This window comes from Equus quagga, chromosome 4, assembly GCF_021613505.1.
Source record: "Equus quagga isolate Etosha38 chromosome 4, UCLA_HA_Equagga_1.0, whole genome shotgun sequence".
Taxonomy (NCBI): Eukaryota; Metazoa; Chordata; class Mammalia; order Perissodactyla; family Equidae; genus Equus; species Equus quagga.
The window spans coordinates 103,879,920-104,024,098 of record NC_060270.1 but is presented as its reverse complement, the minus strand read 5'-3'; positions in this window follow the sequence as shown (position 1 = coordinate 104,024,098).

The window sequence follows — 144,179 nt, the reverse complement described above, 5'->3', positions numbered from 1 at the left end:
AGTTCTCAGGATGATGTCAAACGCAAATTGGTTCTAAATGACATTCTCTTTCTTGGCAACCTCTTTCCACACTGCTAGAGAACTTTTGTAGATTGAAATTATTGAGATTATTTTAACTCTCTTTTATTCTAAGTAAATTAAATTCTCTGTCTTGTACTCTCTTGCTCATTTTATTTCATCAGTGTCTATAATTTGAAAATAGCAAGGAAATTAGATTTTGGCCAGCAACGAGATGATATTTCAGGGATTACAGCATCCCTTGTGATATTAAAGACCTACTGTATTGAAGAAGAAATGACAATCCATTTTTCATCAGTCTTATTCCATATTATTGCCTGTTGTATGTGTTCCAAATCTATGCTACTTTTACACAATCCCTAGGAAAGACCTCAATGAATCAGCATGTGCAAACGCTTGAATCTTGAGATTGAGACAGCATAAGATATGCAGCCCTGAAACTATTTTGCCATTCAGAGCGCATCATTTCTTCACCACAGGGGGAAACTACAGAAAATATTGCATTCAACACTCTCATAGCAGTACTTGTTTGTGCTCTTGCTTAGGAAAAATGTTACAGTTATTCTCACACTCCTACCATTTCTGAGAATTGAAGAACCATAGCGTTAGAACTGAAGTGCATCTTAGATATGATTTAGTTATTCAGAGGGACTAAAGTGTGCCTCCAGTGTTTGTCCACATGAAAACCCAGGAGGTCAATAAATTAGGGAGACCCAAATTGAGTCTCTTGTTCGTTTTGCTCTGATCTCACATATGAGACATCAAACATGGTCATTTGTATCCCTGGACTCTAGATGCAATTGGAACAAAAGCAAAAGTTACCCTCCTTCTCCTTCCTCCACCCCAGTCACTCTTTTCAGGACCTGAGACTCTTCTCTCTCAGTGTTTCCCTCAGGTCAGGTGCTTTCATTGTGAACAAATCTATGAGGACCACGAGACGAGCATTAAGCAAGGATGGTAGCAATGTGTTACTGTACCTTGGGCTTTATAACTTGGAGCAAATTATATAGTTGCTTTAAACCTCACTTTGACCATCTGTAAAATCCAGGTAATAATGATACTTATTGATAGTAAAGTTTGAGGAATTTAGCGTGCTAATTCACGGAATGCATTTGTCCCAAACGTAGAAATCCTCAACAGATATTAAACGCTTCTGTTAGATTTACTACAATGTGTCTGGAGAATGCGTATGGCTGGAAGTGAAGATGTATGGTTTCTTGATATACCGTTTAGCGTTTCTCAAAAATCGGTAACGTATAAGTTTCTATTTTAAATTTTAGTTTTCAAGTAAATATTTTATTGAATTATAACATCTGCAGAAAAGTGAATCATGTGTGCTAATTAAAATTTTCATAAAATAAATATATCTTTGAATTCATCACCTAAATCAAGACATAGGACATAAATTGGTTCCCTCCTGTGTCCTCAGTCACTGCTCTCCTAATTACCATCTATTGGTTTGCCTGTTTTGGACCATTCTCTGAATGGAATTTCTGTGGATGGAATTTGGGTCCGGCTTGTGTTTATAGGATTGATTCATATTGTTAGGTGTATCAGTATATGTCCATTCTCATCACATGAAAGTATCACAAATTATTTATCCATTCTAAAGGTGCTAGTCCTTTGGATTGTTTTCAGTTTTGGGTTATTATGAATGCTGTGAACATTCTTTGATGTGTCTCTTGGTGCACATAGATATGCCGTTCTCTTGGATAGAAACCCGAGTGGAATTGCTGGGTTGCAGGTTATGTGTATTCTCAGCATGAGTAGACGCTGCTAAAGAGTCTTCTGAAATTTACACTCCCACTGGTAGAATATGGGTGTTACATTTGCTCTACATATTGCAAACATATACTATTATTTTCAAATTGTTAACTTTCAAATGTGAATCTTTTTGTTCAGCGTGTGCTAGTAGGATCTCATGGTTCATTTCTCTGAAAAAGTCTAGTTCTTTTTTTTCATGTTTCATTGGCCAAAGGTTTCTTGTTTTGGAAAATGCCTGTTGAATTTTTGTCCATATTTCTTCTATTGGGTTACTATTTTTCTCATTGAATTTTAGGAGTTCTTTATACATTTGCATACAAATTTTTTATATATATATTTATTATATATATATACATATCTATGTATAGCGAATCTATTTTCCCCCTGAGTAGCCTGCCTTTCACTTTCTTAATGATATCTTTCGATAAATAGAAGTCCTTAATTTTAAAGAAGTCAAATTTATCTGTCTTTTCCCTCATAGTTAGTACACTTTGCTGTTCTGATTTAGATGTATTTGACTTCCTCAAGGGTATGAAGATATTCTCCTATGTCACCTTCTAGGTGGCTATATTGTTTTTCCCTCCAATTTTAGGTCTACAATTTAGGCAGAAATAATTTTTGGATATGATATAAAGCAGAGCTCAAGATTTCTTTTTCCCCATGGATATACAGTTGACCAAGGATCTTTTGTTAAGATGACACCCTTTCCTCACTGCACTGCACTGTCATATTTGTCACAAATTAGGTGACCATGTATGTGTGGCACTATATCTAAACTCTATTCTAATCCATTTCTCTGTATGTCTAACCTTGCACATACTGTAGTATATCGTTACACAGCATCTTAATTTCTGTACTTTATAATTAATCTCAGTAGCTGAAAGTGTGAGTTTCCAACTTTGTTCTTGGTAGGGTTGCCTTGGCGATTACTGACCCTTTGTTTTCCATAAAATATTTTAGAATCAGCCTGTCAATGTCCAGAAACTAAACTTGTTGGGGTTTTGATTGGGATCACATTAAAACTTTGCAGAAAGAAGTTAAAGGAGATCTAAATTAAATGGAAAACTATAACATGCTGATGAATTGGAAGACTCAATTCTGCCCTAGATTGCTCTGTATATTTTGAGTTTTTAATGTAGAGAACTGGTATATCTTTTTTTTGGATTTTTTCCTATATATTTTATGCATTAAGCTAATAAATTTAACATTCAAATTTTCATTTTATAATGTTTTTGGTGGCGTATATAAATACAGTTGATTTTTGTACTGAATTTGTATCCAGGGAGAGAACAAAATTTACTTCTTACTTTATTAGTATTCTAATACTATATCTGTAGATTCTTTTGGATTTTCTATATGCATAGTAATGTCAACTTCAAATAACGGTTTTAAGTATTCCATTCCAATGCTCCTGCCATTCATTTATTTGTTTATGCATCTGTTCATTCATTCACCTATTTTGTATTATTGCATAGGCTAGAAACTCCAGTGCAATATTGACCAGAAGTGGTAATTAAAGATATGTTTGTCTTTTTCCTTAGTCCAAGAAGTAAAATCTTGCTGTAGTTTCTTGTACTTTAAAAAACCAGTTTATTGATGTTCCCCTCTCTTTCTAATTTCCTAACAGTTTTTATGATGAATGTGTATAGAGATAACCATATAATTCTTCTTTGTTATTGTGTGTACTGAAATAGTCATATGATTTTCTCTTATTTATTCTCTTAATATGGGGTAGTAAATTAAATTATTTTTGCATCCCTGGAATAAATCTAATTGGTTGTAATATACTATGTTCTTATGTGTCACTGGATCTGATCGGCTAATATGTTCTTTAGAATTTTTGAACTATGTTTTGAGAAAGATTGGCCTATAATTTTCATTTCTTGTCATATGTATTTGTTTCTTTTCTTGCTGTTGGAACAAACTTACCACAATGCAGTGGCTTAAAACTACACAAACTTTATTCTTCAGTTTTGTAGGTCAGAAGTTGAGCACAGTCTCACCAAGCTCAAGTCCAGATGTGGTCAGTCTGTATTCTTTCCAGAAGGCTCTAGGAGAGAAACTGCCCCTTGCTCATTTAGATTGTTAGCAGAGCTCAGTTCCTTGCAGCTGTAGGACTGAGGTCCCCATTTTCTTGTTGGCTGTAAAGTAAGGGTTGATTTCCACTTCTAGAGGCCACCACGTTCCTTGGAGCATGGCCCCCTTCCTTGATCTTCAAACCAATAATGGCAGGTCAAGCCCTTGTTGCGTCTCATCTCTCTGACCCGCTCTTCTCCCTTCCTCTCCCACTTTAAAGGACTCATGTGATTAGGTTGTGCCCACCCAGATAATTCAGGATAATCTTTTTGTCTCAAAGTCCTTAACCTTAACCACATTTGCAAAGACTCTTTCGCCATATAAAACAACATATTTACAGGTTCCAGGGGTTAGGGCACTGGCAGTCTTTAGGACGTCATTATTCTGCCTACTCCATTCTGCCTTTCTCAGGTTTTAGTTTTAAGATTTTGCAGGCCATAAAACAACTTGGGAAGTGTTCTTTCTTTCGCTGTTCTCTAGAAGTGTTTCTGGAAGATATAGAACAATTCAATTTTTCATTTTTCTTGTTGTATCAGTTTTGGTAAATTGCAGTTTTCAAGGAGTTTGCTATTTCATTGACTTTTAAAATTTATTGGGATAAAGTTGTTTATGCTATCTTTTTATCTTTTTAATATTTGTAGGATCTATAATGATGTCTCTTTTTTCATTCCTGACATTAGTATTTTGTGCCTTCTCTCTTTTCTTAGCCAGTCTTGCTAGGACTTTATGAATCTTATTTATCTTTTTGGAGAATCAACTTTTGGCTTTGTTGATTTTTGTTGTATGTTTTTTCTTTTAGCAATCTTATTAGTTTATTAATTTCTTTTTCTACTTTATTGGTCTTTTTGTAACTTCTTGAGATGAATACTTAAGTCATTATTTTCTAGCCTTAATTCTTTTCTCATGTCTGTATTCAAGGCTATACATTTCCTTTTAAGGTAAGCTTTAGTTATATTTCACATGTTTGTTGTGTCATATTTTCATATGTTTTATTTCAAAATATTTTTAATTTTCATTGTTTCTTTTTTGGCACACAAGTGATTTACAATTATTTTGTTCAAATTTTAGCCAGTTGAAGACTTTTTATTTATGTTTTTAACTAATGATTTCCAGCTTAAAATTACTGTGGTCAGAGTATATATGCTAATTATTTAGTTCCTTGACATTTGTTGAGCTTTAATGGCCCCACAGAGAACAATTGTTTTTAAATGTTCACTTGAAAAGAATGCATATTCTATCTTCATTGGGTTCAGTGGTCTATATATGTCAATTAGGTCAAAGTTGTTAATCATGCCGTTCAGATCTGCTATATTCTTACTGAATTTTTGAGTGCTTATTTTGCAGATGGAAGTATGTTTATCATTCACTCTGAATGTGGACTTTTCTGTTTCCTCTTTTAGTTCTGTCAATTTTTGTCTTACAAATTGTAAAAGGATTGTATTGGATGCATACAAACTTAGAATAGTTCAATCTTCCCTGTGGATTAGCTCCTTTACCTTGATTACATATTTCTCTTTATTCCTAATAATACTTCTTTTCTTAAAATTTATTCTATCTGATGTTAGTGTATCATCATTAGCTTACTTTCAGTTGGTATGAACATGATAATTCTTTCTTCCATCCTTTCACATTTAACCATTTGATGTCCTTATCAAAGTTCCCTTCTTTCTACATCATTATAAAGTTGAGTCTGCAGTAAGCACTCCAAGTTTGAGTTTTACTTTTCCTCCAGACAATGTTAGCCTTTAATTGGAATATTTAGTTTGTCTACATTTAAGTTAATTACTGTTACATTTGAGTTTAAACCTACAATCTTTAATTTGTTCAACCTCTTCTTTATTCTTTTTTTCTCACTTTTATTTTTTTTGATTAATCATATATTGCTATTACATCCTCAGCTCATTAACTTGTTATTTATTCTTTTACTAATAGTTGAATAATTAAAACACATATATTTGACTTTTTAGCATCTTACATACATTAGTGCCTTTACACTTCCTAGGTATTGCCAGCTCCTTAATACACTTACACTCTTTTTACTTTTATAGCTATAGCTACATAATAGTAATAAAAAAAAAAAACACGGAATCTCAGTGGTATAGAGTAATAAGAAGCATTTATTTCTCCTACGCCTTCAGGTTGGTTGGGGTGGCTCTGCTGATCTCAGCTGGGCTTGCTCACATGTCTGCAAGTTGACCAAGGGTCTGCCAAAGTAGGCCAGGCTAGGCTGAAAGGCTTCAAGTTGTCGGTCTACCTGGCTCGGATCTGCTACATGTGTGTTCCTTCTGAGGCTACCCAGGGGAAGCCCTTCTCCTCATGATGGCAGAAGCACAAATGTGCAAGCACATTTTACATTTTATCTTGCATTGCTTCTGCTAGCATTCCACAGCTAAGGAAAATCATATAGCTGAGTCAAAAGTCAAGAGTTCAGACAGTGTACTTGGTCTTTTGTGACAGAAACTGCAAAGTTACATGGTTAAAAATGTGAAAACTGTGAATGGTAAAGAAGTGGGAAAACTATTCAACCTACCACAAACTCTCTCCCTACAGACTCCTTTAAAAAATATTAATTTTTTCTGGACTCCTAAGAATATAAGTATATGTACGGATTTCAGTGTAAGAAACAATGACACAACTGACTCTCTATTTTTCCCACTGTTGAATCATCATGGCACATAGAGGATTTGTGTTAACAAGAATTTTAAAATTTAGGTCAAGAGTATTTTTAACTAAATGTCTTTTGTTTGAGATTCCTTTGGAGGGTGAGTTACTGTGTTGCACATGTCCCACATTTATACATAAGTGGAAAATTCCTTAAATTTGAGTAATGTTCCAAACTCCTTTTAATGGATTGCTTTTTGAGTCTTCAGAGAAAGATTATTTCAATTGGATTTTAGAAGAGAGGGGAATTTAGAAGTAGTAGCATAGGGCTTGGTAAATTTGGGGGATTAGGGGCTTGGAGAAGGCAATATGAGAGTACCAGGTTTAAGGAAACCTAAGTGTGAAGGATAGAGGTGGATGAATTGTTCTCAGAGATACAAAAGAAAGATGGTGAGAAATTTTGCCTGATAAAAACTTAGTTTCTTTAACTATCATGACCATGTTTTTAAGAGATATTAAAGTGCTCTCTGTTAGCAAACACTTATTCTCAAAATATTGCAAGATTTTTTATGTATGTCTTTTAAAAATGTGTGGGAAATCAAATTTTGGAAATCAAATTAAATTTTCCATTGACTTCAATTAAAATATTAAGGATGATCATCTTCTATTTCTGATTGATCTTTAATTGTTATCAATTCACATGACTTTGTTTTAAAGTTTCTCTGAAACTTCTCTTTACTGCTGAATAAGTTAATAATGTACAAACGAACATTTCAAACCACTGAAGGGTGGGGTTGGTATTTAAGGAGGGGTGAGAACCTTTTTTTTTTTTCTCTTAGCAAGAGCTAATGAGTTTTGGGGAGATCAATTAAAGACTACATTATAAAAAGCAACAATTTACCTTTTAAAAGTGCAGTAGAAAAAAATTAAATTCAATGTATCTGCTTCTTATAACTAAAATGCAGTTATTGCTTTTTGTTCATCATATACAACTGTAAAAAACTCAATTCTATATATCAATGTGAGTTAAAGGAGAGAAGGATAAAGCAACAAAAAACACAGAGACAGATGAGGAAGGAAAGACAAAAAACCTAGTCAAAAAACAGACAAGGAAGCAGATACAGAAGAGATGAGAGTGGGGTACACGAAGCATGAGGGAGGAATCAAAAACTTGGCCAAAGTGGGAGAGAAGAGAACTTATAAAGAATTGAGAAAACAGAAAAAGATTGAGTGAGGAAATACATGGATATAACGACACAGAGGGTTGGAAATTCAGAATAGAGGCTCTGATGAGACCACACCTCTTCAGTTGTGAGCTAAAGAGTAAGATCATTTCTGGTCTAGAGATTACTACAATTTGATTAGTGGTTTAACCACCGTTCACAGATCTTCACGTACTTAAACCTGCTCAACATTGTTCGAGATAAACTGCAGCCAAAATGGGATTTGAGGTAGGAATTATTCTTCGGACAGCAGCAGCTGAGATCAGAACAATACTTGAGGAGTACCTAGAAGTTTACTCATCAATCTTGGGCAGAGAGTTTTTGGTGCTGATTTTAAAGAACTCCTGTAAACAATTTTTGTCACGTGAATGTTTTATAGATCCGTTGTTGCTTTTTATTAGGGGTATATATCATGTCTTTTTAAAACTTCATCTCGTTTCAGATCTGTTTCAGTCACAACAAATAAAAGGGACCCAGTGTGTAGGAACTAAATATTGCTCTTCCTTTTAAGCTAATATTTTCTAAACTGTGGGTCTTGTTTCCTTAAAAATCGATTTTATGAGTTGTGACCAGCAAAAATTTAAAAATGTGTAGATTAGAAAATGTCAGAGTGCATCACATGGAGTAATGGCAAATATTGTTTTGTGAAAACTTTGCTTTTTATATGTGTGGCTGTTGTGGATTTCAATGCATTTCTGATTGTGGATTGTATTGGTTTGCTAGGGCTGCTATAACAAAGCACCATAAACTGGGTGGCTTAAGCAACAGAAATTTATTGTCTCACAGTTCTGGAGGCTATAAGTCTGTGATCAAGGTACTGGTAGGATTGGTTTCTTCTGAGGGCTGTGAGGGAGAATATGCCATGCCACTCTCCTACCTTCTGGTGGTTTGCTGGCAATCTTTGGCATTCCTTGACTTGTAGACATAACACCCCAATCTCTGCCTTCATATTCACATGGCATTCTTTCTATGTGTATGTCTCTCTCTGTGTCCAAATTTCTCCCTTTTATAAGGACACAGTCATGTTGGGTTCAGGTCCACCCTAATGACCTTATCTTAACTGATCTGCAAAGACCCTATTTCCAAATAATGCCACATTCATAGACACTGGGAGATAGCGGGGACCCAATTCAACACATAAGATGGGTCATGGTCAAAACAGTTTGAAAGTTTCTGCATAGGCATTCCATGTCCGCATTAGCTTTAACTCCTAAAACCAAGCTCTTCAAAAAAGGCAAAATTGTATATCGATTTGAAGATGCAATATGGTATAAAGTATACTGATTTAGGGTGGTCCTTTCTGACCCTAATAACCACAGGCAAATAATTTGATTCTAATTACACTTCTTTCTATTTAAGCAGCTGACACACATCTTTCAAGGTGTTTAGAAAGTTAATAAGGAAGCTGAACAATGATTTTTAAGGTCGTATTTATGTCTTCCTAATCTTACTTTCTTATGGGTTCTTAAAGGTATAGCCAATACTCATGTAATACTTTAGTCATTTATTAAAACATATTATCAAAATATGTTTTTTCTTAATCAAATATAATCTGTAAGATTGAGTTCTTTCTGGGGATATATGTAGAAGCCAGGTATATACAACTAGCTGCATGTGTGTTTCTTAATTCTTAATCACATCTCTGTATTTAGTCATCAGTTTTCTGACAACCATCTGCTTAGACGTCACTCAAACCTTCTACCCCGTCTTGTTGAAATTAAAATATTGACAGAAATAATTTTTGCATGGAAAGTGGAAAAGCTAATAGGGGTGGTGAAACTATATTAGATTTTGCATGCATTGCCCCTGACAATTCTGACAATTTTTAGCTTGCATCTTCAAGGCATGCAGTACTGCAAGAGAATAAAATATAAAGCAAAGATTTGAGCAAAGTATAGGCTTGGTTTCTTCTGATGGTCTTAAAATATTCCTGAAAAGTAAAAAAATAAAAAAATTAAAAAGTCTACTACGCTGTAACTGTCATATCTTCTGGTGGCTATATGTAGTTAGAAGAGTGGCACTAGTAGAGATAGAATGTTATTCTGCCCTTTTACAAATACATAATGACAATCAAGCAACAAAACATAAGAAATGAAATAATCTTTAACAGAATGGAGAAAAATTTCAAAGAGCTTTAAAATATGCCAATTACAAATTCACTTTGAAATTCTTAATTAACCCAGTATATTCTTTATTGAAAATATTGAATATTTTAACAATCCAACTCTGAAATTCTTTTTTGACCTTAGGAAAGACTATTCAGCCACATGAAACATTCTAAGCTTAAGTTTTAGAATTTCCCCAGTACCTTATCACACTAAACTCTTGATTTCCTAACCTCGAAGAACTCACAAGCTGATAACTAAGTGTGTCACCAAGTGATTTGGGTTTATTCACCCAAAACATGAAGTAGTGTCCCCAGGGGAATAGAAGATTCATATTTACTTAAAATTTATTTCATTTAAAAATTCACATACATGTAGTCCACAGATAAAGTGTTAAGTCAATGAATTGGATTACGGTAAAATGATCTATTGACAAGAAGATGAACAGGGATTGAGACTAAAGAGTGAGCAGTTGGTTGAAGGAATCAGGTTTAGTCAGAGGAGCCACAAGAAAAAGATAAACAAGAAAAATGATGAAATTATTTCCTCTGTGCTCTTTCCTAAGGCCTGAGAGAGTGCTGTTGGTTCTCGAATCACAGGTACCTAGCATAGAGAAAACCTTTTGTCAATGATTCCTGGATGTCTCAAAGATTTTACCAACTTCATTCCAACCTCCCTTTTGTAAAACTCATCTCTGGCTACATCTCTTCCTACACCTTCCGATGTGCGCTTTTATGCCTCCTTACATTGGTTGTGTTCTCTCCCTGACAAAGCTTGCTCTTCTTTCCTTCTCTTCCTGCAAATGTGCTTGCAGTTGCTTATGGGTGTGGGTAATTTGTTTCCAGGTAAGTTGTTTATGGGTACATTTCCCAAGCCAGCCCATGCAGTCCTCAGAGACAAGGACAGTGTCTGTGTCTTAATATTCCTATAGCTAAGAACATATAAGTCCACAATAAAATTTACTGACTTCATGAGTATTTTGCCCCAGAGTAGTTGCAACAACATACCCTAGTAAAACATTTGCAGAGGTCATGACGGCTATCTGCAGACTTATTTTTCACTCCATCTCAGTCCATCCCGTTTAACTTGAGAGAGGCTTTGGGAAAACAGTAACAACAGAAACCACCACCACTACCATCACCAGAACCAAATAGGATTTTCCTTAACACATTTCTTCCCTTTGTCCTTATTCTATTGTTCTTAGCTCCATGTCTACTGACAAGACAGCTTTCTTTCAAAGCTATTACTGCTCTCTCCTGCTGCTAAGCATTTTAGGTCATCTTACCATTTGTAGTTTCTTATTTTATTGCTGTTGTTGCTCCTGGCCAGGCTAGCTGTGTCTCTGCTTTTAGGGTGGATCTATACAAAGGAAGAGTCATTGGTTTTATTTTTAAATTTTTTTATTCTTTTATTTTTATTTATTTTTTTTAAAGATTGGCACCTGAGCTAATTGAGTGTGAATCTATCAGATACAAAGGCTGTTCATCCAGAGAACAGGCATCAGATGTTGCTACCTCAGTGTTGGTCCACCCTTCCCAGGCCAGGAAAGAGTCCTGAGTCACACACGAATCTCAATTCACAAACACCACTCCATCAGCCATGGAGTTTTGAGAGGTCAGAGGTAAAACATGGTCACTACCTGTATAAGCTGAGTAGTCAACAAGGCACATTTTGCAAGGTGTGCCCCTCCTCTAGTGTTGACTATAACTTAAAACAATGTAGAATGGTTTATGGGCTACATGAAAATATGGACTTCAGAATTTGGCACGGATGATCAGTCCAGTACTTTGCCGGTGGATTTTAGTGTTGAGAAGGACTGTGCCTATATTGAAAATGTAGCAGGAAATAGAAGGCCATGAATTACAGCTTTGTCCTAGGGAAGACTGAAAAAAGTTGAAGTTAGGGAAGTTGAGTGATTTGTCCAAGGTCATACAACTTATCAGTGAAAGAGCTAGTGTTGGAATGAGGGTTTCTGGCTCCCAGGCCAGTATCATCTCTAGTGTGCCATGTGCTGGTCCTGTCAAATAGAAGTGTTTGCTGATGTTTGAGAGAAATGCCTAAGAAGTTCAACACATGAAAGAAATGGTAAGTTCCCTTCAGAGCTTTGAAGTTAATAGACTTCTAATCACTCTTTTCTGAGCAATCTTGCCTTAAATTTGTACTTACTCCTGGATTCCCAGTAATACAAAATTTACTGACCTTTCAGAAGGAAAAACTCCATTCTTTTTTGGATATTTAGATACCATGTTGAGTGCCCACCAATTTTGACTTGCACTGATATTATCTTTGCAATCCAGCTTTAGGGCAATATCAGCCGGGGTCCCAGGGAGAAAAGGAGAATACACTTATGAGAGGCAATAGAAGAGACTTCAGCGAAGGGACTATTTACAAAGGAGTGGGTAGGTTTAGGGGAAACTAACATGGGATGGTGAATCGTCCTGCGACTAGCAACAGTAGGAGAGATGTTAACAACCTAAGGCTTAAAGAGGAAAGGAGAAAAAACAGATACTAGAATCTAGAGGGAATATTTGTGGATGTAGGAGATTGCCCTCAGACATGCACTGTGGTTGTACATATAGAAATACAGTCATTGCCAATCTGAGGCACAGCAGGGAGGGAACCAGTAACTATAAACACTCCAACACCAATTTCTTCCTGTCCTCTGATCTCCTCAGTGCCTCAGTTTGATCAAACCCAACAGAAAGTCAGAGAAGAAGGCCACACAAGTCAGCCTCAAAAGCACAGCAGAATGGATAAAGATGGAGAGTGAATCTAGGGGAGCAAGTAGAGAATATTCCAGGATAGGGCAAATACAAATTCATCCACACCCTGGCCCAAGATCTCTTCAATCCTCCCATTTCACAACCATTTCTGGATGTGCAACTTTACAAACTGCTCTGATTTCAAAAAGTTTACCAAACAGTACTGGGAGAATTATGTAAATATGAATAGTTTGGCTGAGCAGTGACTAAGGAGAGAGGGAACATGACCTCCATCTGCAAGCGGTGGTGGGAATGGAAATGATTTCCTGTGGGAACTCGGCGGGTATTACTGTTAAATCATTTGTATACTGTTAAATGAGTTGTGTGCTGGTGGGGCAAAGAGGTCTTGGAACTGTGTTTGCTGGCCTTCTCCCTACCTCCATCATTCTCTACAAGCCTTTGAAATGTTGAAAAAACAGCAAAAGAAGGCTCTGATTCAAGGTGATAGAACCAGAAATAGTAAGGTAAAATCAGGAGAAAGATATTGTAACTTCTAAAAAATAAAAGTGTTCATAGCAGAAGAAGTTAATCTTTTATTAAAATATTCTAAGGGAATAAAATATGGAAAAGCTCTTCTTTTGCATATTTAATCTCAGAGCGAACAGAGCCCTAAAAACTCACTATTGAAGATCCTCTTTGTGGAGGAAAAAACTATACAGGTTATTTTTTGTTTGGTTATCTAAGAAGTACACTTAGCAACATAAACGAGCCTTAGCAAGCCTCACATGCAGGAGATGGCTAATTGATGTTTACTTTTATTACCTGAAATATGATTTCTGATACTAAACATTTTTAAATCTTTGAAGATAAAAATTCTCTTTTCCCTTCTGGTAAAATGCTGAATACGTAGTTTAAAAAAAACTTAATAAAAATTTTATGAAAAGGGGTTTTGGTATGAGGCTTGCTTTCAAAGAATATATTTAAAACACAGTATAAGCCTTCCTTTTAAAATTTCAATTAAATTAAGCATATATCGTGCACCTACTAAAACTAATATTTTTCCAGTTTAAGACTTTTCTACCTGACCTGATGAATTCTAGTGGACAAAAACTATGTCTTGTATTTTATTGCTTCTCCTACATAGCCAGCATAGCCCTTGAGCATAAATTATAGTATAAAATTTGATTAGACAGTGTTGTATAATCACAACAATTATTAACATTGCTGATCATACTGTGTCAGAGGCTGTTCTAAGAACATGAGGTGTATTAATCCGTTTAAACTTCTTCAAAACTTTATGAGACATTTCTGTTTTCAAATGAGAAAACTGAGGCTTGAGAGGCTATATAACTTGCTCAAGATCATGCAAAGAGTTAGCGGCAGAACCAGTATTCAAACCTGAGAAATCTATCCCAGACTCTGAGCTTTTCTTTTTTTCTTTCTTCTTCTTCTTCTTTTTTGCTGAGGAAGATTAGCCCTGAGCTAACATCCATTGCCAATCTTCTCTTTTTTTGCTTGAGGAAGATTAGCTCTAAGCTGACAGCTGTGTGAATCTTCCTCCACTTTATATGTGGGTCACTGCCACAGCATGGCTGATGAGTGGTTTAGGTCCACGCCTGTGATCTGAAACCCCAAACCTGGGCTGCTGAAATGGAGCATGCTGAACTTAACCACTACACCATGGGGACCGCCTCAACTCCCCCCTCCTTTTTTTTTTTTTTGGTGAGGAAGATTCACCCTGATCTAACATCCATTGCTAATCTTCCTCTTTTTGCCTGAGGAAGATTGTCACTGAGCTAACATCTGTGCCAATCTCCCTCAATTTTGTATATGTGACACCACCATAGCATGGCTTGATAAGCGCTGTGTAGTTCCACGCCTGGGATCCGAGCCTACGAACCCTCGGCTACCAAAGCAGAGCAAGCGAACGTAACCACTACGCCACTGGGCTGGCCCCAAGACTTTGAGTTTTTAACTACAATGGCATATTATCTTAAAAGTTGAGATAAGGTGGGGCCAGAATATAAAGAGCCTTGAATGCTAGAACAGAAGGTTGTCAACTGAGAATGCTTGTAGGGTTTTATGTAAGAAAGTATCATGATCAAATTTGCCTTGTAAGAAGATGAGTATGATGTCTTTTCTAGGGCTCAATTAAGGCAGGCTGAAAAACTGTGTCTTAACTTTCTAGCCTGATGCACTGTTTACTTAACATTTATCCAGTGACTAAAATAGGCTACGATAATTTAAAAAAAATAGTTTATTCTATAGTTCAATGGCTTTTTAAGCCAATTTTAAAAACTTTTGCTCAAATAGTATTTTCTGTGGACACAATATGAAAAACATATCCAGGGGTTTAAAATATCTTATTCCCGTGATTCTGGGACAAAAAATTTCTGAGAGAAGTGCCGCCAGGAAAAGTGAAAACAACAAACCCTTTTCTCAGTGGCGGTTTCCTGTTTTCTTCTTTTACGTGTCACGTCTGGCTAACAGGGACTTTACTAACCAGGGCAGGCTAATTGCTGTAACCAACAACTGCAAAATTTAAGTGGTTTAACATGTCAAAGGCTTTTTTCCCCTTTCTTATCTTATAGTTCAATGCAGGTTGGAGAGCGTAGGAGAGACCTCCATTCCCCACAGTTATTTATAGAGCCAGGTGGATGGAGGGCCCACTGTCTTCAATGCATAGAATTCAACATCCAACCAGCAAATCAGGAAGAGAGAAAGCATGGAAGAATCAACCCACTCTTAACTGCATCAGCCCAGAAGTGATAAGTCACTTCAGCCCCCATTTCACGGGTAGGACCTAGTCACTGATGCCAAGGGCTGGGAACATTGAGCTGTGTGCCTGGAAGAAGAAATATGTTGGGTGCCTCTCTTTGCCACAGGGACCGCATTACATGTTGAAGTCTCTTTTGAGTACAGCACCATGCGAGGCACTAAACATACAAAGATGAGTCAAACGTGGTTCCCGCTTTCAGTGAGCTTTCTGTCTAGAAGTGGAATTTAGTGAAATACCTAAAGGTGAACTAATAATAATAGCTAAACTTACCAGTGGCTTACAGTGTACAAGGCAGGGTTCTAAATGCTTTATAAGAATTAATTCCGTTAATCAATGAGATCGCATTACTAACCCCATTTCATAAATGAGGAAATTAAAACAAAGAGTAAGTTGCCTGATGAGGCATAGCTATTAAGATGTGGATCCAGGACTTGAACTCAGACTGTCTCACTTCAAACTCCACACTCCTTAGAACAGCACGTGCCACAAGAGGAATGCAGTCACAGCGCGTATGTGGACTTGGGAGGGAGGGGTAGTTGTGACAGCGATAGGCGGCCATCAATCTCTGGTCTTCACTTGGGAGCACAGGTCGACTGTTCAATAAATGTCAGTTATTTTTACTATTGTAGTAGGTTTCCATTAAAAGATAACACTTTGGAAACGATGTTAAAGGAGATGGGCCATTTGACAAATGGGAAATTAATGTGAATGGGACTTGTTCCAAAGTCATGAGAAGGCTTTAAAACTGGTACCACCACTCAGACCAGAAAAACGAATGAAAGGAATCTGAGCAAGGTTCACGTGACCAGAGTCGGGAGGAAGGACTCTTGTGCTAGCCTGTTTGCTTCTTGTCGCCTTGTGATGGGCTTCTGCCCATCATCCTTAAATTCAACTTTCCTCCAACATGTCTTTCATTTGGTTTCCTCCAGCAGAATCCAGATGTAAAGTAGCTTTACAATGTTCTGGGAAAGCTTCAAACAGGAACCAGAGAACCAAGGTTCTCCTGGCTTGGACAGTAACAGTTTCTTGATCTGTGGCAAAACAGACCCTCGGGCCTCAGATTCTTTATTTTTAAGAAGAAATAGTATGAATCCTATCATTTCCACAGCTCCTGCTAAGGTTATGATTCTTCAAAATGTCTGAAATTCTAGGATCTTTGTACCTAGTAATTTTTCTTAATGTTTTTTTTGCTATCTCATTTTTGGGCAACCTCATGCTGTGTGCTAGATTATTTTTAAGATATAAATGTTTATGTTTATATTCTGTGTATGTAGGTGTTAATTCCGAGGCTGAATTTAAATATTTTGGTATAAATCAATCTTGTTATACCATTAACCTTTCTCTTTACACATTTCGTTGACTTTTTGTTTTGTTTATAGGGCAAGATTTTCACAGTATAATTTGGCAATGGGATCCTGGAAAGTTTTAGGACATGAAGACATCCATAGGAAATATGAGTGGGAGTGTGTTTTCCTGAAGTTAATAGAAGCAATTTAAAAATCAGACTGACAATAATGTCAAGAAATGGCACATTTTATTGATGATAGGTTCTGTGAATATTTTTGTGGAAGATGAAAATTAGAAATACAATTATTTAGACCTTGGCTGTGAAAAGCAAACACAATTTCATCTATTTTCTGTATTTAAGAAACAGAGCTGTTTTATCTGTTAAATTAGGCTGGTGCATGCTATCATCAACCTACCACACACAAAAAGAAGTCTATGAAAACTTCAGTCATTTTCATCTCAGCATGGGGGTACCCCCCGTGTGGTTTTATAATTCTCAATTAAAATGAGTAATTCAATGAAAGAACAAGTCCCCTGAGGGAAGATGCCAAGAAGGAATCCTAATGTTAAAGAAATATTTCCCCACGGCAAGGCAGTTATTGTTGGTGATGCTTCAAACATACCTATGCCCATAGTTCTTGATTTTCATCTTAATGTAGTAGTACTATAAATAAATTCAGGAGAGGAAATTTAAAATGATTACTCTTATAGCACTAATTGTAATTTTTTCTCTTAAAATTATCCTATCTGATGAACACATCTTTTGGTTATTTGTGTTATTAGTAGAATAATACAAATAATGTGGAACCAGACCAAAAAGAGCTATCAATTTTTCAGCTTCAAATTCCATACATCCTATTTGTGGGCCTGCTATTTTTCTGCCATTTTGCTAGGATTTTCCATAAAGGTCCAATTTATTCCGCAGAATAATCCTATATTGTTTAAGTAAGAGAGGCGACTTGGCTAAAGTCACACAGGTTGTAAGTACTCAGGATTTCAACTGAAATCTTTTAAAAGTCTCTCTCCATAGAGTCAGCCGTTAACCTGTTCATTTTTCATATCTTCAACGTTTGGTTTTACAGAATCCAAACATTTTTGAGTGCATGGGCCCTGGATGGGCTTTACAGACGGGATCAAGTATATTGTTGGTTACAAAGAACGCTCGCAGGGACCAGCTCTGCATCGTTGTAGGTAGGACAGGGCTGCAAAGCTAAAGGGCGAAGCACCTTCCTCACCAGCCTTCCAGTAAGTAAATCTCTTGTGGCTCTAGGTGTTTGGGAGCAAGTGAAAGCCCTCAGTTAAAACGCAAAAATGCTTCCTTGAAGGACTAGTGCATACATTCTTAACTACTAACACCTTAGTCAGAATTATTTTTCAGACCTTATCTTCAAGTAGAGCTCCAAGACAGGGGAATTGGCTAGAGCGAATTGGAAGATTCACAGCCTTTGGGGATGCTTGAAGGCGAACTGCTAAGAGGGTGTCAAAGTGGGTCTCTGTCACGGTCACAGCTGGCACACACAGCACCTTTTGGTGAATTTATAAAAGTTTCCCTCTCAGGGGATGAATTATAAAAAGGCATTCATTCTGGGTGGTTGAATTACTGAAAGACACCTTTTCCCTCAAAATGAAGTAGCCTCAATCCAGGGCACAAATATTGGTCAGAGGAGTCTGAGCTGGCCTTCAGCTTCACGTATTTCCCCTTGGCTGAGTCCTTTTGTGCACAACTTGCACAACCTTACTTGGCAACCCTAGATTTTCCCAGTGGATTGCGTGAGGTCATAGGGCCCTAGGAAGGGGAAGAAAAGTATGCTTATTATAGAATCCAGGACCAACTTTATTTAAGACTGAACCTTACCCTTGTTTTGGGGGTAACCTGGCAGCAAGGAGCTCTAGCAGCTTTATTCTTCTGGTGGCTCACTGAGGCTTTACCTTATAGGCTAGGAGCTGAGACTAATGTGGAAAATATGAGATTTGGTCCAGGAAGAATCATGGTTATTTAAGGATGTTGTCAGGTGACCTCCCTCTAATATTAAGCCTAGAAAAATATCTACATGTTTTTAGCAATTCGCTGAAAGGGTATTGATTATTGTGGAATTTTAGCCAATCTCTAGGGACTACTATAGCGGACTACAAAGCACTCAAAACTCTTTTGGAAACAATGTAGTATTTTAATTTCCAAATAAGGGGCTTCAGATTTCTCTTTAGTCACCAGATTTGGGTATTTCTTGAACCTGCTATTTAGTTAACAATACCTTATATTGATATATTCTTTTACTATGTTTATATTGTTAGGAGCAGTTGTCACTACAAAAGTAATATACGTTGCTATATAACATCTTGAAAATATGAAAACACTGAGAATGAAGTAGAAATTAATTTGCAATCCCTGTAAGAGATGCAAGTCTCATCGCAGACTTGTACTGCCTTTGTTTGTGTCTGCCGTTTCCTTCGTCCCTATTTACTTAAAATCAAGAGGATGCTGTCTGCTTGTTTTCAAGACCAGGAAGTCTACTGCAGACCAAATAACAAGGCTGATCCAGTCTGTGAGAATTGACCTGTTTCCTGTTTCTTCTTTTATCTAGCCTCAGATTTCTTGGCCCCTGCCATCCATGCATCCTGTCCAATCTTCCTAACAGTCATTTAACCAGTTGGTTGACGACAACTAGATTTTTACTATGAGTTTTGGAGAAATAGCTAGGGCCAAACTTTAGGAATTGCTTTGATTCTTTCTATAAGAATTTTCAATGATATCGTCCCTCAAAGCTCGGGAGCAAAGCAATCAGGCTGTTAGGATGCACACAGCTTCATTTATTTCAAGTCATTCATTTGAATCTACAAATCAAACAAATATTGAGGGCCCCTGCCTGATGAGCCTTGTCATCATCATTTTGAACAAAGTCTGTAATTTTGTGAGAAGGCATTAGGACCAGGTCAGCGTGGTTATGCACAGAAATATGTGGGTGGGTGGTGGAGGGTAGAAGGAAGGAGGAATGGGGAAGGATGGGATATTTAGACTAAATAGGCTTGGAGGAAGAATGAGAACACTTTTAATGTTCTATTCATTGTTCTCTGGCATCAGTACTTTATGCAGATAAAAAGGCCAAAATAAGCATGAATTTTGTTTTAATTAACTCTCTAAGATTTGTCTACCATTTAGTTGCCCCCTCCCACCCTCATCTGTTATTTTGTTCATTTTAGGGCCATAAATATTATTAATCCACAGAGATTTCTCTCTGCTTCCTTTAGTTAATTAAAGATACTCTAGAATTTATCTTATGCTACCACCAGGAGGGCACAAAAAGTGAAATATTATATTGCTAGATAGTTAATTCATTAGCATAAAATAATCAGTTGGATTGTGTATTGGAGTTTCAAATACCTTTGCCAGATTTTCTTTTAAGGGACAAATGCAGTCAACAGAAGAAAATAGAGAAGGAAAGAGGAGAGAAAAGAAGGGTAAAAAATTAAGGAGATAGACAACAGTGAACATACAGATTAGCTTTTTTTTAGAGAGGTATTCTCACTAGACTCTAGCCTGGGAATAAACTGTAATAATTCTCTGCCCAGATATCATTAGTCACAGACACAATGGCCAAGTCTTCCTTCATCTGTTTCAAGCTGTGTTGCTCAGTTGGGGAAAAAAGGGTGGGGGGGAGGGGCATCAAGGCAGCTGTCAAAAAAAAACCAAACCTGACTAAAATGATATTCTTATATTTTACTTGCTTTATTTTACATTAATGGCTTTATTACAAAAAGAAACTATGATGTAAACTTCATGTATCATTCACTTACAGCATTTTAGACCAAACCAAGCAGAACCCAACACTAGACAGCTCCACTATTTATATTCCTCCAAGGGTAGCTCATCCTGCCCTCTTTTTCTACCCTCAGTGTTTTTCTTCCTTCAGGGAGAGATTCTATATCAGTGTTTCATTTCTCCTCTGGGTGGACTTAAAGGCCAGACACATTGATTATTAATCATGATATTGGGGTTTCTCTCCCTTCTTGACCAATGACACAATCTGCAGAGCATGATAGGTGTACTGTAACTGACATCCGTACTGAAAAAAAATCAGGTTATGGCATATATATCTGCACTAATAAAAAAAGCCATCTTTCAAATCCTCCTTTTGTAAGTCTTACTAAAAAGACCACTGTGTTACAAATGCATAGTCACTGAGCCATAAATCCAGTCACAGAGACATATCTAAAAGCCCGTTTTGGGACATTCTTTACTTGCACTCTTGGGACACTCCAGGCTTAACAAGAGTCACTTACTCTTTTTCTAGGTTGTACTGCTGATGAATACCAGGGAGAAAACTTGAAACATATGGGGTTTTCTGGCCCTATTCGCTGGCTGTGCTATTTCACTTCATTTTTTTTAGAGTATATTTTCATTTGTGTAAATTTCTCAACTTAAAATTATTTTGCCACTCATTCTGTATAACACTTGTTGGCTTTCTGATGTCAGGGTATATTTGAAGTCTATTCATGACTGTCAGTTTATGGTTTTCTATAATATGACATGAATTTTCACTTGTTGAAGAACGGTAGGAATCTAGTGTAATGGTGAAGAGCATGGGTTTTTATTCAGGCTGACCAAGGTCGGAATCACGGCACTTAGCAGAAATGTATGACTTTGGGCAAGTTTCTCGACCTCTCAGAAGTTCAGTTTTCCCAACTATGAAATGGAGATAATTATAGCACGAGTCTAAAACCTAGGGCCTCTGTCTGGCTCAGGGCCTGCCTCACAGCAAATCCTCAATAAGTGGGAGCCTTATTATTATTATTACTAGGATGGTCAAATCAGGATAATTTGGAGGGTAAACAGGATCATGGTATATTTTTTAATAATTACATTGAAACAACAGGCATAAATCAGTGCTATCCTGAGTCTAATGCAACATACAGTCAACTTGATTATTGTAAGCTGTAGATGATCTATGTATTAGCACGGAGAAATTAGATATTAAATTACTCATTTTGATCCAGTGTTGAGAGGTACGGACAGCAACCAGAGAAACAAACTGAGGGACAGGTTTTTTTGTTTTTGCTTGTTTTCCTTCACTTTTTTAAAACCTGTTTTCAGTGTAGAAAGGAACAATTTGCAGTCATGACTTTTAGTTTTGCCAAAGCATACGTACATACAAGGGTAGGCCCTCCTTTAGTTATCCCGTTTCTGACTGTAAAGGACACCACGGATTTATGCTTTGTGACCTCTTGCAAGTTTTCTTTCTTCGCTGCAAAATTATGGGGAGCAGCAACTTGATTTATTCCATTAGTTTTGAACTGAGCTGCCAATAAGTAAATTGGTTCATGGTAATCACAGTATTCACTTCAATTAAATGATCATCAATTGAGTTATTTGCCTTTTTGCATGTAATTTATTATGGTCCACTTTTCTCTTTCAATTAAAAAGTTGAAGTGTATAATTTACTTGATTCTAGGGATTGCAAGTAAAGGAACTAGAATTCTAAAATGATTATCTTAAAGATTTAACAATTAGAAATGTTTATGTTTCTTCATATTTTACTGACAATACATGAACAGAAAATTATTTTGTTGTATGCAATCAAAAACAATGATTTCCATATGCAAAATCTACCTCAGAAAAAGGGAAAGATGAAACATATGAGAAAACACATTTTGCCTAATGATTTTCTTTCAGGAAAAATATTGCTATCTTGATCCTTTTTAATTAAATAAGAGTTTAGCACTTTTGAGCGTGTGTTCTTAATGTCAGACTCTCTGGTTATCACACTTACACCTCTGTTATTAATGTTAGCCATGGTTTGCAGATGAGGAAAAGCTAGTTATCAATGAATAATTCAGATTCCATAACTGTCAGACCTCATTATTTTAAACAGGACCTGGTAGTTCCAGTTGTAACCAGCTAATTGCCTCGTTTAAACGTAAGCTGTTAGACTATTTCACATATTTCCAATTTTTAAAAAACTTTACATACACTTAAAATTGCTGTAGTACATACAGCAATTTGCTTTAAATCAATCTTAAAAAACAAAAGGCATTCTGCCTGTGATCTGTCTTCAAATAAGAGTTAAAATTTATTTTAATTTAATCCACTGGCTGTGACAAAATGCTTACTTTAACACGGAATGAACAAAATTATTTTAATTTACAAAAAATGAAATGAGAAGACTGAGACTGATTAATTCAGTTTAAAATTTGGTCTCTTTTGTTTAAACATATTGCCTGATAAAAGTTCAAAACCAAAATGAACATGATGGAAGAGATCATCAAAGGTTATTGCTTTCATGTCTTGAATCCCTGGCACGTTTCAAATTAAAACAACTATAACTTTCCCGGTGACTTAAAGAATCTGTAGGCAGTGTGATGGCTATGGATGTGAACTGCTCGTATCTTCTGTCAAGAGAAGCTGTCATAGTTGGTAGACATCCTCCAGGGGCCACACCTTCGGATCCGCCTCAATGTTCAAGCCAAGGTTACACCCTTCCCAGGCTGCTCCCAGCCAATGACTGAGCATGGTGGAGTACTGAGCATGGTGGAGCATTCCTGCAAGGTGGCACTCCTGTGACGGCAATCCTTTCTCTGGGACTCTTCCTGTCTGGCCGAAACTCTCTCAGAACTGTTCTTCTCTTGTCCAATCCACCTTCCTTCCCTCTGTCCTCCAGACGTTAGACCAGCACCAAACCCTGAAGGCTTTCCATGCCTACTCCTGCTTGGTCTTCGCTTCATCATTCATAAATGTTTTCACCAGTCACTCTCTTGAACATCTACTTCTGTCATATGGTTTGCTTCTTGGAGGAACTGGACTGCATCAGCAAGAATTCTACAATCTCTGCCTGTTTAACTAAACAACTCTATTCACAAATCTAATCCCTTTTATTTGGCTTTGATCGTCTTAGAGACAGTGAGCTTTGACAGAACGTGCCCTCTCGACAATGAAGATTTCCATGGAGTTCTTGAGGACCCCGTAGACTCATAGTTTATTCTTTTATTCAGGCCAAGTAGCCCTACCTCGTGATTCTCCTGTAACCTGAATATTTCCCGAGTCTTCTCTAGGTTCCCAGTTTGTCCCAACACAAACAAATAAGAATGAGCATGTATCTACCATTTTCACATACACACTTTATCTTAAAGTCTGGCTTAACCCTTCTTCCAATGAGGTCGCTGCTTTTTGGAAAAATAAATTGCTTATATCCCAGGTCTACAAAGCGTGTTACTTTGATATGAATTCTACCTTTATGTTGTAAATTTTGATTAGAAACAATGTGGTTTCTTAACATGAAAAAATGGTTCTGCTATAACTGGGGGCAAAATCGCACAACAATTAAAAAAAATTAGCAAAGCTTTATTGTGATTATTCCAGCTGTTCAGTAAGTACACTTTCAAATCTTTTTGAAAATACCTGTTAAAGCTTTATGCCTATGTTCATGGTTGTGTAGGTTTAGAAACAGCATAACTTTCATAACAAGGAAGAAGCACTTGTACAATGCTACCTTACTCTCTACTGATGTTGTCTGTTGTGTTGGGTGGTGCTTACATTCTCCAACATCTAGAGTTTCTTGTGCTGTTTGAAAGATGGGAAGAGGCAGCCATGGGAAATTATATGAGCATTTGAAAATAATGTACTGAATTTTAACCTAAGTTTAAAAGTTGCTTTCAAATTTTAATATCAAGGTGTCAGCAACAATTTGTGGTACTCGTTAAAAGAGTGAACTTCAGGGGCACACACGTTCACGTAGTTTGTTTTAATACTGCCTTTGTACTAGTTTTGAAAACTTGGGTTAGTCAGGGACGTTCTCTGGGTCTCACTTTCCTCGCCTATGAAACTGGCAGTGAAGTGGGGCTGAGGATGGGACTAGACAAATTCCAAGGCGGCTTCTAGCCCTTTGAGTCTGAGTTTAGTAAGTGCACTGTACCCACGCTTCCTTTAAAGGAAATGTTCTCTAGATATTTGAAGAGAGCAAGTCCTTGTTTACTTTTCTAATATAACTCCATATTGGCTGAAAGAGCACATAGAGTTGCCCAAATTTAATATTCTTTTCTGGGAAGAGGTGGAAAATGAACTTATTTTCCTCTGCTTCAGATGTACAGCATTTTTACTTAGCTGTTTTCTTCACAGACGAGTCTTGCACCCTAGACCACCTTATCGTAGATAACACTGCACTAAGATTTGAGAAAGTGAAACTTGGATTACTTTTCTTCTTGGATTTTTCTTCTTCTTACACGTAACAAACAACTTTCGAATTATTAACATTTTCTGGAAGCTTTGTTCCCCTCTTAACCATGCGATCTCTGAGCAACGAGTAGTTTTCGTCTGCTTTGTAACATTTTGAAAGTATAATAGGCCACTATGAAATAATACAGTAAATATTTCCCCGTCATGAATTCTTACATTCTGACAGGTTTTTCCTCCCAGAAAACCCAGTGAAGATGAAATACAGACTCATACAATTAATGTCAGTTACAGTTCATAGAAGCACACACTTTTCTTCCTTTGCAATAACTGAACATTTAGGAACTGAAGGGTTTACCAACTGTAAGCTATGTGTCAGCTGAGCTGTCTCAGATCAAGCTTCGTGTTTTAAGTATTGTGCTCTAAGAGAAGTCCACCTCAATCTCTGAATGTCATGCTTGTGACCACGCTCAGATACCACAGTACAATGGAGGCCTTACTTGTGTATCTTAAAACTCCGGCGTTGGCTTTACTCTTCTCTCATGACTTGTGTCTTTAATGAGCTAACGATTATGTTTAGTAACTTACTGAATTCTACCAAAAAAAATGTTGAGCTTTAATATACAACATTCAGCATTTTTAGAAAATTGCATGAATAGAACAATAAAAGTTGTAAATGTCATACTCAAAATTTATCCCCTCTACGTTGTGGTTTAGAATCCTATTGTATAGTAAAAACTTTCTTGTTATAAGTATTTAATCCTGCTAATTTTGTTGCAGAATAATGAGAATAGATACTTTTGGTTTTCCTTTGATTTATTTTTTAAAATTCCATTAAAATTTAGATTTTCAACCCATTTTTGTAGTGTAAAATTTGTTTTAGTAAAAATAGAAGACTTAGATTTGCCAGAAGTACAAGAAAGGAAGAAATGGGGTTATTACGTAACCATTCAAGTAGAGCAAGATTTTGGGTTATGTTACACATTTTGACCACTAATTAGTGTTGGGAAAAATTTGATAACTTAGGACAAGTTTCAGAGGATTAAATGGTCTCTGTACACATAGATCTCACTTACGTTACAAATTTCTTTGAAATCACTGGAGCCTGGTGGAGGTAAGAATCTGAAGGAATACTTTACTTTCTGCAGGTGAAAAAATGGAAATATTCTCAAAGGCAAAGATTGGAATTTTGTAGAATGACTTCTTATGGTCACTGTTAATACTTGTTCTGTAGAGGACAAATTCCTTTCTATGATTATGACATTGTGATGAATGGAAAGTTCCAGGAAGAAAGTAACTACAGTTTCCTGAGGATTGAGTTAGACTTTTAATGTATACTGAGTGCTTCTAACATATGGTGCAGATGGATTGCAAGCTACACTTGAGTAATTGACTAGTTCTAGCATTTGGTGTTTATGTTGTGATTTTAAAATAGCCATTCATTAGCCTGTGGAGTGTGTGTGTGTGTATGGGTGTGTGTGTATTTAAAGGTAGTTAAGAAAAACATTATTTTTACTATTTCACAGAATATGAAGGAGAGTACTTTATCACAGAAGATTTAAGAGCACCCCTGACTGCTAGTTGCTAGTCACTGACTAAATGCCTGCATAGTCAACATGAGGAACAGATGGCTTGCGGGATATCGTTTTTCCTCTACAATGTTCTAAAATGGAGAATTTATACTTTAACTTTTTAAAGAATAATTTTTTCTATCCCCAAAAACTTCTAGCAGCAGTAACAGTGGACTCAACGGTACAGGCTAGGGAGTGGTTAACTGCAGCAGAGAGGACGCGGTGACAGTCAGCCACACCTGGCATTTATGATCTTGATCACCTCGACATTATGAACCCTATATTTTCAGTTCTGAAATTTTTGTCCGTTAATACATATTAGTCACATTCAAATTAACATAATAAAATAATCAATAATCAACCCTGGGCTCATTCAGCATTTAAACCTGAGCTGTACCATTCAGGAGTGCTCACATTTAGCACTAGAAAAGATTCTCCGTCAGAAAAAGAAACAGTGCACCTGCCCACGTGAGTGACCCTTTTAGTCGTCTATCCCAATTTATTATCCTTTTGTTGCATCATCCAAAAACAGCATTATTTTGTTTCTTATTTTAATTTTTTCCAGTTTTATTAAAATATAATTGGCATATAGCATTGCATAAGTTTTAGGTGTACAATATACTGATTTGACATATGTATAGATTGTAAAATGATTACCACATCATTTTAACGTCCATCACCTCACATAGTTACAAATTTTTTTCCTTGTGGTGAGAACTTTTAAGATCTACTTTCTTAATATACAGTAAGTGTTGTTAACTGCCGTTGTCATATTGTACATTACCTCTCCAGAACTTAACTATTTTATTTATGGAAGTTTGTACCTTGTGACCACCTTCAACCAATCCCTCTCCTCCTCTTGCATTACCCACCCCCAGCTCCCCACGCCCCTCTGCAACCATAAATCTCTTCTGTTTCTGTGAGTCGGGTTTTTTTTTAGATTTCACGTATAAGTGAGATCACACAGATCATACAGTATTTATCTTTCTTTGTCTGACTTATTTCACTTAGCATACTGTTCTCAAATTTCATCCATGTTGCTGCTAATGGCAAGGGTTCCTTCTTTTTTATGCCCAAATAGTATTCCATTGCGTTGAATACTATATTCTTTATCCATTAATCTGTCGACGGACACTTAGGTTGTTTCCATGTCTTGGTTGTTGTAAGTAATGCTGCAATAGATATGGGGGTGCAGATATCTCTTTGGGATAGTGATTTTGTTTTCTTAATATACTCAGAAGTGGTATGGCTGGTAATTCTATTTTTAATTTTTTGAAGAAACTCCATATTGTTTTCCACAGTGGGTGCACCAATTTACATTCCCACCAGCAGTGCACAAGGGTCCTCTTTTCTCCACATTCTCACCAGCATGTTATCTCTTGTCTTTTTGATGGTCATCATTCTGACAGGTGTGAGGTTTTATTCAAAGAATATATGCTCTGTCTTTCAGTGGAAAATGAATTTATTGCTCACTGTCATTCTAACAGGTTCTTAGTGTCTGGAGTTCCACTATATCAGGCATTTTCCCTCATCCTGTAATTGAGAATTCAACCATACGTACAGCTCCATCTCATTATATGCCTGAGGGTATATAAAGTATGTATTTTTGCTTATGCACATCTTAACTGATTCTAGTTCTGTTGTTGCATAGGGTGAGGTTCTTCTTAAACTTGTATTAATTCTTTTTTTTATAAATTTTAATTGTGGAAATATTCAAGCATATATAAGTAGACAAGTAAAGAGAATCATATAATGAATCTCCATGTGTGAATCACCCAGATTTAACAATTATCAACACATGACCAATCATCTTTCAATGGTCCCACTCATTCTTTGGCCATTGCTATTGGATTATTTTGAAGTGAATCTCAAACATCACATTATTTCACCCACAAATTCTTCAGTCTGTATCCATACAACATAAGATAATAGCCTTATCACATTTAAAGAATTAAAATAAGTCTTACTATCACTAGATATCCAGTCAATGGGCAAATTCCCCTTATTGTCACATACATATCTTTTCAGTTGTTTGTTCAAATCAGAATCCAAACAAGTTCCAAACATTGCATTTGGTTCAAATGTTTCCTCTTGCTCTTTTTTACAAATTGCAACTTGTTTATGGAAGAAACTAGAATTTCCCACATACTTGATTTTGCTGATTGCCTCCCTGTAGTATTGTCTAACATGATCCTTTGTCCCAATTTGAGGAGATTCAGCTTTGAATTTTGCAAGGAAGCTATGAAAGTGTTGCAGTATATTTTCTATTGCAATACACCAGGAAGTAAATATTATCTGTTATCTCTCTTTTTGGGATATTTGGATTGGTCTTTGGATTTAGATATTGTCAGTCTAATCTGTTCATTGTAAAGTTCCTGATCAGCTTTTCAATCAACGGTTTCCATAGCCATTGTTGATCATTGTCTAGCTCCAATAGTTCATTAAGGAATTGTGTCTAATTTTGTTCTTTAAAAGCTGTACAAAAAGCACTGTTTCAGTTCATACCATATGTTCTTTGAGGAGACCAGGGTGTTGTAAGGAGGAAGACAATGACAATTTCTAACACTTTGCTTCTCTTGGGGGTAAGAGAAAATGGAAGTATTTCATTAACATGTTTTTTGTGTGTGATTTCAATTAGTCCATACTGTAAATGCAACCATTTTCCAATATAAGTCACAATGGGTTCAACATTCCTAAAAATACTATGACATGATTCTTGCCACTGTGAAGGAAATAGCTTAATTTAATTTCAAATCCTGATTCTTTCTCTAGGGTTAAATATATTCATTGTTTGTGTATTCAGTATGATTTCTCACCCATTCATTACATCATCCAATTGTCACAGCAGCTCTATGCCATAAACAAGGAGAGGATAATTTTCTCTATTTTACGGATGTGGAAACTGAGGTTGAGAGAGCTAAAATCACTTTGCATTGTCTTCCAATGAATTGGTGGCGAAACTGGGATCAGCTCTCAGCTTCCTGGTTCTAAATCCAGTGTTCTTTTTATTGTCCAATGCTCACCTCTAGATTCAGGCTTCCTGGGCATTTGTTAAGTTCAGTAATAGGTACTGATAGGTCAATAAATAGTTTAAAATTGGCAACATACTTTATATAAACAAATAAATAAAATTAAATAACATGCATGAAATTAAAAGTTGCTTATAATAATTTTCATGGAACCATTAAAGAGTACCAGCTATCTACCAATTTTCATTTTTTATTGCTATTTTTGTTGCATTAGCACATTCTCAAAACTTCTTTTGAATCTCTATTATGTAACAGATGAAGGGACTCCACTGGAGGACTTCATGACATGGTCCAAGAAAAGAAGATAAACCAGTAATTATAGCAGAGATTAGTAAGATGACGGGTTTTAGGCTTCAACAATTGTCAATTTTGACGTGACCCTAAATTCTGTTTCTCTTATCACTGTCAGTATATCAAGTGACCTGATGCAACTTGCTCAAAACACGTAAGATACATTTTACAAATATAGCTAGTGGCTTTCTGTATAAGTCATTCTACTGTTTTTAGGGGTAAGATATGGCTAATAACACGTCTGAAATTTTCTTCAGGTCTTTCCATATGAAGAAATGACCTTCTTTAGTTGGTTTCCAAAGGTCCGCTCCCAAGTAGCTGTTATGTCTAAGGATGGACTTAGCATTTGCCCTGTCACCAAAATGGGCAGGAAACACGTGTAGCCTAACTGCGGAGATCCACATGTCAGAGCTGAGTGCAAGGCTGGTTTTCCACAGGCCCAAGCTATCAGTTTATTCCTGGCCCTAAAAGAGTCTGGGACACATTTCAATCTCGTAGCTATGAATGTCTGTTTCTGGAGCACAGTCCCTATAGCATCTCTGATAATAGTTGATTCCCAAAGTAAAGAATAAAAACACAATTCTTGAGGGAGTCCTTTGATGCTGGAGATTTGTTTGAATGGCTTAGGTGACACATTTTTCTTTAAAAAAGCTAACTTCTCCTCCTGGAGGAAACCTGCATGTTTAGAGAAACCAGTAACAGACAACACTAAATGATACCATGAAACAAAAGTGAGAGAAACAAATAATATGGACATGCTGTGACTACTAACGTACTGAATTAGGTGAATTTTAATGTTGTGTGTGCCTGGCCTAATGCCTCCATTGAGAAGATGAAGATTTGGGTCTTGGAGATGCTCTTAAGCAAGTTGGAGGGGCATCTATAAGATATGTTATTTTTCTTGGTGCTTTTATCATCAACCCCTAACCTTTGTGTTGCATATGAGCAAAATTTTTAATCAGATGGAAAACTCAAGACTTTCTTAGTGTCTACATCATAGCAAATCTCAGAGAAGTGCCTTTGCATCTCCAAAGCATCTTATCTTTGCCTGTTCGCATGTATATATGTGTATACACACACACACACACATACCCTTCAGGGTATATTTATTAGACACTTGATTCCTGCTTCCTAGATGGCTAAGTACCTTAGATATCTATCGAATAGGGATTAGGAACTGGGTCTTCCTGACTCAAAAGCCAAAGGTTTTCGTTTGTTTCTTTATTTCAAGAGGCTAACGTTACACTTGTACAGCAGATACAGTAATTTTCCCTGAGAAAGCTTTAGTTCACCTGGAGCTGATATAAATGATAAATTTGCTGAATTGTATTGTCCTATATGTTTAATGTGGCTGTACCAGATGGAGGTACTAAAGGAGGATAAATGATGTGTAAATGCCATGAAAACAGTATCCGTGCCTGGCTGTGGGAAAGCATAGTGAGTCCATATTGTAAGGGGTCTCCACGGTCACCTTCCCGGTTGCTCCTTAGGGATATCCTGACACTGGAGTTTAATGATTTCCCTGGGAACAAAAAATTAAATCAAAATTTAATATGCATTGGTTCTGCCTTTCTTTTGAAAATTTTGAGAAGGAAAGAACATTTTGAGTATTGTTCCCTTTTTGGAAAGACTTTTTTGAGTATTACTCCCTTTTTGGAAAGATTGTGGCACCTTGGTACTACTTATTCTAATGTGGAAAATCATAGAAACGTAGATATATAATGTTGGAAGACTTTTACATATTAACTTTTCTATTGAGTAAGGCCATTACTAAGGCTATAAAACTTTTTAGTGTCCTGAGATTTTTATCTCCAGAAAGCATTTATTTGCACACTCACTGTGTTCAGCACTCTATACCAGGTGATGTGGCAAGAATGAAAGAAGGAAAAGGTTGAGCCCACAACTGGAGGAATTATAGAAAAACCGCCTAACATGTGCATACTTTATGACTATGTACAATAAACTTCTAAACATCTAGAGGGATCCAGGCTTCTCCACCCAGCTAAGCTACCCTGTGGAGAGCTCTGAGCAGGGAGTGGGTTTGCCTCTCTTCCTCAACCCAGCAGAATCAAAGACACAGCTCCTGGTACTGCAACAAGTTTCCCTCTAACTCAGCTGGTGGACTCTCTACAAAGGTTTATGGTTTGTCCTTATGATCCCATTCATTGTTATGGAAGTTGAAATTTTTGCCATATTGATGTATATATTCCTAAGTGGTAGGAATGTGAAAATATCAAAAGTCTTCAACAATCCACAAGAAGTGTATTTTCCACTGTGACTTTTTTGATACACAATATGAAGAATATCTTTTATTGTGATTTTTTTGTAACCCACATAAGTATATTTTGTATTGTGACCTATTACACACACACACCCCACTAACACAAAAGTTTCACAAAAATACTTACACTTACCGTGTACGGTGGACTCCATTTTTTTTACTTGTCTATTTTTTAATTTATATTTCTACCCTGTTGTAGATTATTTAAAAAATGCCAGTTGTACCTACTGAATTTAATTCATAGCCCTCTCACACATCTGGATTCATAGACTGAATAACTGTGCGAAAGAAGTTGCAGTTTGAAAGAAAGAAGCTATAGTAGAAATAATCTGCAAGGAGAATCTTATTGATGCTTGTAGGAAAACAAGACAAGAAAGGTGTTATGATGCTCAAGTAGACAGTCGCTGCTATAGAGATTGGTTAGGTGGGTGTGGTCACATCAAATCTGTAGCTTGAATCATGTTTTCCCTGCTCCACATCTTCAATGTCTAGCACAGAGTTTCCTCTAGGAGTTTATAAATAATGTGTTGGATATAATTAAAATGAACTCTGGTGTGGCTGCGGAAATGGATAAAAGTTGCAGATTGAAAACTATTATGGGGATAGGATCTACACAGGTTGGGCACGTTTTATGTTTGACTTTATAAAAGAAACAGAGGGCCAAGATTTTATGAACTCAGGTTGGAGATTAAAGGTAAGATTTGGAAAGAAATAGTATGTTTATCAAGTGATATTGTTAGGAATAAGTCCATCACTCTGCCTAGTGTTTCACAGAATTATATATTCTTCGATAGAATGGGCATTAGGGATCATCCAGTGGTCTGAACTCCTTCCCAACATAAGGCTTTTTTTCATAGCATCCTAGGGAGAAAGCTAGCCATCTTTTCATGAAACATTCTAGTGAAGGGAGAATGTGCTTGAAGAAGCAATCTGGTCTCTTGTTCATTATCTTGAATTATTTTAAGGTTCTTTTCTCTCTCTAACTGAAATCTGACTCCTTGTTACATCCAATTTTTTTTCTTAGTCTGCCTTCTACCATAACATACAAAAAAGTTCATTCCTTCGTTTACACAGAAGCCCTTCTCACCTCTTGGCTATATACTTTCAGCATTTTTCAATGTCCCTGAAATTCAAGATTAAAAATGTTATCAAGGCCAATAATGTTCAAAGGAAACTGAGGTCAAGAAGAGGAATGAAGCATTGAATAATCACAGGACTAATTCCCAGTTCTTCAAAACGCTGAGGCAGGGTTCCATGGCCATCACATAAGAATCTACAGTGTTTTTAAAACTATGCATATTGTTAACTTCATAAACAATTATCTACAAGTAATATTATTGAGAATGCTTTGGGAAAATGACAGTGTGTTAACTGAAGGCATAACATATTTCCAATGGCTTGTTTCCATGTGGGAACCTCTTCTTACCAAATGACTAGAGAGCTCTTAAATACATTTGTGTTAACATCATCATTATTTGTTTAAACATTTAAAAAGAAAGCTGAGCTCCTCTTGAAAAGAAATCGTCTCACGTTTGAAGAGAAATATTTTTTTCCACATCAGACTGATATAGTTTACTTACTGTAAGTTTTTCCTTAAGGACTAGTTGGCAAAATACAGTCTTTTGGGACACAAAATATTCACTCTCAAAATTTTTTATAAAATAATCTTTAGTCATAAAACGTTATGCATGAGTAGCTAAAATACAACTTTAGAAAATATTACTGGAAAATTCCAAATAATTTCCAGGTAAAATACTGCAAGTGTTCCCACTCTAATTTTCGGAGCTACACAATTCAACCATAGGCTGATTGTATTTTTAAGCTGTAAATAATTATTTATGTTTAGAAATCCAATATGATCTGAAACAGATGAAGTTTTGAAAGCTTCACAATCTACCAAATCTTAGTGATTTTCAAACAGTATTTGAAAGGCTAATCTTGAGTAACAAATCTACTGATATAGCTAATTCTCATGATAATGAACCACATTCATTATAATGTAATTATAAAAATATGTAAAATTACCAAAATACAATGAGAAAAACATCAGTGTGAGTTTTACAATCTCTGGTCTCTCTAAATCTCTTACAATAGTTTCTAATCAATAGTAAAGTGTATATAAATAAAGTGTTATAAATTTATAATTTATAAACATTGAACATACAATTCCCTTTTGGTTTTCCAACTCTTAGTCAACCCAATAATGGCATGTCCTGAACAGGCACACTGTTAAGAGCAAGGAGAAATGAGGAGCATTATATTGTGGCAAGGTGGTAGAAAATGAGTTCACGCCTTAACAAGATTTAAAGTATGATGAGGAACACAAACCACACGCACAAGAAAATGACTGAAGACTATGGAAGAGAGTGTAAACACAAATTTCTAACTTATTTAAGTGGCCAGAATGAGCTCTATTTGTTTCAACCATTAGAGTGATCAGACATCAACGTGAAGTCCAAACCTGGATTTTAAAGACCAGTGAAATTCTTTATTTTAGAATTTAGAAAGGAGAGAAGCCAAGACACTGGTTATTTGTATAATCAGCCCTGAGTAACTGAGTGATATACCTTATACTTGAAAAAAGTGCTAAATAATATTAACTTTCATCCTTTTCCACCCCATTGCCAATCTAAAGCCTCTAGAAAGATGTCCTGTTATCCTGCTTGTTAATTTAAAATTAGTCCACACAGACCCAACTTCCCTTGAACTTGGGAGCAAAATCTTGAGTAATGAGGTCACAATTTTGACTGACATTCTTAGCCCATTGCTTTAAATGGTCAGAATCATCCTGGTTAGGATTTCAGTTTTTCTTGGTAGCAAGTGCAAGTGTTTAAGCAATAAGTAATATGCACAGTAGTGACAGTGTCCTATTTTAGAGGACACATTGATACCATATTAATTGTTCTGGCTGAACAAAAGGTACTGAGGGAATACTGCAGTGGAATATCACAAACATGCATATGCAATATTTTTTAGGAGCTAAAATGTTTTACATATTTTATTTCATGGCCTTTAAAGGCCAAAATTCCCTTGCATTTTTCCCATATGTCACCTTCATTTAATTCTCCTAAGTTAACCAGAATCCTGCCATGTATAATAGTGTGTGGGCTTTCCTTGATGTCCTGTCTCTAATACCTTCTGTAAGAAACTTTAGGGGTCTGCCGGCTGGCATAGTAGTTAAGTTCCTGTGCTCCGCTTCGGGTGCCTGGGGTTCATAGGCCTAGATCCAAGGTGCAGACCCATGCACTGCTCATCGAGTCATGCCGATGAGGAAGATTGCCACAGATGCTAGCTCAGGGTCAATCTTCCTCACCAAAAAAGAAAGAAAGAGACTTTAGATCCTCAGCTTTTTAAATAGTACTATTCTGTTGTTTGTGAGTTTCCAAAGCTTCAGAGGGATAAAAATCTGTGATCACTTAGAAAATCTTGTAGGCTCTTCCCCACATCTCTTCTGTCACCGCTTAGTCTAGACCCCACATCTCTTGACAACTAGAACTTCCTAAATGGTCTCTCTGCTTCCCTTTTTGTCACCACAAAATTTTTTCCATCAAGCGGCCAGAGTGAGTTTGTAAAACTATAAATCTGACTTTGTCACACACATGCACACACAGATGCACACCCCTCACATGCTCTACTGAAATCCGTTCAGTGGCAATCCACAACTTTTAGAATAGAATCCAGATTTCTCTCTGTGACCCCATCTCTACCTTCATCTCATGCAACTCACCCCACACTCACTGAGCTTTTGCTTCTTCTCAGCCCCAGAACTTTGCACGGGTTTGCTTTGTACTTGTCCTGGAACAGACATAACTTGGCTTTCCCTGTGGCTGACTGCAGTCTGAGCCCAAGGTCACCTCCTGAGAGAGGCCTTCTCTGACCACCCCATATAAGGTGGCTTTCCTTATCTACTCTCTTTGTCATCAGATTGTTTTCTTTCTGAGGCTTAACAAATTTTGTTGTCCTTCCTCAGGCCCAGCTGCCAAATGCATTCTTTTGGTTTGTGCACTGATCTCTCTCCCAGTTTTGTGGTCCTGGGTAGAAAGTCTGCTTTTACGCAGTGTATGTGGTGAGAGTCACAGCAACTTTGTGCAGAAAACATTGCCTTCCTTGCTTTCTTCAGAGCAGTGGTGGGCCTGGTAAGGTCTCTGTACAAGTATGTACTACAGAAGGATTCTGAGGAAGAAGTTAAAAGTCCTTAAGGGCTAGATTTAAAAATATAAACTTACCTGAGAATGTCAGTGTCATACCTGGGTTCTAAAAGGCAATTGCATTTTTTAAATTGATATTCTCAAGTAGGAATTTATCTGGAGAAAATCCTCAGACAGATGTGTAAAGACAGATGAATATATGGTTCAGAGTAGGGGGAGTGCTTAAAGATTGATCCATAGTCATTGGTTAAGTAAATTATGGGACATCTATACAAAGAAATACAATGCAGTTCTCTAAATGGAGGGTGTATATGTATATGTATGTATGTATTCATTGACATGGAAAAAAATCTTTACAAAATGCTGTTGTGGGGAAAAGTGGGCCGCAAAGCAGCATGGCTAGAAGAAACCTATTTATTTAAATTATGTACTTGCTCTCTATTGATAAGGATATTTTTTTATTGAACCACAAACTGTTATAGATATTCAGCAAAATTCTGTCTGTAGTTGGTGCGTCCAGATTGTGGAAATTCAAGAGATTTTTACTTTCTTCTTTACACCTTTCTCTATTTATTTTAAAACTAGTGTGTACTTTTGAGGCAAACAGAAAAAGTGAAACAAAGAAGATTGTAGCAGAAAAAATACTGTCACAAACTGTACAGCAAGATGAGGAAATATTTAAGTGGGGGAAAATATTAAAGATTGCAGTCATACAATGATTATAACTATACCAACATACATTAGGAGACGTGACCTGAAGAATTGGCACAAAAACGATAAGTGTGTTGGAGTCAGTAGGACTAAGAGTAATTGTTCATATGCTGTTTTAAAACTTTCAGTAATGCTATATTATTTCTATAATTGAAAACATTGTGAAAGGCTAATGTGCACGTAGATATTGATCACTTGGCAAAGTTTGACCAATTTGTATAAGTGTTGTGGGGCTGATGATTTGGACAAAAAGATTGAAATCTTAAAATATGCTATTGTTTTGTACACATTGTATATTTATATATGCACATACACACACGTTGTGTGTGTGTATATATATATGTGTGTGTATATATATATATATGCATCATCATGAAATAAAGCACAGTAAAACTACAATATTTGAAGTCTGCAGAGAAGTAAAGTTAGTCTTGAATGCCACTCTAGTATGTCTACACATAGGTAGAGTCTTATCCTGAGAACCACTTTATAATCCCTAGACTGAAGAATTTCAGCATATAGACTTCAAAGCTTCGGTTCATGCTACATCGGCAGAAGCACTTCCTCTTCTATTCGGTTCACCACTTTGAACTGATGTTAGTAACTAATCCAGTCACCTTGAGGATCTAATGGGGGCATATATGCCACAGATAATTCTTGGTACTTTAGAAGGTCTTTGATCTTATACTGTCTTTTTCAGTGACTCAGAGAACATTTAGGAAAGAATTGAGTGGAAAAGTTTCTATAAAGAACAATTTTCACAAGAAATATTGTAGGTGGCTATCATGTGTGTCTTTCCCTCCGCCTTTAATATAACAGAAATTCCAATTTTGTCCTTTAGTATGTGTTCTATATCTGCTAGTTCATCAGTATCATTTATCTCTTCAAAGAGTATATGCACTTATTTGTAATCATGGCTGTATATCAATAATACTGAGGTTATCAATAATTAATATGATTTAAAAACAGAATGGAAGCATATAAACCAATGCAGATTAAATTTTTTTCTTTAGGAATTGAAACTCAGATCTCATTAAATTGCTTTATAAATTGGTGAGTATTTGTTTACATTGCTTATAAAGTGAACGAAGGAAACCTTAGAAAGCCTGGACAATACAAGACAAATAGCAAAGCACCCATATGGTTTTCATGGATCTTTTAAATAAGCCATTACATTTTGGACAATAATTAATTTTTCTTTCTCCATTATTCCTATATGTTGGGTCCTGTTCCTGCTTAGTTTATTTAGCGTCATAGTTTCAGATGATGCTGAAAATAATACAGTTCAGACAAGGCAGTTGTTTTTCTTGTAAGCAGAATGAGCAAGGGAGAAAGTTGAAGAAAACGTTTACTGAACTCTTACCCTATACTAAGGATGATGCTTGGCTATGAAGATTTCAAGATAACAAGACATAGTACTGTCCTCAAGACTACTAGGAAAAAACAATAGCTCTACCTATGTGCAGACACGCTGCAACAGTGGGAAGTTTCCCAAATGGGAAGCTATTGATATGCATGGGTAGCAGAATATAATATAATGTAAAAAGTGCCCAAATAGAGGTTTGTATAATGTATTGTCTAAATATAGAAGTGAAAGCAATTGATTTTTTCTGAGAGACTGGGAGAACTGGTCCTCAAAGAAAGCTGCAGAGAAGAGAAGCCATTTGAGCAAGACTTTGAACAATGGGTTAGATCATTCCTGGAAGATGCACAGAAAGGTGTGAAGAGGAGAATTGACTTTACCATGTGATGGAATATTCCATGTGGTGGAATAAAAAAGTCAACTATCTTACTAATTTTAATTCAGCACATTCTCAAATTATTGGATGGCTTTAATGGTTTTATTAGCATATCATTTGGCATTTCTGTTCTTTCTCTAAATTCTACACTAGCAGAATTTAGTGAGATTCTTTACTTTTCATGAATTTAGCACACTGATAGCAGAAGTGGTCAGCCATAGATGAAAATGCATTGAAAAGCCATATATATGGGTGATCCCTGCAGAGGCGAATTGACACCTTGCTCTACCTAATTGGTCTTTCCCTTTTCTCACTGGCACAGTCAAACGACTGGAGTCTGAAATGAAGAGAAAGGATTGTGATCAGTCAAAACAATTGATATAAAAAACTCTCTGAGAAAATTATTTTCTCAGTTGGTTCTACAGCCTGCCTCTGATCTCAGTGGCATCAAATCATGCTATAATATATCCTAATATGGTTTAGATTCTTCTCAAGTCTTGGAAGTGTGCAAGTGTTAATATATAATATATTTTTGAAGCATGGTTCCTATATCATAAAATAATACAAAATTTTAGATAGACCTTGAGAATACTGCATTAAGATAAAAATACAGGAAAACCACAATTTTTCATTGATGTTAGAATTAGCTTATGTTACAAACTCATGTAACACAAAACAGAGCAATTGAATTTAGCTAGGGGATTGTGTGTGCGTGTATGTGTGTATGTGAAGAGTAACTATAAATTTAGCTTTAATCTAGTTTGGTGAGCTATAATTGGCTCAGGGGTGTTTCACAGTCTTAATTTATAACTGGCAAGACAAAGAAAAAAGTCTGGTTAAGATACTTGTGTATGATCATTGCCAGAAGGATATATAGCAATGTCAGTCTAGTTTCCCTTAATCCACAACAACAAGGAGTCCAGGAGAATAGCTAGAAAGTGATACTGTGGTTGATAGAAACTTGGGTCCATTTTGCAAATCAAATGTACTATGACCTTATTTCTTCAAAAAACTATATGACATTGGCGTTGCCCCTGGAGTTCTTGGTAAAGCATAAAAGCTTATTAAACTTTGTTCATTAAACACAATTTGAGAACAATTTCTGAATTTTTAAGTATTGGGGAGGCTAGAGTTTATTTTACGTAGTGAAGGATTCCTGGAGTTATTCAGGATTCTGCCACGGCTTCCATCGTTTGGAGAAGCTGTGAACCCAAGGGAAGCTGTTAATATGTGTGGGTAGCAGGAGCAGCTGCTAATGGCTGAGGGAACAACTGAGAACATGTAGGATGCAGGAGACCTTGTCGTTCAGTGATACCTAACCATTCACCCTGGTGGTTTTCTTATATAATTTTCACTGAAGGAAGAAAAACAATAACGTCTCACCAGGAAACCAGATTGCGATTCAGCTTAGGAACCATGGGTGAAGACTGAACGCAGGAATGGAGCGTACAGAGAGAAAAGTGGCCTTCGGATTCTGAGCTGGAAATATAAGGCTTGTGAAAAGAGAGTTAGAGCTGAAATTGCTTAACTTTCTAAGCATCCTTTTGTTTGATTCTTTCCATGTATTTGTAGGTACACAGCAACTGCCTGTTTACCACTAACAGAACCAACAAACGGATCTCTTGGCTTAAATCTTAGCAGACTAGTCTAATGTTATTCTAACTGAGCTAATGTTTTTATTAAACTTTCTCTTTATTTTAAGTTGTCCATGTCTGTGACAAGACATAAAAATAATTTCTTCCAAATTATCATGTCTTCCTCAAGTTGGCCAGATTTCTTTCCATGTACTGTGCAGAATGGGAAACCACATTATTCGCAAAACAGTGAAGATTATAAGACTCAGAATAATTTCTGCTTGAGGAGGGGTTAGGGAAGAGCATATATTTCTAAGTGACCTTAGCTGCCTACGAAATTCTTACAAAATCTGAATATTTTTTAAAGAATCATGCTCCCAAATGATGATCAACAGAACTGTTCTCTAAACTAGACTGTTCTCCTCAGAATGGTAATCTTGTAGAAGGAGATACCCAAGAGTGCAAATGGTCACTTGTTTTTAGAGTGGATCCAGGACTGTTCACAAAATATAATGTTTTTGTTGTCCATAGGCTTTCCTGTGGCCCAATTCTATGGGGGTATGGGTGGCCATCTGTTAAGATTCAAGTCCTGCTTAGACTTGTTAACTGTCGTGAGAGGAGGAAACTTTATTTTCAGCTCATTTAATTATTAAAGCATATGTATCTGCCCTTAATCAGTAATACAAAATTTCAGGACTCTGACTTCTTGCCAGAATGTAGGCTCAAATTTGCTGCAATGACTACTGCACAAAGAGTATGTGGTTTGTCTATTCATCAAAACCAGTATTTTACCACATTTTTATAACTATGTACCCATTTAATAAATATAATAGTCTCATGCTTTCCTTGAGAATCTCAGAAGCTTGTCTATTGAGTATAACTATTTTCTGCATATTGCCACCAATCAAGAAGATGTGCTTTACTTTCTATACTATTCTATTATAACAATAGTAAGAATATTCTTTTAATTCTATGAATATTAAATAATATTTTAATTCCGAATGTGCTTCTTAATTCATGTTCCCCTCTTGAAATACTTCTACCTGGCTGGGAGGGCAAGTAGGTGATGAAGTATGTTACCAATTGAGAGCTATTCCTCTCCATATCCTAAATATTCTAAATGTTACCCTTAGATTCAGCCAGACCACCAGAGAGCTGTACAACTGGCTTGCATTCCCTCCCTGCTTCTCCCTTGACCTGAAATGATATTAAGGAATTCTATTTTGAATCTTTGCATTGGCTTCCATTGAGAGGCTTGATGAATAAAAGTTGTACAAAACTTGATATTGTATTTATTGTAGGATATGATTGAAGATAGAACCTACCCCATCTTAAATATCCTTTTCATGAATACATGAAAATGTATGTGTGGCAGTGGGAGAAGGAAGAGTGGAGATTTTGCTTTTCTGAAGTGAAACTTTTATTTTATCTGTACATGACCTTGTAACTGTTCTGTTTTCCTCTTTACTTTGGCCCCTGGGAATCCTAGTTCAAACATAAATGTACCCCTTTTAATTGTGCAAAACTTTGTGATGTATATTTTATGTCAGCTAACCTGTAGATAGTTGAGAACATAAACTTTGGAGTCAGCCAGCCAGGGACTGGAATTCTAGCTCTTGGTACTTACCAGGCAAGTAACTTAAATCTTCTAAGTCTTTATTTCTTCATCTGAAGATAAGAAACTAAAAATACCTTCCTTGTAGAGTAGCTGTGAAGATTAAATAGGATAATTTATAGCGTCTACCACAGTTCACAGAAAGTGAAGCCCTTGTTATTAGTATAATTATAATTTGAATGGTTTCTCTTTTGCTCTGATATCTTTATCTGTGTGTGTTTTGTTTTGTTGTCCATCTTGGTGTTGCAGTGTCTCTTTAGGGAACCTCAAATACTTTTTAGAATAAAGTCGAACATAGTAAATAAAGATCATATTATGCCTCTGGGATTCTTCAGAACAGCTTAGGGTGACTACAAGGGGAGTAGGAATTCCAATGGTGCCAGATAAGCTGGTTTTAAGGGGATTGATCACATGCAATTTTGCTAAGTAGGTGAATATTTTAAACATTTCTTTGTATCCTCAATTTGTTCTCTTTAATTTATCCTTTCATTTTTTTTTTTTGCTACTTTGCCCTGCCTATTCCCAATGACATGTCTCCTGCCTTTAAGAGTGGAATCTATGTCCTCCTTTTGATCTCTTTGCCAAAGTATTAGAAACTATTTAAAGTATTGGGTGGGATATTAGGTAGGATGAGTTTGAAGTGAGATGCCATCTCTAATGGAACCAACTTTTGAGAAATGGCAAAAAAATAACTGCCTCCTCCTCCCATTCAACACGCCCCCTGTGATGGCCTGATGATCCAATAGTGTCCAGGGAAGCCTCTGAAGAACAGGGTTTACCTTCTCCTGCTGCACCTCCTCCATGGGCATTAAACCTAAGAAGTGAGTCCTAATACCATTACAAAGTTAACGCCATAGGTGGGGCTCAAAGTTGAAACAGGATCTCAGCATATCTTAATTAAAATAGTTAAGTGTGTCAACCTTTATGCATGGGCAAGGCCAATGTGCATTTGTTTTTCTGATAATAATAATATGGATTAAGATGTTATGAGCAGCCTTGCAGTAAATCCAAATACTAACCATGAGGGGATGAAATTTAGACAGATTGTCTTATATACTTCTATACTGGGGGTAAATAAAGTTGTATTTAGAGCCATTATGCAATTTAGGCATATATTTTCTGAATATAGGTGAAGTAGGGCTAAATAAAATGGAAGTAAAAACTAGAGGTAGTCACAGACAATAGAAAAACATTTTTTTCTTATTCTTGAAGTGGTTGTCTTTCATAACTCCACTCGGTTCCTCTCACCATATTATCTTAAACCTAGTCCAGACAACATTTCATTCCTACCACTCCACAAAAACAGCTTTCATCTCAGTTATAAATGACACGTTACTAAAGGCCGTGATGAATTCTTAGTCTTCATCTTGATTTTCATCATAATGTAGTATAATTCAGCATCGTGTACTTTCCTCATTCAAACTTAAGAACACCATACACTTTTTCCCCCTATCTCATTGATTGCTCCTTTCCGATTCCTCCTTTCTGCTCAAACTCTTAACGTTGAAGAACACCAGAAGTCTGTCCTTGTATCTCTCTCCTCTCCAAGTACATTTACTTTCTTGGTGACCTCATCCAGAGTCATCACTTTATACACTAACTACATGCTGATGACTACCAAGTTTGTATCTCCAATCTAGACCTCTGCCCTGGACTCTAGACTCATATATCCAGCTACCTAACTCAATGTCTCTCTGTCCAAATCTAATAGACATTTCAAATCAACATGCCTAAGATGAAATTCCTGATCTCTCTCACCCTCCAACTTGTTTTTTCTGCCTTCTCAGGCTTCTCAGTTCTGCCTTTACAGTTGCTTAGACCAAAAACCTTAGAATCATCTATGACTCCTCTCTTTCCTTTACCTCCCACATCTAATTTGCTGGGAAATCCTGTTGACCCCTTATTCAAAATAGTCTCAGAATCTTATCACTTCTCATCACTTCCTCTGCTAATACCCTGGTCCAAACCACTATTATCTCATGTCTACACAATCGTAGTAGCTTCTTTCACAGGCCTCTTGCTTCTGTTCTTGCCCCCAATAGTTTATTCTCAATACACCAGCTAGGTTGATACTGTCAAAATGTGTCAGACCATGTTATTCTTCTGCTCAAAACCCGTGTTGTTGCAAGTAAAAGTATAAGTCATCAGAATGGATCTAAGGCCCCATGCTCTGGTAATCTTTTGCTTCTCTACCCTCACGTACTACTCCTCTCCCCTTTATGAATGAATGGATAAAGAAGATGTGGTATATATATATATACACAATGGAATACTGCTCAGCCATAAAAAATGATGAAATCATGCTATCATGCTATTTACTACAACATAGATGGATCCTCAAAGCATTAAGCTAAGGAAAGTAAGTCAAACGAAGAAAGACAAATACCATATGATTTCACGCATATGTGTCAGATAAACAAACAAGCACATAGATACAGAGGATATACTGGTGGTTACCAGAGGAGAAGGGCGATGGGGAGAGGGTGAAAGGGCTAAAGGAGCACTTGTGTATGGTGATGAATGGTAACTAGACTTTTGGTGGTGAACATGATGTAGTCTACACAGAAGTCAAAGTATAATGATATACACCTAAAATTTATATAATGTAATAAATCAATGTGACCTCAATTAAAAAAAAAATCTCCTTTTAAATGAGACCTACTCTGACTACGCTAGTTAATACCATAGACTGCCCCTCCATAGTAGCCCGTTCCCTCTTACCCTGCCCTACTTTTCCTTTTTTTATTCTTTAGCCCTTATCACCATTTAACATACTATATAAGTAACATATATCGTGTTTATTATTTATTGTTTATCTCACCCAAATAAATGTAAGCTGTCTAGGGGCTATAGTTGGGCATTTAGTGTCCCTTTTACTTATTGATTGAAATTTTACATTTTGCTAACATAACCATCTTTGTCCATAAAGCCATAAATTTCGGTGTGCTCTGTTTAAAGGATTATTCTCCTAAATAGATTTCCAGAGATGGGTTTACTGGGAATGGAACTTTTTTAAGGCTCTTGATAAACATTACCAAATTGCTTTCCAAGTGGATTGTATCAATTTACATTCTCACGAGCCATGTACTAGTGTTTACTTCACTGCATCCTCATCAATATTGATTGTTGCCATTTTTTGAAAATTTAGTTGCCAAAAACTGTTATAATGCTAGTCATTTAACAGCAATTATTGTGACATTGAAAACGTTTCATTTTTTACTTTTATAAATCCTCTACTTTTTTCACCTTTATAAATCACCTATACCTATCCTTTGTCCAATTATCCATTAGTGTTTTCTGAGGTTTTTTTGGTCAATTTGTCACTTCTTTGCTTAATATGTCTTAAAAGCGATATTCATTTTATATGGGTAATTGCATCATAGCTATAACACATAGGTATAATGTACACATATTGTCATAGGTATAATGTACATATATTGTCATTTAAAAAATTGAGTCTTTAAGGAATGTAAACCTTCCATGGCTTTATTCATAGGTGTTACAGAGAGAAGGAGATTTCCGTGGAAACTTAAATGTTTGTAAAAATTTTTGCCATCTCACCCTGCGTGGAGCTCAATGCATATCTCCAAATGAAATCTTGCAGAAAGAGTTTGCAATATTTGTAGTAAAGGTTACTCCTGAGCAATCTCTAATGTCCCTACAAAAATGTGGCGAAAGTGCCAAGCAGGTGGAGCAGAGACATGAACAGAGGTGGGGTGCATGGACGAGCGTGACTTAGAAAGGCACTGCCATTGATAAACTGTCAGCATCAATTGTACTTTAAAATTTTCCTCTTCTTAAAATTTATTCTCTGGTACCAATTTCTAGCCAAGGAGAATGACATTGATTGTAGATAATTGAGACTGAACTTTTGGGGTGATTTTAAAGGTGACTTTTAAAGCTCTTCATATTTTGCTTGTTGGTATTTTAAAGATCTGACGATAATGATCTTACATTTGCAGCCAGGGCAAGCTAAAAAAGTCTCCCATTCTTGCAGAGACCCTGTCAGAGACAATTCATTCTATTGAACTCTTTTCGCTTTTTTTTTTTTGGTGTCTTTAGTTAAGAATGTCATATGGCTTCTTTGCTTCACTATGTTACATGTTCTAAAACCTTTACCCTAAAAGTGAACTTATACAGATACTATGCAGAAGGATGAAGTTTTCACCACAGAGATGCTTCCACCCCAGGGTTAAATGTGGCCTCTATTTAGCTGTGAGCAGCAACATCATAAAACAGTGTGAGGTGAGGATGAAGGGTCTCTTTGGACCCAAAGAGAATTTAAGTAGGCAGAATGTAATTACCCAACTTGGACTTAAGCCAGAATGACAGGGTTAACATCCTTACTAACATCCATCCTAATTGAAGCAAATTGAAACTAACAACAGCTACTTCCCCAAAATGTGAGTCATACACCTTTTCCTAGTGTCTTTCATTTTCTGTTTATTGATGGAGTCTCCCAGGCAAGGACTGGATTTTATCGAAGTCAGCTGTCTATTACCAGCAAAACTGTTTTTGTTCTTTAAAGATATGAAAATACAAACTCAAAAGATTTATGAAATGTGAGGAGAAGTCTAATTTCTCTTTTGGTTTCTCAATTAAAAAAAACAAAACACTATACACATGGCGTGGAGCCCAGGTTTGTAGAGTTTGAGATTATTTTTTTACTCTGATGTTAAATCAAATGAAATGATACTCACTTGGCTAAATTTATGGAAAGATTAAAATATAAGATTCTGAATAATCTCAGCTTTAAAAAAATATTTCACACCTCCTATTAAAGATGGTAATAGTATGTTTGATTCATTTGTTTGCATTTCTGTCCTCCTACACTAAAATGTGAACTCTTGAGGATAGAGACTATGTTTTCTTTTCGTTAATGAATGCTTCTTATTTACTTCATTTATTTGATCACAACAACAACTAGTTTACATGACAGGAATAATGGACAATTTCTCTTCTTTTTGAAATGTAGCTTTTCTTAGATTCATTAATACCTACTTTCTCCTTTTGTTAGAATATTACCAACTCCTACTCCTGTGTACAAATATTCAAATATTTTCTTATTTTTCTTCTATCGGAAACAATCGTTATCCTGTAATTGAATGCATTTAGTTAACAATGTGAGTTTCTAATTTTTTTTTCCCCAAGGTATGCTTTTTGGTGAGGAAGATTGGCCCTGAGCTAACACCTGTTGTCAATCTTCCTCTCTTTTTTTCCTTCCCAAAGCCCTAGTACGTAGTTGTATATCCTAGTTATAAATTGTTCTAGTTCCTCTATGTGGGATGCTGCCATAGCATGACTTGATGAGTGGTGTGTAGATCCACACCCATGATCTCAACCAGTGAACCCCTGGCCACCAAAGCAGAGCATGCAAATTTAACCACTTGGCCATGGGCTGGCACTAGGAGTTTCTAATTTGTACTCTCTTGGAAATTGTTTTTAATTTTAATCCCAGTTAAAAATGCTGAATGTGGGCCTTGCCCCATGGCTTAGTGGTTAAATTTGGCACACCCTGCTTTGGCAGCCCGGGTTTGGTTCCTGGACCTACACCACTTGGTGACCATGCTGTGGCAGCAACCCACATACGAAATAGAGGAAGACTGGCACAGATGTTAGCTCAGGGCAAATCTTCCTCAGGAAAAAAACGCTGAATGTAAGAAAGACCTTGTTAATGCAGGGGCATATTAATTTACAGCCCAAACTTGCTTTTGGGTGCTTGTTATTCAAATGACACTTTAGCCAAGTATCAGGGAGCTGCCCTATGGTAGGGGCTGGGTGTACAAGCAGGACAGCCCAAACAACCTTTGAAGGTGAACATCAAGGGAACAGATATCAGTTCCTGTGCTTTTCCTTTATGTGAACATTTCCCATGATGCTTGATGGTTTTGAAACTCTGCTGTAATATCGTTTGTAGCCCATAAAGGAAGAGGCAGAGATGTAAGTGCAATGTGGTATACAGGCCCAGAGACAAAAAGAACGTGTGAAATTTGAAGTGACAAGGTTACATGGATAACTTATTTATTTGAGGTTTTTAAACTAGGTGGTTACACTGTGATAAGAGTTGAACAGTTTGGCTTGAATATAGGAATCTATAAACTTTTAACTCTCTGAAATCAAGTGTTCTTGTTTTTGTCTTTTTTGCAAAGTTCAGAAACTTTGGTAATTTATTTGACGCTGCCCGTTTCGTGAAGCTCTGCCTGCACGGCCTGGGATTAGGACAGGCATCCATCAGCAATACGGCGCTCCTGTGAAATGCTTTTCTTGCAGAATTTCCAACCCAATTTAAACCTATTCATTCTGGATATCTTATAGGAAATATTTAGTATCATGCGATTTACAGCCCAATTTTCTGACCGAACAGGTTCAGATAATTTCAAAAAAGCTTGTGATAAGCAACTTTCCAGTCGTGCCCAAATCTCTGACTATAGACGTCCTCACAAACCACAACAGACTACTCTAGTAAATACTCCTTAATCTTTGGTTAACCAGCATTTGATTAACTTTATGTAGATGCTTAATGACTCCCAGCAGGTTTCTGAGCTTCCTTCCTCAACCAGTAGGTGGTTTGGCCTCAAGGAATCACTGGTTTTATTTTTATTACTAGTTTTATTTTATGTTTATTACTAGTTTAAGCATAATCGGGGGTAAATTTGCTATAAAACGACACAGCGCCTTCCAATGACAAATGTAAATGACATTCACAGTATTGGTAAATAATTTACCTCTATGCACCCTTAGAGAGGAAGGCAAGTGACCTATGTATATCTAGTGAGGTGCTTCTATTCCAGAGTTTGAATCCTGGGGACATGAGACAAAGGTAAGAGGTTCTATCAAGGTTAATTTTATAGTAAAACTGGTGGAGCTGAGGATTTAGCAGTATGATCCTTGCAGAGTTCTTAGGTGTCCTTGGGTGACATCTTAGAAAGAGAAGAGTTTGGCTGTGTCTTTCCTCCCTTGGATCCTGGCCAAGCCTTGTCTTCCAGCCTTTCTGGTTATCATTTGTGCTAACTCATGCCCTTCCGATAAATTCCTATTCTGTTTATTTTACCCCAAGAAAGTTTCTGTTGTTTGCAACTAAGAGCCAAACCAATAGTGAAGAAATATAATGCCATAATGATATGACTTGCTTTACATCTGAGATAGGCATTATAAAACTGTAGATATCAATCTAATCATCTTCAATAATTGCCCAATAAATAAGACTGCAACTAGATGAAATTAAAATAAAAGAAAACTGAACAGCATGTATTTTTGTCTACATCCATCTTTTTAAAAAATAATTGAACAACAGATTCTAGAAATTTAATTAAAAAGCCACTTTTGACTTCTGTTTCTGCTTCCAGCAGGTAAGGAGTTTGGAAGCTGTCATTCTGTCCTAACAACAATGAAAAAGCTGAGCAAACTGAAAAATCAACAACTCTTTCTAGATCTGTCAGAAAAGTGAGGTCAGAGGGTAAACCATTGTCCCTAAAATTGGAGAAACAGACAAATGAATATAGAGACTCACAACCTACCCCTCAGCAGAAACCTCTATAAGAATCAGTGCCAGGGCCGGCCTGGTGATACAGCAGTTAAGTGCACATGTTCTGCTTCGGCAGCCCTGGGTTTGCTGGTTCAGATCCCGGGTGCGGACATGGCACTGCATGGCAAGCCATGCTGTGGTAGGCATCCCACATATAGGGTAGAGGAAGATGGGCATGGATGTTAGCTCAGGACCAGACTTCAGAAAAAAGAGGAGAATTGGTGGCAGATGTTAGCTCAGGGCTAATCTTCCTCGGAAAAAAAAAAAAAAAGAATTAGTGCCAGGATAGAAAAACCTCAACTTCCCCTGACAAATTGCCAGAAGCTTAGAGTGGATGAGTCTGAGAGTTAAAAATTATAGGGAGCCCAGTCCTAAGAGAGGTCTCAATACTTTGGCAAGTTTTACCTCCATAAGTTAGACTAGGTTCTCACAGTGAATATTCAAGAAAAATCTCCCCAGTGCTTTCAGCAGTGAGAAGAGAAAAGGAGCCATATTGAGATACACCAGATCATTCTGTTCTTCACAAGGCCTGCCCTAAAGAGAAACTATTTTGCCAGAGCCTGAATTATTGGGGCTTTATCAGAGCCTAACCAACTTAGGGGGAGAGAAATACCCAACCCCAGCTGGCTCTAGCCATCTACTTGGCAGAAGGAAATACTCAATGCCAACCCCCTCTCGCCTTCCACATGGGACAAGGGAAATACCCAACTCTAGCCCACTCTAGCCATCCTAAAGGGGGAAAAATTGAGAAGCACTTGTGAAGTTCACAGTCCAGAGGCACAGGATCACTAAAAGATGGAGACCTAATCATAAGATTACAGAATGCTTCTTCTGCCCCTTCTCCCTCACCACTGCATTATTAAAGGCCTGTTTACCTCAGCTCCTTTCACTCAGTAGATCACATCTAGCGATCAAGAAAAATCACAAGCATAATAAAAGGCCAAAAACACAGCTTAAAGAGACAAAGTAAGCACCAGAAACAGACTCAGATATAGCAGAGATGTTGGAATCATCAAACTGGGAATTAAAAACAACTATGATTAATATTAAAGGCTCTATTGGATAGAGTCAACACGTACATGCAAGAACAGCTGGGCAATGCAAGTAGAGAGATGGAAATTCTAAGAAAGAATAAAAAGGAAAAATTAGAGATCAAAAACAGAAATGTAGCAGAAATGAAGAATGCCTTTGATGGGCTTATTAGTAGACTGGACATGCGGGTGAAAGAATCTCTGAGCTTGAGGATATGTCAATAGAAACTTACAAAATGAAAAAGGAAGGAGAAAAAAGACTGGACAAAGAAAACAGAATATCCAAGAACTTTAGGACGATTACAAAAGATGAAACATACATGTAACAGGAATAACAGAAGGAGAAGAAAGAGAAAAAGGAACAGAAGCAATATATGAAGGAGTAATGACTGAGAATTTCTCAAAATTAATGTCAGACGTCAAACCAACACAGAACCAGGGAGCTCAGAGAATATCAGGCAGAATAAATGCCAAAAAATCCGACACATAGGCATATGATATTCAAACCTAAGAAAATGACAGGTAAAGAAAAAGTCTTGAAAGAAGCCAAAGGAAAATACACCTTACCTATAGAGGAGCAAAGATAAGAATTAGATCTGACTTCTCCTCAGAAACCACGCAAGCAAGAAGAAAATGAAGTGAAGTATTTAAGATGTTAAGAAGAAAAAACACCAACCTGGAATTCTATACCTCTGTGAAATTATCCTTAAAAAGTGAAGGAAAAATAAAGCTTTCCTCAGGCAAACAAAACTTGAGGGAATTTGTTGCTCATAGACCTGACTTGCAAGAAATATTAAAAGAAGGTCTTCAGAGAGAAGGAAAATGATATAGGTCAGAAACCTGGATCTACATAAATAAAGGAAGAGCACTGGAGAGGGAAAAACTGAAGGTAAAATAAATAATTATTTTTCTTATTCTTAATTGAGCTAACAGATAGTTTTTTTTCAAAATAATATCACCAATGTATTCAACTATGTATGCGTATATATACATTGACATATATATATATACACACCCATTTATGCTTATGTATAGGTGAAATGAATGACAATAATGATACAAGAGATGAAAGGAGTTAGATTATTTTGTTATTACAAGGTACTTGCACTCTGTGTGAAGTAGTATAGTGCTGTTTGAAAGTGGACTTGAATTGGTTGTAAAGGTATATTGCAAACTCTAGGGCAACCGCTAAAAAACGTTTTAAAAAAGTATAACCTGTGTGCTAAGAAAAGAGAGAAAATTTGTACATAAAATGTTCAATTAAAAACAAAAAAGGTAAAAAGAAATGAAGACAAAAAATAGGAACAAAGAAAAAGGGCAACGAATAGAAAACAGTAATAAATATTGTAGACATTAATTCAGTTATATCAATAATCACTTTAAATATCACTGGTCTAAATACACCAATTAAAAGCCAGAGATTGTCAGAGTAGATCCAAATACAAAACCCAACTATATGCTGTTTACAAGGAACCTGCTTTAAATATATAAAGACATGTAGGTTAAACGTAAAAGGATGGAGAAAGATATACCATGTGTCTTAGTCTGCTTCAGCTGCCATAACAAAATACCATAGACTGAGTGGCTTAAACAACAGAAACTTTTTTCTCATAGATTTTGAGGTGGGGAATCCCAAGATTAAGGTCCCAGCAAAGTAGGCTTCAATCTGAGGCCTCTTCTTTTGGTTTGTAGGTGGCTACCATCTAGCTGTGTGCTCACATGACCTCCTCTTTAGGCACTCAGGTGGGGAAGAGAGAGAGTGCAAAGTCTCTGGTGTCTCTTCTTATATGGGCGATAATTCCACTATAAGGGTCTCACCCTTATGACCCCATCGAACCCTGATTACCTCTCAAAGCCTTCACACTGGGAGTTAGGTAATAAGGGCACCACTCTCATGCTGGGATGCTGATAGTGGAGGAGGCTCTGTGTACGTGGGGAGAAAGGGCATATGGGGACAATGTAACTTCTGTTCAATTTTGCTATAAATCTAAACTTACTCTAAAAAGTAGAGTCTAATAAAAAAAAAAGCAGCTTTCAAGGTAGATCATGGAATCAATAGACATCTAACCCATGCACAACATCTGTAGCATCTTTTTGGTCATGCAATATTAAGCGACAGTAAAACTGATGATTATGGATCCTACAATATCCAACATTGCTTTCCCTGTAAGAAAAGAAAATGAGTTTATATTCATCATAGTTTGTGTTAAGTGTACAAGTTTATAGACAAATATTTTAAAATTACTATTTCCTATGTGATAAATTTGTACATGTGTATATTAGTCCTCAAACTATTAAAAAAACACAGAACCGATTTCTAATTGCTCAACCACTATAGCTAAATGACAATTTATAGTGCTTATAATGTGCATTTCCTAAGACCTAGTGTCCTCAGAGTTGAATATATCAGGTCTGTAGTTATTAAAGAACAAAGCAACACTTTCATTCAGCCGTCCACAGGGAAACGCTGTCTGGCATTGCCAACTTTCAGATGATTCACCACTTCTTACCTTTAAATTTCTCCAATAACGTGCGGGAAATCATTTAGGGGCTTTTAGTTTGGCAAAATGAAGTTAATCTGCCTACTCCCTCTTTGTGTGTGTGTGTGTGTATGTATACGTACGTGTGTATGTACAATGCACGCACACATTCATTTCTGCAGTATTTTATGAATTATTATGTACTTTAATTAAAAAGAATTCATGTTCCAGAGTCAGAATTCTGCTCCACTTCTTATGATCTATATGATTTTAGTCAAGTTATTTAACATCTCCAAGCCTCAGATTTCTTACCTATAATAATTCTTTTTGTATCTCATAGGACATTTTAGAATTTTAAATGAGATAATACACACAAAATGCTCAGTACCCTGAGTATTATTATTACTGCCCTGCTTATACTCAGTAAGTACATTATAGTCATTGTCATCATCATCATCATTCTTATTACTATTGTCTAATGTAGGTCTTACAGATTTTTGAAAAGCAAGTTTTTATCCTTAGATCATCCTTTCTTCTATCCTCTATTTCTCCAGCCTTATTAGCCTGCACCATGCTCCTTTTGGAGTTTTCATAGTGTCAAACCAACTCTCCCCTTCTGTTGTGACTGAACTTCATGAAAGTTTGCTGTTACCTGCCGTTTTTTCCCATTGACACTCAACTCATCCCCATCGGCTCCGGTTTCTCATCATATTAAAGTTAATCTCATTAGGGTGGCCAAATTATGTTTTGCAACCTTGTCTCAATCGCCAAACTATATTATTTTTTTTAATACTTATGTACCGAATGAATTTTCCTGTAGCAATTAATCATGGAAATCAAGCATTCCAATGCTCCTCCATTGGCTTCAGCAACACAACTCTTTGCTGTTCTCTTATCTTTATGGCACCTTATTATTGGCGCTCTCCATGATCTTGATTCTTTCACATTTTAGATATTCTTCCTACTGCTATTATCAACATGTTTAGCCTCATTTGCTTCCTGTCCTCTCACTTAAACTAAGTCCCTATTTCCACGGGCCAATTGAGTATTGCCACCACTAATTCTATATTTCCACAAACATTCTCCTTACTTCTATCCTCATACCAAATTGGAAATTTATTCATCTTCTTAAGGTACTTCCTAAGTATCTACAATGGCTTAGATGCCCCTCCCTAACTCCTCTGCAGAGTGTTGAATAGGCCCTTGCCATTTTTTGCTTTATTATTGTAATAGCCTCCAACATCAGAGCCCTGAAGGTATCCAGTTAATTATGGTCAAACTTACACTTTTGTTACACAAATTACTCAACACTCAGTTGCTTAAACAGCAATAATTTATTCGCAGTTATCAGTGGGTCATCTGTCTATGCTGGGCTCAGCTCAGGGGCTTTGCTGATCTGGGCTGGGCTTGCTTGTCCATCTGGTGGTTGTTGATCAAGTCTAGGATAAGCCGGGGCAGTTTGACTCTTCTCCACCTGTCTTTCTTTTTTCTCCTTCTGGAACAAGAATGTAGCACAGGCAAAACAACTGCAAGACCACATGACTGGAAAGAAGAACTCTAAAGGTGTCTTGAGTCATAGGCTGGAAACAGGCGCAACATCACTTATATCTTACTTTATTGCTAAAGCAAATCATGTTGACTTGTGCTTAAAGCCAGGGAGTGGAGAAATACACTCTGCTTCTTTTGTCCATGGCAAAGGGCATAGACACAGGGATGAATGAAGAATTGGAGCCAGTGATGCAAACTACCACACTGAGTGTAGTGTTTTCCCAACCCAATCTGTTCTCCTTATTGCCAATGATTCTTAAAACTATAAACTTGATCATGTTAATTTCTGGCCTAAAATCTGTTAGTTTCTTTTTGGATAAAATAAGGCTTCCCCACTTGGCTCATAAGATCCTTTATCTTACCAAACTTCCTCTGCCAACTGGAGCATTCATTTGTTGCTTTATCTGCCCATCACCTCCATTTTCCCTTAGGGAATCAATCACTTCTCCACCATTCCATAGCATCTGAGTTAGGCACAGAGATGGGCATGGGCTGAAGGGTAAACTAATCATATTACCCTTTTCCTTTACAACAGGAATTCTTCCATTGGTGTAAAATATTACAGTATGGGGGAAACAAATTCCTCTTTTTGCTGAAGTTATTGGCAATCATTTTACTGCCTCATGAAGGGAGACTATCAGCAGAATAAAGGCAACATACAAAGGAAAGCAGAGCTGAGAAATGAAGATTTAGAGGTGGTGAAGGGAAAGAAGAAAAGAGACCCAGACTCTTGTTGCGTTTCATAACAAGAAGACATGATATTAGAGTGATTCCTCCTATCCATCAGTAAATACAGTCATCTTTACCTTCAAAAGCTACCCAGAATCAGAGAACTTCTCAGAACTTCCATTGCTACAAGCCATTATCATCTGTCTTGTGGATTGTTGCAAGAGTGCCTTATGGGTCTCCTTGCTTCTGACCTTCTCTCCCTACTCTCTATGCTCAACACAGTGTGTCCCTGTAAGTACCAAGTGACATCTGTTCACAAACTTGTCTCCAGGGACAATCTGGCCATCTTCCATCTCTCTAGTCTCAGACCTTTGCTCACTCTGCCCTGGGCACAAGACTTTTCTGCTGCTTCCAACACACATCATACATGCTCCTGCCCCAGGGCCTTTGTAGTTGCTGTTCTTTCCTGGAGTTCTCTTCCTCCAAATATCTATTTGAGTTTTCTCTCATCTTCTTCAGGTGTTTGCTGCAGCATCATCTTCTCAGTCAGGTCTTATGAGATCAACATATTTAAAAGTTGAATCTCCATCCTTCTTCCCTGCGTTATATCCTCCATTAGAACTTCCAAATATATAACATACCATATAACACACTTACATGTTTTGGTTTTTCTCTGTTTCTGCTCAATGAGGTCAGGTTTTAATTTTATTTATTTATTTATTGGTCTATTTTATTAGTGTTCTCCCTCCATTGTCGGGGGTAGTGCCTGACCCTGACATGTAAGAGGCTCTTAATAAATTTGTGTAAAATAAATAAGTAAAGGGACACACTTACCTTTGTGTGTGTCTCCCCGCTGTGCTGTGGTGTGGAGGTCAGGGACCACATGAAACTTATCCTTTCCTCTGGCCTCTACCCCTACTAGACAGCAGAGCACAGAATATTCAATGAACGAGTTTTTGTTTGTTTTTCTGTGTATGTGTTTGTGTGTGTGTGTGTTTGTTTTTTGGGTTTTGGGGTTTTTTGGTGCATACAACTAGTAAGTGTTAGAGCTGATACTGAAACCTACGTCTTTTAACCCCAAGTCTCTCCATGGCGGTTTCCTTCAAAGACAATGAATGTCAGCCTCAGAGAAATCTGGCTGAAGAGGCCTGAGTGTTATTTTTTGACTTGTAACAAACACTATCTCATTCACACTGATTTCCTGATTCTATCAAATCTGCATTTAATGCTTGATTCACATGTGAGAACTGTGCGATCTGGTAGTAAAACACTGTAATACATTTGGCAAAATTCAAGCCAAGTACAGAGTATATTATTGAAATACAGCCCAGTTCTGTAGGCATTAATGATCATATATCCTCTTTAAGAGATGGAAAATGCGTTTTTGGCTGCCAGTGTCTCTAGCTCTAAAGATTGAATGGAAAAGGTGTGTCAACTCTTACTCTGTGTATTTTTCCTGACCCTTTTCCCAAGATTGTTTTAATTTTCTGATGGGCAGTTTTGCCAGGAAAATATTTTTCTACATTGCAATATCTTCATGAACTAAAAAAATAAGGTATGGAGAAGTGCATACCCAAAAAATTGAGCAGAGAAAGTATAACTCCTTTGATTAGACTTTTTCCATACTTATCTCAGCTGAGGCTTAATTTAATATTTATTTTCTCTGTTTTATACTCTTACTGTCTCCTGGGAGAAACTACTGCTGCTCACAGCACAGGTTTTTATAGTTTGATTTATCTATCATTTTTCTTCAGTATTTACCAAATAAACACAATGTTTCACGGCTTTAAACTGCATGGTAGAATGCTGTAAATCTTTCCCTCATTTTTGCAACATCTTTGGCAGCATATTCTTACCATTTTTTTTTCTGTTAAGAAAATTATAAAAATCAGAGGGTAAAGAAGTTGCTTTTTCCCTTAAGAGAATGGAAAGAGCAATCATAATGAAGAGTTTTCAACATTCTTTTCCAGAATCCTAGTCTTTTGGTAAGGGGACTAATATTACGACTACTAATATGATTATTACCCTCATCTCTGCTGCTGCTAGTACCATTATTGAGCTGTCTTACTTGCGTGTCTTCTCTCATCCTCAAAACTCTCTTATAAGGTGGGTACTATTTATTAACCCCATTTTATGGAAATTGAGACTCACAGTGGGTAAATAATGTTCTCAAGGTCACAAAGCTAGTAAAGGCTGGTGATTGGATCTGAACACGGATCTGCCTGCTTTCTCTTTAAATGTGTGGTATGAAACTCACAGCATTGCTACAAAGCCTAGAACCCAGGTAACTGAGTTCTTCAAGAGTATAGCACGTGGATTTTAGCAACCTATTAAAGAAATTCCAGTATACTTCAAACTGATTCAATGTGCCATGTCAGCATTTTGTTCTTATATTAAAATATTTTAGGAAATTAAAAAAAGGAGGAAACTATAACAAGGTTACAGGTGATAATAGGATTCTATGTTTTTTAAATTGTAATGATAAATGAGGACAATTCAGTGAATTTTCTGTGGATAAAATAACACATATCATCAAAATTCATTTTGAAACCCAGTCTTCACTATAGGACATTATATGAACTACTAGGTTTATAAATTAACAAATATGAATCTGTTTTCAGGAAAAATTAATTTTGTGTTAGTTCAGAGTAGGAGATCCTCCTTGAATTGGTTTTGAAGGTGGTTAAATGGGGAAAAAGAATAAAATTTTACAGTGCCTTTTACAAGGGAGGCACATATCTTATTATACAACTAATTTCCTCTTAAAAGCCCTTTGAGGTGGCCGTCTTATTCTAGCTTTAAAGATTAGGAAACTGATGCTCAATGAGATAAAATAACTTGCTTAAAGTCTCCAAGCCAGATAATTGCAGAGCCTGGATGTGGTCCCAAGATTACCTTGGCATTAACCCACTGGCTTCTCTTGGTCCATGTCTTTAAGTGTCAAGTCTATGGTGAACTAGAAGAAGAATGGTAGGGGATGTAATCAGATACGTCACCCTTGGGAGCTGGGTCAGGTAGGTCCTTGTAGACCATAAAGAGTTTGACTTTACTTTGAATGAAATGGGAAAGCACTAGAGGCCTTTGAGGAGAGACACAACACAATCTGACTTAGGCATTAAGAGTATTACTGGCTGTTCTAAAAATAGACTCTAGGATAATAAGGACTGAGATAGGGAGATCAGTTAGGGATTATTGCAGTAATTCATGCAGAGAATCTGATTTAAATCATATTTTGATGATAGAACCAACAGGATTTGTTAATGGATTGGATGAATATTCACAATATGGTGCTTGCAAAATGCTATCTATCTTCTCTGCCTTCTCCTTCACCCTACATAAACACATTATAGCTTTGTCATAGTCAGATTTATATTTTAGAAAGAACACTGGGGAGAAAGCAATAGAGGAGATTATGACTAGAGGCAAGAAGACCAGGTAGAAGTCTGTTGTAATAATCGTAATGCTGGATTATGGTGGCTTGTACCAAGAGAGTGATCATGGAGATGGAGATAGCTCTGTAGATTTAGGATAGGAATTAGTAACTGATAGATAGTGGAGCATGAAAGAGAAGAACGATTCCTAGCTTTCTGACTTAAGCAACAGTTTGGGTGATGAAGCCATTGTAAGATAAGGAAACATAGGAGACAGAGAATAGTTTGAAAGCAGGAGATAGTGGGAGAATACGAAATCACTTTTGGACACACTGAGTTTGGGCTTCTTGTGGTGGTTCCAGGTGGTTTTTAAGAGAGGGCGGGTTCCGTAAGTGTGTGCTTAGAGGAGACATCATGGCTGGGGACGGGGAGTGAGGCTCACCATTGCGTAAATAATTAAAGCCACGAGACTAGTTGAGATCATCCAAGCAGAAGGTTTAGAATGGAAAGAACAAAGGGTTGAAGACAGCTCTAAGAAGAATATCTTCATTTAAGGAGTGTGCTGAGGCAAAGGAGTCCAAGAAGTAGGGTGAAAAAGAGTGGCCAGAGGGACCTGTGTAAAATTATGAAGGTTGAGCGTAGGGAAGCCAAGGAAATGAGAGTGCGTGGTCAACAGTGTCAAATATTGGCAACAGTCACAGTGAATCAAGGATTGAAAGTAAATCCAGTGGATTTAGCAACATAGAACTAGCATTGACTTTGCTAATTTCAGTGTTGAGGACGGATCGCATTACTGTAGTTTACATGTTGGCGGGTCTGTTAGACAAGAAGCTCCCATAGCACAGTGCTGAGTTCTTGAATCTTTGTTCAATTCCATCCCCCTCCCCAACCTCATGGCATATCAAACAATAGAGATTTGAGATTTGACCGTCCGTCTGAAATGGTGACTTAAACGGCAACAATAAATCATGGGATCCATGCTGTATGTGCTGTGCCCCTTATGCCTCTTAAAAAACATTATCCCCAATTAATTTTCACTGAGACACTTAAGACTACTGGAATATATGGTACCTTGAATTGCATTTGTCATTTCCTGCTTAATCATAGATGTCTCATCTTATTTTTAGTGCCACTAAGAATTACTATCTTTGGGAGCTAATCACTATAGAGTCACACAGTGTCAGTTATTTGTGACTTGTACAATCTATTTTGATGACTGTACAACTTACATCCAAGGAATGTCACATTCCACAGTGTGCTGTGTTGGATGGCAAGATCATTTTACACTGAATTCCAAGTCTCTATACTGCACCACTAATATATCTGGATGTGAATACCCCAGTTTGTGAGCTATAGAACTCCTTTGTTCCCTTGCAATAGATGTTGTATTAAACTATCCTTCATACCCCAAAGACAGTGCTCCTTCCCTATAAAGCACCCCATTATACCCGAGTGCAGTGTAGGGCTTTTGTAGTCTCACTCAGAACTCCATTCATGTCCTCGCTAAGAAAGGCTTCTTTGTAGCATGAGCATTAGTAGAACTCCCTAAAATCTCAGGTTCTCTGGAAGGACTCTAAAGAGAAGAAAGGGGAAACGTTAGGCCATGCATTTGGTGCAAATATAAATAAAAGACTGATCAGTTCAAGATATTGCTCCCTTTGCAATAATGCCAGTGAGTGAGGAATTTGTGTGCCTGTTTTCATCACATTGTTCTGATGACAGTGCCGCTCTTCTTTGCCTGCTTTAATGGTGTTTACCTACTTATTTTTTATACCTTCCACCTTTGGCCTTGCTTTTTCAAGGCAAGAAACTTATGCACACCCAGGGACCAAAAATTTCCATAAGCTGCTTTTTATCAAATAAAACATTCGTACAAATATAAGGATTTTTGGATTTCGAAGTTAAGTTTCCTACCCCTACCTCTATAACATTTCAAGGAGATTCAGTTTGACTTTGAAAGCAAAAGCATTTTTCCCCAATTTTGTCAAATATCTAATTTGATTCTTTGTCATTTTTTTTCTATTTGTTACAACAAAGAAAGGAAGGACGGAAGGAAGGCAGAGAGAGAGAGAGAAAGAGAGAAAAAAACAGAAAGAAGGAAGGAAAGAAAAAAATGAAAGAAAGAAAGAAATCATCGTGGAGGAAAAGTCAGAGCAGAGAGTATATTAGGCTGAGGCAAATGGTATTCACCTTTTATAGTCCCTATGTTTTATAATGAAGATACTTCATTGAAACAATGATGCATACTTCAAGGGTTCCCTGGAGAGCCATGAATCCTGTTTGGAGAGATTCATGAATATGTGCATTAGCACAATCCAACTGGAACTTGCCCTTAAAACCGAACCACAAGAGAAGCTGATCAGTTTCCGCTTATGTATATAATCAGAAGGTTATCATATTATCTCTCTCTCCACGGGAAAAGCAGATGCGTATTTTTCTACCACCTTAAGACGAGAAATGCCGAAGGAAACAACAATCTTTTTCCCTTCTGTGATGTTCATTACATGAAACCCACACAGAGACCTTTTAAGACTGATCTCTAGTAAAAAGAGCAGAAAATGAATATAGGCTCAATTTTTCAAAATGAATTTTAGTTTTTGCATAAGGAGAATAATAGAACAAACCTTCAAAATATGCATTTCTGCCGTAATTTGCTGATGGTCATTAATAAAACCACATTGAGTTCAAAGATTGCTAGAGGTTGCATATATGGGACAAATATTTCACAGGCAAAGCTTACAAAAAGGTACATGAGACTCTGTGCCTTAGAGATGAATGAGGGACACATGGCAGATCTGGAAGTAGCAGTTTATTTAAAGTACAAAGAATTCCATGAAAAATATTTCTAACTAGCAGCTGGTGCCCAAGATTCAATAAAAATGGCCAGCCACCACTAAGCTAGTGATGGTGGTAAAGAGGAGCAGGTATATTCTTAGATTTATGTTTAGGTTCTTAGTTCCATGAACTCCAAACAAAATAGAGTATACAAAAGGGAAAAAAGGGGAAAAAGTGGGCTGGCTCCATGGTCTAGTGGTTAGGTTCAGTATGCTCTGCTTCAGTGGCCCAGATTTGGTTCCTAGGCATGGACCTACATTGCTTGTCAGTGGCCATGCTGTGGTGACGACCCACATACGAAAAAATAGAGGAAGATTGGCACAAATGTTAGCTTAGGGCAAATCTTCCCCAAGCAGAAGGAAAAAAGAGGAATATTGGTAACAGATGTTAACTCTGGGTGAATCTTTCTCAGCAAAAAAAGAAAGAAAATCTTCCCCAAACTTGATCATTATATACAAACAATAGAAAAAAATTGAATGTTATTAAATTATCATCTTCCATGTGCTGCCAAGCAGAGATAGCATTAGCACATGTGAATAATTGCTTCAGAAAATTTGAAGTTTGTCTCCAGAATTGGGAAAACGGTGCTCAGTTACTCAGAAAAGACCTTATGTAATTTTTTATGCATTGTTATTCTTATTACAAGTTCTGTGCTCTGAGTTTAACCATGTCAGTATTTGCAGCATGTTGTGCAAACACAGAGGAGTGAAATCATTGTCTCAAAAAGAAGAGCACAATTATATAAATGTTAAAAGCTACTTAACTCCTGTCTGGCAATTTCTTTTTTAACTTGTCAGTTAGTCATTACTTAGGCATCTGGTAATGAATTGCCAGAAACTGTTTCAATTCATCATTTCCAGTCCCCACATTCGTGGAGAAAGCAGCATTTAAACGTGTCCCTTCTGTTCTCAAACCTCTAGATCTGAAAGCTTCCTGGACATTTGAGTTCTCCAGACGTGATTTGAGTGTCTGCACCATTCTCAGTATGTGGGGTAGGCTAAGGGAACATTGCTAACTTGAGATGGTACAGTGGTGTAGTCATGCATTTAAATTATTTCTAACTTTTCACCAGAAGTCGTATTCATGTTTTGGAAAATTAGTCCTTAGCCAAGCTCTGAGGAAGAAAGCATTTTATTTAGTAATAGTTCCCATAATGCAGTAAAAATGTTTCTCTGTGCATTTGAACTGGCCCTGGTGGCCTGATTCAGTATTTTGCCCATTTTCTTGGCTTTTTGAGCTTCACACACAGAAAAAGAAATTGTACAGAACACTTAGCAGTATTTTTTCATAGTTGGTAATGGGGCTTTCACTGCACAAAGGCAAGGAAAAATTATTTGGAAAGGTGAACAGGTTTTTAGAAAAACTAGAAAACTCTCCTCAGACATTTTAGACTCAGCTTTTTGTCCATTTCCTGTGTGTTTTAAATCTAGTCACTAGAATCCCTGAAAGAATTGGGCTTCCTAATGTTGAATGCTGAATATGATCATCCGTAATTGATCCATGAAAACAAATTTCATAAAGAAAAATGATGTTAAAAGGAAGATTGCTATTTACTGACAATTTTCTTTTTTGTGCCAAAGCACATAAAATCTATTTTTTTTATCTGTCTACTTCTCTATTGCCCAAACTATCTCAGAATTCACATATGCAGCACAGAAAATGTGGTTTTGAGCTCTTTTTGCAAATAGGTCCTATCATAGGATTTTAGAAGTTTTATCTTGTGCAAAAAGGCAGTTTTCACCAGCAACACAGCCATCTGTTTAGTGAAAACAGAGCTAGCTAGTGAATTGCAGCTTCTGTGTGTGTGTGTGTGTGTGTGTGTGTGTAGGCGAGGTGGCGGTGAGGGAGTAGAAGGTCAAAGGGTAAATTCCAATTGCTGTGACATATTTTTATGAGCTGAATCATACCCGCTTTTAGCCTTGAAAGGGGAAGAGGATCTTAGAAAGGGAAGTGACATGAATGGGCAGGTCAGGAAAATCCTCAAGAAGTGCTCTTCCAAATTAGCAGTTAATTGCTCCCCAACCTGTCATATTCATTTATTTGAATGTTTATTTTATTGTCCCAGGACTTGAAAAGACCCCTTTTCTCTTACAAGAATCCCGGTAAAATTTGGATTGCAAAAGACGAAGTTATCTCGGAGAATTTACTTCCTTTTTACATTTTTGGTATTTTTCTCCTTGGTGGATGGGGTGAGGGGTGAAGAATCCTTGAAAGTCAGACAGGAGTCATCTATGAGGGGGTTAGTTCCCAGCCCAAGGCTGACAAAGCACTGCTGCAGCATGAAGGAAATGCTAACCAGAGCGGGGAGAAAAGACAGGAGGGGCCCCAGGAACCAAGCTTTGTTCGAAGCCTAACCACCCCACCCTACCCTCCTCTCCCTGCGCCCTCGCTCTCTGGCAAATGTGGAGGCTATTTTCTGCTTTTTATGAGAGGTACTGCCAGAAAAAAAAAAATGCTGATGCTAAAATCAAGGAAGAAACCGCAGAAGGGTCAGGGGCAGCAGTCAAGGCAGAAGCAGCTGCCGTGGCCGGCCCAGCACCGGCAATCACCGTGCCGGCGGCGCAGTGCGGGCAGCGGCCGCCGCGGTGACAGCCCGGGTGGCAACAGCTGTGGGGAGGCCCGGCTTCTCCCCTGGCCGCCCGCACGGGGGTCAGAGTGGGGAGTCCCTATCGCTCCCATCTTCTGAGCAAGCACATTCTTCTCATTCCTCCACTCTTGCCTTCTCAGCGTCAGCTGACCGCCTGCTCCCTCCCTGGCTTTGGGGATTGGCAAAGCTAGTTTTCTTTTTCCGCGATGCACACGAGTGACACCCGGATTTGTTCTAGTAGGCGTCCCTGCGGCTTCAGGAGCGAGATCCCTGAGCCAGGTGGACCTAGGCCTCTGCCGCATCGATCTCCCGGTTGGACTCACCAAACCCGAAGGCATTTATTTCCCTGGTTAGATTGCCAGTGACTAAACAGAACCTTCATTTTCAAAGTTGACGCGGACAAACCTAGGCATAACTTGAGAGGGTGACCAGCTCCAAGGCATTGAAAGAAGACGAACAAATTAGGCAATTTCAGTATTATCAGAGAAAACATTATGACCCTTTTTGTTGTAAGAGGAACATAAATGTAGCTACAGATTGAATGAAGTTATAGGCCATAAAAGGGCAAGAGAGAAAGGGAAGAGATAACAGGCACAGTCCATTTGAGCCCCTTACACTTACTGTTTCAAATCTATTCAGTGTTAGTGGCAAACACGGTTTACCGGCGATAATAAATGAGGGAAGGAGTAAAGATAAATATAACGGAGCGCGGCAGCGCATTTAAAGTAGTGACAATTACTGTTTATTTGCTTTTCATTTACGAAAATTACATAGGGCAAGGCTATATGTGAGACATCTTTATATTATTTTTTCTTATATTTTTGGAAGTCAGAGTGAGTGAAAGCATTCAACTTTATTTTCCTTATTTAGATAAAAAAATCAATAAATCTTTTGAAATATGAATTTCTCTCCTCTATTAAATACTCAAACAAAACTAATTGTACTTTTCTGGGCATTTATACCCATCCTGTATGCCTTCATTAAGCCTGTCCCATAAGAAGATTAAATTCTACCTAAAAGTTTACAATATTTCATGTATTTGAACTTTTAACTCTGCTATGCAATTATATATTTCTTTATATAATTGGGCATTTCACCATTGAAGATTTTAGGCACATTGTTCACCTGCTGGAGAATAACATAGATTTATTTTGTGTTTTTAAATATAAGTTTCTCAAGGACAAAACTGGGGATTTCTCCATAGTCTGGAAACTGCCAGACACACAACCTTAACTAGGTGCATTTTTGGTTGGAAAGAACAAATAAGTTAAACTTCAAAATTTAACTTCTATACATATGGTAATTGGTTTCAACTAAATGGGGAAGAGGATTTTCCTTTTAAGAGTGAAAGACCTCAGTGCCTTAAATTAGAAGGGGTAATTTTTTAATGTAGTGACAAAAGTATGTAGAAGAAGTAATTGTCTATTTTGAAAATTTAAAATGCACTACATTTTATTTTTTTGGTTATTTGAAATGGAGTGGAATAATTACAAGTAAGATTACATTTGTCACATAAATGAATATGATCAAGATAGTCATTTCTATTAGAAAAACAATTATCTACATTTAGATAAATAATTTTACATAAATTTCAACAACATGATGTAGCATTTTGCAAATCCTTGGAAACAACTTTTTTAAAGATAATTAAGAGAATTTACTATCAGATTATTTTAATACTATTTTCCAATGCCAAGTTAAAGGAATTTTTATAAAATATGTGAGGTTAAATGAAAACTTACATTCCATGAAGAATATTCTTCAAGTAGCTTTAAAAGAGAAAGAAGGATGAAGCATTTAGACTCTGTGGTGAGGTGAGTCCATAGAATTTTTATGTCTCTGATTTCATTTAGACATTTTATATTTTTATAGTGTGATTTTAGGATTTTGACGTATTTTTTGATGTGTCACTTAACATGTATGCGGGACTTTGTTCTTCACTGGTCCTTTTCACTAGACAAAAATCAAAGATTCATTCATTTGTGGATTGATCTTAATTTATTTGCTATATTATTGTATCACTGATCTTTTCTAGAACACAGTGATATTGCATGAGACTCATACTATGGTATTTTTATAAAATAATATAAAATGGGAAACTGATAATGGAAACAAATTTCTGCACGACATTGTTTAAAAATGCGTCATTTAAAATGTACACTAAAATTGCATTTTATTTCTTTATAGTCAAACAAAAGCTCTCTGAATGAAGATTCAGGGGTTTCTTGGGCTTTGTCTAAATTCAAAGTGCCCTCTACTGTCAAAAAAGTATACTGCTCAGAAGGAGAAAACTTGACAAGTCTGAAGTCAAAATCTAGACAGTGAGAGACAGATGGAAGAAAACCAGGATTGGTAATGGCACTGCCACTCAGCCCTGGGGCAATTCAGTTTGGAATGTTCCACGGTAAATAGCTACGCTCCTGTTCCAAGTTAAAAGTTATGTTAAAATTATTTGTAATTTTGCAACTGTTGCTTAACGCTTCTTTTCTCTTTTCTTAGCTTGTGTTTTAAAACTGAAATTTCACTTTGGTGCCACTCTGTGTTTTACTATAATGATCTGCACAATGCATGTTTTGACTGCCAGGCTACACTTTAAAACGACACACACCCTGATATCTTTATTCTACTGTTGAGGAATAGTATTTAGAGGTTCTTTTCATATGTTTCTATCTTAGAACATTTTCATTTTTACTATGCATTATATGTACTTAAATGCAAAATATTTCCCATTACTGTGACAAAATAAAGGTAAGTAATGAGTTGATTCAGTTTAGGGGAAAAAAGTCAACCAGATTTTTAACATCACGCAGACTAATAAGGGGTTGCCTATTTTGTTGACTCTTAAGAAGGTGTTTAAAAATTATGAAGACAGTTGTAAGCATGCTCTGTGTGTTTAAGTGTAAGCTTGCTACAACTTTCAATTAAATTCAGTGACCCAAAGAAAATTTTGCCATAAGAAATTCAAGTTATTCTATAATGTTAAGTTGTATTTTATAATGTACTGCAAAGCAGTGAAACTTGAGGTTTCTGATGAATATAGGTGAAAAATTTTAGAAATGGTTACTGACTATATTTTATTAAGGCAACGGAGGGTATTACAATGTATTAAAAAAGAGTACTCTGATCGAATTTATAACTTTTTTGACAAAATCGCTAATTTGAAGTGAAGTTAAAGAGGCACTGACATAACTGAAGGATGGGAAAACTCACAATTTGTTGTGTCCAACATGGGTAATAGGTCTTGGTTAATTAGCTCTATGAAATATTTGCTCTATATTTCAAGCAAAAGCAAAGAGTTTTATATAATTTGAGGGAAGATTTTATATAAAAATCAAGGGCTATAGCTTTTATGTCAAATAAATGTAGAAATAATTTTTCAGTTTAATCAACCACAGGAGATTTTAGGAGTGACTGTTGATTGGAGAAGACCAGAGAGCTAGTGTTTCTATGACAGTGGGCCTCAAGCAGTCGCCCTGTTCCAGTGCTTTCCTTCTCTGTGCCTCTTTAGCCCCTCTGGTTGGTTTCTAACTCTGCCACATCCCAGTTGTCCATCCTGTCTCCTGTGAGGAAGAAGGGGCATTCAAATCTCATTTAACATTAATGCTTTCCTGACATAAAGAGTTGTATCTATCAGGGGTATTTGTATGCTAACAAGCAAATGAATGAACAACTAAACAAAAAACACGTGAATGAAAGAGAGGGGCAAAATTTGTCCCAAAGAAGTGGGTCTCTGGTGGCAGAATTTAGAGGTGCTTTGGAGAAGGAGAAGCTTGTCAGGTAAAATAACATTCCATGCCGTCGGGGCTAAAGGATGGCTCTATCTGCGGGACACCAGTCTTCTCAACTGTTGGAAAAATCCAGAAAATCTAGGATATTGAAATATTTCCTCTGGCTATTTTCAATACTTGAGGGTAAATCTATTAATCCAAGTTGGTACTTGAATTTAATTTCTGTGGAATCACCATTTCTGTTGATCAGTGCTCACTTAAAATTTTGCACTTCTTGGAAAAGAATTAGATTTGTAATATTAATAGTAAATTCCATAAAAAATGTGTCCACGTTAAAAAAAGTCTAATGTTATGATCTACTAGATGACCAACTAAATGGTCTATGCTCATATTTCCTCTGCTTTTTATGTTTTATTTATTTACTTATTTTATTTTTTATTTTATCTTTTTTGAGGAAGTTTAGCCCTGAGCTAACTACTGCCAATCCTCCTCTTTTTGCTGAGGAAGACTGGCCCTGAGCTAACATCCATGCCCGTCTTCCTCTACTTTATACATGGGACTCCTACCACAGCATGGGTTTTGCCAAGCGGCGCCGTGTCCGCACCCAGGATCCGAACCAGCGAACCTGGGCAGCGGAGAAGTGGAACATGCGAACTTCACCACTGCGCCACTGGGCTGGCCTCTCCTATGCTTTTTAGAATTAACTGTCCTCTCTTGAAATCAACTTGAGAAAACCTAATTTCTAATTAAGCTAATCTAATTGAATTAATAATGGATCCGTGTTCTTTGGCATAATTACCATTGGTGATTATGAGTTGGTTTAGGAAAATTTTATATCAAGGAGCTTGACATCCTCTAGCCAATGGTGAGCTAAGGTAGACTCATGGAGCTCTTTCTTCTGGTAGTATGAATTTTCAGTTAAATGTTACAAAGAGAGAAAAAAACATTGGCTCCCTGTAAAGATTGCTCTTTATTTCCTATTACCTGGAACCTGAAAGCTGCTCCTGTTCTTGTCCTTTTTTTGAGCCTGGTCGTCCAAGTGTCTCATAGTTTCCATGGGCTGCACAATATTCTTCTGATAAATTCCATTTATCTGTGAGCTAGCCAGTCAGTCTCTTCTGTCTGCAACCAAATAACTCTAATTGACGTAATGCATGTCTTTCTCAGTGAGCGAGTCATAAATTCATAGGCGATATTTACAGAAGGCTCATAAACTTTCATTTCATAATCTAGAAGCTAGGTTGAGTAGAGGAGTTGGCCAAAGCCACATAGCACACTTGTGCAAGAGAATGGGACTCAGTCTCAAGCATCCAAACAGCCACAGCATTACACTGAAGCACTGATTAATCTCTCCCCTTCCTATGATCTGCTGGGTTTTATGGATAGCTTTGTTGACATAAATTGTTTGTTGTCTTTCTTATCCTTACAATTTAATATGGGGAGCACTGGTTTGGATACAAAAATAAAAATAATGTATGAAATGGAGATCAAACAATTTGAAGAAACAAAATATTATGACAAATTGAGATATTTATAGCATGTGTAAGACTCCGATGTTATACAGTTTAGTGTAAGAGATATCCTCCCTAGAGGAAGTGAAGTGTAGTGTGTTTAAATAGTGGAGGGAGCATGCTTGGATTCTACATGTTTATGTATCTGCACAAATAATAACTATCTATTTACAACTTGATAAGACGCACAATGAAACCCTTCTCTTTTTCTTATGAGAATTGCTGCAGATAGAAGAAAGTAGGAATTGTGGAAAATTGCCTTGCTTTAATCCATCAATAGTAACAAAGCATGTCACGAGCATTTAATAAAGGGATTATTGTAGACTTTCTTCATTCCTGGAAACCAACACAAAAGGCTCAAGGGACAGGTCATTAAATCTTCCTCGTCAGTGTTAACTTGGACTACAGCTCAGGAGACATCTCTGAGGGTGTGAGGCACTTACTAGAAGCATGTTTAAGAATCTCTGACCGTTTCTCAAAAAGCACTTCTGCAGAAAACAACATGATAGTTACCAAGCATTTCTGGAAACTATGTATAACTGAGGGGATTCAATTAATTAGAAATATGATGTCATAAATGGTAAAGACTGGAAAAGGGTAAGTTGTTGGGGAAATATAAATTAAATATGAGAAGTACAAAGTAACCATGAGAGATCAGTTGGTATATATTACTTTATTATGTTTTACATTATATTTTCTGAAATCAGGCAATTTACCACAGTATTGTTTTATGCCTGACTTACTTTACAAGGGAAAAGGCAAAGAAAAAATTTGGAAACAAAAATGTACAAGTGTGTGTTTTTCTTACAGCTATTTTCTCTTTTTGTACTATTGTTTAAATATTCTGATATTCATAATATAGAACATATGTCTGGATCTTTCATCAGCTATAATTAATTTTTATTACTTTTTCTTTCTGAAAGGGATTATTGCTAAAACCATGATTTTTCCCCAAAACCTTTATCTTTCCCTGACCCAGTACTTTACATTTTTTCAATGGACTCTAAATAATAAATACAACATCTTTCATTTGTATACTGAGTCAGACTTAGTAAGTATTTCCATAGTCAAAGTTTCATTTACTTCTCATAAGAGTTCTCTTCCATAGTTGGCAGGTACTTTCTTGATTGGTAATTTATTTTGGACTTTCTCAAAAATGAGGTCTAGTTATTAGCCCAAAATAACCAATATATTAGGAGATTAAATAGGTTTAAAGCTCAGATCTTGGGACTCAGACTCTGGCACTCATTTATTCACTGATTTATTAAATCAGTCATCCATGTGTTTATTTTTTAAACAGGTATTTGTTGAAAACGTGCTTATGTTAGATCCTCTTGCAAGCTCCAGTTTCTGCCTGGAACAGCGTTCCCTTGCCAAGTTTATCAGGGTGAATTGCTCCCCAGGCCTCAGGGGGTCAATTGAGGCTACACCTTCAGAAAACTATTTTATGTCTAATCACTTATAACTGATTTCCATGGAAGATCTTTTTTCTTTATTTCTTTTTGTTTTTGAACCGTACTATCTTGGACTTTCCACTTTGGAACTGATGCCCAATATTGTTTCATAACATCTAGGCCCAACTTTGCTCCAACAACTTTTAGACATCCACACCTGGCTCTCAGAAATCTGGAGGTGTGGACACTTCCACTTTCCTCCTTCTCCACTTCTGTTGGTGCCACCACCACACCAAGTGCATACACCTTGTCTGGGAGGGGAGTTCTCTGTCTAGAATGAGATCTCATGTAAATCTCTAATTCTGAACTCCAGCTTCATATTGATTCATTTTTTTGCCCCTTTTTACTTTCTTGTCTATGCTTTCCTGCTTCAATAAGCTCAACTTTCATTCAATTGTCCTTTCATTTCTTTTTTTATAATCCCTCATTCTACTCACCTCTGCCATTAATTACATCATTTATATGTGACATTGGACAAGTCACTTAACCTCAGTGAATCTGGTTTTGTTATCTGGATAAATAGAAATAAATTACAGAGCTGTGGTGATGAATAAATAATGCATTTAAAAGTGCTGAACTCAATTCGCTTTACAAAGTAATTGTGATTAGTGAGTGCCTTATGAACATTAGTCTGCCTGGGATTTGTGGATAAAACCTGTGGACAAATTTTAAGCTAACTTGTGAGTCATAACACGATCAGAGAGTTCACTCTATGAAGACAACTTACCCTATTCTGTTACATTATTATTTTATATCTCACTTCTTGGATATTCTTACGGTGTTTGGTACTATTATTGTTATGATTTTTAATTGACTACTATCTCACATCTTGAAAACATTCAGTAACCAAGTGGAAAGTTGGATGTTTTTTCCTCTAACTTAAACCTCTGAATTAGAGGCCTCAGTATTCTCTATTTGTAATCACTGGATAGGAGTACTTACCGTTTGCTCTAAATTCTTTTCGCAAGCTAACAGTTATCAAATTTATATTCCTGACCTGATCTATTCCTTAAACTCTGAACTCATATATCCAATTGCCTATGTGATATCACTGCTTGCATGTCTATTGGGCATCCCAACCTGTATGTCTAAATCTGAACTATTAGTACTGACCAGAAATCGTCTCCCTCTAATTGTTTTTGGCTTAATTATGCAGGTCAAACACATTATACTGGTTCTTAGATTTTTTTTTTTCTCATACCGCAATCTAATCTGTAAGTAAATCCTGTCAAGCGTAATCTTGAAATGTATCCCATACACCAATGCTACAAGCCTGATCCAATCCACCATTAACCTTATCTTAACCTCTGTAACATTCCTATCTGGTATCCCTGCTTTTACTCTTGCTCCTGTGCAGTCTATTCTTCATATAGCAGTAAAGAGTTATAGTTAAAACGCAAATTAAATCATGTCCTTCCTCTACATAAAACAAAACCTTCTTATATTTAAAATGAAATCCCAGGTTCTTATGATGGCTTAAAAGGTTCTAACCACTGAAGAGATAAGCTAAATTAATGAGAAAAGCTCCTTGATAGATCTAAATTATTTCTTACTACTGTTTCCACTGGCTCTGTTATAGTTCCTTAAAAACATTCCAACTAAGTCCACTGCTCTTATTATCCCCTCTGCCTGGAATGTGCTTTGCCAGATATTGACATGCTTCACACCTTTGCCTCATTAAAGTTTCTGCTCAAAGTTTCTGGCTTAAAGAAATATGCTTTGACAATACTATATATTTTATTGACCTAGCTGTTCATCCTTTCTGTCTCTCTTACTTCAATCTTGATGTTTCAGATTTCCCTTGTGTTATTATTTTTCTTTCCACTTGAAGAACTTCCTTTAGCATCCCTGCTTTAAGGTCTACTGATAATAAATTCTCTTAGTTTTCCTTCATCTGAAAATACTTTTATTTTGTTTTCATTTCTGAAGGATATTTTCATCGGATATGGAACTCTAGATTGACAATTTTTTCTTCTCATCACTTTCTACATGCTGTTCCATTGTCAAAGGCTTCCATAGTTTCTAATGAGAAATTCACAATCTTTCAAATTATAGTTCTCTTTTTTGGTAATGTGTTCTTTTTCTTTAGCTGCTTTTAAGTTTAGTTTTTTGTTTTGTTTTCTTTTTTTAAATGTATCCTCTTTGGGGTTTAGGGTTTGCTGAGCTTCTTGGATCTGTAAATTTATGTCTTTCACCAAATTTGGAAATTTTTCAGCCATTATTTCTTCAAATGTATTTTCTGTACCAATCTACTTCTCCTCTCCTTCTGGGACTCTTATGACATGAATGTTAGACTTTTTGATATTGTCTCACAGGTCTTTGAGTCTCTGTTCACGTTTTTAAAAAATTCTTCTTTTCTTTATGCATTTCAATATGGATAAATTTGGTGTTCTGTCTTCAAGTGTGCTAATTCTTTCAGTTCTGCTATTGAGCTCATCAGTGAAATTTTAATTTTCATTATTGTACTTTTCAGTTCTAAAATTTTCATTTGGTTCTTTTTACAGATTGTATTGCTTTGATAAGAACTTCTTTTCCCATTTGTTTCAAGAGTACTTCCCCTTAAATTTTGCATCATCGTTTTAAAGCCTGCTTTAAAGTCTACATCTGACAATTTCAATACATAAGTCATCCTGGGTTTGGTGTCTGTTGATTGCCTTTTCCCTTGAGAGTTGTTTAGGTTTTCCTGGTTTTTTGTTTGTTGAGTAATTTTGGATTGTGTCCTGTACTTTTGAATATTTCAAATACAGAATTTTATTATGTTATGAGACTCTGGATCCTGAAAGTTAATTATTATTTTTTTTTAAGCAGAGGTCAATCCAGTTAGATATAGAGTGCAACTCTTGACATTTCTTCTGTGGGCTGTGGTTCCAATGTCAGTTTAGTTTTCAGAACCTTTGCAGTGCTATTCTGGTCTTCCCTGATTATACTCCACCCAGGAAGTGGCCTAGAACCTGTGCAGTGATTTAGTCTGTAGTTTAGTTCTTAAGTCTTTCCTGCATTGATTCCCAATGATTTCATTCATGTATAGCTCAACTGGGGATAGTCTTAGAACTTAATACATAGATTCAAAGGGCCCCTTTCTCTATCTCTTTCTTGTTGGTGATGCTACCCCCACTCTGTTTTCTACAGTTTCCCTTTCGTGGTATTCTGACTAGAAAGCTATAGTTGGAGGTTCCCCATGCTGTTGTATACTTCCCACTACTAGGCCTGCTTTGTGGCCAAAAAACAGCAAGACAAAAGAGTTTCAGGAGCTCAAGTTTCCCCTGCAGCCACTGGTGCTGCTGAAGGAGTTTAGTTGTGTCATTGGCTTTTACCTAGAGGAGGGCTGAGAGAGTCAAGAGAAATTTACTCTTTGGGTGCTGCTGCCACAGAATGAGGGTGGGGTGTGTTGCCTCTTTTTTGCTGGAATTTACCTGGAGTAAGACAGATGCAGTTAAAAGTGCCCTCTGCTGGCTTGGTGGAAGAACAAGGGTGCTGCTTTGCTGTTGGCACCCACCTAATATAAGGCAGGGAATGTCAACGGGGATTGCCACTGCTGCTACGATGACCATATGCCAGTGAGAAGATGGAGGGACGCATGACTGTCGTTTCTAAAGTCTCTCTGCAGTTGTCCTCCATCTGCTTATTCTATGCATCACAACATTTGTTACAACCTGAAAAATATATATATATATTATATAGGAGCAACTGGATATGGGATGACAACAAGGATACGTGTGGCCTGCTTATTTGTCCTGACAGGAAGTTTAGAAAGATCAGCTTTCTCATTTTGTGTGTGTGTATTTGAGATTTTATTGAGGAGATACTCATTTTTTTTTCTTTATGAATGCTAGGTAACTCTCTTCCTCCCCACTGAAAATTTAGGGAAACTCTTGAGAGAGTGGATTATGGACTTGGAGTCAAGTAAGAGAATTAACATGGTTTTAGGGGCTGGCCTGGTAACACAGCAGTTAAGTCACACATTCCGCTTCAGCAGCCCCGGGTTTGCTGGTTCGGATCCTGGGTGCAGACATGGCACCGTTTGGCACGCCATGCTGTGGTAGACATCCCACATATAAAGTAGAGGAAGATGGGCACAGATGTTAGCTCAGGGCCAGTCTTCCTCAGCAAAAAGAGGAGGCTTGGCAGCAGATGTTAGCTCAGGGCTAATCTTCCTCAAAAAAAAAAAAAAACCAGAATTAATATGGTTTTAGATATATTAGTAGATCTTAACTGTCTGTTTGGAAGACACAATTCTAAGGGAATGGATTTTCTAAACAAAAAGGGTGCATATGTTACTGAATAGTGGCATTGGAAAAAGAATGTTGCTGAGAAGAGGTGAACATAAACCATACTGCTACAATATACTTGTGAAAAACTAAGGGCTACCATGTTCCATATCTGGGTAACCAGACTAAGATTGTTCTGCAAGTGGTTTTTTTCCCCCCAAGAAAACGCAAACATAAAGTTAAATAAGTGTTCTCTTCTACAAGAGAGTTTTGAGATGGTCTTCATATCATAAGAGTTCATTTAACTAGCTTTTCTGCCATTAAATAATGATAAAATTGCATTTTTTAACATTAAAATGGGGGATTGGTTATCATTTTGTTTTCCTTCCACTCTCTGCTGTCTATTTCTGAAGGTGTAGTGGTTTCCTAGGAGACTATTAAGGAATGAAACCTGATTGGCTATATTGGCCAATATATTGTATATTGTTGATGTACATTTGGAGAAATATTTACCTATCAGCTACACACAAAAGACGAATGTTTGACATATGAAAGATTTTTTAATTGCAGTATGAAAAACTTCCTTGGATAAACTAAAATTAGAGATGGAAATAATAACCTAGTTGGTCATCTTGTCAATCGCCCTGCCAATTATTCCTTTAAATATTCTCTTCCTTGTCCAGTGTGGTTCAGTTAATATCTTTACTCTTTTAGCATAATTTCCCAACTGGACTATTTCTTTTAACAATTTGTTACATGTTCTATATCTTCCCTTTTTCAACAATTACTTTGCAAGATTATCAGAGGGTGAAGAATATGAATAAAGAATGACTCTTTCAGTCTTTCTCTGAGCAAGAATACAAAAGAGTGAGTAAAAATAAACAAATGAACAAACGAAACTCTAATGTTCATGTTATACAATGTTCTGAAAAACCAGAAGCACTAGATTAAATTTATTTATGGGAAAGTGGAGTAAAGCAGAGGATAGCATTAAGAGGTTAGCACACAGGAACCATCTTTATTTAAATCTCACAGATGGGACCCAGAATTTCAGTACTAGCAGCCCCTTAATTAAAAAATATATATAGATAAGCAGGCTTGTTTTTATTATTTTATTTTAAGATTTTGATACAGTATGTTTTTACTACTATCTACATATCAACTTCATTCCAAAAAAATATTTTCAGTTAAGAAGAAAAGACCAGCATGTTTTTCTTGAATAAAGAACTGCACCATTTATTGATAGACATATATTTTCAAGAGAAAAAAGGCAAAAAAAGAACCACTTAAGGGGAGTTTTCTTTATGGCTTGATCTTGACATTGGATTCTAGAAAAGATTTTAGGACTATTTTCTGCTGTGTACATTTTGCTTGCTTAAATCAGTTTTCAAGTTTAATTCAGCAATTATTTGAGAGAAGTTGAAGTTCCTTGCACTAATCTAAGTGCAAAGAGAGAAAAAGGAGGGCTCTGAGATAGCAGCTGACCCGGACGAGACTATGATCTAGTTTGGTAGACAATGAAGACAAGGGGAGATAAGATATGTAGGTAATGTGAGCATTGGTAGATGACGACCTAGTCTTGGAGGGTGCCAGTAAGAACAGGCTCTTTGTACAAATAATTATTTTAAAACTAGTCCTTTTATATTTGCTGATCCAGAGCAGTGGACATAAACTATTATTTCTCTTCTAACATAGAACAAAATAATATAAGGTGAACATAAGTTGTATTTCTACAGCTAATGACATCGTTTTAGCATGTGTATTATTCTGAATTATCCAGAGGAACAAGGAGAGAGGGCAGAGGGAAAGGGAGAGAGAGATTTTAAGAAAATTGGTCCATGTGATTATGGCAGCTGACAAGTCCAAAATTAATAAGGCAGGCTAACGGGCTGGAGACAAGTAAAGCTGATGTTGCAGTTTTGAATCTGAATTCTGCTGGGCAGCAGGATGGAAACTCAAACAGAGTTTCCATATTGCATTCTTGAAGAGAATTCCTTCTCCCTCTGGAAATCTCAGTTTTTACTCTTAAGGCCTTCAACTTACTGGATGAGGCTCATCCACGTTATGAAGGGCAATCTACTTTACTAGGTCTACTGATTAAATGTTAATCACATCTAAAAAGTACCTTCATAGCAGTATCTAGACTGATATTTGACCAAACAACTTGGCACCATAGCCTAGCCAAGCTGACATATAAAATTAACCAAAACAGCATGTAATATCATATGCGAAAAACGAATTGCTGTTTTGGCATTGATGGACAACTGTATTTGTACAGATCCTCATCCAGATCAGTGTATAGTTGATTACTTATGAGAAAGAAACTATAGAGAAGACATGATTGGTGGGACAGTCTGGTTTCTCTAACCATTCACTACTCTAGTTCATCAAGAAGACAGAACTTCTGATAGCTTAAGTAGTTGTTACAAAATCAGATACAGCCCAATCTAACAGGAATATACCATGCATCCCCCTCACCCAAAAGGAAGCAACTGAGAATTTCCTCTCTACCCAGTGTCTTGGAGAAGTAGGGGGAAGAAGATCACATTGGTCTTTTTAGTATTCCACCCCATGGTAATTTGAAAAGCCACATTGGTATTGCTTTTTCCCATCATGCTGCTTGATCATTTCTCTTTTCTTTAATGAATTCCATCCCTATATATATATTCCATCCCTGTATATATACCTCCTCATGAAACTTCTCTTCTATATTTTTACTCCTTCCCAAGTTTCATTTACAATTAAATGATGAAGTGTAATTAGCAATATATTGATAGCTAAAGTTTTGGAATGGCTTGCCCTGACTATTCAACAGGGAAAAAAAATATAAAGGAAGACTTGTTTGGCTAAAAGTTAAATTCATTTGTTATTTTTCTCCAGGGACTGCATTATAGAAGAAATTGAGAAGAAAAATAGAGAATGAGTTTGCCATATGAAGAAATAATTAAAGTATTACAGCTTTAAAAAAATTAAGTTGTCCTTGCTAGTGGACTAGGGGGTTATGCTCTAGAGATATGTCTTAGCAAATGGTTTGGGGCAGGTGATTCCTCCTCAAATGTAACCTGAAAGATTTTTCACAAGAAAAAAGGCAGAAAAGGAACAGAAGTGGTAGTACTTAATTTAGTGACCTCTGGGCAAAATAATTTAATTTTAAAGTAAAATTAGCCAACATGGAATAAAATTTGATATTACATAATAAGATACACAGCCTTGAAGGAAGCATTCAATTTGTAATAATACTAAGAGAAAATGTTCAACCAAGAAGAATGTCCAAGGAGAAATTTTGGTAATGGGGTGACCTAGAAAGAAGGCCGATCAACAAGTTATGAAAGAAATCTTCTGACAGAGTGAAAAGGCAAGCAAGATGCGGTCTGTTAACAACAACAGCAAACAAAAGCATCGGTCAATCTCACTTTCTCAGAAAGTCATTCATGGAGTCTTGGTGGTAACATGATCTTGGTGAAGCCTAAAGAATCAAGGATTGCTACCTTTGTCCCTACAAACACTACAGTAATGCAACTCATTTCACAATTACCTTAAAAATAAAGAAAATCAGCAAAGCAAAGTTAATCTGATTATTTACCTGTACCACAGAGAGGGTATAAGGATTAATGAACTAATTATTGTGAAAGATTAAAAGACTTTGGGATATCTGAATGAAAAATGGAAATAATTATTTGTGGCTTTGCTAGAATGTCTCAGTAGTCATAATTACTTTTTTCTATAGACTCCTTCCTTTCTAGTTTAGTTACCTTATATATATTTTTTCCAGTAAAAAATTAAACTTGTGGCATAATTTGGCACCAGAATATTTGATAGAACAAAACTACCTAGGTAAAATAATGCTAAAAATAATATGCTATTGATTCTCTCCTGATAAATGATCATCTCTCTGCTATTAACCTAGTAATTTCCTTGTCTATGATTGTGTTTAGATGATTAGACAGGGGATATATAGACCAGTGCAGGCTTCTTTTAAAATGGGATACACTTGTGGGCGTTTGGTTATTTTCTCCTTTAGATACACTTGAAAACAGTTTGAAACAATTCGAGGAAAAAAATAATTGAATGGAAATGAGTAACATTTACTAAAGTTACAGAAATGCAGTATTCTGGTATTGGTTGAGTTGAGCGCAATAGGAAAAGACAAGTGAAGCCTTGACAGATAACAGGAGAAAGAGGAGTGCACGACCATAGAATCTGAGTTGGAAAGGACTTGGAGAGGTCATGGGGGTTACCACCTTTCTGGCAGGACAACATTAAAAACTACTAAGCCCGTGAGAATTCAGCCTAATGTTGAAAACAAAACAAAGTTAAAAACTAAAATCCTCTAGCATGGGAGATAGATATGGGTCTCTCGAATTTCCCTGTATTTTTTCCTGGCAATTTTTTTCATGCTATTCTGGGTTTTAATATCACTCTCTATGAGGTACTGACCACCTTGTTGCAAATGTACCAACTATATCCCTCTATCACATTCCTTTCATTGGTTAAATAAAATAAAATCTTTGAGTTCTGAAGAATAGCCTTTGTCTCTCTAGTTCACATTGGCTCTTTGATACCTATACTCTGGCAGGTTCTAACAAGGTTTTTTTTTTTATCATGAGATAATACTTTTTAGACAGCGGAGGGATAGGCATCCTTTGGCACAGGTGTTACTGAAATGTAGTAAAGGTAATTGTTGCTGACACACTGCCACTTGTCAACACCTTTTTCTCCTTAGCACATCTTTCTTATCTTTTTTTGCAGCACTTTTTTGAAGCACAAAATAAGCTTCGAGAACCAATGATGTTGACATCACCTGGGAGCTTGTTAGAAATGCAAAATCTTGGGCCCCACCACAGAGCTTCTAAATCAGGATCTGCCTTTTAACAAGATCCTCAGGTGATTCACATAAGCATGTTGAGGTTTAACAGGTGCTGGTCTAGAGTACGCAGATAGTCAAGAGATGCCTCAAACTTCACACTATCCCTCTCCTTAGGTGAGACAGTCCCTTTCTCTGCATTCTCTGTCTGAGAGACAAGACCGCATATTCACAGGGTAACTCAAGTTAGAAACCCAAGGAGTCTTTCTTGATCTCCTTCTCTTCTTCACCACCCATATCTGCCATATTACCAATCTTGTCATTTCTATTGTCTAAATATCTCTTGAATATTTTTCCTCAGCTTATCCCTCCAACTGTCATTTCTATAGATCTCACCTTTCTCACATGGACTTCAGCACCATGTTTTAACTAGTCTTGTTGTTTCTAACCTCACCTTTCTCTAATTCCATCTCCTTGATAATTCAAAGTACATTTAAAAAAATTTCAATCAGATCATAGCCTTGCCATACTCAAAAAATATTTTCATGATTTCTCTTTCACTATAGGAAAAATATGGTTCATGTTGAACCTTTTAACCAACTTCATCTTCCACAGCTCCCTAACTCATTCCATATGCCGCAGTCATACCCAATGACTTGCAGTTTCCTAAATGTGTCATATTATTTGGTGCCTCTATAATTTTATATATTTTTTCCTCAGACTGAAATGCTCTTCCCTTAACTTGTCCACCAGATGAACTGCTACACAATACCTCAAAACCAGATAGCGTGCTTTGTAATGCTTTCCCTATCACCTCTCTGTGCGCTGTTAATGTCTCCCTTCAACATCTCCTCCACAACACTTATCACACCATGTTGCAAGGATTTATTTACATCTCTACTCTGATATGGACCAAGCAGCTAGAAGAGATCATATAGTAAACTTTTTTGTATCCTTGGTATTGCACATAGTAGATGCTTAATAAATATTGTTGGATTGTTATCAAATATAATCGTTAATTGAAAGAAATGCTATTAAACAAAATAATTATCCATATGACCATAAGCCACACATTACTCAAATCAAATCTTCTGTGAAATGTATTTTGACTTTACTAAATTTCATGTGATAGATAACTGTTCTTTCCTTCTAGGAGGAGTTCAGATGGTCGATAGAAATGATGAAAAGCAATGCAAGAACTGGGGGAGATTGGTTTTGGACTTAGGTTCTACCAAAAAACCCATTAAATCTATTTTAATTTCTAATTTTCCTGAAGACTAGGTAAATTAGTACAAATGAATCTTCTACAAAAATTTGTATGCAGGTTTTTGTATAAACACATATTTTTATTTCTCTCAGATAAACGCTTAAGAGTGCAAAAAGGAAAAATTGATAAATTGCATCCCGTTACAATGAAAAACTTGCTTTGCAAAATCGCATGTGAAGAGGATGAAAAGACAAGCCACAGACTGGGAGAAAATATTTGTAACCACATACCAGATAAAAGACATATATAAAATACATGAGGACCTTTCAAAACTGAACATTAAAAATCAAACAATCCAATTAGAAGATGGGCAAAAGACATGAACAGACATTTCACCTAAGGGGATATACAGATGGGAAATAAGCACATGAAAAGACGCTAACATCGTTAAGCATTAGGCAAATGCCAATTAAAACCTCAGAGAGATATGACTACATACCTGTCAGAATGGCTAAAATAAAAAATAGTAACATCAAAAGCTAGCGAGGATGCAGAAAAGCTGGATCACTCATGCATTGCTGGTGGGAATGTAAAATTGTACAGCCACTCTGAAAACAGTTTGGCAGATTCTTATGAAGCTAAACATCCATATCAGTTTTTAGAAATAGACTATAAGCATCACATAGAACATTAGTGTCAGAAAAACTCCATAGATAAAAATAATCTAACTTAATGGATTGACATTTACTATCTGTGCATTGTAGATGATAGACCACATTCAGTAAAATAAATCTGATGTGCTGGTGCTGAAAATGTGTTTCCGTTAACGTAGAAATCCAAGAACTGAGCAATACCATGACTGATGGAAATATGAACGTCAATAATGTAAGTGATGGGGCTGTGCGATCTGTAAAGTGCTAGAAACATGCTGGATAGCACTACTATTATTTATCTCACAGAGTCATTGTGAGAATCAAGTAGATAATATACATAAAGTCACTTTGAAAACCAGGGAAGTATTGTAAACTTATTAAATACTAAGAATTATTTTGACACCGCTAAGTTAAATAGCAGTACATAGAGAGATAAAAGAACATTTAAATATCTTAATTTATCTTTAATCCTCTCATTAATATTTTGAAACATTTGAAAACTGATAACTTTAATCAGTTTCTTTTACCTTGACTAAATAAATATATTAGTATCTATTTTAAACATATGATCGATTTTATGATTATAGTAAATTAAACATAATGCAGACTTGAAGTTTTGGGACATTTTAGATTATTTTCCCACATCACTGAGGCCAGGCGATTCTTTAATTTCTGAGATATACTCCTTCATTTTGGTTGTTTTAACTGTTACTCTAGTCCTAGCCATTATTATATCACAGAATAGCATCTTAGCTGGTCACTTTCCTTCTAGCCTCTCTTTCTAGTCCATCCTTCCCAAAGCTGTTCAAAAATCCACTGTTTTAATGGCTGCATGAAATTTTTAAAGAATTGCCATTATAATAACTGTGATGATGCAATAAAAATATATAAATTCAGGGTAAGAAGAAAGCACATTCATCATCATTTGTGGATTATAGAATTTATACCAAGAAAACCTAAAATAAATAACCGAAAAAAAAAAGGAAAGAAAAATCTCCAATTCGTTACTTTTCTAGAGGACACGTATTGTGAAAAAAAAGATGCCATTCAAAATGTCTTATCAGCACCAAGATGCTGGAGCAGAGTAGAGAAGACCTAAATGTTTCATTCCTTAATTGTGTCTCCCTTCAGAGCCCGTACTTTGAAGTTTTACTTCTGCCTAAAGTCTCACAAAATCTATTATGATGACAGATTCATCAACTTCTGGCCCTTACTCTTAAATCCTGTTCAATAATGTCATGACATCTCAACACCTTCATGCCTCCTAGAAAACACATATTTCCTCTAAAGTTCCCTTGGTCTCAAACATAGACAATATTTATATTCTCGAACCTGAAAGAGTTCTAGCTTCCATTTCAGGAGGTCTTTGGTTTTTATCTGTATCTTTAAAAGGACCATCAGGGTGTTTTTCTTGTAACAAATATGCCCTGGAATCTTTATCTCTTGTCAGATGAGAACTTTTTTGTAACATTAAAGTGATCTTTTTCAATGTCTTTTTTTCAGTTTTTACCCACCCTGTTTCCCCAAATCACAGGCTCCTAGCTTCAGCCTGGGCATCCCAGATGTTCCTGTGGGATCCAGTGTGACTCATTAATTGAATGTTTTGTTTGCCTTCATGACAGAAAGTAGAGCTTGAGACAGGTGTGTGAGCTTCTCCTCATCAGTATTGCCTGTAAAATTGATTCTGAAGAATAGGAGCTGTTGCTGAGATGTCAGCCTAAGAGTACTAGAAAGGAGACTGTTTCTTTGTGGTCTAGTTGAGGCAGTAGGCCTACTGGAAAAGGGCAAGGGCTTAAAGTCTGAGAGACCTAGTTTTGCATCCCAGTTCTACTACTTGTGAGCTGTGTGGCCATAGGGATCTCTCTGAGCCTCAAGTTTTTTACTTGTAAAATAGGGATAATAGTCAGACCTACCTCTTAGTTTACTGTGAGGATTAAATGAGATATGTAAAGCACTTTGCATGTAGTGTCTGGCATGTAGTAAATTCTAGGTAACTTTGTTATTGTTTATGTTAAATCTGAGAATTAGAGCTGGTATGTCAAGAAAATATTTTTAGCAATTTAAAATGTGCAAGTCAAAAAGAAGAGTTGCAGACATTAAACAGAAGTCCTGAAGGGGTGATCAGAGATGAACCCTCCTTCCACAAATAAAGAAATGAATAAGACAATGTGTTAATGGCTGGTTTAGAACGAATTCCACTAATTTCAGTTTCTTTTATGCACAGTTTGGTGTACCGGGCTGGTCCTGGGGCTTGTTTATAAAACATTAGTATAAGACCAGACACATGATAGATGAGTGGAGTGGTAAATATTATAAACAAATCAACTTGACTTTTGCATATTTCAATTATGTTTAGTGCAAATTTTGGTGGAAATCCCCTGAGATCCAGCACCTGGGATTTAATAGTTGATTTTGAACTTGCTAAAGTGCTTAATGCCCTGGGTGCTTTATGTGAACATCTATGCAATCTGTGACTATCCGCAACAACGATCTTTTCTCCGGCTGGGTTAGAAGAGAGTAAAACAAGGCTGTAAAGAGTTTTGTAGAGAGCAATGTTGTCTAACCATTTAGACAATGCACCCACTCAATGATTATCCAGTTGCCTAATCTATTTACCTTAAGGGAAAACGCTCTTTAATTCTCTTTCAATATAATCTCACAATTTATTGCCATCTGCTTCAAAGATGTAACAATAGTATATTTATAGCTCATTTTATGCCAAGACATGGATATTAGTTTGAGATTTCCATGGAAAAACTTTAAAGAGGTCCTGCCTAGTGAATGGTAGTTTCATCTTTTGATTCAATTTCTGTATAGTGTTCTGACAATCAATATATGCAATTAGTTTTGTGAAGTTTAGAGCAGCTGCTATTATAAACAATAAATGTAGTATTAAAACATGAATACAATAAAAAACTAACATGCCTTTTAAATTAAGTACTCATAGTAAACTTTAAGTTTCCAATATGCCATATTTTAAAATGATAAATCAGTATCTTTCCATGTATTTAATACTGAGGACATGAGTATTGATCAATTGCTAAAGTAACAAGAGTTATGCATGTCACTCACGCATTTGGATTTCCAATTTTTAAATAAATATACTGTAAAGATAGATACTTAACAATAAATTCACAGTGATTCTAGTTCATTTATTTTTTTTCTCAGATCTTTAAAACCCTGTGATTGTTATAATTATTCTGATAAATCCCAATTCCGAATATACAGTACTGGGAACACCATTTTGGTTATTTTTAAGCTTTATGAATTTTGAATGAATTTGAAATTTGGATTAAGAAAGATTTACATGTGAAGAAGAAAAAAATCCAAAATCATGTTAATGTCTTTTATAGATTCTTTCACAATCAAATTGGAATAATGGCAAATGCTTGCAATTTGGAGTCAGATAGACTGGGGTTCAGATATGAACTCTTCAAGCTGTCAGCCACATGACCTTGGAAAAGTCACTTGACCTCCTGAACTGTAAGTTTCTCATCTCTCCAATGAGAATAATTTGATTCAGTAATATGTGGAAACTTAGAGAGAATGCATGTGAAGCCTCTGGCACGAGGCCTGGTTTACAGTAGGTATTCAAAATTGGGTGCTACTGATATTAAAAAATAATAACATTAATAAAGAATCTAATGCAATGTAACAATACTAAAAACTCTTAATTAAGCTAATCATAGTACATCGAGATGTAATTTAGAGTCAGTAGGTAACATTTAGCTCTAGACTAACACTCTATCTTAACATAGGAAATAAAAAGAACACTTTTTTTTCTGGCAACCATAAAAGAATTTTTCTTGAATCAAGAGTCCCATGTTTAGCAACAAAGTTCTGTCGTTTATCTATCGTTGGCTTCTCCACTCTGCCTTTACAGCCTTCCATAATTGATGTGCCTCTACCTCTCTGAATCTGATTTTCTTCTCCAAAGGGATGAAAAGGGGTGCATGTGAGATTCTTTGTTAGTAGATGCTTATCTATCTTTTTTTACATATTTGAAAAATACTAAGTAAAAATAAACAGGCTTAAAATATTGGAAGATTTCCAGTAGAATAGAGAAAAAATTTATTGCGATCTTCGGATAGTCTGTTGAAGAAGAGTTCATTGCTATAAATACATCCAGAGAGATTGATTAAATAACTGATTATCCTCATTTTAAAGTGGAGATAAAATGTCAATCTCCTAAGGTTATTTGGAGAATGAAATGTCTAAACAATAGACAATGTTTTGTTCCTAGCAAGCAGAAAACATTCATTAATTACTGGTGATTATGATAATTATAGTGGTGATGATGATGATGATGATAAAGAAGTACGAGGAGAGTTTTGAGATAAGAGAGGCATGATTTGATATGATATATTTAGGATTTTATAAAAATTTTCCTAAATAAATGGTGTCATGTTCTGGTATTCCTAACATAGCATGGATATCTAAGACAAACATTCTCACCCTGGAAGATACATATTTTAACATCTAATTATTTAGGTGTACCACATAATTAGAAAGCAGGAAGAACAGATCCATAAGCGTGTGAAAAACATAAGGGAAATTATCTATCTGAGATGCAGCACATATAAAACTCATACAATTGAAGCAGCACAAAGTATGATGTAAATCATTTTACTAAGTCAGATTAAAGGTGCTATTACTCATGGTTATGTAATACTATCTGTAATTTCTGTGTTAAGCTTGACATTATAAATCCTTTAATCTGCGTATTTAAAAGCCGTTCTATGGCTCATTTTTCAAACAGATTCCCGTTAACACATTTACTGCTAATGAACCACTAACGTGTTCTCTCTTTCTTAGATAAACGCTGTTGACCAACATTATTATTTGCTCCTCATATAATTATTTTTTTGGCTTTTTAATTTAATTGCTTCAATAAAAAATACACCAATAATGCATTTTTAATTACACTTCCCAGGTGACCTATGTAAAAAGAGGTTTTATAATGAAGCCACAATAATTAGCCTGTCACAGTCCAGTTTGGGGCTATTGTCTAGTTGTCCTTTCCATGGCTTGTTGTGGCATGACTAGAATTCTAAAGACCTTGTGTATTATCTCCCATAATACTTAGGAAGGTATTAAAAATGTGTGCAATACTGGCAGAAGCAGGCTTTCTAATTATTGTCAGCTATTTCTAGTGTGACGTGGTAAAGTCCCTTGAGAACAGAAACAGCGGCCCACTCCAGGGTCTGTAATAGGCCCTAGAGCCTAAGTAGTTGTAGACAGAGCTGTTTCCCTCCGGATGGATAATTGGTTTACATAGCAGCTCAACATCTGAACCAAATCCATTTCTTTCCTATTGTGATTTCACTGTTTACTCTAATATACATAAACTATTTTGTTATATTAAATAGCATATGACTCATTCTTTAATAGCTGAGTAAATTTGCATGTTCTGCCTCACCTGGAATACTAATGACTATTATGTCTGCCCATTTTTCATGCATGAAATATTAAATATTTGGTTTGTTAAGCACACGCTTACTGTAAATAATGCGTTCTGGCAACTTGCTAAGTATGATTATCCTTGGCTTTCACTTTTTCATGTATGAAATATGGCTTTAACTAAAAAAGGAATACAAAAGATTGCCAAGAAATTTAAGGAAGGTTGTCTGATCAGTTCTTGGGAAATGTTTGTTAATGTTTGCGTGCCACTATTAATGGTAATGTAGTGACACTTTATTGTGCAAATTAAGAAAGCATATCAGATTCAGCTGGGTATGCAGATACCTGTTCATAGCAATAGAAAAATACATTGTGGCATATTGAAGTTTCAGCTAGACTTGGTTTTCCTATCTCTGGTCTCCAACGAATAAACTGCTATTTCTCCATGTTATAAGCAAACCCTATTGTAAATGTTTTTGCTTTTAAATTGTACAGATCTTCAAGTCACCACTTTTCTCCTCACTTCCCAAATGAGTAAAGGTAAAAAGCATTCTCCCACATGGGAAGGCCAGTCCCCTTCAGCAGAATCTGGAAACTCCTACACTTATATACTCCTTTCCTCCAGTCCTCGTCCTTTTCCCTCCAATTGAACAGTATAATAATCAGCTGACACTTTCTGTTCTTGCCCTAAATCTAAGTCTTTTCTATGTGTACTTGGTGGAATTCTGTGAAAGGCATTTGTGACTACTTGGTAGAATAGTTCCACTAGCCGTTAGGATTTCCTTCTTTAATACTAAGGAGGTCCTATTGGATACTTTGGAGGACTCAGAATGAAAGGATTATTTGACCAACTTGTATTTAATGTCATGTGAATGAGCCCAGAGATTATATACTATCACATTCTCTTTTTTATTTTCACAGAAATAAATTATCTTCAACGAATAAGAATGTAAAGTGGGAACTAAAACACTATATTGTATCACAGCAAATTAATTGTTTCCCCTGTGTTTTTCCAGCACGTCTGATAAAAAGGGACCCCTTCCCCACCTCACAGTGAGTGGGACAAGTCGCTCCAAGACTTCAGGCAAGCTCTTTAATCTCTCTGAGCCTCAGTTCTCTCCTCTGTAAAAGGAGAGGAATAAATAACACCAACTTCATAATGAAATAAAGTAGGTTATTTAAAGTGCATAGGATAGTGCTCAAAATAGGATAAGCACTCAATAAACGTTAATTCCTTTTCTTTCAATTAATGCTTTTTTATATCCAATTTCTTTTTTAATGATGTTAAGACAAAGACATTATTATAAATAGACATGACTATAATTTTAATGAGGGATGCAGAATTTTCCCTTTGAAAAAAATCTTCCAAATACTTTGTTTATACATATGCATTTGACATCATATGAAATGTACATATCTGTATGCCATTTTGAAAATGGCAAAAACAGACTAAGATTAGAACGCTTCTTCATAAAAAAAATAATTTCTTAGAAGAGTAGAAAAATAGTAAAAATAATCAGTCATGTGAGTGGTCAAATATCACCTTTTGGCATACTAATAAACTGTTGCTTAGATAGAAATATCAAGCTATTACTAATGGCTATTAATGTGTACATGCTTCATGTAATTTTATAGTATCTTATTTTAATATCTGTAATTTTAATGAATTGCAATTTAGGAAAGAAACAATTTTCATTTACTTTATATAACATAATTATGGATCAAATTAACCCCACACTAGTCTTAATTACATTTAGTTTCATTTGGCTGATCAAGCAATTAACATGCCACTGTATTTTGGAAGGAGAAACCAAGTTGTTGTGGTCTTTCTTCCAAAAAACGTGTACTTGTTCATCTCAAGTGTAGCCACCGTGTAAAATTCTTTCTTGAAGTATTTTATTTTTCGGTTTCCTGTATACTCAATATGTTGTGCTCGAGAATAGGTGCAGTGAGGACGAGCTGTGCCTGGGGCCCTGTTATATGCTGCTGCTTAATGACATCTCCTTCATGCCACCCTTTATCTGCTACATTCAGATTGCTTTCCATGCATTTCTCTTTTAATTGGAACTAATTTTAGGTTTGCCATTACTTGTGATTAAACAGCCTCTTTACCACACATATATTTCTTTCCATTTATGTATTGTTACCTCCACAATTTTCTTTAGAAGAGAATGATTTGTCAGGAAGAGACCATCTTTTTACTCCATTAGCTAAGTTATATCTGTAAGGAGCATACTTTTAACAGCAATAAAAAATATTGGGTTTAATAATAATAGCATTCAGGACCATACGGGGATCACTGCAACTAATCCTTTTCAACTAATTGAAAATGAAAATGGCCCTTTGCAATATGTGTGTATTGTGAATAATCCTAATTAGGATAATGCAAGGTTATTTTAGCACAGTTCAGAGGCAGGGTGCAGTCTCAGAAAAACAGCGTAGCTGAAGTGTAGTCCATTTAGAATTACCTCAGAGCCTATGAGAAAGCACAAACTTTGAGTCGTGAAAAGAGGTCTCTTAGAAAGCACTGGTTCCCAGTTGCATTTCAACAGGCTTAAAAATGGAAAAAGGGCCTCATATTGTGATATTTCTAATACTTTCCAGTAGAAAAAAATAACCTCTAAAATCCGTGACACCTGCCTAATATGATAACATATATCTTGAAAGGGGTAAATATGATATTTGAACAAACTCCATGCTGGTGTATTTCCTCATATTCCAAAAGCTTTCTTTTTATATTTCATGATAAATGTTTTTGTTCTCTCCAATCTGGATAAAGATACTAGCTTTCCCGTGTTTTCCTGTGACATTTCATTTTTGCGACTGGATATGTCAGATGGCATCAGTCACATTTCATTACATTATGTCATGTGAAGAAACAATGAAAAATAAAGTATTTTTCTACTTTTTACTCAAAGAATCAGGATTAATGGTCTACCAGGTTTCTAATGTAAATATCCCCTTTCACATATAATAACAGAAATAAAATATATTAAAGTAGTAAAAAATGAAGGAAACCAACAATAGCTGATAATTTAAACAAGACATGCTCATTGTAACTGATTTCATTTCACGTGTATGACAGAAGCATTCTAGCTCTTTGTGTGTCTAAATCTTTTAGTGATTTATTGCTTTTTAAAAATTATGGTGAGAGTTTGAGCATTTGCAATTAGTAGTGACTAAAGATCAATGTTTTTATTGCTAATTTGAACAAAGATTTTTGAGAAGTTATGTCATACTTAGAATAAGATTTTCTACTGTTTCCACTATCTTTGCTTTGCTTTCACAGTGAAGGAATCATCCAAATAGGTTCTTTGTCAATAAATAGAGTGTTTGGCTAAGAAGTGCATATTGACTATTTTAAGTCAAGTCAAGAAAAGTAGCGATGCAAAGTGTTCATTAACTTTAATTTCTCACTCACAACAAAGCGAAATAGATAAAACAGGAAAAAAATCTGGGAATTCCCTCTTCTCTCAACACCTCCAGCCAAAGGCCACCAGGAACACACCTGTACTTTGAGTTGTGATTCTTACTTGTTGCAACAAGAGAGAATTTGGGGTGGGGTGGGGGGAGGGCAAGGGTGGTGATGGTAAGCCTGGTACACAGGCCGCCTTTGCTCAGCTCTTCCCTCAGGGCTGCGGTGGGGAGGGGTCAGCACCAGGGCCTGAGGGCTCCATCTCCTAGCTATTTCATCACCGTTTTCTGAGTGCTTACTTGTTCTGGGTCATATTTTAAACTCAAAACAACCCTCTGAAGTTGAAGCCAAGAGGTTAGGCCTGTGGCCCAGGGTCATACAGCCAGTAAGTGACTCAAAGGGTGCTCAGGTGATTAATCAGAAAACAGCATCTCATGGTGCCTTGGAAGGGGCTGAGAGCAAGTGGGGCATAGGGAACTCTGGGAAGGTTGAGGGTCCTGAAAGGGAGGTTGGCAGAAAGGTGCTGGAGGGGAGGAAGCTCCTTGGACATTTGCTCCAAGTACCACACACTGGCCCAAGGGGCCGCATCTGCTCTTAACTCATGTGAGGTTTCCAGAGCTCCGTCTTCCCACAGAGCCACCTGGTCCTGCCCTGCCTCCCTGATGTCCTGTCCTTCTAATCTGCCTCCCTGCACTCATGGGTGACTCTGGCTTTCCCTGCCTGAGCCTTTTGGGAGTGGGTTGTGACCTTTGTGTGCAGGATGGAGACAACCAGGTTGGGAAGCCCTGAGTTCCCAGTTATCCATGGAGAAACTCATAAGCCTGGGGAGAGTTCTAGCATCAGTCCTCTGCTCTCCTCCTCACATTTTCATTTTAATCCGAGCCCTCTACAGGGAACTGTGGGGTTTCTCAGTAAGATGTTGTTAGGAAAGACTTATTATAATGTTCAGGCTTTGGCTGTGTGATTTGAGGGCTGTTCCAAGTAAGTGGGGGTTTGCTCTGGATTGGGTACTGTCAGTATGCGGGGCCAATTACATGATTGGGTATTTTAAGTTCTTATTTATCAGAAGGACAGATTAGAGTGAGGCTAAAGCTGTAATAGGTAAAGAAACAGCAGTTACTCATATTAGCCAGGTTGGGGGATGTTTGATCATTTTTGTGTTTTGGAAAATGTCCGTGTTTTGTCTGTGTTCAGATGTGATTACAGAGTGATCTTGTTTTTGTCTTGTCCATCATAATAGATCACAGAGCGGCTTTGTCTCCTGTTGATGTTCTGTGAAATCCTTTATGTTCAGCAGGAGAAACCAAGGCATAGCTGATGATACAGGCCAGCTCCTACAATATCAAGGTCCAGCTGATAGTAGCCGGCTACCAGTTCCCCATGTCAAAGGGCTATTTTGTCCTTTCCCAGTTCTATGCCTTTTTATCTCATCTAGCCAGCTGATCAGTGTGGGGATCTCTCCAGAAGAAGAGTAAGAAGAATCCCATTTATTTGTTTCCACATATTATTTCTAGGGCAACTCCCCACTCCCATGAAATTTCTGTGTTGGAAATTTTCAACATCTGTAAAACAATTGTGACTCTTATCTTCAATCTAGGACTTTTTTTTGTTTGTTTTTTGGTTCTTTTTGGCTGCCTTCTTCTTATCACCTACTCAAAGTTAAGTTGTCTAAAGTGAATCTTTGAATCTCCCTGCTTAGTTCTGCTCCTCCACAGAGCCGTCTTGGACTCCCACTTCTCTTTTATGTGTCACATCACCAGGACGTGTTGATTCTACTTCTAACACTCTGAAATCCATACTTTCATCTCCTTAGAAATCAGCTCAAAAGTCATCTTCTCTAATTTCAACTGGGAAAACTAATTGATACTTTCTTTACAGGGTATATTTCTTTACAAGTGTGTTTATCACATCTGTTATGTTTCTTGATGTGTTTCACCATCTAGTCTCTGATCTCCTTGTCTATATATTACTCATTCTTGTCTCCTCAGCCTCTTACACGTGAGGAAATACAGCATAATGGTTAAGACCATGGGCTTCACCCTGCCGAGCTTCTCTTCTTGGCTCTGCCAGTTCCTACCTGTGAGATCTTGGCCACGTCACATAGCCTCTCTGGGCCTCAGTTATATCATCTGTAAGATGAGCTTATCAATAATGGCACCTATCTTATAGAGTTTTTCTGAGAATTAATGAGGCATAAGGCATGGTCTTGAAACAACACCCTATACACAGTAAGCCCTTTATAAATGTGTTAGCTATCATCATAACATACCTGTTACACACATGAGGCTGAATAAATCTTTGTTGGATTAGATTACTATTGGATTCCAAATCATTATATATAGAAAGTGCAGTCAGTTTAGGATGTGGGGACAATATTCCATCTTTACCTAAACTGAGTTAGGCTAGGAAGTTTCCAGGCAGACTGGAGTCTGTGACCTTGAGACTCTACTGACAAGTATCAGATCAATAGGTATAGAGATTTTGAAATCAAGTAGAACTGGGCTTGAATCTGGGCTCAGCTTTGAGTAAAGTTCTTTAGTTTGATGAACTTTCTCTATTAAGTGGGAATACTATCCAATCCACAGGGTTATTTGGTAAATTAAATGAGTTAATGTATGTAAACTAATGAGTAAGTTACCAACCAGGTGATATATATATTCATTAATCTTTTTCCCTTGATTTCTCCTCTCACCATTCAAGGACAGACTTTCCCACATACAACCTTCCAAAAAGCATAGTAGGAGAGGGGCTAGAAAGAGCTACAAAGTGATTCTCTGACGAATGTCTTTGAAAGTCTCCCTGAGACATTTCTATATGTTGACATGACCCCCGAATCAGATATGAGATCGATCAAGCTAGAAATGATATGGCTTTTGATGGAAACACAGGGTGAAAAGTGGGATTGGATTAACCAGTAATAGTTAGATACAAGCAAGTAAACATCAGACATTAATTAGGAGGACTGGGCAGGATCCAGGCCGAGGCAGAGAGAACTTTTTCAAGGCAGGAGGGACAGCTTAAGTCACAGGGACCAAGCGGGGCTGGCACCACCCAATATTAGACTCTTTGGGATTTACATAGACAGAGGAGGTCAAGCAAGGGCTGTCCCTGCTGGGAAAACAGAAACAATAAAAATTTTAAATAGAGAATTGGTTGAACTGGCATTGGAGGATGTAGAAGAAACACAGAGAGTTACCGCAGGGAGCAACTACTTTTCTGCAGATAGGGGGGCCAGAAAGAAGAAGTTGGAGGTGCCAAATGCCCTCAATGGGATTTGTTGCTCTTCCAACCCTCACATCCATACTCTCCAGTGTCCAGTGCTGATAATTAAGCTATTGTCTCTTAGCTCCAAACCTACTCTTCTGTATTATGCTTTGTAATATTGGGGCTGGGACCATGCAAACCTCACCTTTCCTTTGCCAACTGTCTTCCTGTTAAGTTCTGCTAGTAGGTAGGACTACGGGGAGACTATACAACTGGAGGAGGGAGAAGGGACTTGCTCCTGTCTGTTTTACATGATCCTCTTGTTAATGGCACCCCAGCAATGATCTTTGCCTTGAGTGTTGGTAACTGTTTTCTGTCTGCAGCTTTTTCCCCATGCTCCTAGAATCAGTCTAATTATGCCCCCTCAGAGGTCTCAGCTCTAGCTGGAGAGTGCCCCTTCCTAAGAAGGAGGCAAACTCTGTAGGATTTCTTCTCTGAACTTCTGGAGTCTGGTACTCGCAACCTTTTCCCTCTGTTCCTCCATCCCTAGGGAGGTAGCTTCTCCCTGCAGTTACTATCTCTGTGTTACTTCCAAGTTTTCTTGTTGCCTCTCCATTCCTTCAATACCTGCTTAACCAATTCTCTGTTTGAAATCCTCTTCATTTCTCTTTTCCTGACTAGATCCTGATGGACACATTCTCCCACACCCTTATGAGATCTTTAGATCTGTACACAAAAAATAGATGATGTACTCATGTGCAATCCAGATGTCTCAGAGAGTGAGAGAATTTGGGAGGGAGTTTGGGACTGTTATGTTCCTGGTATTATCTCAGAGGAAAACCATCCTGAGCTTCTCATTTCTACCCTTACCATGACTGTCATTCTTTGTTCACTGTCCATCTTTTTTCTATGTGGAATACTTTGGGAAGACATAGATCACATGGCAGCATCTAGCCTGGCAAATAGGCACTCATTAAATAACTGTTGATACATCAAATAAGTAAATAGGGCATGGAAATGTTTTTCATGTATTTGTGTAAAAATGATGACAATTACCTTATCTACTACTCAGTAATATGGTCATTCATAAAACACTATGCCTATAATGCAGTTTTATTCCATGACTTGTTATTAAAGAAGTCTTGCAATAAACAGTTCCTTTGTGACTAGAAAGATGCTTAACTTACAAATGTATCCAAATACATATGTCATGACTTTTCCTGGGTATTAAGGAAAAAAATGCACTTTAGGAAATTTCTGAAGCCAGATTAACATTGACAAATTTTGAAGCAAGTACAGAACCCATTCCTCATATTTTCTTTTAAACAAAAATATATTCAATAGAAAATTCAGATCTAGATGGGAAATCACTGCCTATTTTATGAAAGAATGAAATCCATATGAAACTAGTTTTTAAAATTTAAATAGTATTGTTTTAAAGTAATAGTTTAGAAGTGAGTTTTACTGGAAACTTCTTAAGTTTAAAGTTTACAACTTGAAAATGTGTTACATTTCAGAAGCACTCTTGAAGAGAATTATGCTGTTGGTGATATATGAGTTAAAAGCACATTTTGCATGTAATGTGTGCAAAAGACTGGTACTCTGGGTACTTAAAGCCTGAGGGTCAGGTAGGTTAAATGACTGGCCTCGTTCAGGTCCTTCTAATTCTTGGTTATAAGTGCTTTTCCTATATCGTGCACCAGTCAGAGAAGAAAATTGGTAGGAATCTACCCTTATTACTACTTACCTGAATAATGGAAAAGCTTTAGTTGTGCGTATAAACATAGATATATACATAAACTATGTTTTTAAGCCTTATATGTCACTAAATGAAGTAATGTGAAGGAATGGTAAAAATTATCCAGGACTTGAGGAATAAATACTCTAGTACTGAATTTCAAGACATGATCTAGAGTGAGGGACATTGTGAGAAACTGAGAAACTTAGGAGTCTGAATCTCCCTCAGATAGATAGTTACAATATTTACAGGGATTAAACACAAAACGTGAAAGAGTAAAGGCCTCATTGATTTGGAGATGGCAGGTAATAATTCCTCCCACTCGTGCTGTAGACCTGGGGATGGAGAGAAATCCTGTTCTGCAGTGATAGCATGCACATAACACTGAGCTTGTTTTCCTGGTCAACCCCTGGGCAGAGTATGTGGATTGTTGAATCCTTTAACACTAGGAACTTGTCATAGAAAAATGAAATGGTTGAGGGAATGGAGATGCTGCCAAAAAAAGTTGTTCTACCAGATATTTAAAAAACATAAAATTTTAACAGTTCATGTTGATAATTTATACATGTTTAAAAAATAAATTGCAAAAGTTCCTATGGTTATTATGGATGATGATGGAAATTTAATCTTCAAAAATATATATGTGTATGTGGTTATGTGACATATTATTATAAAATTCCATGGCTTTGTTTTCAGTACATTAATTGAGAACACTATCCTTAATTCTCTAATTTGTGGAGACAAGTGAAGCTCTTTCAGACTTTCGGAATGAAGCCTTGTTGAGATTTTCTACACGATACAGGAAACATAGATAAGAATCTGTCTTGTTAATCTGCATGGGTGGGTGTGCTCTGTGAATGCCTCCCATGTTCCTACTGTCCACCTTGTGAAAGCCACCAAACCATTTTTGAGGAAGAAACCAAACAATCCATTTTGATACTTTTTAAAAATCTCTAAGAGAAAAGTGTACTACCAGTTGTGGCTTAGTGATTCTGTGCTGGAACAGATTGTTATAAACTACAACCTTGAAACCACAGACTGTCAAGATTGGAAGAGTTTTCTAAAGTATCTTACCCAACCAAGGTCCCATTGTCCCTCGACTTGCTATCAAGTAGTCATTCAGTTTATGTTTACATATCTACAGTGACAGAAGTTTAATTACCTTTTGAGATATTTTGTACAGTAACCACAGTTATTGTGACAAATTTGACCTCATGAGGTCAGAATGAGGCTAAGCCCATCTATGTGAAGAGAGAACAATATCACATCACCTCGGAGTCAGTATTTTCATGAAAAATGCCCGTTTCTCTCTTAATGGTTTCTCCTGTGACAGTTTCCAGTTCCTTTACCAACCTGGCCAATTGTTTCAGAAGTGGAAGAAGTAAGTTTTCTATTTACCTACCCTCTTCCTGCCTTCCATGTTTCAAGATGCACCAAGTGGTAACTTTGTAGCTACTTATTTCAGTGTTTCCCAAAGTGGGTTCGCTGGAGCAGTATTCTCATAAGCATACTGTATGAAAGAAGTTTCAAAGGACAAGTATACTCAAATACATTGCAAATCTATATGCTTCTCATTGTGATTCACAATGAATACTATCATATTAAAAGCTCTAAGAAGCCCTTGAGAAAAGAAACCTGTTTTACTTTGTATTGTTTAGTATTCCCCAAACTTCTTTGATGTTAGAACCCTTTTGCAAGTAACATCTGCTTGCATTTCTTTGAACCAATTGTTCTTTAGAAATGCATGTTGAGAAACGCTGGCCATAAATTTACTAAGATGTCAAATCTTAGGAGGTTGATGGAGCAGATAATCGGTCAAGTAAGCTTTTACTAATGGGAGATGTCATGTAATAAGAAGGAAAGTAGCGTCCTCACCACACGATCATTGGTTTTTTGCCTCTGCTCTCCCTGGTTTTGCCCAACCCCTCCCCTGTGTCTCACTATTTTGCCCCTCTTTGTCTTGGTCTATGCATGAGCGCTATAGCCTCATATAGAACTACAAGTCAGAGAACGTTTGTTAAGAGCTCTATGGAGCCTTAAAACATCATAAATAAGACCACAACTGTACTGGTCTTTTTTAAAGAAGGGCAATGGATTAGGAAGAATTAGCCAGAGCAGGTATTACAAGCATTCATCTTCTTTCATTATACTTTAGAGACAAGTGGTTATATGGCATGCAATTCCATGCCAGACAAAAAATAAAATGGCTAAAACCCTCCATGAATACTTAATAATTAAAGATAATTTATTCTCAAACGGAATTTCCCAAAGAAGGTACTAGAAACAATTTCTTTCATTTGAATGGCAAGCTATGAGAGCAATGTATAAGGAAACGAAAAGGTCCTGTTATTAAACTATATTTTACAGGTAAATGCTACGAATTGTGGCTTTCAGTTGATATTTCCTTGTTATGATTTGGTGGTATTTACAACAAGGGTTTAATACTTTTGACCTGTGTTTTATTACTTATCAGTAATTTTACAGCTAACAACCAAACTAAAGCAAAATCAGAGAATGAACACAATTACAGTAGAATTTACAGAGAATACAGCTCAGCTCCCTCTGACAAGCCAATATAAAATCCTTCTATTGCTATAAAGGGTCACCCTGAAATCAGGGTTCTCTCGATTGTTTGATTAGACAATATTTTAAAAATTAAAAGAAAATGTTTCTATAATAATGTGATGGCTTCATTGACTAGAAAATAAGGTTTCCTTTTTTAAATCTCCTTTTTTTAGAACATTAACCAATACTCTCTATAATGATAATTACTGTATTTCTAAATTGAGCAAACTGGTAGAAAATAAAATCTCCTTCCTTGGCAGTCAGTAAATGTTAAAAAAAACCACAACGCTGAAAACAGAATCAGCAGGATTCCTCAGAATGTAAAACCAAGAAAATGGAATTGCCTGGGATGTTTCCCAACAATAATAATTTATGAAGTGCAGAGTTTTATTTGTATATTATTCACACACACACACACACACACACGAGAACCATCTCCAAAAGCGTATATTGAAATTTGAGAGGAGAAAAAAAGGAACAGGGCCCTCCTTTATCTTATGGTCTTTAAAATTGGAATTCATAAGAAATGAGTTCACATAAAGTACTAAGAAAAGCAGACAAGAATGTCTCTTTCAGTGCTTTGACTGGAAAACTAGCAACTGTTGATTAAAAGACATTATTACACTGACAGACATTCAATAAGTTATGTGGAATGAGTTAGTGTTTTTAGATCAAGAAATATTTCTGTAAATTTTCCTAAACAGAAGCACCATCTCATTAGAGTCAACTCCTTCTTTACTTGGAGAGACACAGTGTGGCATTGGAACCCCAGTTCTGCCACTTGTTAGAGGTGTGATCATAGGCAGGCTATATACCCCTCTGAGTCTCAACGACTGCTTATTTGTCTGTAAAATAGGTGTCATAGCGCCATCCACACTGTGTTGTGGGCACGTTTTATACAACATTCCAGAGTGTCTTCCCTTTAGTATGTATGTATAAATCTTGTCTCTCTTCTTTCCTCTCCTCCTCTATCTTCTCCTCCTCGTCTTCCTCCTGTCTTTCGTGTTCCTCCTCCATCTTCTTATTGTTACTACTAAATTTCCCTGCTATTGACATCTCATTTAGAATTACCAAGTGATTTCAGCTCTCCATTGAATCAGACTTCACTAGATTAAAGGCAACGGTGCCACAAGTGCAGTAGCCAAAAACAGAGTGACCCTGATGAATTAATGAAAAGGAAACATACGGAAGAGGACTGGGGTGTCTCAGTTTCTCTCTTTCTCCTTCCATGAACTCCACCTTTAAAATAGGTCTAATGAGGCAATGAAATGATTCTGAAGGAGCATCTGAGAAGCTGGCTTGAGGATGATGATGGAAAGTATATCTCAGTCTGAACTGGCCTTACTACAAGCAGAACTATATGGAACATTCTCCAGCTTCTCTCCTGCCCTCCACGCTCACAGGCTGGGGGATGGAGGGGTTTTTGGGGGAGGAGTTATGAATTCAGTAGCAGAAGTTGAAGAAATTATGAGGATTCTGACATTTAAGAATTTCTTTTTGCAGTGCCTTATAATTTTTAAATGTCAGAGAGAATTGGAGTGGCTATTAAGTCTGAGATCTTAGCACAGAGTTAGGTGAGTTTTATTTTACTAAAAATGGCTTGTTTATTTCTAGCAAGTAAGCGTTGCACTCCAATGTGACTATTTCTTTTTCTCATCCATAGCTACTCTATCATTGGTTTTAAGACCAAGGGCCACAGTTGCAAAGAGAAAGCAATAAAAACAAAAGCAGATTCACTTTATTGGCTATAGGTTTTTTTTTTTTTTTTTTTTTTTGTCTCTTAGGGCAATAAAACAAGAAAGAAGGTAAGATGTTTTATGTGTTTCACATCCAAATAGTTTTATTATCATTATCAAGAGTCTTATCAATAAACATCATAAGTGTACCTATTCAGAGATCCCAGGGTCACCTTTAGAGTAATATTGATATTTAGATTTTCTGTAGTAATCAATTAGGCTGTAAAATAGTGTTCTTTCAAAAGTAAACCCAAAGAAAAAATCCAGTAAATTACAATTTCACTTAATTTACTATCAATAGACGGCAAGAAGGTTGTAAAATCTCTAATAAACACCAAGTTACTTAGTATTTGACTTGCCAGTAGGAGGGAGAAATTCTGGATTTATAACTGATTCTGCTCTTTAATTTTTTCTATCTTGTATGCACACAAAGAATTTTGGAATGATTGGTTCCCCAACCTTAAGGCTTGGTTCATAGGCCCTATTCTTTTTTTTTTTTAATAAGATTGACACCTGAGCTAACAACTGTTGTCAATCTTTTTTTATTCTTCTGCTTTTTCTCCCCAATTCCCCCCAGCAAATAGTTGCATATTTTAATTGTGAGTGCCTCTGGTTGTGTTATGTGGGACGTCACTTCATCATGGCCTGACCAGCTATGCCATGTCCGTGCCCAGGATCCAAACTGGTGAAACCCTGAGCCGCCAAAGCAGAGAGTGCGAACTTAACCACTCAAGGCCATATTCTTAATGAAATTTTCCAAGATTCCGCCAGGTGGGAGCATTTTCTCTCTACCCTGAATTTCCAGAATGGTTTGTCTATACTTCCATGCATTCATGATATTAGTTTCTACCATATGATGTCATTATTTCCATACAATGTGTATCTTTCCTATTTAAATGCAAGTCCAGGAAAGTAGGGCATTTGTCTTGCTTTTATAGTCACCACAATGTCTTACACAAAATAAATACTCGGATTATTAAATATACGAATGGATGACTCTCCACTTGAAGTCCATCACTTTGGGGCTAACTGCTGAGGTGAGACACACATACACACACACATTTGACAGTTTTGCCATAAACAGGCTTTGAAATTTCAGAGTCAAGAGTGATCCCAGAGATCATTCTCTCACTATTTGCCCATATTTCACTCATTAAGATATCAAAGCTCAGAGAAACTGAATACTAAAAGCAAGATAAACAATATATTCAAGAAAGTACTTTTGAACTCGCAGAAAACTCAAAGATTATACTGTATGATACTTTTGTTACTTTTTGAACCATTCATGTATGTGAATATGTGTGCATGTATGTATATATGTGTGTATGCATTTGTTATTTATTTATTTTGCTGAGGAAGATCCACCCTGAGCTAACATCTGTGGCAAATCTTCCTCTATTTTGCATGTGGGCCACCAGCACAGCATGGCCACCAACCAGTGGTGTAGGTCCACGCCTAGGAACTGAACCTGGGCCACTGAAGTGAAGCGTGCTGAACTTAACCACTAGGCCACCAAGGCCTAGAGAGGGGAGTGACTAGTAAAGGCCATATCAGGAATTATTGGCAGAGCCTAGACTAGAATACCATTCACTCAGTCACATGTTATACTACCTGGAAATGATGTTATTTCTCTGATACATGGGCCCATTAGTTACTTCTCCAAATGATGGAACCAAACCCGCTCACAGGTGTTATATACGAATTGGAGCTGTGTAGGAATGCCCAATATACATAGTTCTAGAAGACTTTGGTGAGACAACATGATTTCCAAGATGGCAAAACAATTTAAAACTCATGGCCTACTTTTTACCTGTATGTTAGTTTATCACTTTCCTCTTTTTCTAAAAGAATCTGTCTAGATGTCATTACATCTGGTCCTCACAGCTATATGGAAGATATGGGTTCTTATATTTCACCTCTCACTTGATGAAAGAGACAGAGAAGTGTTTAAGGTTATAATCTGAATTGGAGATAGAATCAGGATTTGAATCTAGATGTTTAAAGTCATACCTTATTGTCCTTTTCATCTTCTGTTGTCTCCACGTATACGTGAATAAAGGTCATATAAAATGAAGAATAATTATGTTCCTGTAGAATTGCTAACAATTCCTAAGGAGAGAGTTTTCAACTAAAGAAATCAAAATATTTTGTGAACTTGCAGCATGAAGACGCCAGTGGCTCTACGTTGTGAATGTTAGAGAAGGCCCTTCCATATCTCATTCTTTACTAAGGCAGAGACTCAAGCCTAAACATTCAGCCTGTTCTCTGTTGGTTAGTTGGTTTTGTTTATGGTTTTATTGGATATCTCAGTAGCTTCTTATGAAAACTGCAACAACAACAACTGAATCAAACACAGAAATCTAATATGTGGGTACCTGGGTATACGCGGTTGGGAGTTTGAGGTATCCTTCCAAACCTTTTTATGCATATATAAACATATATGTAGACTTATCATATAGGGATACTTAAAAATTTAACCATATGTGTATCATTCTATAACTGGCTTTTTAACTTTGTGGGATAACTTCTATAATGTATTTAACCACACTCCTGATAATGGATGTTTAGCTTGGGTTTTCTTTTTTTTCTTTTATAGACCAATCTGCAATGGGCCTTCTGCCCCTTACACCTCCATACACTTATGTGTTGGTTTCTTTGTGATAAAATCTTAGATCTAGAATTGCTGGGTTTTGCAGATTGTATTTCCCAACAGCATACACTGAGATGAAGATCACATTTAGGAGGGGTGGGAGAAAGTGCTCCTGGGGTCAATAGCTGTGGAATGGACGGGAAGGAAGCAGGACTAGTGAGAAGCTGGCTGCCATGCAGTCTCAAGGAGATCCTCAGCTGACTCTCCAGAGAAAATTTAAGCTGTGATGGCCCCTTAGAGTTTCTTCATGTTGGAGTGAGGTGGACAGTCCCTAAATTGATTAGTCACTGGATACAAGCTGCCCAAGGAAGGAGGCTGGCCTGCCCTTGTGCAAGGTGGCTCTCTCCAGCCAGGGCGATTCCTGAAGACTGTTGACAGCTGAGGGCTGTCTGCCAGAAGCACTCCCAGCAGCTAGGGGAATGAGTCCTACATTCCTGCAAAGGGCGGTCTGAGTGGTACGTCTCTGCACTGCGTCAAAGGAAACACACGTGATGCGAGTTGATACCTTTATAAATTGGTAAATTGTGCCAGATTATCATCCAACAATTTGTTAAAATATACTAATTCCATCAGCAGCATGTGAGTATACTTGGTGCCCCAAATCCTTAACAACACAAAGAACTATCAATCTTTATAATATTTGCCAACCTGAAAGACAAAAATCATCATTGTTGTTTTCATTTGCATTCATTTCACAGTGAGATTAATCTCTCTTCAGATATTTAAAGGCCATGCATATTTCTTCTTTAGTGACTTGCCTCTTTATGCTCCTTTTGCCATTTTCTATTGTGCTAATCCTTATGCAGTAAGGATGTTAACCATTTATTTGTCACATATGTTGCACGTGTTTTTCCAAGTTTGCAATTTGTTTTTTTAATATTCTTCATTGTAGTCTTTTATATAGTCAAATCTGTTGACCTTGTCTTAACTTCAACCTTTTGAGGTAAGAAGAACTTTTCTTATTCAAGATTGTGGGTATATCTTCATATATACTTTACTTATATTACTTTATGCTATACCATATCCATTTTGAATTTATTTTTATACATACATATACCATGAAACTACAATTGAAGTTTGTGTTGTGGCACCAAGAGACAATAGATATCTTATCCTAAAGTATCTAGAGGGGCCAAAACATGATGCAGCCATCACAAGTTTATAACGTGGTGGTTGCAGGACTCTTCAACCCTGGCCACATCAAGGATATATGAAGATCAGGAGCTGCTGATTAAAGGAGTGGATATTCTTCAGATAAAGCTCTTGGTGTCCTGTGAATCTCCTCTCATCCTCAGGGGAGGAATGGTGTATGTAGTATCCCTTCACTTTAAGGAGACCGCTTATCAAGTTCAATGTGTCCTCTGAAGTTTCAGGACATGGTGTATAGGTGTCTGATACATGATAGAGAACTTAAGGGACAATGGACTAGCTTACTGGCTTCTTTGATGTTAGAATGAAGGGTAGATTGCTACTGATTGGTTGATTTGCATTCCCAGAATTTCTCAGAACAGAGGTTCCTGAGTGTTTCCCATGACCAGAAGCTCCTTCACCATTACCCTCAACACAAAAGCACACAATGTGGGGTCAGCTTAGGTCTTATCCCAAAGGGTCACCAATGACGGAAAACAGATATCAGCAGACCTCAGATCCTATTTGAAGAGAAAAAGAAGACAAGGCCAAGTTAGTTTATAATTGTAACCTATGAGCCCTGCTTCTTCAACAGAATAGCTGCAGTGGTGTGAGACAAGGATCTACCTTTTTTCCTGAAATGTAGCCAGTTCTTCCAATATTATTTACAAAACAATGCACACTTTCATTTATGGATTTGAAATGCCACCATTTTTTAATATATTAAATTTAAATATCTATTTACTTATTCCTGTAATCTACACTCTTCCAAGGATGCACTCATTCATCTGTGTTGCCATATTCTTTTAATAAAATGAGTTTATAAAATATGATGAAATCTGGCCATTTATGACAACATGGATGGACCTTGAGGGTATTATGCTGAGTGAAATAAGTCAGAGGGAGAAAGTCAGATACCACATGATCTCACTCATAAGTAGAAGATAAAAATGACAAAAAACACACATAGCATTGGAGATTGGACTGGTGCTTACCATTGGGGAACATTGGGGAAGGAGGGAGGGGAGAGGGCAAAAGGGGTGATTAGGCTCACATGTGAGGGGATGCACTATAATTAGTGTTCGGGTGGTGAACATGATGTAATGTATACTATATAATTCTTATTGTAATCAGTCCTAGATATCTTATATTCTAATTGTTACGGTGAATTAGATCATTTATTCTCATACTTGCAAACTTCATAGAATAATGCGTATATCATATATAATTGCCATAATTATGTGTACTGATAAATGCTTAACAGCTGACTCTCTGGAGAAATTAAAAGATCCTTGATTTTTAGAATTTGCTGATTTTCATGGTGTGAATATTTCTGCCATGGCCAATTTCAAGTTATCGGCATTAATGCCATCAGATGTGGAATTGGAAAAAGTATGCCAAATTTATTTTTGTGAGCTGTTATAAACCAATTCTAGTACATTACTTTTGCTTACATATTTTCTAGTCAAATAATTTTTTAAATGATTACAATTGACTATTTGTAAAGTTCTAAGTAAACAATAAATAATTTAGAACCTAAGAATTAGAATCTAAGAACCTAGGAATTAAAATTTAGAAAAAAATCAAGATATATTATCCTTAAATATATTTTTTCCCTGAATATGCTACTCATCCTTACTTCTGGTATACATTAATTGGGGGAACATTAATGATAATTAATCTTGGTCTCCCTCTTAGGGGCTCTTGATCCTGTGGTCTTCCTTTTCTTTTTGGTTCTTAGTCTCCAGGTGGAGATCCACTTGGAGATGAGTGAAGCGTGCTGCCTCAGTCAGATGTGAGAGTTCACCATACTGAACATTAAAGTCTCCACTCAACTATGTAAGGTCTCTGCCAAGCAGACTTTGAGAGAAGCCATTTAAGGCATAGGGTTCTTGTGAAAGTCTCAAAGCTTTTCAATGTCTTCTCTGGTGGGGCTTCTCCCCAAAGCTTCCTCCAGCATCTGCTGGCTGCATTTCACAGGTGTCTATGTTGGGTCAGAGTTGAAATTCAGTTAGAAGACTAGAAATGCTATGGAAATTAAGCAGACTTCTGAACTTTTTTGTTTTAACTCATTTTTGTTGTGATAACCCGAATTTACCTAATAAGGTACTAGATTCATTCTCTCTTGTCCTTATCTCTCAGTTAGGAGCCATCAATGTTTACTTTAAGTAAAATTTAGGGACAAATGCTGCATCTGGTCACCTGGGGCTCAACTAAATTTGACTCTTCCATCATCTCTCACCGCTACCTTTCTGTCCTCCCAAATTGAGGTTATAGGAATCTTCCCAAACACTGTTCCATGCTTAGGGGACTTCTAGACCTTTGTTTGGAAAATACTTCCACTTACTTTTGAGGTAGGTCCTTCCCCTGCCAGGCATATTAGGTTGCTAGGGCTTCCGTAACAAATTACCACAGACTGGATGGCTTAAACAATAGAAATTTATTTCCTCACAGTTCTGAAGACTAAGAGTCCAAGACCAAGGTGTCTGCATGGTTGGTTTCTTCTGAGATCTCTCTCCTTGGCTTCTAGATGGCCGTCTCCTCTCTGTGTCTTCACATGGTCTTTCCTCTCTGTGTGTCTGTGTCCCCATTTCCTCTTCTTCTAAGGACAGCAGTCATGTTGGATTAGAGCTCACCCTAATTATATCATTTTAACTTAATTACTTCTTTAAAGATTCTGTCCTAATTACATTCACATTCTATGGTACTAAGAGTTAGGACTTCAACATAGGATCTTTGAGAGAACACAATTCAACCAACCGATAACACCAGGGTTGGAATTCAAGCTATTGTCCCTTAGTTGGCACGTTACTAATCTACCTCTTTGATGATACCTAATCTGATTTGCCATCTTTAATTCTGTCTTTCTTATTTCTATATCTCTTTGAACTTTTCCATAGGATTTGGGGAAAAGGAGAGGACAAAGACATGGACTCAAATTACAATTTTATATTGAAGTCTTCTGAGGTTTTCCAACACCTGTGTAGGAGACAAAGAGAAGAAGGAAGACATCATTAGAGATCACTATAGTGTATTCATCTATCTTAACCCTGAAGGGCGTGAGCTGTGTGTGTGTGTGCATGAATCTTCAGGGAAGAATAAAACTGAAATGCTATCACATTTATTACTCATTTGAATTGCTCCAAAATGTTTATAACCCACATTTTAAAGTTGTTGATTAATATATAATTAAATATTAATACGATTTGTAAAATTAAAGATGAAATACAATGGGAGTACTTGTGATTTATCTGAGATCATGGCCAGAATATCACAGTAACACTTTTATATTATAATACTTATAATAATATATTGCATATTATTTATAAATATTTATATCTATATAATTTACAGTGTTTCTGCCTACTAGTGTCTAATTTGTAATCTTATTTTCTAGTCATACCAAGACATGAGTCTTTACCAACTATACAAGCACTGTTAAAAAGGATGATTAAAAATGGGTTTTAAAGTTTCATATTGGAAGAACATTTTCTGTGAATGTATTCCATTCTCCCCTCTTGATACCTCAGCCCACACAACTAATACAACTGCTCCCTTTAATTAAAATGAGAAAATATATTACTTATAAAGCTTAGTCTTAAGCAGAACCAGATACAAAATCTATAGTTCCCATAATGGGAGATGCAATATAAAATGGAATAAAATGATAAATTGATAAATAAATGGTATAATTATTTATTCCCTGTTGCAATCTATCTTTTATCAGGGGAAAGGAAACAGAAAAGAATTATAAAGTCTGTGTTTAATAAAAGGAAAACAATGAATTATATAACACATGAGCTCTTACAGTTCTAAAAAGTTTTTGAAATCAAAATTCTCCCTAGATCTTTTTATCCTTGACACAATTTTTCTCTTTTCTTTATAATAATTAATAAAATCCTTATGGATAATTTCTCCTCTTTTTTTTTATTTCAGAGGAGCCAAATTATTGAAGGGAAAAATAGTTTTTAATGACGTGCTTTATTTTGTATTTGTCCATGAATACTTTGGTCTTAGACTGAAAAAAATGGGACCAAAATGCCGCTGTAATATGAGATGAACTTTAGACACCAAATAAGTATTCTCTGGAGGGGAAGAAACAGAAATATGAGCTGCTTACTCTGGGAGCTTTTCAAATCCTCTAATCTGTTTGAAATTATTTTGATTCTGTTATTTAAAGGTTAGAGTTTTATTGTTACAAGCAAGCCTCGGTCTGGCATTCCTTGCCTGTGCTATTCTAACAGTTAGGATTCTGGAATCAGGACTTCCTTTCATTCTGCCTGAAGTATAGCTGGGTGTTTCTACTTACTGTTACATTTTGACTCAAATGAAATTTTCACACTTCTGCTCATAAAATATATATTTCCTGAGAAGGGGAGAAAAGGATGTGGAGATTGGGGGCACCAACCCAAATGGGCAACTATGCTCACATATAGTTGATCACACAGATTGATGAAAATACTCTATGCCTTCATAGCTTTGTGTACAGATTTCATATTAAATGAAAGAGACGCTGTAATGCAGAGCTACATTTAGAAAACTACGCACACTCAAAGCATTTTCAAGATGCTTCTACCACAATATAAAAACAGAAAAATTGCACCATTGTTTTATTGTGTTTATTTAGCCCTAGGCTAGTGTGTAGGAATATAAAACCTAACGGCTGTTCCTTAGGGAAGTAGGAGATCCAATATGTTTTTCATTTTAATTCTGTTTAAAATAAAGTGCCAAGGTGCTACTTGGCTTTAGTGGACTCCTGGCTTAAGCCTCACTTTTCTATTTTTCCTTCCCCAAAGCCCCATACATAGTTGTATATTATAGTTGTAAATCTTTCTACTTCTTCTATGTGAGCCACCGCCACAGCATGGCTACTGACAGACCAGTGGTGGGGTTCTGCACCTGGGAATTGAACAGAGGTCACCAAAGCAGAGCATGTCAAAGTTTAACTGCTAGGCCATCAGGGCCAGCTCAAGTCTCGCTTTTTGAGGCAACTTTTAAAACTTCAAGTTCTCCAAACTGGGTTCTGGAGAAGATATAGAGACTAGGTTGAATCCATCATAATGCTCCAGTAATGAGAAACAGAATAATCAAAATAGCCCTTACCTACTAAATGTCAGATACATTTCTCTATTTCTTACAACTCTCAACTAATCTGTTAAAGTACGTTATTTTAACCATTTTTATAGAGGGGAGAAAAATGGACTCAGAGAGTAATGGTGGTACCAAGACTTGAACACACAATTGTCTTACTCTAAAAGCTACACTGAGTCCAACTCATGCAGTTGTCTTTGAAATAGTCAAAAGCCTGTACTGGTTCCATGGCTTATAGTTACCATAGTGCATGTGAAGTCACAAGAATGAGGTTGAAGCATAGCTGAGGTGAATCACAATTCTACACTGTCTTTTGGCTCCACCCAAGCAATTCAATCATGTAGTCACAACTGAAGAAATGAATGAAAACATTACATACAAATTCTATAATTATTGCTCAATGACTTCCCAACCACGGGGCCCTGGAAATACCTCAGATGAATTACAGACATACTGAGATTCATAGATATGGAATATCTGCGTTCTTGAGTTAGTATGCCTACCCCCTGGCCCAAGCTGCTTGTCTGCCCTCCCCCTACCCACCTGTCATGGTTGTAAGCATAGGAATCCTTTACATTTCAAGAACATCCTTGCCTAACTGGTCCAGTTCTGTTTTCTTCCACTGTCCATTTGGCACAGCAAGATTAAGATCCTGACATTTCCGGGACACACTATGTTCTTCTAAACTGTTGTGTCTTTGATCAAGGTGACCTCTGTTTGGCATATTAACACCACTACTACCTTCTTACTAAACCCAGCTTTTCTACTCGGGATCTCAGATCAAAGGCAACCATCTCTGTGGCTCCTTCTTTAAGGCCCCAGATAGACCAAAGACATTCTCCTAGACTTCCACACAGTTTGTGTACATCTTTACTATAAAAGTAATTATTCCAATTGAAATGGCTTATTTCTATCTTTCATTACTTTCTTCTCATTGTACTCTAAAACTCATTCTGACATAAACAATGCTCTCCCTAACTAAATTGATGACTGGATCAGAGTAGACCTCCGCTAAAATTTGTTTAATTAATTGTTTAATAATTGATATGGAAAATAAGGCCAGAGGCTCCCTTTATTTTCAGCTTTCTTCTGGCAAAGAAGCCAATATATATCCCATCCATATAATAATTAATGATGAAAATATATTCCCAGGATTATGCTCTACTTTGTACATAAAAAGGCGATGCCAGAGTTTCAAGTTCCTATTTAAAGAAAATTAAAGAAGAAAACTTATTAAGGAATCATTCTTTTTAAAAATTTTTAAAATAAGAAAAATCCTGTATTCTTCAAGGAAGTTGTATTTATTGTTTTCCTTTCCAAGACATTTTGTCTCAGTGTTCCTATAATGTAAGTACTTAAGAGTTAAGTGACAACATGAATATAAGGTCAATGGACAAAATTTTTTCTACTTTGTATTGAAGAGTAGAACCTATCAAAGGAGAATACCAGAGAACAAAGCCATGAATTACCATCAAAGGGGCTCTTGTATCCTACTTTCAATTAGAGTTTTAGGGTTTACATTTGGGAAATGCTGATGTTGTGTTATGTATTTTTTAAGTAAATTTAAACCCGAATTTGTTTAAAACAACACAATCACAACAAAATGTTGAGTGTGCCTAAAAGTATTACCATTCAGGGAGTACATCAGATACTTGCATCTCTCTCATAAATATATTCTTGAAATCTCTTAAAATTTCAAAAATAAAACAGCACCTTAAGAATTATTTCATAATGGTTAATTGTATGGCACTTATTACATTGTACATAAACTTCCATTATTTTTTGAAGATACAGAAGAGTCTAACAACATAAAATTAATCTCATAAAATTTAGAGAGGAAGTTTTATTTTATTTTACTTTTTAAAGATTGGCATCTGAGCTAACATGTGAAGCCAATCTTCTTTTTTTCCTCTGCTTCTCCTCAAGGTCCCCCAGTACATAGCTGTATATTCTAGTTGTGAGTGCCTCTGGTTGTGGCATGAGGGATGCCGCCTCAGCACAGCTTGACGAGCGGTGCCATGTCCGCACCAGGGATCTGAACTGGCAAAACCCTGAGCTTCTGAAGCAGAGAGCATGAACTTAATCACTCAGCCATGGGGCTGGCCCAGAGAGGAAGTTTTTATGCTAAAGGCTTATAAGTCTTGAAGTGTTACTCACTGGATGATTTGTGTAGAATTAGAGAATAAGCACATGGAGCTATCAAGTGGTTACTAGGAAAATTTGTCACTAAAAGTTGAGTTTCCACGTCACCATATTTATGTACCCCTTTACCCCTTTCACTCACCTATTTGCCCTCTGGTAACCACCAATCTGTTCTCTGTATCTATGTGTCTGTTTATCTTCTGCATGTGAGTGGAGTCATACGGTATTTGTCTTTCTCCATCTGGCTTATTTCCCTTAGCATAATACCCTTAGGGTCCATCCATGTTGTCACAAATGGCATGATTTTATCTTTTTTATGACTGAGTAGTATTCCATTACATATATATATGTATATATACCACATCTTCTTTATCCAGTCAGCCATTGATAGGCACTCAGGTTGCTTCCAAGTTTTGGCTATTGTGAATAGTGTTACCATGAATATAGGGGTGTGTACGTCTTTTTGAATTAGTGTTTTCCTGTAGACTTTTGGTGGTGAATATAATGCAGCCTATACAGAAGCTGAATTATAATGATGTACACCTGAAATTTACATAATGCTATAAATCAATGTGACCTCAATAAAAAAAATTGCCAAAATTATCTCATTTTGCTTTGTCATAAGTCGTGCAGGATAGTTATCCTTATAACTGCATTTTTTTTCTCACTCGTAATTACTTTCTTTAGAAAATTATTTATCATTTTGGCTAAAACACTATGCAAAGTAAGATTTTTGATCTGTTCCCAAATTATTCTCCAGAAAGTTTTCATACGTTTTTATACCAGAAATTTTAAATTTTAATGTCATCAAAATCAACGTTATTTTCTATTATGGTTTCTGGGTTTCCTTTCCTGCTTAGATAGCTTTTTCACATAGTAAGATAATGCTATTGCTCACCTATATTTTCTTGGAGTGTGTTTCAGCCCATTGTAATGTGGATAATGGTGTGGGTGATTATATGCTCATTTATACCTTAGCATCGAGCATGATTAAGCCCATGCTATTGTTCTCCAATCATATGAGGCTTTATGCTTAAGGATCTTTAGAGTTCCTTCTAGTTGAAACACTTTCTCATTTTATGATTCTGCACTGTGACATTATTGCTGCCAGTATAAAGCTTCACAAGTTACTAAATGCTGTAGATGTTTATTCTGATGCTATACAGGTTTTCATGGAAGTTCCTTTTTTGGTCATCCCTTCCATGATGAGCCCATAAAAACTTAAAGGCAACCAGTGTTTCTGTTATACAGTTGAAAAAATTCTAAAATACCTTGGGTTTTTTGAAAGAATGGCATTGTTTCTCTAGACAGAGGCAGCAAAAGTACCAGCAGAATGCTGCTTTCTAAGCTCTTCAGCTAAAGAAGAATTGTTTTCTTCTGTGCTATCATATCAGTTTGGTAGTCCTATTGTCTCATGATTTTTCCCCCTTTCATGTTCACCCTACCTCTATTTGCTCTCATGATTATTTTACGTGAATCATAGACACAGGGACTATGGGGAAAATGACAGGTCATTGTATTCAGACCCCTGTACCTAGTGCATGTTATTGCCAGACACTTATATTATTCCCTTTAGAATTATATTTAATCTCTTTCTGAATGTCTTATTGATGTTTCCTCAATGACCTCTTTGGGTGGCTATTCCATTGTTAAATTGCTCTTGCCTTTAGGACACTTTCTCTTATATGTAATTTAAACATGCCCTTCTTATTTCTTGTAAAACATTCTAAGTCAACCACAAATGATTCTTCCCTCTACTGTATCTTATTTCCTTCTTCTCCAGTAAAATACCACATGTCATGGGAGGCAAGCTCCCCATTCAACATGTAGGTCATTCAGAAGAAACCTAACAGATTTGTGTCATTCCTTCATCTGTAAAAGGAACATCTAAACGTTCTCTAAAATTCCTTCCAGCTCTAATCTTCTGTGATCCTAATATTCCTACATTTGGTTGTGGGATTTCCAAATTAGTCCCTGGCCCACAGTTTGTTATGTCTGTGAACTTTTAAGTCTGGCATTCTTAAATCTATTATTTTTAACTTTTAATCATCTGAAAATATAAACTGTATCTTATAGAGTTAATAGTATCTGCTTTTATTGAATATTTTATTACGTACTACTTTATATTATTAAAATATTTATATGTTTAAAATTTCTCTCTTAAAGATATTTTCTAGTGTTTTACTGGAGTTAAATATATGTGCACACACACATAATACATATTTAAATTTATTCCATTGGAACCATTACATTCAACACATCTTTTTTTTATCCTTTTTCCTCTCGTGCCATCGCATCCTTTTTCCTTTTGCTTTATGAAGAATTTCTGAGGACACTTGTCCCATAAAAATACTTTACGGAACTCTTGTCCTATTCTCTTTGACACTATTTCCAATTCTTTTTATCTCTTTATGGCTACCAAGGAGGTTTGTTTACTTCCATATATTTTCAAGAACTCTAGAGCTAGCTAATATTTTCAAAAAAAGAAATATGTCTTATTCCTTTTGAAATAACTTAGAAAGAGAATTGTTTGATAATCTCAAACTGAATAGATTCTTTGTTGTATAAAATGTTTGTTTTATTATTAATTAGGTGATATTATCTGCCAATAGTGATGAGATTGGGCTCTCATACTGCCTACACATGATAATCCTAGACCTACCAAGAGATCTTTTCTATTAGTAGCGTTTAACTGAGGGATATTTCCTGGTATGCTCTTTAAGCAACATTCCCAGATGTTTTACTGAAAAAAGTAGGAAACCGGCATGTTCTTAGGGCATCTGACAATGGAAAATAGGTTCGATACAGTCCGTAGCTGCACACTAGGTAAGTCTGCAGACAAGGTTAATTCTAGGCTTTGTGTGCCTTAGTGATTTGGAGCTGCCATCTACAAATCAGGCACATGTATCTTCCTTCTAACAGCCATCCTATCTATCATTTCTTTGAAAGTTCAATTTCTGGACAGACTATTCAATGGTTAGTGTTTTCACAGCCTCTCTTCCTGGTCCTGTTTCTTTTCTTAGACTCTCTTCCCACCTCTCTACCTTATTCTGCTTCTCTACTGTCTCAACCTGCCCTCAACAATGTGGCTTCTTTATGTTTAAACCCAATGGATGCATGTCAATCCTTGTCCTACATGACCTACCTAGGCAGTTGCCATTATTGACTATTATCATATTTTTGAAACTTTTCCCTATATGGGTTTCTGTGACATCATTTCCCTCTGGTTTTCATTCTAGTTAGGTGGAATAGTGGTTAATTATTCTGACTCCAGAGACAGAGTGCCTGGGTTCAAATTCTGACTCCTCCAATTGCTGTTTGAACTCGAGGGTACCAATTAACTTTTCTGCATAAAATGTTGAGGATAATAACAGAATCTACCTCCGGGAGTTGTTGTGAAGATTGAAATAGCACACCCAGAGGCAGTGAGAACATTGCCTGGGATGTAATATTATATACATGCTACCTATTCTTGTTCTCAAACTCTTTCCTGCATCTTCTTCCTCCTTGGATTCTTATTTTTCTTGTTCTCTAGGTTTCCATCCATGGTCTTTTTCTGTTTTTTACTACAAGCTATTTTATGGGTAATTTTATCCTTTCCTAGGTATAAATAACCAAGAAAATACTGATAATTTCAGTGCGAATCTCTCAATTGCTATCTACACCTGAATATACAACTACCTATTGATTATTACTTGGATGTCCCACAGGCATTTCAAACTCAATATGATTCAACTTGAAATCCCTTTCTATCACTTTTCTCTCCCTTTCGATCACAGTCAGCTCACTGACTGGCAACATCAGATATGCCAGTTGTTTCCAGAGTGGGATGCACACCCACAGGCGAGCAGCTGAAGTGAAGGGAGAAAATATTAGGACTTCTATTTATATTAAAAAGTCAAGAATGAAATTTATCTTTTCAGACATTTAAACCTTAGATTGACACTGGCTTACCCACTGAGCCAGTGCATCAGATAGCCATGAGCTAAGCATCCTGTGAGAAGAGCAAGAATCCACACCAAGGAAGGGTTGACCATAATGCCCTCACTCTTTCATTTGCTTTCAGCATTTTGTGACACACTGAAGCTTTCTTGTACCTGACCAAGCGGATTTTTGGATTGTTTTATGTAATACTCATAAAGTGGACATTTTTTCTCAAAAGTTTTCTTCAAATAAACCAAGAATAAGATAGAATTTCAACTTTGTATCTTCCAGCTCTCATTCACAACATACATTACAGCACTAAGTTCTTCATTCCAGTATCTTCACTCCATCTTTCTGCCCACAGTTTAGGGGAGGCTCTCCTCGTTGATTATTCAGGGAGTATATAGTCCCCTAAATGATCTTGCTCCCTCTAGTCTTACTCCCTCTTACTCCTTACTGCTCTATCTAACAGTACCCTCTTCCTATAATACACAGCCGATTATGTTTGTTGAATCTGTTGAACACCTGTTGAACATCATTTGTCTTCGTCTTCTCAGGCTGCCATAACAAAATACCACAGACAAGGTGGCTTAAACAACAGAAACTTATTTTTCTCACAGTTCTGGAGGCCAGAAGTCTGAGATCAGCGTGCCAGCATGGTCAAGGTCTGGTGAGAACTCCCTTCCTGGCTTGCAGACAGCTGCCTTCTCACTGCATTCTCATGTGGCCTTTCCTCTGTGTGTGCACATGGATATACCCACATATACATACATACATGTATATATGTATATATAGAGAGGGAGAGCTTCTTCTTCTTACAAAGTTACCAATCCTATCAGATTATGATCCCACCCTTATGACCTTATTAAACCTCAATTACTTCCTAAAAGCCCCATCTTGAAATATAGTGACTTTGGGGCTTAGTGCTTCAACCTATGAATTTTGGGAGGAACATAATTTAGGCCATTGCATCATTTGTTGCTTCTCTATCTCCCATCTTGTTAGATGCTGGGCTCCGGGTCATGGCATCCAAGGATCTCCATGATCCCCCATCAGCCTGTCTCTCTTGCCTCAGCTATCATCATGCCTGACCCAGTGTGCTGTACTCAAGCCGTACCTACTGGTTCCTCAAAGCATATCATGTTATCTTCTTAGTTATCAGCCTAGATTTTCCTCCTACCTCATTTTTAACATTTCCTCTTCATCCTTAGAAACTCACTTCAGGCATTTTCTCCTCCAAGAGGCCCACAATGTAATACTTTACTTATACTCTATTCCACATCCCTCCATCCTGAGTCTGGGTTAAGGGTCCATCCTCAGTGCTCTCTGGATAGGTTGATATCACTCTATATTATAGTGATTTGGTCACTTGCCTGCCTCCCCATTAGATTATAAACTCGTTGAGGGCAGGGTTCATGTTTTATTTTTATTGCTATTCTTTCTATTCCCCATGGTTACTATTAGCTGGTTAGATGCTCAAAAAGTTCTTGTCACTGAAAGTTTTTTAGCATCACCTATATTTATATAAACTTATGAGTATGGATATCAATATTGCCATCAAAAAATACGAAGTCTCCTACTCTGGATGAGTGTGGAATAATGCCACTATAGCTTATATTACACGGGTATAGAGTAGTTAGAAGGCAGACAGTAAAGCACTGCTTAATTGTGCAGAAAGGGGGGGAGGGCTGGGAGTGGAAGACAGGGCAGAGAGAAGAAACGTAACTGAATCTGTTATCACACTTTAAAGAAGAGTGACATATTTAAGAAGGTAAAACATAACAGCTGAGAAACATCCCTCCATCACCATCTAGGAGGCAGGGATTCCTCCCAACTGAATGCCTGTCACCAGAGTCGATCAGTGTTTAATCATTGCCTAACCACTTATAACCAATCAACACTTTCCCAGTTAGCAGTGTTTGTAGTCTGAGGGGCTGTCCTGGCATGCTCCACGCCGAGCTCCCTGAAGAGTTCACGTGACATTGCTCTCCATTTAAATCCCATTCCAATTATAATGACTCAACTGAGATGGATGAAAAAACCATAGTGGCTCCATATGTATGAGTTAAATGAAAAAATATTCCTGGTTTCCCAGGATAAGGAACTGGGCCACATCTCCTCTTGCCAGATTTGCTACGGTGTGAGCTTTCTTGGTTTTACTGTCAGGTCCAGGGTGTATGTGGAGAGATTCTCCAGGCAACCTCAAAAATTTTGCTTTCTCTTGAATTCTGTGTTCCTGCTACTTGGGTTTGGGGAAAAGTCTAAATGGAACAATACCTCCAAATGCACTTGCCTGCCAACAGCCCTTTTCCTGCCCCGTGGTCAAAAAACACAGTATTTACCTCATGGTACTGCCATGCTTCCCTCTTCTTAACTGACTACATGAGAACAATCATTTCAGGCATGGATCAAAAGGCCATCATGCACTCCCTTCTTATCCTCCGGCTTTCACTGTCGTTACAGCCTATCCTCCCATATCCATGGGTTTGCAGCAACTATCAACCTTTCCTAACAAAATATTGGAGTTCTTGAGACAAGTGTTTGGTAATTAGAAGTTATTTTCACAAAGAATCAGTTTTCCATATATATAGTCAATCATCTTTAGTGTTGTTAAGAAGATGAATTTAGGGTATAGCTAACAAATTATAAAAATTGGTCAAATATAATTAAGAAAAACTTCTTAATCATTGGTGAAGTGTTTCCAGAGTTCAATAACTTCCAGAATTTATACCTACTAGTGGTTAAGGAGAGATAAAACACAGTAGTTGGATAATTCACGTACAAGATGATTTTTATAACACCTGCAAAATACAGCTGTGAGTTCTTTCGTTGGGTAACATATGTTTCTGTTTTTGAACTGATGACCTCCTTTGCACTTCTCAAACAGCAGCAAAACAAAATTCCCTCGGAACTGAAGAAATTTTAAACACGTCAAATAGCATGTGAAGCTGAGAATCCTCTAAGGCAGAGGAATCCAGTTTTTAAGAGGGTAGAGAAATAAGCAAAATGACCCAGACAGAAAACTTACCCTAAGAGAGAAAATAGCTGGGAGTGGAAAGCCAATTCTTCAGAGGACAAAGATAGGAGGATAATTGGTTCAGAAGAAAAACTTCTACCTGAAGTAGAGAAAAAGCAGGTTGATAACCCTTGGGGAAGTATGAAGGAAGAGAAACTAGAGCTGTCTTCATAATCATGGAGGCTGGGATGGCCCCCAGTATTAGAGACTCTATTGTGGATGTTAAAGGATAGAAGAAAAGGAAGTCATTGTTCACTTGGAAAGGAGCTAAAATGTTTTCAGGCCAAAGAAAATTCAATACTGGGATCAGAACTATGAAGAAATAAAAAAATAAGAGAAATCCTAAGTGGAAAACCAAAGATAATACCAAATAAATAAATAAAACCAAATATAATTTTTAGGGAGATTATTGAAAAATGGGGAATGCATATTCTCCAAATTATTGAATTTATTCACATTTCTATTTCTATTAAATCTAAGTGTATTATTTCAAAATAAATGAAGTCAATGATAGTTTTTCTCTTTCCTACACATCAGTCTACAGGTATGTGTTGAACACTTACACATAGCAAACATAAGGTCTGCAGAGACTACTCAACGCTATGTGAGGTGGTTAAAAAGTCAAACTTTGAGCCACTAGAATTAGAGAAGGGAGTGTGCTTGTGTTTAAATGTGTCATACTGAGAATGGAATGGTACTCTGTCTCTTTATAATTCTGGGAATCTTTTCTTTTTGGGCTGCATCTGGAATGTTTTTCTTTTTTTCCAAAAGCAAGAAAAATAAAACCCCAATATTGCAGATTATGGAATTATAGAACTAGAGACAGAAATAAGACTACTGCAAACAGATAGGCAAATCTTGGAGAAAGTAGATGCCTTTAAATACAATTTTTAAAGGATATACATTCAAAATTGGAGAGTGAGGGTTTTTTTTACACTAATTTTAGCAGAATTATGCAAAGGAGAAATCATTCCAATATAGAAAAACTTTGGACAAAGAACACGGATACTTACAAGAGAACATTGCAAGCTGAATGATTCAAGAGAAAAGTAGAGATCCAATGCTCACATAATATGTGTATAAAGACTTCCTTAAAAAGAATCAATCGTTTTTGAGGGCAAATTTAAAATTAAATAAAATATTGTCATGCAATTCAGGGGACGTTGGGAGCTCCTCTTCCACTGATATTCAGAAATTTAGGGAACTCCTGAAGTTTCTGTCAATTCCGCAGCCAATGAAACCCAAAACTCCACTGGAGCAGATGCTGTTGGTGCCCTGCCCATATCCCTTTACTCAACTTTCAACTTCTACCACCTGTATATTCATCTTTATCTCTTGGGGCCGGAAGTGCTAAGGAACACCTTCGGAGAGTAGCCCTCAACCAGTGAGAGGCAAGAATGATATATGAATGCCCAGTCCCTCAGGGAGAATAACTCTGTGTTATTATTCTCTCTGTGTGTTTCACACCGGCTCCCCTTTCTCCAACGGGATTAAGTCCACCCACAGGTAGTCGGTTTAACAAAGAACGTTTTTCGGGCTGCCTTCCCTTCCTTGTTTCATTTCCTCCCTGCCCTACTGGTGGGTTCTTCTCCTCCCAAGTAAACTATTTGCACTAGAATCCCTAGAATCCTTGTCTCAGCATCTGCTAGTAGGGGCATACAAACTCTAGCACCTTCTCTGAGATTTGTATGTATTCCCAGGGTGATGACCTTTTAGAGGCCCTGGATCCTCATGAGCAAACCAGGGATGGAACTCAGTTGCTTTCTCAGGTCTCCAAATAAATTTTACTCCCCCAACTTTTATGAATTTCAAAGACTTTATTGAGAATTTGGAAGGCTCTCTGGAGGAGGCACTTTGCACAACATGCAGCTTTTCCCTCTCCCTTTTCTCTTCCTCTACTTCCCTTTTGCAGATTGCCGGGGGAACCTCAAATTCTTCTTCCTTCTATTACAGACAGCAATTTCTTTTTCCTTTCAAGGCTTAGTGCAGGCCATCCAGGGCCTGGGAGTCCCATCTACTACTCCAAGAACTTCTGCTGTTTTCTCAAAGATTGCACTCTCCCTTAAAGGGACTATGGAGTCAGTAGTTAAAATAATAACATTTTCTACATTTGTTGTGGTCACAATCTTTCTGCATGACCCCTATGTTCTTAAAGATATTATTAGTTATTCTTATATAGAATAAAAAATAAAGTAGCTATTCTTTTTTGAAGAAGAAGAACAAGATTAGCCCTGACCTAGCTACTGCTAAGTCCTCCTCTTTTTTGCTGAGGAAGCCTGGCCCTGAGCTAACATCCGTGCCCATCTTCATCTACTTTATATGTGGGCTGCCTACCACAGCATAGTGTGCCAAGCTGTGCCATGTCTGCGCCGGGATCTGAACCGGCGAACCCAGGCCACTGAGAAGCAGAATGTGCACACTTAACCGCTGCGCCACCGGGCCAGCCCCAAAGTAGGTGTTCTTAAAGTTATATTCTTAAGCCAGCCCTGGTGATCTAGTGGTTAAGATTTGACACTCTTGCCACCTCTGCCAGGGTTTGTTTCCTGGTAAGGGAACCACACCACTCCTTTGTCATACTGTGGTGACTGCCTGTTGCCATGATGCTAAAAGCTGTGCCACCAGTATTTCAAATACCAGCAGGGTCACCCATGGTGGATAGGTTTCAGTGGAGCTTCCAGACTAAGATGGACTAGGAAGAAAGACCTAGCTACCTACTTCCAAAAAACTGGATCATGAAGGGCCGGCTATAATGCCTCTGAAAATGTGTCTTCTTGGCCCCTAAATAGCTCACTATCTGTGAAAGGAAGTACACACCAAAGATAAATCTAGCATAAAACTCTACTTGCTGTCTTCATGTTACCTTTGGAGGTAATTGGATCAGCCTTATATTCAGGTGGAGGGGCAACCCAAATTCCTGGGTTAGTAGATAAGCCCAGGGTAGTGGGGCATAAACCCCCAATGGGATTGTAATAAATACCCCTTGAAGTATCTATCTTCCCAACTTGCAAATGGCCACTACCCCAATTGCCTTTTGTCAGCTATACTGGAGTACATAATCGATCTTCCTATTCTAGTTGATTGAACCAAGAAAGAACATTCTCTCCAACCTGAGCTGAGAAGATTTTTATTTCCAGGAAATTCAGAACTGATAGTAATATATCCTTGTTCAGCTGGGAGCAACTGTAAACTTAGAAGTGTGAGGCGGCTCTCTTCCACTCACTGCATACTGGGAACTGAGAAGCAGAGAAAACCAGTTCACAGAGAGAAAAGCTGCCAGTAAAATTTCCTGTTTACCGGGCTGAGCTCATGCTTTCTTCTTTGGGGGTTAGAATATACCTGTGCATCATTTATAATGTTTGGACTTTTTCTGTTTGTTTCTTTATACCATAATCTAGCTTGAGTTCATTTCAGTTAATTGCAATTTACACAGTCCTAATGAATACAGAGATGCAACTCAAAACTTACGTTTATTTTGTTAAAAAAAAAAACCCCTTCTTATCAAGTTTGTCCTCCTTCAGAATTGTAACTAGAATTTGCTATGATACTTTTAGAATCTAATTAACAGGAGCCAGAATTTTCAGATTCAGCTATGACCAGGACTATATCTCAGTGTGATGTGGCCAGGACTGGTAATTTCTGAAGGCAACGGTTATTTCTCAAGGTGCATAGTATTAAATATGTCTTTACCAGATACTTCCGTAATTCCATGTTCTCCGTTTAAAGATCGAGGTTATCTTATTTTCAGTTTCTTCAAGTCATTAATATATTCCTGTTTTTTTTCTTCATAGAAACTTTTGATAATGAATCTTTGCTTTATTAGAGCTTGGGGCTTTTTAAAAAGTTCAATTTCACTGTGAAGTCAAGGTCTTAAAATTTCTTATAAGTAAATGATTTATGCTTTATATTCATCTCATTTACTAGATTAGTTATAGCCTCAACTAAGCATTGATTTGATATTTCTTGTGTGTTTGTGTCTGTATGCCTGCATTTCCGTACGCATGTATTCATGTAATAGTAACTGTCTAAAATAAATGATCATAGTGCAAGCAAGAGGCAGGTGAAGGCCGTCACTATTAACTCATTAAATGAAAGTAATTTCTTTAGTTAGTCGGGTATAATCCATATATGGACGTTATCATTTGGGAGTCCAAAGTAATTTGAGTATTTTCTGAGGCACAGGATGCTTCCTATACTAATAATACCTATTTTGATTGTCTACCTGATTCTGTTAGATCTTCTGTTCCTGAGAAATACATAATTTTAGAAGTTGAAAAATATTTTAAAGGTAAAAATGTCACTCATTAATTTTCCTAAGCAATGGATTTCAGTTGCAAAAATTGGAAATGGGTTAATATTTCTTTCAAATTTTATGTCTTATGAGTAGTTTAAAAGGTTTGGATTATCATCTTCATACCTTTCAAAAAGATAATAGAATAAAATTACACAAAACAAAACTTAGATTTGATTCTTCCAAGAAGAGCTAAGAGTATTTGCACATCATTACAGTCCCCATTGTTGTTTCTTTCTTTAAGCAGATATTTAAATTTGGAGCTATATTTACTATTTAAAGTAACCCAATATAGCAGAAAAAGTAGGAACCCTCAAGCCACATCTCTTTACGTCTCCAATACATAAATATTGTATCCTAGCATGACATTAGTAAGATTCACCGGGGAAAATGAAATTTTATGATAACTGATTGCAATTTTCTTGTAGCAAGCTGAGCTGGGAAAACCATACATAGAAATTAGAACTACAGTTGGAGCTTAAAGAGGATGCAGGATAGAGCAACCATTATGTAATAAATATTTTACTTGTGGGGCATGCCTTTTTTTCATTGATTTTAATTTTTTTGTGTGCAACATATGCATAAAATACATAAAATGTGTAGGAACAATTCACTTGCCTTTATTTGTAGTTTTATCATATATATGTTCACCCAGAAATAATTTGATTTTTATTATTTTTGAACTTTATATACATGTAATCATACTGTCTATATCTTTGTTGAATTATTGTTTTTCATTCAACTGTATGACATCTTTTTTCTTTTTTTCTGTGGAAGATTAGCCCTGAGATAACATTACTGCAAATCCTCCTCTTTTTGCTGAGGAAGACTGGCCCTAAGCTAACATCCATGCTCATCTTCTCTATTTTACGTGGGACTCCTGCCACAGCATGGCTTGACAAGCAGTGCACAGGTCCACACCCGGGATGCAAACCTGTGAACCCTGGGCCACCAAATCAGAATGTGTGCACTAACCACTGTGCCACCGGGTGGGTCCTATGACATCTGTTAAAGATTTTTCATATTGTAGATCATTCATTTTCACTTCAAGTAATAGTCTAATTTTTAAGATAAATAGTTTAGTAAGTTATACACTTGGTAAATATCATCTGGATTGTTACTAGGTTTTTAAAAATTTGTTCATTTTTAGTGTTACTGTATTGCTATGAACATTCTTGTATGTCTCTAAGGTATATATCTAGAGTTGAAATTGCTGAATCAAAGAATATGTGCACATTCCAATTGATTAGATAATGCAAATTGTTTTGCAAAGTTGATGTAATATTTAACAATTCCATCTATATATGAGAGCTTCGTTACCCTAAATTGTAGTCAAGATTTAGTATTTACTAATGTTTTAATTATTTTCTTGGTGATGGGTGAGATAAAGTACATCATAACATACATATAAAATTTAACAAAACCTTAAGATGATAAAAATCTTCACCCTTCTCCTTAATAATGCTGGGATTTAGAATGTTTAAACTCTGATCACCCACTTCTTAATATGCTATTGTTGAACAAGATTTTTATTCTGTCTTGATTTTATACCAACTCCATGAAGTAGTTATTATTATAGTTTTATAGAACACGTGTCGAGTTTAACCTTTTTCCCTCAAGTGATTCTTTTTTTAATCTCAGATCTTCCTTCTCGAAAGCAGTATATCCTTTAGGATTTTCCTTAGTGAGAGACTTTTAGCTTTTAACTCTCCCCATTTTCTTAAAGTAAAAAAAAACTTTATTTTATCTTCTTCTTTGAACATTCTTTTCACTGGATGTATAATTCATTATGTACAGTTATTTTGCCATTTGAAGAAATCATTCGACTTCCCTCTTTCCCCCTGTTGTTCTCGTTGAGAAACTAGTTGTCTGTGCAATGCTTGTTTCTTGGTGGTTAACCTGTCTTATCGCTGACTGTTTTTAAGATTTTCCAATTTTACGATTTTTCCTTTTAACTTTGTCTAAATGCTTTTTAAAATTATTTCATGACCTTCGAATTATCTTTATCATTTATCTTTTCCAGAAATTCTATTGCACATTTTTTCAAATCTTCCCAGTGTCTAATTCTTCATCACACGAAAAATTGTTTTATTTTTAAAAATATCTTAAATATTGTTACTTTATATTTGATATTTATTAGTTCAAACCCTGCAGTCTTTCTGAGTTTGATTCTGAAGTTTTTTTGTTTCTGTTTAGACTCATTTATAGTGACTCCCTTCTACATGTTTTAGTGACTTTTTTAGTTATGAGACTATGTTTCTATAAACTTTATCTGTGGGAATTCTTTGAAAATTGAGTTTAAAGACGTACTTTCCATAGAAGAATTGTATATGCTTCTGCTAGGGGCCTGGGGGACTTATTCACTGAGGAACATTTTAAATGAGACATTTGGCTTGGGATTTTGAGGGGCCAGATGGGAATCTGAATTCCAGTTCTCAGACTCTGTGAGGGTAGTTACAATTAAGAATTTGCGGGGAAACTTTTTTCACCATTTTCTCTGGATTTACTCAGGAGCAAAGACAAAACAGTTAAGTGTTCTCTAAAGTGGTAGGTTGTTCTTTAGGTCACTTACAGAAGGCCCAACAGTTTTGAGGGCGCCAGCTTTTGAGGAGGCTGTCTGATTTCCAACTGCTTCAGCCCCCCTTTGCCCTCTCCTGCTTTCCCAGGATGGGGCCTTTAACCGGGACAGGTTAGCAAACGCCCTAAAGGCAAAGCTTTCAAGGCTTCTTTACTCCTGTGGAACAGGTTTCTTACAGTTCCTTGCCTCTCAGGGAATTATTTTTCCACTGTCTTATCCATCTCTCTCTATTAAAAAAAAATATCAAACAGTTTTGGTTTTCTCTGCTGGGAAATGTTTCTTTGCACATTTAGAGTCCCATACTGTGAGAAATTAAAATGCATTGCTTTTTTTCCTCTTCTTCCTAAAATTTAGGTCGTTGGGGTGCATAGAAGATTATAATTTTAAGCTCAAGCGGGGCTCTGGCATGATTCTCTTTCGGTCAAAAATTGTGTTTTGGGCGTTTATTAGCAGTGTGATCTTGGGAAAGTTGCTGAAATGACTTCCACCTCAGTTTCCTCCTGGGGTTAGTAACTGTACCTACCTCATAAGGTTATTAAGTTGTTAAATGAGTTTCGTAGTTAAACTGGTGACTTACATAATAGCAGGTACTCGATACATGCTAATAGTATTGTTGTTCTCTCTGATGAAGTGCGAAGAAATCAAATGTCGTCTTTTTGTTAGGCCAGCTTGCATAGGCAGGAAAAGCAAAATTTTGTAAAATATGACTTGTAGACTGAGTTAAAGATAACCACTAACATAAAGATACAACCTTGTGGTTTCTATCTGTCATATATTCCTAATTGTATTCCATCAAATTCTTAAAAGTTAAAGTTTTCACCATGGCTATCTCACTTTATTTAAAATTTTTAGACTATGAGGCGTAAGATACAAATATATTAAAATATTTACTCAAAAATGTGTTCCCAAACCAATAAGAAAGGTTGCAATTTAGGTATTTTAAGCCCATTTACTGAATATTATGTTTGTTTAATTGAAAAATGGATAAGACGATGTGGTTTCTGCTCTTCCTACTAATGTAATTCTGCTCCCCCAGCTCCACTAGAATAGAAAAAGTAGAAATGACTTTTAATGAAAAGCACCTTATTTCCTCCATACGTTGCATCAACTCTGATTATTGAGTACAGCCCTATGGCTCATTCGTATCCAGCACTGTGAGTTCCGAGGAAGGAGCAATTAGACTCTGACAATGGGATTCCAGAACATAATGGACAATATGCCAGGTATTTAGTTTCAGTGTCTTCATTTCTATTCACATCTTTATGTACTGTGTGATTTTTCCTTAATTTAATTTTAGGGCCATTATTGTATCTTCTGTTTAATTTTTTTATAGCTTGCTATAATTAAGCTTTTATTTGGAAGTCATTTTAAAACCACTGCATCGTTGTCATGGAATTGGTGGTAATATGTGATTACATTATGTTGTCTTTTGCCAGGACACTCTTGTAAATGAAGCATTATCCTCCGAGATTTTCTTGGCTGAAAATGTAAGTAATTAAAAATGTAAACAAATATTATCTGTTACATATGCTGCAATAATAAATACTTCAGTATAATACAAGTTAATGTCTCTTTTGGGACACAGTTTAATCCTGCTACAACATGTTTTATAAATGGATGAATAAACGGTTAAGCACTTAATATCTTATGTACCACGGCATGCAGATGCCCAGGATTTTTATATAGTCTCTCTTTGAGTATTTATGCATTTCTTAACAGGCATTATCAAGAATCTTTGAGTAATATTTTTTATTTAATAACAACAGAAGCTCTGGAGATTTGAAAAACAGAATCACACGTCAAAAATTCCCAATTAATAACCAATATAAATGATAGTCTAGGAAAATGGGCACTCTTTGTCTATAGATAAATAAAAATTAATACATCCTGCTTGGAAGGCAATTTGGCAATATGTATCAAAAGCCTAAAAATGTGCATAACCTTTTACTGATGAATGGACTTCTTGGAAGTTATCCTAAAAAATCATTGAAATATACACAAAAGAGAGTGGACATGATTTTAATCATTATACTATTTTTAATATCAAAATATTATAAATGAGCTGAGCATATATCTGTAGAGAACTGGTAACGTAGAATATCATCAATCCATAAAATGGATTACTATGCAGCTATTAAAACCAAGTCGTAGAGGAAAAGTAAATGACATGATAACATAAAAGTTTAGATTATATGGATAAGCAACAACAAACAAAAATCGGCTTAACCAAGAACGGTTCTCCAATGATTATTCAGATCTTTTAAAAAGAAGTCATCATGGGCTCATATGAGGAGTATCTATCGTAAATTAGTGATTTTGTCCACACTGAAGGAAACCACACAAAGAAAATTATTAGATCAACCAGTTGAATAGACTGATTTTTAAAACAAATTGATTGCAATGTTGATTACATAAACAGCTCAGACTTTCTTGAACCTTTCCTCAGCCATTACACAGTGTACATGAAGCAATATATTGTACTAAAAATCCAGGCAATTCCACATAAAATAAAATTTTTTAAATGATGTACAATATTAGCAGAGAAATTCCTGTGAAGTGCTGAGAAACTGTATCTATCTTTTTTGTACAAGGATAGCTTTATCTAAGTTTGGTTAAAAGAGAACTTAGGTTTTTACTCTGGCCAAGTGAGAGATTATAAAATTCTTTTTCTTCAAAATAACTATAAAACTGGACAAAATTGACAAAAATAACTATTTCAGTATGTATAAAATTGACAATTGCATAAAACAATCTAAGAGGGATTTATCCTTGAAAATCTGCTGAACTTTGGGTAGTATTATTTTGACTTTACAGCATTCTGGCCTGAAGCTACTCCACTATCCTCCACCATCCAACCAGCTACCACTGCTAGGATTAGATGGTGCGGCAGCTTCTTTGCAGTACACCAGATTTAGAGTGGTGGGTGGTACCCATAGCCAGGAGCATTGTTAGTGGACAAGACTTCACAAAAGCAGGTGAAAAGGGGAGGGCCAATGACTCAGTGTAGTTAGCCTACGATTGCCATTATGACTGGGCAAACCTAATTCTACTGAGATTGGGTTTATATGTTCAGTGGAGATTGGAGAAGCTTCAAGCTATTCACATACTCCTGGCCAACCCTGAGGCTGTGCATGTGCACATAGGATACTTGAAAGGGCTCAGACAGAAGGTAAAACCTGGAGCAGATCTTAACTGTTCTAACCACAAAAAAGAAATGGTAATTATGTGATGTGTTGGAGGTGTTAGCTAACCATATGGTGGGAATAATTTTGTAATATGTAAGTGTATCAAATCAATATGTGTACACCTTAAACTTGCACAATGTTCTATGTCAATTATATCTCAATAAAGCTCAGGAAAAAATGGCCTGGAATTTGGAAATGATATAGATTTATCAGTAGAGAACAGTAGCCATACTGGCTAATCATTAATTGATTAGTTTGAGATTCTCGATAAGGATATATGAATATATATACACATACCCACACACATAAGATATATGTGTAAATATATACATATATACATTATGCATATGCATATACTAGAAATTCTGGAGTTGAAGAGTACAATAACTGAAATGAAAAACTCAGTAGAGAGCTCAACAGTAGATTCAAGATGGTAGGAAAAAGAATCAGTGAACTTGAAGGTAGATCAAGGGAAATTATACAATCTAAAAAAAGAAAGAAGAGTAAAGAAAAATGAACAATCTTAGAGATCTGTTGGTCAACATTAGGTGTATCAACATACGTGCAATCAAAGTCCTAGAAGGAGAGAAGAGAGAAAGAAACGACAGAAAAAAAATAAAGAAGTAATGATCAAAACTCCCCAAATTTGATGAAAAACATAATCTATACATTCAAGAAAGTTACCAACCCCCAAGAAGGATAAGTAAAAGAGGTGAGATATATATACAATTAATGGCTGACTTCTCATCAGAAACAATGAAGCCCAGGAAGCCTGGAATAACATATACAAGGGCTGAGAGAATAAACAAGGAAACAAAAACAAACAAAAAATTGTCAATCAAAAATTCTATTTTTAGCAAAACTATCATTCAAAAATAAAGATGAAAGGAAGATGGAGTATACATATTGTTCCCCATTCCTCCCTCTAGGTACTGCTAAAAACCTAGAAATTATATATAAACTAAACATAAGTAGAATCTGAAAAGTGTAGACAGTGAGGCACTTGCCTAGAAATCTCATGCTCCACAGACTAACATAATAGTGCCCCAGACTGAGTAACAAGGATGTATACTCTTACTACTCTTTTTTTAAAATTTATTTTTTATTTTTTAATTTTTTTTGCTGAGGAAGATTCACCCTGAGCTAACATCCATTGCCAATCTTCCTCTTTTTTCGTTTGAAGAAGATTAGCTGTGAGCTAACATCTGTGCCAATCTTCCTCTATTTTGTACATGAGTTGCCTCCACAGTAGGCTGAGGAGTGATGTAGGTCTGCTCCTGGGATCTGAACCCACAAACTCGGTCTCCCAAAGCAGAGCATGCTGAACTCAACCACTAGGTTCCAGGTCAGCCCCCTCTCACCATCCTTATTCCATAAAGTACTGGAAGTTCTAGCCACTGCAAGAAGACAAACAAAGAAATAAAAGGCATATATATTGAAAAGGAAGAAATGAAACTGTGCTTATTTGCAGATGGCATGATATTTTACATAGAAAATCCCAAGGAATCTACAAAACAAAACTCTTATGACTAATAAGTGACTTCAGCAAGGTTGCATGATACAAGATAAACAAATAAAAATTAACTACATTTTTATATACTAACAATGAACCTAAGGAAACTGAAATAAAACGCAATGCCATTTACAATTGCTCCAAATAAAATGAAATGTTTATATATAAATTGAACACTTGTGGAATTTGTATACTGATAATTATAATGCTTATGAAAAAATCAAGGAAGATCTAAATAAATGGAGAGACATACATGTTTATGGACTGGATGACCCAACATAGTTAAAATGTTGATACTTTCCAAATTGCTCTATATGTTCAATTCAATTCCTATCAAAATTCCAGCAATAGCTTTTGTGTGCACTCATAAGCTTATAACTAAAATTTACATGGAAAGGCATGAGCCCAGAAATAGCCAAAACAATACTGAAAAAGGAGAAAGTGGGATGACTCACATTAAGTGATATTAAAGTTACATATATATTGATATATAGCTGTAGTAATCATGATGGTTTGGTACTGGTGGATGGATAGACACACAGATCAATTGAATAGAATAGAGACCCAGGAAGAATCCACACAAATACACCCAACTGATTTTTGACTAAGGTACAAAAGTAATTCAATTCAGTGGAGAATGGTATCTATTTCAACAAACAGTGCTGGAGTAATTGGACATGTATGGGCAAAAAACCTCCACAAAACATTGTTCTAAACATTATACTTTCTACAAAAATTTATCTCAAAATATATCACAGAATGCAAAGTGAAAAGCTATAAAACTTTCAGAAAAAAATATGGAGAAAATTTCCATTTGCATTTCCAGGACTAGGCAAAGAGTTCTTGGACTTGACATCAAAAGCATTATCCATAAAAAGAGAGAATGATAAATTGGACCTCATCAAAATTGCTCTCTAAAAGACTGTGTACAGGATAAGAGGACAACTGTAAACTGGGTGAAAATATTTGCAAACCATTCTGGATAATAATTTTCCAACTTCTTATAAAACCAAATGTGCAATTACCGTGAGATTGAAAAATTGTACTTTTGGGTGTTTATCTCACAGACATGAAAACCTATGTTCACACAAACACCTGTACATAAAAGTTATAGGAATTTCACTCATATAAGCCCCAAACTGAAAACAACCCAGGAGTTTTTCAATGGATGTATAGTTAAACAAACTGAGGTACATTTATACTACTGTGGAATATCACTCAGCAGTAACAAAGAATGAACTATAGATCCACACCACAGCATGGATGAATCTCTGGGAAATTGTGCTGAGTAAAAAAGCCAATTCCAAAAGGGTATATAGTATATGATTCCATTTAGGTAACATTTTGAAAAGACAAAATTTCAGAAATGGTGAACAGATTCATGGTTGCGAGGGATTAGTGCATGATGGAACATGAGAGGGAATTGGGTGTGGTTATAAAAAGGTAACACAAGGGATCCTTTGGTGATGAAATTATTCTGTATCTTGACTCTGATGCTTGATACACAAACTGACACATGATGAAATTGTACAGAACTAAATACACACACAAACAAATACACACCAATGAGTACACCTAAAATTGAGGGGATCTGAATAAGATAGGTGGATTGGATCAATGACAATAATCTAGTAGTGATGTTGTAACATACATTTGTAACATGTTATTATTGCTGGAAATATACAAAGGGTACAAGGAATCTCTTTGTATTATTTTTCACAGCTGCATGTGAATTTACAATGATCTCAAAATAAAAAGTTTAATTTAAAAAAAGAATTATATTACAACCAAGTGAGGTTTATTCCAGTGATACAAACCTAGTTCAATATTTAAAACAATCAATGAAATCCTCCATGATAGCAAACTAAAAAGTAAAATCACATGATCATATCAATTAAGGGAGAAAAAGTCCTTAATTAAATCCATGACCTGTTCATGCTAAAACCTCTCAACAAACTAGTAATAGAAGAGAACTTCATAAAACGGATAAAAGACATCTAAAAAAACCCCACAGCTAACATTATATTGAATGGCAAAAGACAAAGTGCTTTCTTCCTATAATTGTAAACAAGGTAAGAATGTCCACTTTTTCATCACTTCTATTCAACAGTATACTGTAACTTCTAGCTAGTACAATGAAGCAAGAAAAAAATAAAATAAAGACTTTCAAATGTTTTAAAGGAAACAATAAAATTGTCTTTATTGCAGAATTATCTGGTATGTATAAAATCTCAAAAATTCACAGAAATCTATTATATTTATATATATGAAAAATCAAAATCTGAAAATAAAATTAAGAAAACATTTTCATTCAGAACAGCATCAAAAAGAATAAAATACTTAGGAATTTGTTTAATAAAAATCTTCAAACCTGATGTATTAGAAATTATAAAACATTGCTTAAGAGAAATTAAAAGAGATTCATATAAACCAACAGATAGTCCATGTTCATGGATTAAAGTTTCAATATTGTCAGGATGACAGTTCTCCCCAAGTTGATCTCTAAAATCCCTGTAATCCCTATTACATGCTAGCCAGCTCTTTTGGTAGAAATTGTCAAGCTGATCCTAAAATTTGTTTGGAAAATAAAAGCACCTAGGATAGTCAAAACAATTTTTAAAAAGAAAAAATTGTTGGAAGACATATGACGCCTGGTTTAAAAGCTTACTGAGTCCACAGTAGTCAGGACAGTGTGGTACTGGCATAAGCCTAGAGAGACAGAGCGATGGAACAGAGCTCAGCGTTCACGAGTAAATCCTTACAGCTAAGTTCAATTGATTTTCAATAAAGACAAGTCAATGGAGAAAGGTTAGCTTTTTCAAAATATGGTGCTGGTACAATTGGATGTGTACATACAAAAAAACCCAAAACACCACAAAGCTTAGACTCTATTGTTATCTTATACCATATTCAAAAATTAACTCAAAATGGACCTTAACCCTAATGTAAGAGAAAAAACTATGAAACTTCTAGAGAAACACAAGAGAACCATGCCTTTCAGTTGAGTAAAGTGTTCTTAGATGTGAGACCAAAAGCATGATCAATAAAGAAAAAAATAATATATTGGATGCCACCAAAGTTAGAACTTTGTGCTTCAAAAAACACGATTAAAAAAATGAAGACAAGCCATATACTGGGAGAAAATTTGGCAGACCACATATCTGATAAAGAAATTGTACCTCGACTATAAAAGAACTCTAACAACCCAATCAAAGAAGACATACAACCCAATTTTTAAAAAGGCAAAAGATATTGATAGAAATTACACCAAAGAAAATATATGAAAGGCTTATACTACATCAAAAGATGCTCAACATTATTGTTGTTAGGGAAATGTGAGGTAAACTAACAAGAGGCTACTACACATCCATTCAAATGGCTGTAATCAAAGAGACAGACAATACCAAGCGGTGGTGAAGATGTGAAGAAACTGGAGTCCTCACGCATCGCTGGCGGGAATGTAAAATGTTACAGGCACTTTAGAAAACATTTTGGCCATTTCTTTAAAAATTAAAACTAAGTTTACCATATAAACCAAGAATTCCTTTCCTTGGAATCTATAGCAGAAGTCTAAACATATTCTCACACAAAGACATGTATGCAAACAGTCACAGCAACATTATTCAAAACTATCAAGTTGTGGAAAACAATCCAAGGGTCCATTAGCTGGTAAAGTGATAAACAAATTTTGGTATATCCATACAATGCAACACTATTTAGCCATTAAAAAGAATGAGCTACTGGGGGCTGGCCAGTGGCGCAGGGGTTAAGTTCACACATTCTGCTTCAGAGGCCTGGGGTTCACTGGTTCAGATCCCAGGTGCGGAGCTAGCACTGCTTGTCAAGCCATGCTGTGGCAGGTGTCCCACCATATAAAAAGTAGAGGAAGATGGGCGTGGATGTTAGCTCAGGTTCAGTCTTCCTCAGAAAAAAAAAAAAAGAGAGAGAGGAGGATTGGTGGCAGATGTTAGCTTGGGGCTAATCTTCCTCAAAAATAAAAGAATGAGCTGCTGATACATGGATGTCAAAAAGGTTATGCTCAGAGTCAAATAGAAGCCAGAGTCAAAAGACTGTATATTATGATTCCAGTTATTTGAAATGTCTACAAAAGGCATATTCATAGAAATGGAAGGCACATCACTGGACTTGGGGGAGAAGAGGGGTTAATCGTGAAACAGCTTTTTCGGTTGATGGACATGTTCTAAAACTGGGTTGTGGTGATGTTTTCACATCTTTATAAACAATCTACCAACATCATTGAATTGTTTTACAATGGGTGACTATTACGTGTCAATTATTTATCTCAATAAATCTCTTCAAAAATAAACATTGTTTTCATTATATATAACACATATTTTGTTTGAACAAATGTAAAATAGACAATCGAAAAAACCTGAGTCCTTTAGTCGACTCTTGTATGATCCAGAATTTTGATGGCTGCTCACTCATTTTGTTTTGTTTCCTGTGTCTTGTGATGCATATAGTTTATGTCATGGTTTTCCGGTGAACAGACTCACTTGATAAGTGCATAATATGTTCAGTAAGACTTAATTTTAGAAGATAAATTTTACATTCTTTTTTTTAAGCTACGTTCTTCTACAACCCACTGATTCCATCATTTTTAGAAATGTTGTTCACACTCCAATGTTTCCCGATGCTTCGGTAGTTCTCCGAGCAGGTGAACACACAGGTGGAGAGCTATCTTTACCAGGAAACATTTGTTTAATGTCCACCTGTGCACATTATATTAAATAATTAATCCATTTTGTATTTTGCATTCTTGTAGGACAAAAAAAATGCTGTAATAGTATTTTCTCACACAGTGTTCTAAAATCATAAATGAGAAGAGGGCTCAACAATGTTGGAACACTGCCAGATGCAGAGCTAGAGAAGGAGAAGCAGCTGGAGGAAGCCCTGAAGTCAAAGACACCGTGCATGTCTTAAGTGTGCCAAGGATTAACTCCTGTATTCTGGTCTCTAATATCCAGCTCAGTTTACTCCTTTTCTCTCTGATTTGGTGCACACACTCTTACTTTTAATATCAGATCATCACATAAAAGCCCTTTTTATGTATCTTGCCTGTACCTAATGGCATGCCGAACTGGTCAAACATACGTGGTCTTTGACCTTAAAGCAAATAGCTTAAAACAAGTAGCACATATATGAAAGGCATTTGAGCAGCTTAATACATATGATTCTAAGGCCTAAAATGTGCTTACTTGTCATTAATATTTTGTTTTACAAAAATGGTAATCAGCATTCATACAACCTTGAGTCATTTCATTTCACATTAATCTTTACTTACTTTTATAGCTCCATATAAGAATTCCTCAGCCTTTATTTTAAAGAGGTATGAAGAAAAGTGAGGGATGTGACAAAGTGATTTATATAGAGAGTTTAAAAGTTAGGCTTTTTTTTTTTTTATTGGTTAGTTTTGAAATTTTTTTTTTTCAGTCTTGGAGAAGGGGGCCAACCAGATTGAACAGCCCTGCCAAATTCCCAGGTGTCTCCACTAGTGTTGGAAGTCTTGTTTCTTTGCTGAATATGTGGAGTTCACTGAACAAGCAGTGACTCACACAAAGGAAGAGGAGAAAAAGATAAACTAGTATGACGGAGAAGTAGGTAATCATTCTGTGGTCTTCTCCTCCACTATAGAAAAAAAGGAAAATGCTGCCATTAATTAAATCTCTGTGTTATGAAGCCAAAGTGTCTTCAAATAAAGCCTAAGAGAAGTGAACTGCAATAAAAGGAACATGTGTTAAACATATTGGTCATTCTACCTCTGGTTTTCCAGTTGCAAAACCAATTGATACTTTTAAAGAGTTCTAGGAATCCCAGCTGGCATCCGTGATTGCTGTTCCAAAGCATAAGAAACAGCAAAAGGAGAGCATTACTCACCAGGAAAAATTCTTTAATTACTTTTGTAAATGAAGGAAAATGGAGAAATATACCAACAGAACACTCTCAGGCATTTAAATTGTGTTTATTCAATGTTACAAACGCTCACATTAAATTAAGAGAAAGAGGCTAAAACACAATAAAAAAAAAAGTGTCTCATAATTGTAAACCACGTCTTGATACAGGGCGGAGCTCTAATAAAAAATGAGACCTCTTTTCTAAACCAGCAGGAAGGATTTCCGAAGCAGGTAGCCTTTCAGTCCTTATTAATTCAAAACTGCTGTATTTTTTCAGGCTCAGACTGTGTATCAGACACTAGCCCTCCTATTCTTTATTTCCTCTTCCCGCTTCCTCTTTGCTCTGTGGATGATAAGGGTACCAAATCAATAGCTGTGTAGAAGAAGCAGATATAACATTCCCAGAGACACTGGAGACAGGGAATAGAAGCCACAATTCATTTTTCTGTCTCAGTTGAGATTGTATTTATACCACCTGCTGTGCCTGTGGGAATGGAATCTATAGTAGTGTCTTTAGACACAAACTTTCTCTTAGTCTCTTTCCTTTTTCTATTCAGTATGATAGGTTTTTTTTTTTTTTTTCTAGGAGGAGTAGCCTATGGCACTTGGCTGAAGAGATGAGACTTCAATGAGATATAGGAGACAAAGAGTGACAAATTAAAATGACAAGGCTGTCTTATAAGATTGTGAGCCAGTGAAATGAAGTATTTCTTGCCCAGTCAATGTAGACAGCATTATGCTATGTGGTAATAGATTGCAAGACCTGGGCAGCCTGTATATGTCTTTGAGATAACTGAATTTGTCACTATCAACACTCTCCCAAAATGTGTCTCTCCTGGCTTTTGAGAATAGGAGTACGAACAAAGGTATTCATGTAAGTCAAATATTTAGGGACATTTTATCTTTTATTAAAAAAGAAACCTTTAAAAAAGAAATTTTAATAATCTGTTAGTCAGTGGCATGACATTAATCCAAGCAGAAGCCTTGAAATAGGCAACTAACAGCCCCGAAAGTGGCGGTGAACTTTGGTATTGTGTCTATTGAATGTCTTCTTATACCTGTCCCCTCGTAACTCTAACTGGTGGTTGAGCACACGCTCTCTCCGACCTTCAGTTCCACCAGCTAGGTGTCTTTACCTTGTCTCAACATCATCATTCCAAATTTAACAAACATTAAGTAAAATTTTTAGACTTTCTTTAAAAAAAACCAGCAGAAATGCAATTGTACATTATCAGAAAAAGAGTTTGTTTGGTCTGCATTCACATACTTGGTATGGAATGGGGAAGGGAAAGGGAGCAGAGGATTGTAGGCACACTGGAGCAGGAGAAAATTTGGAGTCATCTCTAATACGCCCTTCTTTGTCATCTCCTACAGGTGACTTGGTAAGACACCAAGTCCTGTAGTTGTTTTGTTGCAATATTTCTTTCAAACATTTTTCCCATTTCCAATCTTTCTGCCTCCCTCCTAGCTCAGGTCCTCATTTCTTTTCAAAGTGAGAAATATAAATCATCCAGGGACTCTAATCATGTTATAAATACTTTCTGTGGAACACTGAGAATACAGAAGAGATTATTTTTTTCCTTTCATCAAAGTTCCTCTTGATGATCCTGGCCAATTATATTATGTTAGGGAATTGGGGCCAACCATAGTAGGTTGTATTTGTTGTATATTTTGGAAATAGTCTAAGATTTCTTGGGAATTCAACCCAAGAAAACGTTAGCCTCTCATAAATTAGTGAATACCTTCAGTTGTGGATGGTCATGTTTTTCATCTTTTGGTTGGTCACAGATTTTTAGTTGTTTCTAGTTTATTGATGCAATCACTACAAAAACTAGAGGATGGTGTGCTTTTCTCAAAGCTATGCGACAGTCATGGAATAGGAAGTGTCCTTACATAAATGTCATTCCCATTTCCCCAGGTAGACTATACATTTCTTTTCTTTTTTTAATTTATATAGTTTGAGGAGTATTTTAGGTGATTTCTATTTCACCAAAATCAAATACTAAACAGTTTAGATAATTAGTGAAAAAGTTGAATAAATGAGCGATGGCAAACCTGATTGTTGCAGAAAGCTGAGATTCCCCAAAGTTCTTTCATTGGAGTGGGTTGTAACGATAGCCCTTTGGATGCAAAAGGGTTTGAGTGGAGCTGTGTTTTGTAATTCAGAAATACAGAAGAAAAGTTAAGATAGAGCTATCATTCTTGGGAACAAGCGAGTCCCTCGTGGCGAATCAGGAGTTTCCATACATACACTGGTCTTCCCTTACCTGCAGGGGATACCTTCCAAGCGCCCCAGTGGATGCCTGAAACCAAGGATAGTACTGAACTCTATACATGCTATGTTTGTTCCTGTACTGTACATATGTAACTATGATAAAGTTTAACCTGTAAATTAGGCACAGTAGGAGATTAACAACAATAACTAAAATAAAACAGAACAAATATAACAATATACTGTAATAAAAGTTACCTTAGATCTTAGTAACCTCAGCATATTTTTTTTTCCTTATTGAGTAGAGAACTTTCACCTGTTCACTTAAAGAAAGCACTATATGACTTCTCTTTGGCATATCTGAATTGCCAGCATCACCACTCTTGCACTTTAGGGACAGTATTAAATAAAATAAGTTTTACTTGAACATAAGCACTGTGATACCGTGACAGTTCATCTGATAATCGAGAGGGCTACTAAGTGACTAACGGGCAGGTACAGTGTGGATGCACTGGACAAAGGGATGACACATTCCCAGAATGAGAACAGAGTGAGACAGTAGGAGATTTCCTCACGCTGCTCAGAAAGGTGCTCAATTTAAAACTTATGAATTGTTTATTTCTGGAATTTTTCATTTAATACTTTCTGACTGTGATTGACCATGAGTAACTGAAAGTGCTGAAAGCGAACCAATGAATAAAGGGGGACTATTGTATTCTCATAACATGAGGAAATAGAAACTACCTTCAGAGTCCCCAGTCTTATCCTATTGTCTTATTTTTTAAAACTTTAGATTGTTTTACTCAGTTCCCAGTTTTGGATTTTCCCAATGTGTTAAGCAGAGGAAAATAAAAGATAAATCATAAAATGTCAAAAAAAAATTTAAACACGCATAAAATGTAAGACCGGAATTTGACTTACTTCTCAGATTCATGCAGGTAAGAATCAATGAACATAATCTCTCTTTTGCAAACTTACTGTTTCTGAATTATATATTGCTCAATATACAATTTTTCCTCTAAAGCCAATGGAAAGAGAATGATGACTTCAACAGCAAAGATAACACTATATAAATGAGCTCAACAATGGTCATCCTTTACTCAATTGGATTTAAGATGAATAAACAATTTCAATAAATTGACTTAATTAGATTGTGCTTAAGTGTGCAAGCAGTCTATTTGCTGAAATCATGTACAATAACTTATTCAAGAAGTGCTGGTGTATAATTGCCTGAAGTCAGAAGATAAAAAAGAGAAAAAGCTGAAAATCCATTATGTTCGTGTTAACAGTCTAACTAAACTAATTAACTGCTATCTGAATTTTCACACCTCTATTTCCTGATCTTCTTGCCTCAAATCTCCAAGCTGCAAAAGCAACAAACAAAAAAACCATTTGAAAGAGAACAGTACTAAATATAATGCAGAATATCCCATTTTGTAAACCAGTTACTCTTATTTTCTCCACCCTCATGTGTTTACATTGTTTGACCAACAACCTTGTTATCTATACTCTCTATATTACTTATGTATCTTAATCAGTTATCCTCACACAAATGAAATAATAAAATATTTTCTGTACAGCTATCACCTTAACCTGACTCATGTGTATAGCGACTTTTAAATTTAATACTGAGAATTAGAATTCCTGATATTGCAGAAAAGTGTGGGAGATCTGCAAATTCAAACTTTTTAAATAATTAAATAAAAAGATTTCAAATCAAGTACCAATACCCAGCTCTCCAAATTTGTTACACGATATTGAAAATGTCTAGAGTTTTCTTCAGTTTCTAACTGGATTTGAATACACAAACTCTCAGTTACAGCTAAAATCAATTTATCCACACACCTTCACTAACTAGGATCTGTTATCTTATATTTGATTTTTAAAGAAAGAGACATATGAAAAGGAAACAAGTTTTCCTAATTAGGAATTTATGCTTATGTAACAGGAAAGTGAACAATGGCCAACAGAAATCAAAGACAAACTGTTATGTTGAACCATAAGAAATCTCCAATATTTGACTTTTTTTTGTCTTACATAAATGGTTATTTAATATGGTTCAACCGGATTTCATTCTGGTTTAAATCAGAGTTCTTCATTTCTTATACATTCCAGTTAATGGAGGCATTATAATATAATGAAAGATCTCCCAAAAGTCTTCCAATTTTCATTACCTTAATGTCAAGATGCCAATTTTACCTTTGAAAATTTGAGAAGTGTGGCCAGCCCCGTGGCTGAGCGATGAAGTTCGCAAACTCCGCTGCAGCGGCCCAGGGTTTCGCCAGTTCGAATCGTGGGCGCTGACATGGCACCACACATCAGGCCACGCTGAGGCAGCGTCCCACATCCCACAACTAGAAGGACCCACAACTAAGAATATACAACTATGTACTGGGGGGCTCTGGGAAGAAAAAGGGGAAAAATTTGAGAAATATAGCCTATAATATATCCCCATCACCAAATAACAGTCTTGTAAGTCACTATAATGAAATGCAGTTATTGAATGTACAATTATTCTCATAGTGTATTATTCTCTTGTAGAAGATATTCTGCTGTTGCTTGATGATTGGCTTTACAGATATGTATTTTATTGTGATTTACTGTGTAATATAATTTATTTCAATTTTGTTTACAAGAAGAGATGATATTGATAGTGATAGTAATTTGTTTGAATAGATATATTTGCATTAAATTATTTTATATAATAATTATACCATGTGTAAAATACATAATAAATCATAATATTTTTACATCGATTATTTCTTTATAGTTTCTGATACACTTTAATTTACAGACTTCTAGACAAAACAGAACTACCATGAACAATTTTCTTATTTTTATTAATAATAATTCTTCTTTCTTGATAACTTTTCATCCATGATTCGTGAATAACACTGAATCTGAAACTGCACCATCAATTTAAATAAATTAAGAACTCACAAACCACAGATCATGTTATATTCTAGAGTTGAATCTGCTACTAAGTGTCGTATGCATGAATAGAAATCTTTGAGAATGATCAGACCCTAATTTCTTGTGTTGCTATCCCTCTGTCATGCTGTCTGGCTTACAGATTGTCTGGCTAATTTCTACAGTTGAGTTCTGACTGTGAAGTGGCATTGAGGTTCAGCAGGACACACTTTCTGTATATATCCATGGCTGGTTGTGCAATTGGTAAGAACACTTAGCTAATGAATCCAAGGTCGTGAGTTCACTACTGTGTGGACATGTTTGCTTTGTTCTATTCAAGGGTTATGGATCACACCCCTCCTCACAGGTAACTTTCTTGTGCATATATGTCACTGGTCACAAAAGAGGTCCACACGATGGTGTTTGGGAGGATCAAAGCAAATCCATATGCACAGTTGGGAAAATCACCCAAAGTGCTCGTTCGCTAGAGACTGAGTCAACTTCTTCATCCAGGATTCCTGCTGTTCTGTGTTCTATGTTCACGTGTCCTCCATACTCTCCTCCATGCCTCACAGCAGGGTGATGATGAGGCTCTTCAAGTTTGGGGGTGAGAAGCTCTTATTAATTATGTTCTACCACTCTGCTACACGTGTGGTAATGAAAGAATGAATCTAACACTCAGAGTCATTGTCACAAATCCTATTCTTCCAGCCTTTGTATGTGGATTTTGAGCTTTAATTAATATCATCAAGAACACAAAATTTCTCAAATCAAGAGTCATAAACTCCACAAACCTAGGAAATTCTCACATTATTAAAGAATTTGTGAGTCAAAAAAGAAACTTTTTCTAGTTATTTATAAAATAATTTCATAAAGCTGTGCTTGTTATAACTATCTAGTCCTCCCAGTCTTGAAGACATAACTTCAAGTAATGTACATATTTTTAGAACTTAGAAATATTTATCTTTCTAAAATGTAAACAGAAAAGTAACCAATAACATGAATGAAGATCTTTTATAGAGTTTAGAACTAATATCCACTCCACTGGATTTTATTTTCTAACAAATTAATCATTTGCCTATAAGTATTTATGTTCTTCAAGTGTTAATCAAATTTTAAAAAGCAGTTACTGGTTGTGCTAGAGTGGAAGCCTCCAAAGGTAAAGACTTGGAATAGTTGCAGACCCAAATCATAACACACAAATAAGGCAGAGAATATTTACAAATAGAATTTCCAAGGTCTAAAAGTAAGAGTATTAAAACAGCATCAACCAGGCATGTCCATCTTGAAACTTTCACATAAATGTCAAAAGTGATATTATGACTAAATAGGATAAGGTCCTTGTGATATTGAGGTGCAGAAGGATTTCTTACACACACTCCAAAAATCCAAAACAAGAGTATACTTTACATCAATTAAAGAACTTCTGTAAAGTAAAAAGAAAAAGGAAACAAACTAGAAAAATGGACAAATAGAGTATTGCCACTAGTAAAGAGAGAAACGCAAATTTAAATAGCAATACTCTACCTGTAATGATATGCTACAGTACTCAGTGAAATTTAATGTGTAGATATCTCTACCATATGACTCTACAGAATGAGACCAGTCTGAGTATGTATGCCATCCAGAGAAACCCTTGCTTAGGTTCCTAAGGGGATATGTACATAAGTGCTTACTTCAGTGCTGTGTGTGTGTGTGTGTGTGTGAGTTGGAAGCAATCTAATGGCCCATCAGCAGGGAGATGAGTAAGTAAAAGTATGGATGTACATGATGAAATACTATGAGGCAGTCAGAAGTAATAAACTAGAAGTAGATAGTGGAAGATGAAATCTTAAAACTTACAGCTGAGTGAAAAAAGTAAACAAACAAAAACACAAAACCCAGCAAAATAAAAACAAGGACTATAGTATGACAGGCATTACGTAAGACTAAAAATTCCAATATACACAAAATGATCTTTTTAGGGATTCTTATATATCTTACAAATTTGCTTTCATATTAGAATGGGCACCTATTGGGAAGAGGAAAAGCGAAAGAAAGATGGGGACAATGGAGAAAAAAATAAAAACAAAATGGAACAGTGACAGACCTTGCAGAGATGGAAGATGATAAGGTGCCAAGAGCTGAGGAATATAACTCGTTCCTTTGCAGGTTGTACAAGAGAAAGAAAATGGAGGAGGAGGAAAGAAGAGTCAGAAGAAAGAGGAAGAAGAGAGGCTCCAGCAAACATGTGCCTCCTACTCTGCCTAAGTCACCAAGGATGTGATTTTAAGTAAGTTTTGAACTCAAAGCAAAAGTGCAATCAATGTTCTCAGAACACCCCCGACACAGTGCCTTCAGAGGATGGAAGTGCTTAGTTCATCTTATGCTTTCAGCAAAGATGCTGCTGGTTCTCATTCATCATATGATCCTTACATTCTGGTAACGATAGTCTCAGATTTTATTAATTCGGGAATTGTTTTTCTAACAAGGCTATTTGTGTGATGACAAGCCCATGTGACTTTGAATGCATTTGGTGAACTATTAGAATCTTAAAGGAGTACATTGGTTATACTAAGCTTGATTAGAAAAAGTGTCACTGATTGCCCTACAGCTAAACTCTTTATTAATTTGTACCGTGCAATTTCTAGTTTGAAATTCATAGGCATTTAGAAAATTAATCCTTCACAGAGAGAGGATAATTCAGGTGGTGAACCTAGTAGAAGGCAGCCCTTTTGGGTATTTACTCTGGACACATTATCCCCAGCAGAACTGAATGAAGAGCACTCTGAACCATTCACGGCACAAACCCTTCAGCAAGGCAAGTTCAGATGTTGGCCTTCATCAGCTTATGGTGAGTGAATAAATCTTGCATTTACATAGTCCTTTGCATTTTAAGAGTCTTAAAGTGCTTTACAGGCTACATCTGATTTAAGTAGGCAGAAATATAAAATCTCAGGGGCTAGGGGCAAAGCAATTCATGCTCTTAACCACACACACACAAACAAACAAAAAAGCCACCAATTCTTCCTCAGTGGTAGAAATCAGTGTTGACAGGAAAATCTTTCACCTAGAAGCCAACTGTGATATCACAAGCATAAGATTATAGGCACATTTTCTGCCAGCCAGCTACATGGAAACTTGAAGCTGAGTTCTATTCTTAGTGATTTCAGTTCAATTCTCAGAGGAGTTTTGTGGCATAAATATCAAAGTGCAGAATTGACTTTGGAGCATAAGTACATGAAATAAAAGCTGGTTTCTATAGAAAAGGCAGTGGGATGATTAAACTCATATTAAACAACATTATTTAATGGTTCCATATTTCTTTTATATAACTCAAAGGACCAGAAATAAACTCACAGAGCATTACAAAATCAGTGTATATCCAGCTGGAAAAATTGTTCAAAGGCTGATTATCTCTAAGATTTTTTCAAAGTGAGTATAAACTGGTAACACCTTGGAACTCAGTCAATGATTTTAATGTATACTAATTGCACATAATGTATACTGTATGTCTACTATATGCATTTATGTATATCTACACACTTATTTTTTCAGAATATACCACATTAACAGAAATGCATATAGTCCATACATATCCATTTGTAAATGTGCATATATACACACATCAGGGATGGCTCCCTGTAGAATAATAACATAAATATACCTGAAACTTGAATTTAAAAAACACAAATGTATCTTCAACTTTGCAAACAATCTATCCCTAGTTGTCTAGAGAAAAGTAACACTTTTAAAAATAAAGTTTTGCTTATTATATTACCATTGTGCACGCTGACGAAAATTCTTAGGAATATTAATGGATGACACTTTAAAACGTTGCCTAAATCTGTGGTTTCTCCTTTTTCTGTCAATATATTCTAATATTGTGGCTAAAGATACTCATGAAGAGACTTTTTGTTTGATGATTACAGGACATGAACCTGGTGGCAAATCAAAATTGTCTTCTGAGCTGAGGAAAGTGACCAAGTATGTCTGTTTCCTTTTTGTTGTTGCTGTTTTAAGAAAAAAAATTGGCACTTAAAAATAATGATGACAATTCCTAATGAGAACATTCGTTGAAGACTGTGTGTCAGTGCCAGTATAAGCTAACAATTTCAACAAAGTTAGGTAGTTGATTGACATTAGCTGGGACATATAACATTCAAGGTGTGTCTGTGTGAGTTTTGAATATTACCTTATTAATTGTCTCTGGACGGCACGTAACCTCCTAGCGTTCAGCTAAGTTTACATCACTTGGTATCTGTATATAGGACAGAGGGTCCTGATTCCTTTCTGATAACGAG